This window comes from Kogia breviceps, chromosome 9 (genome assembly GCF_026419965.1).
Source record: "Kogia breviceps isolate mKogBre1 chromosome 9, mKogBre1 haplotype 1, whole genome shotgun sequence".
NCBI lineage: Eukaryota > Metazoa > Chordata > Mammalia > Artiodactyla > Physeteridae > Kogia > Kogia breviceps.
The window spans coordinates 7,239,961-7,383,556 of NC_081318.1; the positions used below are offsets into that span (position 1 = coordinate 7,239,961).

At 46.4% G+C, this 143,596-nt stretch overlaps 3 protein-coding genes and 1 pseudogene across 3 annotated transcripts in view; all 4 read left to right on the forward strand.

Moving 5' to 3' along the window:
- LOC131762942 (zinc finger protein 425-like) overlaps nt 1-1,579 on the forward strand; it is an 11,573-nt gene extending 9,994 nt beyond the window's left edge. The window contains exon 4 of the mRNA XM_067041933.1: nt 1-1,579. This exon is cut by the window's left edge and continues 202 nt beyond it. Within this exon, the coding sequence (XP_066898034.1) occupies nt 1-742 (742 nt within the window). The 3' untranslated portion in view covers nt 743-1,579.
- An 8,342-nt stretch (nt 1,580-9,921) lies between these two features.
- On the forward strand, nt 9,922-27,948 carry LOC131762621 (zinc finger protein 786-like). Its single transcript, XM_059074279.2, has 4 exons — nt 9,922-10,107; nt 18,944-19,070; nt 23,498-23,650; nt 25,251-27,948. The coding sequence occupies exons 1-4, from the start codon at nt 10,090-10,092 to the stop codon at nt 27,071-27,073; spliced, it is 2,121 nt and encodes a 706-aa protein (XP_058930262.1). The 5' UTR covers nt 9,922-10,089; the 3' UTR covers nt 27,074-27,948.
- A 12,454-nt stretch (nt 27,949-40,402) lies between these two features.
- LOC131762630 (activator of 90 kDa heat shock protein ATPase homolog 2 pseudogene) lies at nt 40,403-44,429 on the forward strand (annotated as a pseudogene).
- A 5,697-nt stretch (nt 44,430-50,126) lies between these two features.
- On the forward strand, nt 50,127-69,192 carry PDIA4 (protein disulfide isomerase family A member 4). The gene is made up of 10 exons (XM_059074281.2): nt 50,127-50,637; nt 56,605-56,791; nt 57,989-58,194; nt 59,929-60,067; nt 60,852-61,057; nt 61,164-61,322; nt 64,061-64,212; nt 66,550-66,706; nt 66,997-67,230; nt 67,958-69,192. Exons 1-10 carry the CDS (start codon nt 50,550-50,552, stop codon nt 68,371-68,373), a joined length of 1,944 nt encoding a protein of 647 aa, XP_058930264.1. The 5' UTR covers nt 50,127-50,549; the 3' UTR covers nt 68,374-69,192.
- Nucleotides 69,193-143,596: the final 74,404 nt, after the last annotated feature.

Consider the following 143,596-nt stretch of genomic DNA (forward strand, 5'->3'; position numbering starts at 1 on the left):
TCCATGGCATAAGCCAATGGGAACCCCAGAAAACCTGGAAATTCCACCAGGTCTGAGACTTTATTCCTGCTTTGTCTGTAGGAAAGTCTTCCAGATAAAGAGAGACTTTGTGAAGCACAAAAGGAACTACCGCGAGAGCCAGTCCTGCCAATACCCGAAGCACAAAAACAAGTCCGGGAAGAAGGCGGAGCTCAGGTGGCTCCGGCCGGTCCTGTGTAAGCAGCAGCCTTTACGGCGCAGCGCGTGCGAGCTGAGCAGCTGTCTCAGGTGCAGCCTGGCCCCGCACCAGGTGGTTCGCCCGGGCCCGTGGCCGTGCCCCAAGTGTGGCAAGGCCTTCTGGTCCAAAGCCGCCATGAACAAGCATGTGTGTTCGCCCAGAGGGGAGAGGCCATTTTCCTGCCGCGATTGTGGCCGGGGGGAATCACCCAGCAGGGACGAGCCGGCCGAGCACCTGCGGGTGCACAGCGGGAGAATACCCTTCCAGGGTCCGCAGGGCGGCAGAGGCCCCTTGGGGGAGGCGGCCGCGAAGGCCCACCAGTGGGCACACGGCGGGAGCAAACTCACCGAACACGTCCGAGTTCACACGGGGGAGAAGCCCTTCCGGTGTCCCGAGTGCCAGAGAAGCTTCTGCCTCAAGAGCAGCCTGCGGGCCCATCTCTGTCGGCACAGCGGGAGGAAGCCCTTCCGGTGCCCCGAGTGCAGCCGGAGCTTCTCCGGGAAGGCCTCCTTGAAGGGGCACTGACGGCGGCACGCGGGCGAGCGGCCCTTCCCGTGCGGCGAGTGCGGCAAGGCCTACGCTCAGCCATCCCAGCTCGCCGAGCACGCGAGGGTCCAGAGCGGGGAGCAGCCCTTCCGGTGCCCGAGTGCGACAGGGGCTTCTGGCTCAGAGGGAACCTGAAGAGCCACCTGCTCCAGCACAGCGGCCGGAAGCCCTTCCCCTGTGCGACGTGTGGCCGAAGCTTCGCTCAGCGGTACAGGCTCACGGACCACGTGCACGTCCACAGCGGCGAGAAGCCCTTACGGTTCCCTGAGTGCGGCAAGAGCTACTGCCTCCGGGGAAGCTGGAAGGCGCACCTGCACGCGCACAGCGGCGAGAAGCCCTTCGGGTGTCCCGAGTGCGGCAAGAGCTTCCTCCAGAAGAGAAGTCTGGAGACCCATCTGCACCGTCACCGCGGGGAGAGGCCTTTTTCTTGTGCTGAGTGTGGAAGGGGCTTCACCTGGGGGCGCTCCACACCCCCATTGCCGCGCACGCCAGGGAGCAGCCCTTCAGTCTCAAGGTCACTCCACTCAAAAAGCAGTGACAGCTCTGCGGTGGGGCCCTTGGCTCTATTGGCTCTGGCTGAGGCAGGACGAAAAATTCATCCAACATGCTTCAGCCACACTGGCCAGCACGGAGCAGGCTGCCGTGAGGGCTCCTTGACGAAGGTTCCAGATAATCCAGGCACAGCGTCTAGAGACTGGAGGAAAGCAGGCTTTCTGTGAAAGGCGCTAGTCATCCTGATGTGAGAGGTTAGAGCTCCTCCTTTAGCCTTTCCCCCCCTCTTTTTTGTAATAAAGTTTCTTGTGACTAAAGTTCCTTACATTATGGGTGTTTTAGTCTTTGGGGGCTGCCGTAGGAAAATGCCACAGACTGGGTGGCTTAAACCACAGAAATTAATTTTCTTATAGTTCTAGAGGCTGGAAGTCTAATATCAAGGTGCCAGCAAGGTTGGTGTCTGGTGAGGGCCTCTTTTCCTGGCTTCCAGATGTCACTTTCCCCCTGTGTCCTCACGTGGCTTTTTTCTGGGTGGGGGTGGGGTATCTCTGGTATTTCTTCCTTTAATAAGGACACCAGACCTATTGGATTAGTACCCCAACCCTGTGACCTTATTTAACCGTAATGAATTAGTTTTGGAGAACCTGATCGTATAGCCCTAGACCTGAACAAAGTGAATGAGGAGGCAGGGACTAGGAATGATGTGCTGGTGGAGCCTCCTCTAAATGGAAAGAAATGCCAAGAATGGGGAAGAAGCGTGCCCCGCACCAAATCCAACAGCCAGCCGTACCTGTCCCTTCGCCTGTCTGTCTCTCCTGAGCCACACCTTGTGCAGCAATTTCCTCCGTTCTCTGTGAGGTGATGATGACTTTTAAATCTATAAATCCATGTTCATATTTCCAGCTTCCTCCTGATGGTTTCTGACTTCCACAGACATCTTAAACACTGAATGCCCAGAATAAGACTCCTGACCAGTACCAGCCCTCACTCTATACCTCTTTTCTTTACACTCCCCTGTTTTTCTCACCTCAAAATTATAACTAATCTCCAGAGCTGTAAACTTGGTAATGATCCTAGATTTTCCTACACCCAATCTACTAAATTTCTCCCAAATAAAAGCCCTTCTCTATCTCTGCTGCCACAATTTAAGCTCACTTTTGAAAAACTTTTTTAAAGTGTTTTTCCTAACAGATTTCCCTGCCTCTGGCTTTTTCCAGTAATACATTATCACTCTTGTGACAAATTGGTTTTTCTAAAATGCAACTCTAATGTTATTCTCAAAAGATATTTTTAAGAAATTTCCAATTTTGTTATAAGTGAAAACTCATTTCTCCAAAGAAGACATGAGGATGGCACATGAAAAGATGCTCAACATCGCTAATGATTAGAGAAATGCACATCAAAACTACAATGAGGTACCACCTCACACCAGTCAGAATGGCCATAATCAAAAAATCTACGAATAAATGCTGGAGAGGGTGTGGAGAAAAGGGAGCCCTCCTACACTGTTGGTGGGAATGTAAATTGGTGCAGCCACTACGGAGAACAGTATGGAAGTTCCTTAAAGAACTAAAAAGAGTTATGTGATCCAGCGATCCCACCCCTGGGCATATAACCAGAAAGATCTCATTTGAAAAGATACACGCACCCCAGTGTTCATAGCAGCACTACTTACAATAGCCAAGACGTGGAAGCCACCTAAGTGTACATCGACAGATGAATGGATAAAGAAAATGTGGTATATATGCACAATGGACTATTACTCAGCCATAAAAAAATGAAGTAATGCCATTTGCAGCAACATTGATGGACCTAGAGATTATCATATGAAGTAAGTCAGACAAAGACAACATATGATATTGCTTACATGTGGAATCTAAAAACTACAAATGAACTTACTTAAAAAACAGAAATAGACTCACAGACATAGAAAACAAACATGCTTACCAAAGGGGGAGGATAAATTAGGAGTTTGGGATTAAAATATAAAATAGATAACCAACAAGGACCTACTACTGTACAGCACAGGGAAGTACACTAAGTATCTTGTAATAACCTATAATGGAAAGGAATATATATTTATATTCAGATACATATATCTGAATCACTTTGCTGTACACCTGAAACTAATACAACATTGTAAATCAACTATATTTCAATAAAATTTTTTAAAAATTAAAAATAGGGACTTCCAGTGGTTGGGACTCTGCACTTCCACTGTGGAGGTGGGACGTGGGTTCCAGCCCTGTTCAGGGAACTTGGATCCCACATGCCTCGCAGTGCAGCCGAAAAATAAATAAAAAATAAATGCAAACTCATTAACATGACATAAAAGAACCTCTGAGCTGAACTGGACCTTCCTTTTCAGCCTAATCTTGTTACCTATTCACAGTATGAATTTCACTCATGCCAGATGACTTTCATCTTTCCCAAATGCATCATATCCTCATGACTGCTTCCTCTGGAATGCCTTTCCTCTCTCTTCTTCTGAACTCCTTCATATCCACCATTCACTCTCAACACCAGGAACATTTTGGGCACGTGCTCATCTCTTCATAGCATCCTCTAAATACCTCTCTCTAATAGCACTCCCCACATTCACCTGAAACCTTCCCTGCTTCCCCTGTCATGCCCCGCGGAGGGCATGGATTTGATCCTGGTTTTACATTTTCTCCATCCAAACCAAGACATTTTCTGGCTTAATGCGTGGATCTGTGATACACCCAACAAAATCGTGACAGAGAAGCACTGAACCGCTGACAGTACTTGATTGTGGATTTCAGGGTCCCAGGAGAGGCCACTGCAAAACAGCTGGACAGGAATAGTTAACTGTGCACACATCTCACATATACACGGAACTGACTGCCCCCATTCAAAATGATCCTGTAAGCCAAAACTGCAATGCCCATAAAGAGATCCAAGTCTGTACAAGCCAACAGCAGCCAAATCAAGAATTTACTCCAGATAAACTTAAAGTAATAGAGAAGTCTGCAAAGTATCTTTAAAACAGTTTTTCATGTCCTTTTTATGTTTTAATTATAAAACACTTTTTAAAGTATAGTTAATTTACAATATTGTATTAATTTCAGGTTTACAACATGGTGTTTATTTTTTTTTAAACTATTTTTTATTCACTACAATATAATGAATTGTAACATTTAAAAATATTAGGAAGGACCTCCCTGGTGGCGCAGTGGTTAAGAATCCGCTTGCCAATGCAGGGGACATGGGTTGGATCCCTGGTCCGGGAAGATCCCACACACAGTGGAGCAATTAAGCCTGTGCGCCACAACTACGGAGCCCGCGCTCTAGAGCCCAGGAGCCACAACTACTGAGACCGTGAGCCACAACTACTGAAGCCCGCGCACCTAGAGCCCTTGCTCTGCAACAAGAGAAGCCACCGCAATGAGAAGCCCGCCTGCCGCCACAAAGAGTAGCCCCCACTCGCGGCAACTAGAGAAAGCCTGAGGGCAGCAATGAAGACCCAACACAGCAAAAAAAAAAAAAAGGAAATCTTGGAAACTTTAAAAATATACTAAAGATCTCGATAGTTTGAAGAGAACTCGCGATGCAATTTTAGAACTGAAAGGCATTGACATTTCTATATTTCAGATGTGAGAGATGACGTTAGAATGACAGAGCTAAATCATATGTGTGTATATATGTATATTTTAAAATACATAGTGAGAAAATGAGATTCATGGTCAACTCAAAAAGCTAGGACAAGGGGAGTTTTTCAGTGAACTTTTCCTCTAGAGATAGCTAGCCAATCCTGGCTCTGATGCTCCCATAGCATTTGTATTTCCCTCTGTTAATAGCAATTATCAAATATTATTTTGATATTGTTTCTGTTTACGAGCCTGTGTCCTCCCTGCAAGATAGCAAATAGTCAGTGATGATTAGTTTATTTAAATGTGTCTTCAAACATTCAGACTATTTAAAGGGTGTAGAGGATGTTCACCTGTGTGCTCCTTGGCTCAACTTGAGTCATAAGGCATTAGTAATACTGATGGAGCACCTGTGTGGCCAGCCCTGCTTTCTGTCGTCTCCTCTTCACCACTCCTCCCCCAACCCAGTTCCCAGTGGTCACCGCTATCCCAAGTTGGGTGTTTATTCCTGAGCATTTCATTATCATTTTCCTGCATAAGTATTACTACTAAATAATGTGTAGTGTTGTTTTATATGTCCTAAAGTTTCTATAAATGGTACCATATTGTGTGTAATCTGCAACATGCTTTTTCAGTCAGCATTGTGTTCTATTCATTCATGCTGCCTTTAGCTCTAGTTCATTAATCTTTACTGCTGGTTTCAGTGTATATGGAAAAAACCCACAAGATATCCATCCTCTGGGTGATTATTTTCGTTTTTACTTTTAGAACGGTGCTGCTTTAGAGATTCTAGGATATGGCTCTTTGATATGCAAAAATAGCTCTGAGATAAGAATTGCTGGATAATAGGGTATGCGCGTCTTCATAAACAGATATTGCATTTGCCTGACTAACAATGAGATGGAACATTGTCATGTGTTTATCACCTATTTGGTTTTTTTTCCTTTCTGTGAATTCATAATTTTGCACATTTTCCTCTAGGGTAGTCTATGATTTTTAGCAGTTATTTATGTTTATTTATATGCTATTCCGTGTTGTAAATATTTTTTCCCAATCTGTGACCTAGTTTTGGCTCTTCTATCATGTCTTTTGGTCTCAAGTTTTAAATCTTGTTTTTAAATTGAAGTACAGTTGATTTACAATACTATATTAGTTTCAGGTGTACAACATAGTGATTCAATATTTTTATAGGTTATACTCCCTTTAAAGTTATTACAAGTTAATGGCTATATTTCCCTGTGCTGTACAGTATATGCTTGTTGCTTATTTATTTATTTATTTATTGTGTGTGTGTGTGTGTGCTTATTTATTTTAAACATAGTAGTTTGTACTTCTTAATCCCATTCCCTTATTGTGCCCCTCCCCTCTCCCCTCTTCACACTGGTAACCACTCGTTTGTTCACTATACTGAGTCCATTTCTGTTTTGTTATATCATTCATTTATTCTACTTTTTAGATTCCACATATGAGTGGTAATATAGAGAGTATTCGTCTTTCTCTGTCTGACTTATTTCACTAAGCATAATACCCGCTAGGTCCATCCACATTGCTGCAAATGGCAGATTTTCATTCTTTTTTTAAAATTCTTTTTTATGGCTGAGTAACATTACAGTGTGTGTGTGGTGGGGTGTGGGTGTGGGTGTGTGTGTGTATCACTTCTTCTTTATCCATTTTTCTGTCGATGGACGCTTACACTGCTTCCTTATCTTGGCTATTGTAAATAGTGCTGCTATGAACATTGGGGTTCATGTATCTTCTCCAATTAGTGTTTTCATTTTCTTCTGATATATACCCAATAGTGGAACTGCTGGATTATGTGGTTGTTCTGTTTTTAGTTTTTTTGAGGAATCTCCATACTGTTTTCCACAGTGGCTGCACCAATTTACATTCCTACCAACAGCGTAAAACGTTTTCCTTTTTCCTTTTTTCCTTTTTTCCACATCCTCACCAACATTTGCTATTTGTAGACTTTTGGATGATAGCCATTCTTGCAGGTGTGAGGTGATATCTCATTGTGGTTTTGATTTGCCTGTCTCTAATAATTAGCGATGTTGAGCATCTCCAGATTTTCTGTCTGGATGATCTGTCCACTGATGCAAGTGGGGTGTTAAAATCTCCTACTATTATTGTATTACTGTCAATTTCTCCCTCTATGTCTGTTAATATTTGCTTTATATATTTAGGTGCTTCTGTATTGGGTGCATATATGTTAACAAGTGTCATATCCTCTTGTATTGATCCATTTATCATTATGTAATACGCTTCTTTGTCTTTTGTAACAGAATTTTTTTGAAAGTATATTTTTTTCTGATATTGGTATTGCTACCCCTGCTCTCTTGTCATTTCCATTTGCTAGAAATATCTTTTTCCATCTCCTCACTTTCAGTCTGTGTGTTTCTTCAGCTTTGAGGTTAGTCTCTTGTAAGCAGCATATAGATGGGTCTTGTTTTTTTTTTGTCCAATCAGCTACCGATGTCTTTTGATTGGAGCATTTAGTCCATTGACATTTAAAGTAATTATTGATAAGTATGTACTTATTGCCTTTTGGTACTTGTTTTACAGTTGCTTTTGTAGTTCTTCTCTGTTCTTCCCTTCTCCCTTTAGTTTCTTCCCTTGTGGTTTGATGATTTTCTTTAGTGGTAGGCTTGTGTTCCGTTCTCTCTCCTTTTTTGTGTATCTATTGTAGGTTTTTGATTTGTGGTTACACAGGAGTCCTATATGTTTACCTATAATAATATCTATTTGTTTTATCCAGGCAGTCATTTAAGTTCAAACACATTCTAAAAGATCTCCATTTTTCCTCCCCTCCCCCACATCTTACGTTTTTGATGTCATCTACTACTTCATGTTTATCCCTTTACTGATTATTGTAATTATAGTCAACTTTACAATTTTTTGTCTTTTAATCTTCATACTAGCTTAAGGGGTTGGTCCTCAGCCTATACTATATATTTGTCTTTACTGGTGGGATTTTTCCTTTCCCTAGATTCTTGCTTCTTGTTCTAGACTCTTTTCCACTTAAAGAGGACCCTTTAACATTTCTTTTAGGGTAGGTTTAGTACTGATGAACTCAGTTTTTGCTTGTCTGAGAAGTTCTTTAACTTTCTTTCAATTCTAAAGGTTAATCTTGCTGGGTGGAGTACGCTAGGTTGAAGGTTTTTCCCTTTCAGCAAAGTTTTAAATTTTAATCTAATTAAATGTATTGGTCTGTCCTTTGCACTTTGTACTTTTTGTATATTAAGACTGTGTGTATAAAAATATTCAAGCAATATTATTTACGGCCACAAAATTTTTTAACTGCCGCTAAATACCTCACACTGCCCTACCTGTTATGGGCTTAATTGTGCTTCCAAAAATTCTTTTAAAAAATTTATTTATTTGACTGAGCCAGGTCTTAGTTGCAGCACGCAGGATCTTTGCTGCAGCATGTGGGATCTTGTAGTTGTGGTACGAGGAATCTTTCTGGTTGTGGCATGTGGGATCTAGTTCCTTGACCAGGAATCAAGCCTGAGGCCCCCTGCATTGGGAGTGCAGAGTCTTAGCCACTGGACCACCAGGGAAGTCCCCCAAAATTTATTTGTTGAAGCCCTGACCCCCCAGTACCTCAGAATGTGACTGTATTTAGAGATAGGGCCTTTAAAAAGGTAATTAAGGTAAAACGAGGTCTTATGGGTCAGCCCTAATCCAATGTGAAAGGTTTCTTTATAAGAGGAGATTGGGACCAAGAACACCCAGACTGAGGGACAACCATCGGAGGACACAGGGAGAAGCACAGCCATCTGACCTTGGAATTCTGGCCTCCAGAACTGTGAGAAAATTAATTTCTGTTGTTTAACCCGCCCAGTCCGTGGTACTTTGGTATGGCAGCCCTAGCAGATTAATACACTACCTTAACTTGAAGCATTTAAAAGTATAATTATGAGATTATGAGAAATACGGAAAACCTTGATATGGTAAGTGAAAGATAAAAAGACAAAAAGTTATGTGTGTCTCAGAACCATATAAAAAGAACATGTCGGGCTTCCCTGGTGGCGCAGTGGTTGAGAATCCGCCTGCTGATGCGGGGGACGCGGGTTCGTGTCCCGGTCCGGGAAGATCCCACGTGCAGCGGAGCGGCTGGGCCCCGTGAGCCATGGCCTCTGAGCCTGCGCGTCCGGAGCCTGTGCTCCGCAACGGGAGAGGCCACAGCAGTGAGAGGCCCGCGTACCGCAAAAAAAAAAAAAAAGAACATGTCTGTGGACAGAGATTGGACGTCTATATGAAACAAAATTGAGTATTTACATTAGAATACCAGAATTATGGACAACTTTCATTTCTTTTAAAATTTGCTTTATTGTTGCTAAATTGTATACATACAATATTGTTCGTTAAGAAAACCTTTAAGTTAGGGATAGCAATTACATATATCTAAGCAGTTCAACCATACTGGCTGCTTAAGAATGAAAGGCAGAGTAAATTTAAGATCCATTTCATATTTAGGTTATAGACCATTTCTTGAATTTTACAGACTATGAGTCATGTTCCTAATGTAAGTCCATGGGGCCAGCGATGTCATGACTCTGCCTGACTTCCTGAGGATGAATATCCAGCCTCCTCACCCTTGGCAGGACCATTCTGAGGGATGATCTGCACCCTCTGAGTCCCCAGCAGAATGGACTCCCAGTTGCCGACGGGGGCACCTGCTCGTTAATGCTTAATGCCCCTTGACTTCTCACCTCCCTCACTTGGTTCCTGAGATCACCTCACGGATGAGCCCTTGAACCTAATCCTTGACTGGGGTCGGCTTTGGGGAGGAATCAAACCCCTGCACTCCCTCTCATTGTTTCTATCTCAGTTAATAGCGAGTATCCTATCTATCCATTTGCAGTTGACGCTGCATTTACCCCCTCTTTCCGTCTGCATCTCCGTCTCCCTCCTCTGGGTCCCCCAAGAGAGTGCGAGGATCGGTCACCCCCAGGCGGCTGCGGCTCGCGACTGACGCCGGTCCGCAAGGCGCGGGTTGCCACTGCAGACAGCGCTCACTCCTCCCGGCCGCAGGGGGCGCTGTGGGGCAGAGCGGCCGCGAGTCCCAGCGTGCACCGCGCCTGGGCCTGCAGGTCGGCGGGGAGCGGCGGGGTGGGAGGCCGCCGCCGCCGCCGCCGCCGCCGCAGGGAAGGTGCGGCGGGCAGCCGGGACGCCTGGCTTGGCCGTAACCTGGTCCGGGGCCGGGTGGGACCGCGAGGGCCCATGGCCGAGCCGGCTCCGGTAAGAGGGGCTCCCCGCGCGGACGCCCGGCTCGGGGATCTGGGCGGGTCCTCGGGTTCCGGCTCGACGGGCCGGCATCCTGGGGTCCTCCTGAGGCGGAGGCGGACGGGTGGGGCGGGGTCTGAGGGTCGCGCTGAGCGCCTGGTGTGGGGTCTGGACCTTGGATGGAGCCGGTGATCGCCGCCCCTGGGGCTCGTCCGTGTCCAAAGCTCTAAACAAAGCAGATCGTGGAACTGGCGGAGTCTGGGCCGGGGCCGCCTATGCGTGAGATGGGCGGATGAGAGAAAGGATCGAAGTTGGTCTGGGGCCGGCAATGCGTGTTAACTAGTTCAGCCAGTTTTACATTATAGTTACTGAATTTAGAACAAGTGTTTGAAAAGATTTAAGATTCTGAATGGTTGAAATGATGGTTGGTAGGAACTTAAATGGCAGAATTTAACGCGAACGTGTTGAAGTTTGTGTTGAGTGTAAGAAAGAAGGAGGACACGTTGGAAGGGAGAAGATATAAAAACCTAAGTAGGGTACACATTATTTGATTATTTAGTGTTTTGTTGAAATTGAGGTTTTATGTTTTTCTCTATAAGTTTACATATTGAGTATTTTTTCAGATTACTAAATGAATTCATGAGATCATTACTTTTAAGATACCGTTAACGATCTCAACAAAAACCATAATTCCTAGGACTAAATATATAAAAGATATGTAACACCTTTATAGCAAAAATTATAAATAACAGGCATACCTTGGGGATATTTTGGGTTTGGTTTCAGACTGCTGCAATAAAGCAAGTATTAGTAAAGGAAGTCACGATTTTTTTGGTTTCTCAGTGCATATAAAAGTTATGTTTATACTGTACTGTAGTGTGTTAAGTGTGCAGTAGCATTATGTCTTTAAAAACAATGTACAGGGCTTCCCTGGTGGCGCAGTGGTTGAGAATCCGCCTGCCGATGCAGGGGACACGGGTTCGTGCCCTGGTCCGGGAAGATCCCACATGCCGTGGAGCGACTAGGCCCGTGAGCCATGGCCGCTGGGCCTGCGCGTCCGGAGCCTGTGCTCCGCAACGGGAGAGGCCACAACAGTGAGAGGCCCGCATACCGAAAAAAAAAAAAAAAAACAATGTACAAACCTTAATTAAAAATACTCTGGCTAGGGCTTCTCTGGTGGCGCAGTGGTTGAGAGTCCGCCTGCCGATGCAGGGGATGCGGGTTCGTGCCCCGGTCTGGGAAGATCCCACGTGCCGCGAAGCGCCTGGGCCCGTGAGCCATGGCCGCTGAGCCTGCGCGTCCGGAGCCTGTGCTCCGCAACGGGAGAGGCCACAACGGTGAGAGGCCCGCATACCGCAAAAAAAAAAAAAAAAACCTCTGGTTAAAAATGCTAATCATTGTCTGAGCCAGGAGCAAGTTGTAATCTTTTTGCTTGGTGGAGGGTCTTGGCTCCTTGTTGATGGTTGCTGACTGATCAGGGTGGTGGTTACTGAAGATTGGCATGTGGCAATGTCTTAAAATAAGCCCACAGTGCAGTTTGCTGCATCAGTTGACTCTTAGGAGTCATTTCTCTGTAACATGCAATGCTGTTTAATAGCATTTTACCCACAGTAGCACTTCTTTCAAAATTGGAGTCAGTCCTCTTGAGCCCTGCCACTGCTTTATCAACCAAATTTATGTAATATTCTAAGTCCTTTGTTGTCATTTCAACAATCTAAATGGCATCAGCGGGAGTATATTCCATCTGGAGAAACCACAGTTTTTGCTCATCCATAAGAAGCAACTCCTCATCTGTTAAAGTTTTATCATGGGGTTACAGCAATTCAATCACACCCTCAGGCTCCACTTCGAATTCTAGTTCTCTTGCTGTTTCCACCACATCTGCAGTTACTTCCTCCACTGAAATCTTGAACCCCTCAAAGTCATCCATGAAGGTTGGAATCAACTTCTTCCAAACTCCTGTTAACATTGGTCTTTCAGCTTCTTCCCATGAATCATGAATGTTCTTCGTGGCATCTAGAAGGATAAATCCTTTCCAAAAGATTTGCAATTTTCTTTGCCCAGATCCATCAGAGGAATCACTATGTATAGCAGCTATAGTCTTATAAAAGGTATTTCTTAAATAATAAGACTTAAAGTTGAAATTGCTCCTTGATCCATAGGCTGCAAAATGGATATTGTGTTAGCAGGTATGAAAACATTAATCTTATACATCTCCTTCAGAGCTCTTGGGTGATCAAGTGCATTGTCAATGAGCAGTAATATTTTGAAAGGAATCTCTTTTTCTGAGCAGTAGGTCTCAATAGTGGGCTTAAAATATTTGCTAAATCATGTTGTAAACAGCTGTGCTGTCACCCAGGCTTTGACGTTCCATTTCTAGAGCACAGGCAGAGTAGATTTAGCATAATTGTTAAGGGCCCTAGGATTTTTGGAATGGTAAATGAACAGGGGTTTCAACTTACAGTCACCAGCTGCATTTAGCTCCCAACAGAGACTCAGCTTGTCCTTTGAAACTTTGAAGCCAGGCATTGATTTTCTCTCTAGCTATGAAAGTCCTAGAAGATATCTTTCTCCAATATTAGGCTGTTTTGTCTGTATTGAAAATCTGTTGTTTACTGTAGCCACCTTCATTAATTATCTTAGCTAGGTCTGGAGAACTTGCTGCAGCTTCTACATCATCACTTGCTGATGCGCCTTGCACATTTATGTTTAGGAGACGGCTTCTTTCCTTCAGCCTCATAAACTGCTCTGCTGGCTTCACACTTCTCTTCTGCAGCTTCCTCACACCTCTCAGGCTTCATAGCATTGAAAAGAGTTAGGACCTTGCTGTACATTAAGCTTTGGCTTAAGGTCATGTTGTGGCTGGTTTAATCTTCTCTCTAGACCACTAAAACTTGCTTTGTATCAGCAGTAAGGCTGTTTTGCTTTCTTATCATTTGTGTGTTCACCGGAGTAGCACTTTAATTTCCTTCAAGAACTTTTCCTTTGCATTCACAACTTGGCTAACTGACACAAGAGGCCTAGCTTTTCAGCCTGTTTCAGCTTTCCATGTGCCTTCCTCATTAAGCTTAATCATTTCTAGCTTTTGATTTAAAGTGAGAGATGTGTGACTCTTCCTTTCACTTGAACAGGTAGAGGCCATTAAGTGTTCACCTGAACACTTAATAATGTAGGGTTATTAAGTGGCCTAATTTCAATATTGTTCTGTCTCAGGGAATAAGGAGGCCCGAGGAGAGGGAGAGAGATGGGGCAGTCCGTGGGGCAGTCAGAACACACACATTTTTTTAATAACTTTTAAAAATAAATGTATTTATTTGGGGCTGTGTTGGGTCTTTGTTGCTGCGCACAGGCTTTCTCTAGTTGCAGCGAGCTGGGGCTACTCTTGGTTGCAGTGCGCCGGCTTCTCATTAAGGTGGCTTCTCTTGTTGCGGAGCATGGGCTCTAGGTGTGCAGTCTTCAGTAGTTGTGGCACGTGGGCTCAGTGGTTGTGGCTCACAGGCTCTAGAGCACAGGCTCAGTAGTTGTGGCACACGGGCTTAGTTGCTCCACGGCATGTGGGATCTTCCCGGACCAGGGCTTGAACCCGTGTCCCCTGCATTGGCAGGTGGACTCTCAACCACTGCGCCACCAGGGAAGTCCCAGAACACGTACATGGATTGATTAAGTTTGCCATCTTATATGGGCATGGCTCATGGCACCCAAACACAATTAAAATGGTAACAATAATAATGAAAAAGTTTGAAATGTTGTGAGAATTACCAAAAAGTGACACACAGACATGAAGTGAGCAAATGCTGTTGGAAAAATGGCACCAATAGGCTTGTTCGACACAGGGTTGCCACAGACCTTCAGTTTGTAAAAAATGCAGTATCTGCATTTTTTACAAAGCACAAAGCACAGTAAGATGAGATATGCCTGTAAACAGGAGGTAAATCATGCCCATAAGTGGGAAGACTAAATATAATAAAGATGATATTTTCCTTCCAAGTTAATATATAAATTTACTGCAACTTCATCAAAATGGCCGTAAGATTTTTGTAAATTATATAAACAGATTCTAAATTTCGTTTGGAAAAATAAAGGTCAAAATATGATGCTGAAAAGAAGAATAACGGGGACTTGCCCTAGCAGATAATCAAGTTTACAGTAAATCCATAGAATTAATGCAGTACTGTTTTGTGCAGGGGTAGACACATGGAGCAGAAGAAACCCAAAGAGGACCCCAGAGCAGACTACTGAGTTGACTAGTGTCTCCCCCAATACATGTCCCTCCCAGAATCTCAGATTGTGACCTATATAGGAATAGGGTTGCTGCGGATGAAATTCGTTACGATGAGATCATACTGGAGTAGGACAGGTTCTTAATCCATCATGAGTAAGTCTTTATAAGAAGAGGAGCAGAGTCACAGAGACCCAGACACACAAAAGGAGAAGGCCCTGTGACAGTGGAGGCAGAGATGGAACTATGCAGCTTCAAGCTGAGAAATGCCAAGGATCAACAACCACCTCCAGAAGTGAAGCGAAAGGCGTGGAACAGATTCTCCCCTAAAGGCTTCAGAGAGAGCATAGCTCTGCTGACACTTTGATTTCAGACTTCTAACTACCAGAGCTATGAGACAATAAATATTTATTGTTTTCAGCCGCCAAGTTTGTGGTACTTTGTGACAGCAGCCCTAGGAATCTAATTCAGAGAACTTCAGAAGTGTTGTTGGGACCACTGACTTTAACATTTGGAAAAAAACACCAAGGTAGATCATTGCTGTATACCGTAACAAAGTTACGTTCCAGATAAATTAAAAATCTAAACATGTAAAGTAAAACTTCAGTCTTTTGGAAGGAAATGTAGGATATCTTCATAATCTGAGTGTGGAAGAAAATTTCTTAAACCACAAAGGGCAAAATGAACTAAGAAAAGATTGATATATTGCATTACAATTGAAAATTTATGTACAATATAAGACAGCTTAAGTGAAAATAAAAGGTAAGAGATACACTAGGAGAAAGTATTTGTAAACTAATGTAGTTAACAGTTAATACACAAATTATATGAAGAAATCTTAGAAATGAAAGGACAAATAACCCAGTAAAAATACAGGCAAAGGATATGAACACGCAGTTCACAGAACTAAAAGCAAATGGTCAATGGATAAAAGAATGAATTAAAAATTGTGACATTCAGACAATGGAACACTATACAAAATTAAAATAAATCAGTTCTATGTATATCAAGATGGACAGAGCTCAAAATGTTGCATGAAAAATGCAAGTTGTAGTATAATAAAGCATTTGTGTATAAAAGACAAAGCAATACTATATATTATTTATAGATACATGTGTGTATTAAAAAATTTAAAACATGAGCTGAAAACTTACCACATGCATCATCATGTTTCTGTCTCAGAAGGGAGGTAATAGAACTGAGTGTAAGAATAAGATTGAAGTGGGGACCGAGGGGGCTTTGAGTTTTATCTGTCAAATTCTATTTCTTGAGAAGGAAATCTGAAGAAAAAATGTTAAATCAGTGGTAAATACTCAGATGCTTGTTGTAATGTACTCTGTAATTTTCTGGATCTTTCAAACTTCTGATGATTAAAGAAATAAACAAGGCTTTTTGATCATTTTTGGAAAACATTTTAAAAGTAATGAATTCTGCCATCGTACATCATATGCATTTCTAAAAATCACAGTGCAATGCAAAATCATGCAGTAAAAACCACAGAGCTTATGGGAGAAATGGGGTTAGGTACACAACACTCAAAGTTTATCAGTGACAAGTTAAAAAGAAAAGATAGAAACATAATAAAAACAGCTCAGTTTTATGCATGTTAAATGATTAAGAAATAATTACCTTCAAAACAATCTGAAATTTGCTTGTGGAAGTGGGTGTAAGAAGGGATGGAGCTTTTGAGTTACTGTGAAGTAGTGGAAGGAACATTATCTGAAATTCGATGGAAAGTTGTAACACCAGGTGTGAATAGGTAGGGCTCACCACAGGGTAATCTGAGGCAGCTGGTCCTTGAAGGGTATGCATGTGTGTGCTTTGTATATTCCTTTTCAGTTCAGTTCTCATAGTAGCAACCAGAACTCTAAAATCCTTAGGAATGAATCTGTCAAGAATTATATAAGATCTATATGAAGAAAACAATAAATTTTACTAAAGAAAAATTTTAAAATCTAGATAAATAAAAGATATGTTTCTGGATGGGAAGATCCCATAATTTAGAGACCCACTTCTCTCAAAATTAATTCATATACTTAGTATATTCCTATCAGAATTCCAATAGAATTTATATAAATTTGACAAAATATTTTTCCTGTCTATTTAGAAGAGAAAATAGACAAGGAAGGTCAAGACAGTTTCCTTTAAAAAAATGATCAAGGTGGTGGTAGATGGCCATATGCTCTTAAATAGCAAATCATTTGATAAAACTATAAGAATTAAACAGTCCAGTATTGGAGCAAGAATAGACAAAATCACCAGTGGAACAAAAATATAACCAAGTGGGCTTCCCTGGTGGCGCAGTGGTTGAGAGCCCGCCTGCCGATGCAGGGGACACGGGTTCGTGCCCCGGTCCGGGAAGATCCCACGTGCCGCGGAGCGGCTGGGCCCGTGAGCCATGGCCGCTGAGCCTGCACGTCCGGAGCGAAAAAAAAAAAAAAAAAAAAAAAAAAAAAAAAAAAATATATATATATATATATATATATATATATATATAAAAAAAACCAAGTATAAATGGAAAACTAGTTTATGAAAAAGCGATCCCGACACAATGGTAAAAGGATAGTCAACAAGTTTTGTGACAATTTAATATCTCTTTGGAAAAAGAATTATGTGCCTTATTGTTATAATATACCAGAATATCTTTTATAATTTTAGAATAGGGAATGTCTTCCAAATCAAGGTACTAAATCCTGAAGCCACAAAAGAGGTTCTAGTAAGTACAACACTATGAGATAAAAGCAGTGTATGTACTTTGAAAACAGATGGGGAAATTATCTGAGAATTATGATTGTTTCCACCGAAAACTTAATACTATTAGAATTGATAAACAAATATGGTACATTAATTGGATATAAAATAAGTTCACAAAAATCAATTTTTAAAAAATACTAGTAATAATTATTTGAAGTGGCAGAGGTGGTCCCATTTATAATTGTTGGGAAAACTACACAGTACCAGAAATAAAGTTCATAAAAATGATTCAGAACATTTATGAAGAAAATCATTAAGTTTATTAAAGGATAGGAAGCAAGATCAAATGAGTGGTAGAACATGTTCCTAGATGAGCTCAATCTTTCCTAAATACACATATAAATTTAATTAAAATTGAATCCCAATGTACTTTTTTTTAAAACTGGACAAAATTATTTTAGAATTTGTAAGGAAGAATGAATGTTCCAGAAATTAACAGCAGTAGCTTGACAAAGAATGGGCGGGGGGGGGGCAATTATAACATTGCATAGGTACTGTAATGAGATATGTACAGATAGTATAACAATATATAGATTCACAAACATGAAAATCTAATATATGCAAAGGTGAAGGTCAGGATTTCAATCTAAGGAGAAAGAGTGGTGCATTTATTAGTGTTCTGTGATTGGCTGTCCATATGTACATAAATAAAGATACCAATATCTGTAGAATTAAGCTGCAAATCTAATTGTGAAAAAAATCCAGTAGAATATTTGTATAATTTTTTGATTGTGACAAATACAAAAAATGAAAGTAAAAGCTGGAAACAATATGGAATAGACTCAGGTTTTAACTAAATAAAAGGGTCAAAATGTTCTCTTTGGCAGAAGAGAAAGTCAAAATACAAATGATAAACTAGAAGAAAATGTTTGTTAACTAGTCAAAGGATAATTAACCCTAATGTAAGAAAGTTAATTCAAATTATAGGAGCCCACTAAAACGTTGAGCAAAGGATGTGAACAGGCATGCAAAAGATAAGTGGAACCCCCCCTCCCCGCCAAATATGAAAATGTTGCTAAGCCTCACAAATGAATGCAAATTAAAATAATGACGTGTAGGGGACTTCTCTGGTGGTCCAGTGGTTAAGACTCCGCATTCCCAATGCAGGGGGCACAGGTTCAATCCCTGGTGGGGGAACTAAGATCCCGTATGGCTCACAGAGAAGCCTAAAAGTAAATAAATAAATAAAACAATGAAATAGAATATTTTACCTATCACGTTGGCCAATAAACAAATAAGGTTTCAGAACATCCTGTGCTGGCGAAGGTGTAAAGAAATGTCTCTTATTAGCAAGGGTAAAAGTGCTGTATTCTTTTTGGAAGGCCATCTAGTGGTATCTCGTAAACTGAAGATGTTTCTATGCTTTGATTTAGTAGTTCTCCTTTTTAGCCTTTTCCTGCAGAAGTAAAACCACTAATATCTAAGGAAGCATATCAGAGCATTGTTGGTAATTTATAAAGGGAATGGAAACAATATATGTGTCATCCGTGGAGTATGTGTACCCATGGAATATAATGCAATTAACAAAAAAACCGATTTTGCCTATGTAAATTATCCTGGAAAGATGACATGTTAAGTGAAAGAAGTTACACAATGATTTGCTCCCATTTTTGTTTAAAAAAAGAAGAAGAAAAATGGAAGAGTTCCATGCTATACATATGCATATGTAGTTGGAACAGGCACAGAGAAACAAGTGGAAGGGGCTGGTCATGGTCGCCAACAGAACCACATGATGGGGGTCAGGGAAGGAGCAGTTCCCAAGGAAGAAGCTGCCTAACGGACAAAAGCACTGTCCACGGAGACACTCTTAAATTGATGAAAAGGAACTGGAGTTTTGAAGCCATTATGACTGTATATGTATTATGCCTATAATTTCAGTTACCTCTGACTTTTGAGGATGTGGCCGTTTATTTCTCCGAGCAAGAATGGCAGAATCTAGAGGCGTGGCAGAAGGAGCTTTACAAGCAAGTAATGAGAACCAATTACGAGATTCTTGTTTCTCTAGGTAAGAAGTGTTTAACTGTGGCTGAGGCATGGAACTGGGTCCTGTTAGGGGTTTCAGTCACTCCATACTCCTGTTTGTCACGTAGCCAGATTTCTCAGAAGTTAGCTCAGAAAGGCATTTTTATGCAGAGTCTTTTGTTAATATCTGTAAGTATTGCTAATCCTTACTCAAGGGCAGACGTTGCTACATGGGAATATTTGTGACAGCATGTAACGTAAGGTGGTCAGAGATGACTAAATATATGCCAGGGCTTTTAATCACTATGTACTTACTCACAGGTTGCCACGATTTTTCAACATGGATACATACCTTGCCCATATCCATAAAGTCCCCTGTATATCTTTAACCTGGGATGTTCCTACCTGTCAACTTTTACAGTGGTGTCCATATACCTCAGAAAAGCTAATGTTATTTTTCTCTGCAGTGAAATTTCAGAAGGCTATACACAGGTGTTTAACCGCAGTTGTTTCTGCATGGTTACGGTAACGGTGTTCTTTTTAGTCTTTTTGCTTACTTAGTCTTTGTATTTTACTATTAAATATGATTTTTAAAAAATCAGTCTGTTTGGAGAAGCATCAAAATGAATGATAAAAGTCTCTTGCCTCGCCCCTCACTCAGTTAATTTCCCAAAGGCAACCATGTTAATCATTTCTGTTTTAGTTTTTACTGCAGTTTACTTCAGTCTATTGTGCTTACACCTATATTTCTTAGTTATCGAGTTTAACTCCTTACTGTGAAAAATGAGGGTTTCACTCACTTATACTATCCCACTTCTATCTCCTTTTTCCCCCTTCTTCCGAAATTTTGATAGTTTTTAAAAAAATTTTTAGGGCTTCCCTGGTGGCGCAGTGGTTGAGAATCCGCCTGCCGATGCAGGAGACACGGGTTCGTGCCCTGGTCCGGGAAGATCCCACATGCCGCGGAGCAACTAAGCCCGTGAGCCATGGCCGCTGAGCCTGCGCGTCCGGAGCCTGTGCTCCGCAACGGGAGAGGCCACAACAGTGAGAGGCCCGCATACCGCAAAAAAAAAAAAAAAAAAAAAATTTTTAACTTAAAAAAATTTTTTTATTATCTATGTTACAAATATTTCTTTCCAATTTGTTCCATACACACAGACACACACACACACACATATTTGTTGTTGTTGTTTTATCTTTTGGCCACACTGCGTAGCCTGTGGGATCCCAGTTCCCCTACCAGGGATCAAACCCATGCCCCCTGCATTGGCAGTGTGGAGTCTTAACCACTGGACCGCCAGGGAAGCCCCTGATAGTTTTTTAATGCCTCTGTTGGCCACCTTTATAATTTAAATAATAAACTTCTAGATCATGTTTCATGAACTTTATATTACATCTCTTTATTCTTTCAGTCTATGAAGGTAATTAGTTCTCCTATATTCCCTCCACTTCTCTTGCCAGCGTCTGACAGCCAAACCACTTCTTTTATATTGCAATGTTTCTAATAATTATATTCTGTTCCGTTACCATAATTAAGATTTCCAGTTTCTATACAGTGTTTCTGAAACATTAATACAAGATATTACATTATTTTCATTGTTAGCGAAGAACCAATTAAAGTAATTGAATCTATAGAGGAAAGAAAAATAATCTTGTGACATGAACCCTGTGCCACCCAAAAAGAATGTTCCAAGCATCAAGATCAAATGGATGTGGACTTTTATGGTGGCGCAGTGGTTAAGATTCTGCCTGCCAGTGCAGGGGCCATGGGTTTGATCCCTGGTCCGGGAAGATCCCACATGTGGAGCAACTAAGCCTGTGCTTCACAACTACTGAGCCTGCGCTCTAGAGCCCACGAGCCACAACTACTGAGCCTGCATGCCACAACTACTGAAGCCCATGCTCCTACAGCCCGTGCTCCACAACAAGAGAAGCCACTGCAATGAGAAGCCCACACACCACAGTGAAGAGTAGCCCCTGCTCGACGCAACTAGAGAAAGCCCACGCGCAGCAATGAAGACCCAACAAAAGATCAAATGGATGTGAAGTGGTGTATCAATGTGGGTTTGGTTTGCATTTCCTTAATGGCTAATCATGTTGAGCATCTTTTCATTTGTGTATCTTCTTTGGAGAAATGTCTATTCAAATACTTTGCCCATTTTTGTAGTGGGCTATTTGTCTTTTTATTGTTGCGTTATAAGTGTTCTCTATTTGTTCTGAATACTGAACCCTTATCAGATATATGATTTGCAGATATTTTCTCCATTTCCTGGGTTACCTGTTCCCTTTTTGATGGAGTCCTTTGAAGCACAAAAGTTTTGATGAGTTCCAGTTTATTTTTTCTTTTGTTGCTTGAGCTTTGGGTGTCATATCTAAGAAGCCATTGCCTAATTCAGTGTCACAAAGATCCACTCCTATGTTTTCTTCTAAGAGTTTTATAGTTTTAGTGTGTATATTTAGGTCTTTGATCCTTTTTTTTCCTTCTTTGATCCACTTTGAGTTAATTTTTTCACACTGTGTGATATAGGGATCCAGACTTTTTTGCATATGGATATCCAGTTGTCCCTACACCATTTGTTGAAAAGACTATTCTTTCCCCCATTGAATTATCTTGGCACCCTTTTGGAAAACCAATTAACCATAAATGTCGGAGTTTATTTCTGGATTCTCAAGTCTGTTTCATGGATCTGTATGTCTAGTCTTATGCCAGTACCACACTGTTTTAATTACCATTGCTTTAGGATCAGTTTGTCAATTTCTGCCAAAAAAAAAAAAAAAGGCAGATACGGTTTGGGGAATATTGTCATCTTAATAGTACTAAGTCTTCCAGTTCATGAACATGGGATATCATTTCATTTATTTAGTACTTTCTTTTTAGGATTTTTAAAATTACTTTCAACAACATTTTATGATTTGTATTGTGCAAGTCTTATGTATCTTTTATTAAATTTATTCCTAAGTATTTTAGTCTTTTTGATGTTCTTGTAAATGGACTTGTTTTCTTAATTTTTTGAAAAATAGTTTTATTTTAAAAGATGCTGAGAGTTCAACCCAGATGAAGACTGAGAATAAGTGTAAGGATTTATTTTTTAAATTAATTTTTATTGGAGTATAGTTGCTTTACAATGTTGTGTTAGTTTCTGCTGTACAGCAAAGTGAATCAGTTATACGTATACATATTTCCCCTCTTTTTTAGATTTCCTTCCCATTTAGGTCACCACAGAGCACTGAGTAGAGTTCCCTGTGTTATACAGTAGGTTCTCATTAGTTATCTATTTTATATACAGTAGTGTATATATATCAATCCCAATCTCCCAATTCATCTCATCTCCCCTTCCCCCCTTGGTATCTACATGTTTGTTCTCTACATCTGTGTCTCTGTTTCTGCTTTGCAAGTAAGTTCATCTGTACCTTTTTTCTAGATTCCACATATAAGCGATATTATATGATATTTGTTTTAGGTGTATGGATTTAAATAAAAGATAGTGATTCCTTTTTTCGTGAGAGCAGCCTTGGAATTCTTTTGGGGTTGAAGTCAGATTTCAGAGGGCTAATGTACTATGTCACTCTGACATTTTATCCCTAAAATCCCTCAGCATTGCCCAGCTTATCCTCTTTCTCTGATTTGGACCATCTACTAATCTCCCTTTAGCAATCCATGAAGCATACTTTTGGTTCTTTTAAATATATATATTACTGAAAGAAAGTTTTACATGAAAATACACAGAGTAGGGCTTCCCTGGTGGTGCAGTGGTTGAGAGTCCGCCTGCCGATGCAGGGGACACGGGTTCGTGTCCCGGTCTGGGAAGATCCCACATGCCGCGGAGCGGCTGGGCGCGTGAGCCATGGCCGCTGAGCCTGCACGTCCGGAGCCTGTGCTTCGCAACGGGAGAGGCCACAACAGTGAGAGGCCCACGTACTGCAAAAAAACAAACAAAAAACAGTAAAGATTTTTTACAGGGAAATGGGAATCTTGTAATATTTTAATTTGTTCATTTCATTCATTGCAACCCCCTTCTATTCTAGCAGAACTCAACTGTATTTTAGGTTGTGAGTAGCACTGTCACTGGAAGTACTTCTCAGAATATTTTAGCTGAAGCTCCAGTTCTTATTTTCATATACCCCCTAGTCCCAAGATATCTCTAGTTGTCTCAGGGGTTGCCCCACGATTCTCAAAGCACAATACTGGTGAGTTTTAAGAAACCTGTGACAAAATGCAGCATTGCTAGATATACTGGGACCAAGACAAAATCAAATAAAGAGTCATCTTACAGGTCCAGGTAGATTAGGAACCACTGTTATAATGTGTGGGCAGTTCTGCTTTTCTTTGTGTAAACCTATAATCTATTTTTAAAAATCTCTTCTCATACATTTTCCCAGGAGTAAATTTGAGAATTTGAAAACAGCTCATTTTGCTTTAAATTTAGTGCTCAAGGAAACCAAACTACCCTGTTTGACTTCTCTGTACAGATGATGGACTTCCCAAACCAGAACTAATATCCTGGCTTGAACAGGGAAGAGAACTCTTCAAGAACTGGGGTGAAGCACAGAAATTAGGAAACATAATTTGCTCCTCTGCTGATTTGCATTTGGATCCAGTTATTGAGGGACAACTGTTTGGGGGTGAGTATTAAGAAATCAGGGCCCTGGGCTTCCCTGGTGGCGCAGTTGAGAGTCCACCTGCTGATGCAGGGGGCACATGCCGCGGAGCGGCTAGGCCCGTGAGCCGTGGCCGCTGGGCCTGCACGTCCATAGCCTGTGCTCCGCAACGGGAGAGGCCACGGCAGTGAGAGGCCTGCGTACTGCAAAACAACAAAAAAAAAGAAATCAGGGCCCTGTCCTTAAGACATCCCATTCAGGTTTCTTAGTTCCAATTCTCTGACCTTGACTTCCTGTTTGACTGGACTGAGGCTTAACACCTGGTATATTCTAGAGAAAGGCAGTAAAGCATAGTTGTTAGGATTGTGGGTTCTGGATCCTGAGTCTGGATCTTGCCCTTTCCAGGTGACCTTGGGCAAGTTATTCAACCTCATAGTATTTCAATTTCCTGACCTATAAAATGAAGATAATAAAAGTACCTACACTATAGGATTAAATGGGTTAATGTATGTAAACTGTTACAATGATATCTGGCAACACAGTAAGAGTTCAGCAAATATGAGGTATTCTTAGTAGTGGGGGGGAGGAATAGAGACTCCTCTTTTGTTTCTTGTCATGATGGGAGAGTCTGAGATTTTTGGATTCTTAAGGGTCAGCATTAAAGTATGGAAAGAGAAAGTCAAATGGGAGCATCACTCCAAGAAATGTTGTCAGTAGTTTAATTTTTAGCTGCTTCTTTCAGGAGAGTGAAAGAGTTTTTCTTCACAGATTATTTCACTTTTTACTGTCTGTTAGCAATTCTTCCAAGAAACCTTTTTACAAGGTTGGTAGGAATAGAGACAAGGAGGGAGGAACATCTGGTCTTAGGACAGCTCCTGGAGTATATGGACTCATAGTGTTAGCCAGGGCCTGTCAGTAACACTGCCGTCATTATTTTATTTTATCTTTTTTAAAGTCTTTATTGAATTTGTTAAAATATTTCTTCTGTTTTATGTTTTGGTTTTTTGGCGAGGAGGCATGTGAGATCTTAGCTCCCTGACCAGGAATTGAACCCGCACCCACTGCATTGGAAGGTGAAGTCTTAACCACTGGACCACCAGGGAAGTCCGTCATTATTTTTTGACTCCAGGAATGTCTGTGCATCCAAAGGGGACAAGTCTGGTGGCCCTGAGGTCACAATAACGGTGCACGTTTACAGGGAGCATGCAGCGTGCCAGGCCCACGCTAAGCCCTTTACCCATGTTAATTCATACAGTTCTCACGACAGTCTTATGTACTGTTTCCACTTCTACAGGAGAAGGAACTGAAGCCAGAGATGAGTTTGACAAAGCTTGCACAGTGGATAAATGGGATTCGAACCCAGTCTGATTCCAAAGCTTAGGCCCTACATTTGTGACTTACATATTCTCTTTTCAATATTATTCTAAGATAGGTCTGTTCGGTTTAGTTTCAGCAGACTCTCACCAAACTCCTGGTCATGAAACTGACCCCCACTGAAAGGAGCTGCCGGTTTAGTTCAGTGGAAGCTGGGCTTCCAGGCCACCTCAGGTCACTGCTACGGCCACATAAGCCTTGGTTGTGTCATAGGCTGGGATATTGACTGAAGTTTTCTTTTCAATTTCAGGAAGCCAGCAAGCTGTGAAATCAGGAGAAGCCCACTGCCATTTCCAAGTAGATCCTCTTCAGAGCCAGCGTTCCTCTGAACCCTTATTAGGAAAAAGTGAAGATGTTTCCTTCGGGGCTGACCAAGTCGTCGCCCTCCTGAACCCGCACAGACATGATACTCGGGCTCTAGTTCCAGTGGTCCACAGCTCCAGGGAACCCACCCAAAGAGACAGAATCGTAAGTCCCAGGACCCTCGGTCTCCCAGGCTTCCAGGAAACCTCCGGGGAGGGCCTCCAGCACCCTTGCCACGTCTGTGGGGAAGGCTTTTGGAAGAACCTCTCAGAGCAGCACCAGGGGAGCCACTCGAAGGACCCGCCACACAGGGCCTGGAATCAATTACGCAAACAAACCGAGGCACAACAGCCGCTGAGCATCCCTCCGGGACAGAGGCACTTCCGCTGTCCAGAACGTGGGCGGGGCTTCCGCCAAACCTCGTGTTTGCAGAGACCCCTGGCAATCCACCCCGAGGAGAGCCAGCTGGTGGGCAGCGAGTATGAAATGTACGCCCACCACCTGCGCGCGGGGCCGAGGCCTTCCCAGGGCCCCGGCTGCGACGAGAGAGGCCCCCGGGGTCCTCCCGGCGCGGAGAGGCCAGGCTCCCGGAGAGAGGGCTCCGGGGCCAACTCTGAGCAGGCTGAGCTCCCGCGCGCGGGAGAGAAGCCTGGCCTGAGCCCGGCTGGCGAGGAGCGTCTGGAGGCTCTCGAGCCCGGCCCCGGCGTGGAGAGGCCGACCTCCTGCGGCCCGTGCGGCCGGCGCTCCTCCCCGCAGTGCGGGCTTCCAGACCACACCCACGTGCACAACGCAGAGCGGCCCTTCCGGTGCGCCGAGTGCGGCCGGGCCTCCCGCCAGCGCGGGCGGCTGCGGCTCCACCGGCGGCTGCACTCAGACGAGCAGCCTTTCGCGTGCCCGGAGTGCGGCCTGGGCTTCCGGCTGAGGAGGCACGGCGGCGAGAGGCCGCTCTCCTGCGGCGAGTGCGGCCGCGGCTTCGCCCACCCGTGCAAGCTGCGCGAGCACCTGCGGGTGCACAGCGGAGAGCGGCCCTTCGGCTGCCCCGAGTGCGGCAAGAGCTTCCGCCTGAAGGGCATCCTGAAGGCGCACGAGCGCACGCACAGCCGCGAGCGGCCCTTCCAGTGCGCGGAGTGCGGCAAGGGCTTCACGCGGCCATCCAAGCTGGCCGAGCACTTCCGCGTGCACAGCGGCGAGCGGCCTTTCGGCTGCCCCGACTGCGGCCGCCACTTCCGTCTCAAGGGGCAGCTGCGGAGCCACCAGCGGCTGCACACGGGCGAGAGGCCCTTCCCGTGCCCCGACTGCGGCAAGAGCTACCGCGTGAAGGCCGACATGAAGGCGCACCGGCTGCTGCACGGCGGCCGGATGCCCTTCTCCTGCGAGTGTGGCAAAGGCTTCGCCAAGCAGTCCAAGCTCGTGGAGCACATCAGGACGCACACGGGCGAGAAGCCCTTTCAGTGTCCCCAGTGCGACAAGAGTTTCCGCTTGAAGGCGCAGCTGCTCAGCCACCAGGGCCTGCACACCGGTGAGAGGCCTTTCCGCTGCCCCGAGTGTGATAAAAACTTCCGGGAAAGGGGCCACATGCTTCGGCACCAGCGCATCCACAGGCCCGACAGGCCGTTTGCCTGTGCAGACTGCGGCAAGGGCTTCATTTATAAGTCGAAACTCGCCGAACACATCAGAGTGCACACGAAGTCCTGTCGTGCCCCCAGTGAGCCTGACGTTAAGCAAAGGCTCAGCCAACTGTTTGCGATGATTGAGGCCGACTGGAGTTGAAGCCGAGTAGGGCGCCCAAAGCGGTCAGCAGAGACGGTATTGCCAGGGAGTCCACAGCCAGCGCAGCCAAACCCAAAATCTGGTAAGACAGATGGAAGGAACAGGGGCCCCTTTTTGAGCAAGAATGTAATAAAAGTTATGAATATGAAAAACCACAGAGATTCTCATTTAAAACATCACCAGCTATGTTTTCTATCCATTGATAGAAAACAGTGGATAGAAACAATAGATAGGTTTGTTCATCCCACCGTCTTTCTTTTTTTTTTTTTTTTGCGGTACGCGGGCCTCTCACCGTTGTGGCCTCTCCCGTTGCGGAGCGCAGGCTCCGGACGCGCAGGCTCAGAGGCCATGGCTCACGGGCCCAGCCGCTCCGCGGCATGTGGGATCCTCCCGGACCGGGGCACGAACCCGTGTCCCCTGCATCGGCAGGCGGACTCTCAACCACTGCGCCACCAGGGAAGCCCCATCCCACCGTCTTAACGGGTGATTTTCCCCAACGTGCTAATAAGCTAACTCTGAAATCCCAGCTTGAATTTAGGCAGCAGGAAATGCCTCCAGTACTCTCCTCAAAGCTAAAGGAATGGGGTGACTGTTAAATGTCAACTCGTTCTTTTTTTCATAGTGTGATGATAAGCAGGGGGTTTAACCCAGCGACTTTTGTTGCAGGCCTGATATGATAGGATTTGGTTTTGACTTATTTGAAGCTAATGGCAACAAAATGAGTTCTCTGACTCATGGTTTGTCTGTGTGAATGCTGAAGTTTCACAGCAGGTTTCATAGTGATTATGCATGGTTACCCTTAAGGAAAAGCTGATAATTCAAGCAAAATTTGATTAATCTGGGTTGAAGAAAATAAAACCGAAGGTGCTAAGTTGTGTGGGACTAGAGTTTTGTTTTTTTAAATTGAAGTATAGTTGATTTACAATGTGTTAGTTTCAGGCGTATAGCAGTGATTCAGTTATACATACATATATACCTATTTTTTTTCAGATTCTTTTCCCATACAGGTTATTATAAAATACTGAGTATAGTTCCCTGTGCTATACAGTAGGTCCTTGCTGATTATCTATTTTATATATAGTATCCCAAACTCCTAATTTTTCCCACCTCACGGAGGGGAGGTAGCTAGAGTTTAGATAAGAGATTGGGACAGGAGGTAGATTTGGGAGTTCCAGAACACAGGTGCTGTTTGCAACTGAGAGAGTGAATGAGAGTCCCAAGAGTGACTTTCTAGGCAGATGACTAAAGTCTGAGTTAAGACAAAATAACAAAGCTACAGCTTTATTAGGGAGCCTGACAGGCGACAACAGTTTCCTGCAGAGAGTTTTCAAGCAGACGTTCAAAGTAAACATAATACAAATAGAAGTCAAGGAAAGTACCCCGTTTGTTACACTAGGTGAAGGCTGCGTGAGCACAGAATGTTGATACACGAGGCACACGTTGTACTCCAGCCAGAGAATTCCTGACTGGCAGAGGGTTTCATTTAAAAGTGTTTCATTTAAAAGAGTGGCAGACCTGAAATTCTAGGGATGAGAGAAAATGAGATGTCAGTAAACTGTAATAGACATTACTATAAAGCAATAGTTCACAGATGATTTTCTCTGGAACACTAGCCCCAAATAAATAAGTTAAACAGTTCCCCCCCCCCACACACAGAGTCTACGACTCTCAACAGGAAGACATAATGTATAGTATATTCTGAATATATTTGACCTTTTTTGACCTTGGGATTCCATTCTGTCTTTTTTTTCCCCGCCAAAAAACCCCACTATGATCTCTTGGACATCAGTAGAGTTCTACAGGACTCATTCTGGAAAATATTACTGAAGAACAGTCCTGGCTCCCGCCAAGTAGCCCTTAGTCTAAGACAGAATATCAGGGGATGAACGTCCTCAGTTTTAGGTGACAAAACAGAACTTTAAGTCAGAATAAATCTTTAATTGGTTTTAGAGCACCCTTTTTTCTCACGTGATGAGACACTAACAGAGGTGACTGATGATATTAAGAGGTGATAAGATTTAGGCAGGTTTATAATCACTAGAAACACATGGTTATGTCTGCTGTGTCCACGTGGCAGCTGACCTCACAATGCATGAGGAAAGAAGGGGCAGTGGCCCCTGCTGCAGATGAGGGCCCGTGGTGAGGGAGCAGGAGGACGGGGAGGAGCAGGGTCCGTAGTGGGGGAGCTGGAGGAGAAGGGGTCTGTGGTGGGGGAAGGGGAGGAGGAGGACGTGGCAGTGAATCATGTAGAGGCTGTGAGGGAGACTGAAGGCGGGGGCCTCTAGCTCAGTGTTCTCACATATTTCCTGTTATAATTGGAGGATCTCAGAGATAGTAAGAGATCCAGAGTGTTTGAATTTTGTTAGAAACTGGAAGGGTTTGGGAGGAAGTTGAGAAAAAAGGCACGACCCAACGAAACCCCAGTACCCTAGGTTGCCCACACTACAAATGAAAAAGATACCAGAGTGGTGTTTAACAAGTAGAGGGATTTCTGGGAAGGAAGGAATTATAAGCACAGGTTCCTAAAACTTCTCTTCCTTTCCTGCCCAAAATTCCTTAAAAAAAAAAAAAAAATCACTGCTAAGATATTCTGGTGAAATCCCTGAACTTCCAAAAAAAAAGAAGGAAAAAAAAAGTATCCTGTCACCTGCAAAGGAATAAGAACTCTGGCGCAACAATGAAGATCATATTAAAGGGATAGAATGGTTTAAAAAAATCCATTTAAGTCAAGAAGACAGGGTGTCTGCTGAGCCATTATTTAACATTATAGAATATATCATATCACTGTGTACCTGGAACATCCAAGAGAATCAGCTAGGTAACTACTACGAGTAAGAAAAATGACCCTATTCACAAAAGTCCGGTTACTGTCTTGATTCCAGATAGGAATTAAGCACATGCTTCTGTTTGTCTTCTGCCTCTCAGTATCCCATTGAAATTATAGTAAAGGGATTTTTCTTCAAAGGCTGTACATCCACAACCAAGAACAGAATTCCGAGGAGACCATCACCAGATGAGAAATTTCAAGAGAGTTCAGAAAGTTATTAAAGAATGGTATCTAATGAAGAGGATCAGAGGACTGAGATGAGGGGACTTTTTTTTTTTCCGGTACGCGGGCCTCTCACTGTTGTGGCCTCTCCCGTTGCGGAGCACAGGCTCCGGACGCACAGGCTCAGCGGCCATGGCTCACGGGCCCAGCCGCTCCGCGGCATGTGGGATCCTCCCGGACCGGGGCACGAACCCGTGTCCCCTGCATCGGCAGGCGGGCCCTCAACCACTGCGCCACCAGGGAAGCCCTGAGGGGACTATTGATTTGCTCAGAAGAAGCTCAACCTGGGGAGCCAGGCAGGATGGAGGCTGGAAACCAGGGCATTGACTGAAAGTCTGTTACAGTGACTAGTCCAGCCCCACTGCATCCCTACCACTACCAACACCAGAAGTAGGAAGTATGTCTGGCAGCTATGTAATTACCTTGTAAGGGAAAAAAGGAAATGAACAAAGCATCTGGGGATTACTAGAACAATATGGATGTTGTCTGAGATAAGAGCCCTCCTCATTCTAGCATGACTCCTAAGCAGTCAGTCACCTTGGAGTAAACTGTCATACAAGACCCACCCTTGGACACAAAGCTCCTAATTGACTTGTCTACTGTTGCATTCTCAAATATGGACAGGCAAGATTATCAAACATCTGGAAAAAACTTTTACATGAAAGAGAAAGGCCAAGACAAGCAAGAAAAAAGTACGTCAGACAAACCATAGCTAATTCAGGAAGTAAAAGCTATATTTAAAAATCTCTAATAAAAATATTCAGAAAAATTGGAGAACACTTATTATAAAACAAGAACACAATGTTATGCAAAAGGAAGCATCTGAAAAACAACTTCTAGGAAGTTTTTAAAAAAGTGATTGCTAGGGCTTCCCTGGTGGCGCAGTGGTTGAGAATCCGCCTGCCGATGCAGGAGACACGGGTTCGTGCCCTGGTCCGGGAAGATCCCACATGCCGCGGAGCAACTAAGCCCGTGAGCCATGGCCGCTGAGCCTGTGCGTCCGGAGCCTGTGCTCCGCAACGGGAGAGGCCACAACAGTGAGAGGCCCGCATACCGCAAAAAAGTGATTGCTAAAATAAAAACATCTCAGGAATTCCCTGGCAGTCCCATGGTTAGCACTCGGCACTTTCACTGCCAGGGCCTCAGGGTTCAGTCCCTGGTCGGGGAGTTAAGATCCCGCAAGCTGCGCAGCACAGCCAAAAAAAAAAAAAAAATCTCATAGTAGTATTAAAGAAATCTCAGAGAAAACAGAACCAAGTTTCAGCGATAGAAAATAAGAGTAAATTGGAGAAAATGAATTGTGCAAATACTAGCCTCTGCCCATTTTTCTATAGAAAAAAACGCATATCTATCCATACTGTCTTAATCATATATACATATATGACATAAAGGTAGGAGGGGAAGAGAGTGGGAGAAAGAAGCAAATAAAGGGGGGAAGTACACCAAAAAGCACCTCATGTGTGATTATGCATCTCTATAAAAATGTATGTGATTACAAGAAAACTTTAAAATTTTAAAAAGTAGTAATATAAAAATAAAATATAAAACTCAGTCCTAAAGGAGGGCTGGACACTCCTTTTAATTCTTTTTAGAATTTTAGAGTTTTAAAATTCCAATCTCTAATATTACAGAGAAGGAAACCAAAGCCACAGTAAGTGCCTCATCCACAATCTCATACCTAGTTAGTGGCAGGGCTGAGACCGTGCGGGTCTCCTGAGATCCAGGGCAGGGATCCTTCCACCACACTTAATTGGAAATCCAGGAAATGCATGTTCTGTGGATAAGAAATACTAACTGCTTAAACAAACAAAACCAGCACAGTTACCTAAACCAGGGAAGGAAGATTACAGAGAAAGAGAATAGAGAAAACCACAAGTATTCAGTGTAAAAAATCACATAGGCAAAGGGAGATTATTAGCAGCATCTTGGAAAAGACCAAAAGATTAATGAAAGGGATTCTTTTTTTAAATAGGGAAGAAAAGCCATCAGAATGAATGGAAACCCTTTATGATTTTAGGGACAAAGAGATTATTTAGGAATAAAATAGAATCTTCTCTCTGACAACGTAATTCACTACTTCACTCTTGACCAAGATAGTTCTGGGGGGAGGTTTCCATCAACCTAAAATGTGAAGCTTGGAGTTATTAAATAACTAAAAACCCAGAAACTTTTAGTTATAACTGACAAAATAAAGAGTTTGTCATCAGAAGTTTTAAAATAAGTTAGGAACAAACCAATCACTCTCATGGAAACTAGAGGGCTTTTTAACTGTGACCCCACTCTATGAGAATAACATCCCGCACCCCCCCGCCGGAAACCAGTGTGATTATATCTTGATGAGAGTCACCTGGTAAAAACTACAGAAAAGGATGCGCTCACCAAACACTTAAAATAAGTTGTTGAGGGAGAGGCAACAGTTTCTATTATGCCTGTGTGGTGTATCAAGGGAATAAAAGGATAGCTTCTCACCACATCCACTTGGATGTCTAATAGACTTCTCAAATTCGACATTTCCAAAACCAAACTTCTAATTTTCCTCCCTTATCCTTTTCCTTCTCTAGTCCTTTCCATCTCAGTAAATGGAAACTCCACCTTCTAGTTTCTTAGGTAAAAATTCTTGTTATTGTCTTTGACTTCTCTCTCTCAAAAATCTCACCTAATCCATCAACATGTCCTGAGAGTTCCATCTTCAAAATAAATCTAGACTCTTAAGTCTTCTCACCACCTCCTCTAAGACAACCTGGCTCAAGCTGCCATCACCTGGTGCCTGATTATTTCAATAGCCTCCTCACTGATCTTCCTGTTTCCACCATTGCCTGCCCACAGTCTGTTCTCTAGAGAGCAGCCAGAGTGATCCTTTAAAAATAAAAGTCATCATATCATTTTCCTGGTCAAAACCCCCAATAATTTGAGGGTCAACAGATTTGAAGAAGCAAAAGAGACCAAAAAGGAGAGAACAGTGAGGTGAGAGGGCTCCCATGAGAACATGGTGTCTCACTAGCCAAGCAAGGAGAGTATTCCAAGAAGCAGGTCCGCTGCTAAGGAGTACAATGAGAACAGGGAAATGGCCAGTAGAATTGGCAACATTGAGATAAATGTTGACCTAATCAAGAACAGTTTCATTGGGAGCCGTTGGGGCAGAAAGGCAAAACTTGGTTGATTGGTGCAGGAGTGTGAATAAGGAATTGGAGACAGGCTACACAGAAAACTCAAGTTTGAAAGAAGTTTGGTCATGAAGGGGAAAAGAGAATCTGGCAGTAGCGGGAAAAATTATTGATACTGGAGCATGTTTGCATGCTAATGGAGGAGGATTCTGAAAGAGGAGGAAATTGATGTCTAGAGGAAAGATAATAGAGGAAGTGGAGGAATTGGCTTTTGATGAGGGAGGGACATTTTCCCCACAGTAACTGGAGGATAGGAAAAGAGGAGGAGAGGGACTCTGTCCCTTTGAACCACTACCGTCTCCCTCTTAGTGTGCACTGTGCATCTGCATTATGTAGACATTAACTATATCCCCTTAGAAGACACAGTAATGCCTACTCACCAAAAAAAACCTCACCCAATTTCCTCCTGGCACCAGCAGGGTAACTCCTTAGGAGTTAATATTCCTTTCTCAATCCTGTAAGAGGTCACAGTAACCCACTACTTGCCTCGTTGGACTATGTAAACTGTCAGTACGGTACTTTGATGTATAACCCTTTGTCTCAAAAATCTATATGACTGTGCTTTGCCTTCTGATAGGTGGCACAGTCTTCAGAGCTTTCTGCAAGACTGTCTCCCCTGTAATAATCCTCAGGTTGGCTCAAATAACAATTTACATATCTTTATGAGATTGACTATTCATTTTTTTCACTGTCGAGGAGAAGTTTGGTGTACCAAAAATTCAGGCAGAAAAAGGCAAACTTACACATGATCCAATTCCCTGATTTATATGCCCATCAGTTTTAAGTCCAACCTTGTGTAACCCCCAAAAGAGGCGGGACTTCCCTGGTGGTCCCGTGGTAAGGAATCCGCCTTCCAATGCAGGGGACTCGGGTTCGATCCCTGGTCAGGGAACTGGGATCCCATATGCCACGGGGCAACTAATCCTCCTCACCACAACTACTGAGCTCGCGTGCCTCAACTAGAGAGCCCACGTGCCACAGCTACAGAGCCCACACGCCCTTGAGCCAGCGTGCCACAACTAGAGAAGAGAAAACCCGCAGGCCACAACTAGAGAGGAGACCAGGCACCACAACGAGGAGACCACACACCACAACGAAGAGCCCACGTGCCTCAACGAGAGGTCACATGCCCCAACAAAGATCCCGTGTGCCACAACTAAGATGTGACGTAGCCATTGAAAAAAAAACGGAGGGGGGGGGGCGCAGAGTTTAAATTCCAGTCCTCCCAGAGCCTGGGAGATACGGGCCGGATGCGCAGCGTTATGACCTGCCTCTGGAGACTTGGCTCCTCCTGCCTGCAGGCGGCGCCGTAGGAGCCCAGTCCCCGCGCCAGAAAGGCAACGTTCCCAGGATGCCTTGCGTGTCCCCATGGCAACAGCCACAGCAGAGCGGGGCTGACGGGCGGAGGCCCCACCCCCGAGCGGTCGGTAAGGTCGTCCGGTCGTCAGCCGCGGCACCAGCGCGGCATTCGAAAAGGGTACCCCGCGCCCAACCGAGGCCTGGAATCCGGCCGGGGACCATCCCAGGGGCGGGCTCAGCGGCTGCGCCCCGGGTCTCGGGCTACGCAGACTCTGCTAGTGTCAGCGGTGACCTCTTGGCAGAGGGGGCGGTCCGTGGTGGCAGGAAGAAAAGTCTGCTCGGGCGGGAGCCGGGCCTGGAGGAGGCGCGGTCCGGGATCCTCGGGCTGACTGAAATCTGCAGCCCTAGCCCAGCAGTCTTACCCGAGCTCGCGCGTTGGAGTCCAGAGGGGGCCGTGCAGGGAAATCCGAGCTCTCAGCCGTGGAGTTCCTCGAAGCAGGGACTGATTTTGTTTTACAATAGTGTGTTAGTTTTTCCTTTACAACAAAGTGAATCAGTTATACATATACATATGTTCCCATATCTCTTCCCTCTTGCATCACCCTCTCTCCCACCCTCCCTATCCCACCCCTCCGGGTGGTCACAAAGCACAGAGGTGATCTCCCTGTGCTATGCGGCAGCTTCCCACTAGCTATCTAATTTACATTTGGTAGTGTATATATGTTCCTGCCACTCTCTCACTTCATCACAGCTTACCCTTCCCCCTCTCCATATCCTCAAGTCCATGCTCTAGTAAGTCTGTGTTTTATTCCCGTCCTACCACTAATCTCTTCATGACATTTTTTTTTTCCTTAGAGTCCATATATATGTGTTAGCATACGGTATTTGTTTTTCTCCTTCTGACTTACTTCACTCTGTATGACAGACTCCAGGTCCATCCACCTCATTATAAATAACTCAGTTTCATTTCTTTTTATGGCTGAGTAATATTCCATTGTATATATGTGCCACATCTTCTTTATCCATTCATCTGTTGATGGACACTTAGGTTGCTTCCATGTCCTGGCTATCGTAAATAGCGCTGCAATGAACATTTTGGTACATGACTCTTTGAATTATGGTTTTCTCAGGGTATATGCCCAGTAGTGGGATTGCTGGGTCGTATGGTAGTTCTAATTGTAGTTTTTTAAGGAACCTCCATACTGTTCTCCATAGTGGCTGTATCAATTTACATTCCCACCAGCAGTGCAAGAGGGTTCCCTTTTCTGCACACCCTCTCCAGCATTTATTGTTTCTAGAGTTTTCGATGATGGCCAATCTGACCGGTGTGAGATGATATTTCATTGTAGTTTTGATTTGCATTTCTCTAATGATTAATGATGTTGAGCATTCTTTCATGTGTTTGTTGGCAATCTGTATGTCTTCTTTGGAGAAATGTCTATTTAGTTCTTCTGCCCATTTTTGGATTGGATTGTTTGTTTTTTTGTTATTGAGCATGATTTTTTTTTTTTAATCTTTGTTACCCATGCAGTGTGTTTCCACAGTGGGCGCTCTACAAACACTTGTGGAATCAATGAATTAAGGAATGAAAGAGATGTACACATAGCCACTGATTTTACAGTCAGCCCAGGGCTTTCTGAGTGTTCCTGTTTCTCTGAAGCTCAGCTTGAGTGCTGGGAGTACTGTTAGTAAGGTACAGAGTAGGAGAAAGAACAGGGAATTACGGCTGAGAAAAGGAAAGGAGTCCCATAGGGGAAGATAGAGTATAATACGAAATTGAAATGATAGGGACTGTCACTTTAACAAGTAGTTCTTTAGAAAATGATAATGACGGTTGCAACTCTTATTTTAGTTTCAAGTCTTTCAGACATTCTCAGGGGTGACAGTAACTCAGTTTCCTGATACTTAGGTTAAATTGAAACAATGTTTCCCAAGAAACATGACAATTAATTTCTTACTGCCTTTTCCCTCACACACAAAATGGTATTCAGAATAGAATCTTTAGGAATCATAATCCAACTCCCTCACTTTATAGATGAGTAAAGTGAGTTACAGAGAGGTTGAAGTGACTTGCTCCAGGTCATATAGCTAGTGACTGAGAATACAGCCTAGGTTTCTTGAGTTGCAGTTCTATGCTCTCCCTCCTTCCTTTCAACACATATTTATTGGAACTTCTTCAATAAATATTAATACAGTATTGTTTCTCTTGGGCCGTGGCTGCTTAATCAAGCTTCTGTTTTACATTTTCCAAGTTATCAGAAAGCTCTAGGGCATTTTCCTTATTCCCCTTTGTCACCTTCTACACAAAGTGGTTTGTTTTTCTGGAGCAAATGGTCTTGAAAAAGATCACTGATGATTTATCATTTCTTTCTGACATTTGTAACATGATCTTGGGGCAAATAGTTTTCAGTTTAAATTTCATTTTAATGGAGTCAAACTACCAATTGTAGAAGTCTCTGTAAATGCAACTTTCTGTATTTCTTTCTTAAAAACACATGAATGGATTTAAAGATCTCTCACAGGAAATGCTGAAGACAGTTCTATGCATGCTTTATCACACAGTATTTTAACACATTTAAACGACTGTGTCCTACGGTAGGTACTTACATGACTGTGTCTTATGCTATGTGCTCAAATGGCTTTTTATTTTATTTTTATTTTTGACTGTTACGTGGCTTGTGGGATCTTAGTTCCCCACCCATGAATCAAGCCTGGGCCCCTGGCAGTGAGAGCGCTGAGTCCTAACCACCGGACTGCCAGGGAATTCCCTCAAATGTCCTTTTAATTGAGTCAAACTGTTTGTTTCAGGTCAAGTTTCTCCAGTTAGAAATGAGTGTCTGTGGCAGTTCCAGTGACTGACTTCTTTATGAGTTCCCCCATCCCCCCACTGTTCCTGTAAAACAAGGGCCTGTACATTCAGTATTCCACCTTTGTCAGGGTATATAAATCTGCTTAGTTTGCAGCAACTGTTGTTTTGCAAAGAGGACCAGCAAAACCATCACAAGCTCTTCTTGGAATTATATCATCCACACCTTGCCCATTTTACATATTGAAAAGTCTGGCTTTTCAAGATCCATGTCGTAACTTCTCACTTGATAAGAACAAAGGTAGAAGGCTTTTAAACATTCCTGGTGAGAAGTGTGAAGCCATCCTGAGACAGAAGGAAATGCGTTTGGGGGTCCAGATGGCAGTGCCAAACAGATGACGTGGTCATCTGTTTCCAAGCCCAGGAGTAGGAGAATCCGGATAAGCATCAGAACGAATGCTCGTGGTGCATGCTTTACGTGCATGTGCTAAGGAGTATGGATAAGACTGCTCTCTCTAGGCATGAGATGCTTTTGTTGAAAATTTGAGAGTAATTCATGAAATCAAAGGCTAAGAAAGTCTCAGCAGGTCATCCATACTTTCTGTTTGCTACTTGGTCAGCCTTTAACGACACAGCAAACTTGACGTACCCATCCAGTGTCTTTTAAAGTCACAGGTACTTATATTTAAGTAACTTTTGCAGTTGAAGATTCAGCAATGATTCAGTGAGTCATCCACATAGTGGTGAAAGTGTAACTGGATAGAAAATCATGCCCTTAGAGTTTTCATGCTGACAGTGCTGATGTTAAAAGGTAGTAGAAAATGCCACCTATGAGAGAAGAAAACTACCTGTACTTTTGCCACTTGAAAATTATGTCATAACTTCCTTATTCTATGAGAATGACTTACACAGGGGGAAAAAACACCCTCCTTCCTGATGGATATGAATGAGGAAGGATGCAGCCCTAAGAAATGCTGAACCAGCACATGGAAGCAAAACCTTGTCCTGGTAACATTGTGTGAACCCCGCATTAAGCGGTCCCTGAACTTATCCTACCCGACTCTTCATGTATGTAAACCAGTAACATTTTCTTCCTGTTTAAAATGTTTTGGAATTGCGTTTCCTCTTACAAAACATAGAGTCCTAAAAGGCACAGAAATTGTTAACAGAATGAGGGTTTGTGAGTAACAGATCCTAAGGCATGAAATTGGCTGCACAGAAAAAGTAGAATGGGAGGAGGAGGAGTAATGACTGTCCTGGTCTGAGGTGACAGTCTTTGTTAGGTAGTAACTGTCACCTCTTGTATCTTGGGACTCAGACCGTGTACATACTAATATGAAGCATTAGGGACTTGGTAGGGAGAAAAAAAATTCAGATGTTGCAGCTTGCTTGTTTTCAGCCCTCAGTAAGTTTCTAAAGAAAAAGAGACAGCCTTAGGCTGTCAAGACCTTGATACTTTTCAAGGTTACAGGGCAGTTATTTTGTAGAATGTCCCTCAGTCTGGCTGTACCTGATGTGTCATGAGGAGGCTCAGTTTATTTGCCTTCAGAGAGTTAGCCGAGATGTGATGCTGTGTTTATCTCATTGCGTCTTACCCGGTGGCGCATGATTTCAATTCGTTCCATTAGTGAGAATGTTCATGGTGATCGTGTCTGCCAAACTTCACTAGTAAGTTGCTTTCCCCCTCTTTGTAATTAACAAGCATTTCATGATTTTGTGGGAAGGTACTTGGAAGTCATGTAAATATCTCATTCCTCATCACATTTTCCGTTCGTTTAGCCACATATTTTGTATCTGTATGGACTCATAATAGTTTCCTATTTTTATTCCTATTTTGTCCAGTGGGTTTTAATTCTATCAGTATTTATTTTGATGCTCTCATTGTCCTAAATTTGGCCAGTGGAAGCCCCCTTACACAGGCTTCTGTGTCCTTTTGACTTGTTCTCATCATTCTTGAGCAACTTCCTTGCTATCTCTGTCGCAAGTTGTTCCAGGTGTGTCTTCTATTTACCGTGTTCCAGCGCTGCAGTTGATCATTTCTCCCAGGACCCCTGGTTCCTTGTAACGGAGAGTGGGTTAGAAGCCAAGATCTGGCACTAGTTGTGCCCATTGCTATTTGAGGATTGCTACTCCCAGACCCTCTCAGTGGACAGAGCTAGGACATACATACATTGAACACGGACACGTTTACATTTACACTTATTTCCATATCTATTTTTATGAGTGATTCCACACCAATACCACTACCACACCAGTGTCTGTTCTAGTTTTGTCCCTTCCTATATTGATAATTCTCATCTCCAACAGTGAGCTTTGCTCCCATTATCTGAAATATATTTATTTATCTGATCAGTCCTGTGAGTAAGCCACCTCATGGGGCCACTGCCACCCCTTCCCCCCAGCAGAGCCACACTGGGGCTCTGACCTCCTGCTCTGGGCCACCCCACCCCCTCCCATCCCCACCTGGTGTAGATGCTTGCCTTACTCAGCTCTACTTAATGATTTTGGAACTGAATTGTTCAGGAAAGGAAGGGAGGAGAAAGAGGAAGGAAAAGAAAGAGGAGATGGGAAGGAAAAGATGGCGACACTATTAATGGAAATGGTTTAGTTGATAAAATGAATCAGTGTAGAAGTGAAAAAGATCAACAGAGGTGATAAATTTAATATGTGAGTGGATATATGACTTTATAAAATTAACCCCCAAACTGAATCTAGTACAGATTTGAAAGTCATTTAAATAAAAGTGATTCTAATGCTATACAATTAGGAGTAATTCACTAAGATCATAAACATCAACAGCCAATTGCAGATGGCCATGGGCTGAGGTTTGGAAAGCACCCCTGATCCAAGGGCAGCACCAGGAAGAAGAGCAGTCCCAGTCATTCAGCAAACGTCGATGTGGCCGGGTATCGTCCCTGCCCTTGAGAAGCTCACAGTCAAATGGAGAGAAAGACGAATAATGGGCAGATATAGGAAAGTGGAATAAGCACCGGGAGAGAGGGAAAGAAAGCAGATGCGTGAGGACAGCACCCAGGAAAGGCACTTAACCCACATTCAAGGGGTCGGGGAAGTTGTCCCCAGAGAAACGACACCTCAACTCAGTCTTGACCAATGAGAAGCAGGTTGCACCTGCCCAAGAGGTAAGCTTGAAGTTGATTAAAATGCAGGTTAGATAGTCTAATGAGAACCAAGGAGGAAAGAAATGCATGTTTTCGATGAAAGGGCTTTCATGTGTGGTCTATGATAGAAGGCAGATTCCAGTCACTGGAAGGAGGCAATTAAGACTAACACATGTTGAGAACATCCAGCCCTTGGAAGGTAGGAGATGTTGCCCACAGTCCTACAGAGGGAAGCCAGGAGGGGAACAAGGGGAGGAGCAGGTTCAGGGATGTGGCAGTGAGCCAGGGCTTGACAGAGCGGGATGCCACCAGCTGGTCCAAGGGGAAGCTCTGTGAGCTCCTGGTGGCCATCGCTGTGGAGAATGAGGCTGGCGGCTGCGAGATCAGTGAGCTGAGGCAGGTGGAAGGTACGGCTTCCTGCAGCCGCCGCAAAGGAAAGCTGATTTTCTTCTATGAGAGGAACATCAAATTGGGCTGGAAAGGTATAATTAAAGAATCTGGTGCGAAGCACAAGGGGTTGATTGAAATACCCAACCTGTCTTAAGAAAATGAAGTAGAAGACACTGAAGTGAACGTGAGTAAAAAGAAAGGAGATGGGGATATACTTGAAAGAGCTTATGAAAACTGCAGACACCACCAAGGTCAGGGAAGCCCTTGGAGATTACCTGAAGGCACTTAAGACGGAATTTACAATGGGAACGATTTTACCAACCAAAGCTATGGCAACCCAGGAATTGATGGTTAAAAGGAAACTGAGTGAGAATACCTTGCAGATTCGGGCCTCCTCTCCAGCAGCACGGCGTGTAAGGATTCTCACTGTGGCACTGCACATGACGGAACTGTTTGACACAGCTATCGAGCAGCTGTACAGAATCTTTACTGTGAAAGATTTGGTACAAAAATGTTCTATATCTCCCGCTGTATTAGAAGCTGAAAAGGAGGGAAACTCCAAATGTTTGATGGGAACATCACTGGTAAATATATAGAATTGTTAACAAATAAAACGACCATCATGAAATGGAGATGCAGGAACTGGCCAGAAGAACACTGTGCAATAGTTGCACTGAATTTTGTGCCTACTTTAGGGCAGATGGAATTACAATTGGACTGTGAAGGAGCTCCTGTCTGTGAAGAAGAGAAATTGAAATTCTGTTGGCAGAAGAAGCATTCTGAAGAAATAAAAGGTTTACTGCAGCCGAGAAGATTTTATAAGGGCATTACTTTTTGTAAGCAGAAAAAGTGTAACATTTACCTCTTCCCTCTATCATTCCTTTAAAAAAAGAAAACAAATACTCTTAATTTATACTGTATTAAATCCATGAATTTATAACAGAATAGAAAAAAAAAACACTAACACGTGGGACAGCTATACCCCTCCAACTGCCCCTCTCCCGGACCACATGCCAGGTTCCCCACTGTCTTCTGGCATCCGCTTCCTAAACTACAACCAGTCACCTGCTCCGCTTTTTTCTTGGACTATGTTGTCCAGGCCCTTAGAGAACAGTTGGAACAGCCTTTTGGCTCTGAGCAGCCCAGCCCTATTATTTGGGTTAGATGCTGATGAGAGCTCTTACCTGCAATATTCCTGACATCGATTCTCCTGTTTCTACTGCTGTCAGAATATAGACACCTCAGGGCTTCCCTGGTGGCGCAGTGGTTGAGAGTCCGCCTGCCGATGCGGGGGACGCGGGTTCGCGCCCCGGTCCGGGAGGATCCCACGTGCCGCGGAGCGGCTGGGCCCGTGAGCCGTGGCCGCTGAGCCTGCGCGTCCGGAGCCTGTGCTCCGCAACGGGAGAGGCCACAACAGTGAGAGGCCCGCGTACCGCAAAAAAAAAAAATTAAATTAAATTAAAAAGAAAATAGATACCTCACTGGGCTTTTTAGTCATGTGAGAAGTGTGGTAAGATGGGTACCACAGTTCCAAATAATGCTTACAGTGCTGGAGTATGGAAGGTTTTATTTCCCCTTCCTGCCATTGAAGGGTCCTCAGGTTTTTTGGGTTTATGTTTCGATTTTCTCTCTCCCAGTATCTTGTGCTTTAGTAAAATATGGGAATTTTGGCACCCCTGGACATGCCTTCAGACATAAAGCTCGAGGAAACGAATCCACCTCATTGTGACCTTTCTAGGTGAGAAAACGACCCTATTCCCAAACCAGGCTCAATATCCCAGATTGCAATGGGACAAGAGCTGCTCACTCTTCCAGGACAGAGGGGAAAGGGAGGAGACAGAGAGGGCAGTTACCCCTGTGCTGGGAGGCTTGGATTTGAAGAACGTCCAAGTGTGGCTGTTTTAGGGTAAGAAAGAGTTGGGGCACTGACATTTGAGTCTGTGCATTGAGATTACATGAATTCCTTTTCTTAAGTCTTCTTGTCGTAGTGGCAGCACGTAGAATTCTGTGATTCCAGCCTGTAAGACGAGGCCCTTCTTTAATAAAAATTCAGCGAGTTCCAGAAGAGCCGCGATAATAGCACAGATCACTTGCTACTTCAACATCTAACTCAGTTTCACCTTTTTTTTTAACGTCGTTTTCATCTCTTGACATCTGTTCGTCTGAGAATGCCCCTGGCTGTATCCAGGTATCACGTGCCTCAGCCAATACTGGCTTCCTTGGGAAATGGAGCAGTTTCTCAGTGAACTCCCTTCACTCAAGAAGCTCCTTTACCCTTTTCCTAGACTTCTCCCCCTCAGTTCTGTCCTCTCTTAAGAAAGCTTTCTTGTGTTCGGTTATGAAACGTAGAATGAACCTAATCCCACAGTCTCCCTTTGACACCTTTAAAAAGAAGATTTTTTTCCCTATTTTTCTCTAAAATGGGTTTCCTTTCCAAAAAAAGAAAATCATATCTTGTCTCTATTTTTGTATTTTATCCAACTATTTTAAAGTACCTACAAAAGTGGGAAAATGCTTCAAATATGTTAATGGAAAAAGAAAAACAGACAGCACCCGAGACCGGGTACATAGTATCTCAGTTTGTAAGAGAAAATGTGGGTGTATGTATTGCATATGCACACTGACAGAAAAAAGATTGGAAGGAGATGAACTGCAACAACCACAGCTTTGGGATTTTTTTTTCTTCTTGTATTTCTTTAGGTCTTTCTGTACTTTCCAAATATTCCACAAATAACATTAAACTCTTTTTAACAGTAAAAAACCCTATTTTTAAGTACCTCGTGGAAAGTGCATATTATTCTCTGTTGATAAATCTAATATACATTGTCGCTGTTACTTGTCTTCTTGTTCTCTCTTCCATGAAATTGTTCTCATTTGCAGCAAGTGATCACTCTTACCTCTCTTGTATCCTCTGACAATCCCCAAAATGTTGCTTCCCAAACTTCCGTCCTCTACTTTCTTCTCACTCAACACTCTCTCCGTGGGTGATTTCATCCACTCACACCTCACTTACCCATCACACACTGGCATTTCTCCTAAGCTCAAAACCCATGTGTACGCCTGCCTACTGTAGCTCTCTTTTTGGACGCTTCACAGGCGACATAAACCCAACACACCCCAAACTGAAATCATTCCCGGATTCACTCCTCCCCTCGTCCCTGCCTGACAGTAACATGTTCCTCCTTGTCTGTTCTCCACCTCACTGAAAGGCACTACTACCTGCCCTACTGACCCTTCATTCTTCTTCCCCGCATGTCTTGGTCCATCACCAATTTTCACACTGATTCCAGTTCCTTATTATCACTTTAATATTCCTACGTTGCTTCATCCCCACTGCAACCACCACCTCTCACCTGGATTGGCACGAGACCACCTCCTCATGGATGGACCATCTCCGAGCCAGCGTTCCTGACTCCAGTCAACTTCCACTGCCACATGCCCACCAGAGTGATCTTTATAAAATGCAAATAATTCCATGCCACTCCCCCACTTAAAATTTTTCACTGACTTCTTATTGCCCTCAGGTTAAAGGCTTTTATTTTCTGGACCCCGGTCTCCCTTGTTGCACCTTCTCCCACTATATCTCAGGTTTACTAAATAACCTGCCTCTCTCCAAATTCTCCATGTTTCGGTTATTTGCATGGGCCTCCCTTACCTAGAATATCTCTCACTATAGATTCAAGCTATATTATGTTTTCCATCCTTCATGTTCCAATTCTTTGCATGGACTCCCCAATATCCACCATCTCCACCTGTCTAATTCAACGTATAAAGCCACACTTAGGGGGAAGTTTATGCCTACATTAGAAGATAAGAAAGGTCACAAATCAATTACCTCAGCTTCCATTTTAAGAAACTAGGGGGAAAAAGAGTAAGTGAAACCTAAAGTAATCAGAAGGGACATCTCTGGTGGCACAGTGGTTAGGAATCCGCCTACCAATGCAGGGGACATGGGTTCAAGCCCTGGTCCAGGAGGATCCCACATGCCGCAGAGCAACTGAGCCCATGCGCCACAACGACTGAGCCTGTGCTCTAGAGCCCGCACGCCACAACTACTGAGCCTGCGTGCTGCAACTACTGAAGCCTGCACGCCTAGAGCCCATGTTCCGCAGCAGAGAAGCCACCACGATGAGAAGCCCGCGCACAGCAACAAAGAGTAGACCCCACTCGAGGCAACCAGAGAAAACCTGCATGCAGCAAAAGAGACCCAACGCAGCCAAAAATAAATAATTAATAAATAAATTTATTTTTTTACAAGTAATCAGAAGAAAGGAAATAAAAATTAGAGTTGAAGTCAATGAAATAGAAAACAGAAAAACAATAAGGAAAATCAATGAAACCAAAAGCTGGTTCTCTGACCAGTTAAAAAAAATGATAAACCTCTAGCCAGACTAATCATAAAAAAGAAAAGACAAAATTTGTCATTAACAGGCTTCTCTGGTGGTGCAGTGGTTAAGAATCCACTTGCCAATGCAGGGGACACGGGTTCGAGCCCTGATCCGGGAAGATCCCACACGCCACAGAGCAACTAAGCCCGTGCACCACAACCACTGATCCTGTGCTCTAGAGCCTGCGAGCCACATCTACTGAGCCTGCATGCCATAACTACTGAAGCCCGTGTGCCTAGAGCCTGTGCTCTGCAACAGGAGAAGCCACCGCAATGAGAAGCCCGCGTACAAGGAAGAGTAGCCCCTGCTCGCAGCAACTAGAGAAAGCCTGTGTGCAGCAATGAAGACCCAACACAGCCTAAATAAATAAATAAAATTTATTTTTAAAAAGTTATCAATATCAACAGTAAGAGAAGTGACCTCACTACAGATTCTACAGTTATTTAAAACATAAAAAAGAATATTATTAACAACTTTATGACAATGAATTTGACAACTTACATGAAATGGACAAATTCCCACTAATTACCAAAGCTCCCTTGAGAAGAAGTAGATAAACTGAATAGCCTTAATATTTATTAAAGAAATTGAATTTATAGTTAAGATCTTTCCCACAAAGAAAATTTCACTAGAGAATTTTATCAGTTCTCTAGTGAATTGGTAAACTATTCCAGAAAACTGAGAGAGAATACTTCCCAACTCATTCTGTGAGGCCAGCATTACTGATTTATCAAAGCCAGATAAAAATATAACAAGAGAAGAAAATTAAAGACCAATATTTTTATACATAGATATATAAACTCTTAATAAAATTTTGGTAAATCAAATCCAACAATATATAAAAATGATAACACATCATGACCAAGTGCAGTTTGTCTCAGGAATACAAGGTTGGTTTAACTTTTGAAAACCAATCAATATATTAATCTATATGAACAAACTAAAAAAGAAAAACAATATGATGTATTCATGATTTTTTTAAAAATCTCTCAGAAAACTATGAATTGGAAGGGAACCTCCTCAACCTCAAAAGTACATCTGCTAAAAACCTGTAGCTAACATCAAATAATGGGAAAGACTGAATTCTTCCCCTGATATCTAAAACAAAGCAAGGATATCTTCTCTCACTACTTCTCTTCAGCATTGTACTGGAGATTCTGGCCAGTGAAATAAGGAAAGTAACAGAAATGAAAGGCATCCGTAACAAAAGGGAAGTAAACTGTCTTTATTTGCAGATGACATGATTTATGTAGAAGATCCTATGGAATCTAAACAAAGCTACGAAAACTGCTGTGAGTTTAGTAAGGTTGCAGGAGACAAGGTCAATATACAAAAATCAATTGTATTCTACATACTTTCAATGAACAATAGGAATTTGAAATTTCTAATTTCAAGTGAAATTTCAAGATTCACTTAAAACAGCATAAAATAGGGACTTCCCTGGTGGTCCGGTGGTAAAGAATCCACCTTACAATGCAGGGGACACACGTTTGACACCTGGTTGGGGGAACTAAGATCCCACATGCCACAGGGCAACTAAGCCCGCACAAGCCACAACTACTGAGCTCGTGTGCCTCAACAAGAGAAAACCCACACACCCCAACTGGAGAGAAGCCCGCCCACTACAATGAAGAGCCCAAGCGCCACGATGAAAACTCCCGTGTGCCTCAATGAAGATCCTGTGTGCCACAATTAAGACCCAACAGAGCCAAAAATAAATTAAATAAATAATAAACAAATCTTTTAAAAAATAGCAAAAATATGTCAAAATATATGCAAGATTACACACTGAAAATCACTAGTCACATAGTAGGTACTCAGTAAATACTGAATGAGTAAAAAGTTGGTAGGGTCTAAACTCAAGGCTGTGAGGTCTGACTCCAGAGCCTCTACTCTTAACCTTTCACAGCAAACAAAGTAAATATTTTTTGTTTCTAATATAAAAGTATTCTGCCTTTAAGTTTTACTACTTAATTTCCACAAGGGCATTGGTCTCTTTAGTAACAGCTACCAAATGTCTGGAGCCCAGCATTTGGTGACAATAATACTAAAATAACCTCAGTTTGAGTCTTAAAACATCTTCTTAAGAATTCTTTCACCATAGAACAATGAGAAATGGTGGCCAAGACCACTGGCTTAACAAACAAAATGGCTGTGCAAGTTACCTATATTTGCAAACTTGGAAAGAATGTCTTATCACAGACAATCTCCTGCAAAAATGCTGGCTTAGTCTTACTCTCAATGTTTGGCCACACCTGTAGTGTGAACATTTTGCTGTTCTGAATCACATCAAAGGCAGTAAACACTCCAAGCTACTGGAAGATTCAATAAAAGTTGCAGTAGCTGAATATCATTATATCCTAAAAGGTAAGGAGAGAGTCTGAGTACCATGTCTGAGCTATGAACATGATGGAGTTAACAAATATGGTAGGCATTCTCAGGGAGCCTGAGCAGCTAAAGGAGGTCTGAGTGTGTGCATGGGACCTCATTTCTGTCTCTCATCTTCATGAGTCAAGGTGGACCCTTCAAGGGAGAGCTCACTTCCTTCAGAAGACAATGTAAGAGCGTGAGAAAATGAGTATGATGTGATTTTAAGTTAAAAATGTAAGCTAGAGGGGCTTCCCTGGTGGCGCAGTGGTTGAGAGTCCGCCTGCCGATGCAGCGGACACGGGTTCGTGCCCCGGTCCGGGAAGATCCCACGTGCCGCGGAGCGGCTGGGCGCGTGAGCCGTGGCCGCTGAGTCTGCGCGTCCGGAGCCTGTGCTCCACAACGGGAGAGGCCACAACAGTGAGAGGCCCGCATACCGCAAAAAAAAAAAAAAAAAAAAAAAAAAAAAAAAAAAAAAAAAAAGTAAGCTAGAAAAGTACACGCAGATTGTATCTCTGGCTACAGTAGTGTTTGCCTGAAGGGGCAGAGATTTCTGAAAACGAATCCCTTTATTTCTGAAAACTTCAGCTTCTCTTTCCCTTTTCTACTGAAAAGGGACTATATCAGAACCATGGGAAAGATAGTCAGGACCATTCCTGAGTTCTCCAGCACATAGAAGAAATGGTTTCATCCCACAGGGTTTAATTCCCCAAAAAGATTGATCATAAGCCTCATGCATTCAGGGCATGCAGATGTGCAGCTGCCTGGTTTCAGTTTACAGTTTTCTGACCATATATTGTTGGCTTGTGAAAACTGACATAAGTGCCAAGATTGGTAATGATATTGTCATAGTGCACCTGGAGACTATCTAAATGGGGAAGATTGTTTCCCCGTAGGCCGCTTCTCTAGAGAGTGCTGTTTGGGAGAAGAGGGAAGCACATGTTCAAACTGATCTATAAACATAACCTAACAGTGTTAAATAGCAGCCCTGAGGACAAGCCAGGGGCCAGTTCTATGTCTTAAAGGCAGCCTCCTATGTTCACAACTAGTTACAAAGATCTTGGAGATAATCACAGAAACATCTCTCTCCATTCTGACCCTGAACACAGTGGTCTCCAGCCTGCTTGTACCCATATAACCAAATCTGGTGATATTTGGGAATAAAGAAAAAAATGAGGAGCTTTTCAACTTGATAAACTAATGTTTTGCTGTTGAATGAACTGTTCATTCATTGTTCATTGCTCTAAATGTTTTTTAAAAAGAAAATATTAATTTCACAAGTAATATGACACTGATTTCATATACATGTGGGTGTATACATACATATATACTGCATTTTGAGAGGATTCCTCTCGTACCTTGGATCAACAAAGGGTCTCAGGGAAATTGGTTGTATTTGTCCCACATCTGGGCAAATGGTATTCTCAATCCTCAGTTTAATAAGGATTCAGAGGAAACTACCAAGAAAGATAAAAATTTTGGCTGGGCACACTATCTTTTTGAAGAGTTTCTTAAAATGATATTCAGCTGTTTGATATTCTACATTCAGAGCATTCTGATAAATCACTTAGTGCATACTCACCCTGTCGTTAGAGTTAATTGAATAATGTCTTCCTGCCCTACAAAATTGAGGGGAGTACCATCAGATTCAGTAGTTCAATAGAAATTTATTAAATTTAATAAATCAAATAAAAAACTTTCTGATTACTAAAGCCTGTGAGTGGTTAGCTTGCTTTCTTCCTGACAATCTGTATACACAGAAAAATACTTCGGGACCCTCGAGTTTTGTTAATCTGACCTATTTGTCTTCCGTAACTCTTCAGGCATACGAATCCCCAGGTGTTAAAGAAATCTCAAACCCTAACACACATCACGGCTTGACGTACAAAAATCATTATCTATCTTAATCTAGTTTATTTCCTCCTGAATTGTCAAGAGGGTAAACCTCAAGCCTATATTTAGACTTGTGTAAACCTACAGATTTTGCATAAAATCAGGAGAAACTGATAACATGAAGCAAAGTTTAGACACGCACCTAATGGCCTGCTCATAGATGAAACCCTAGAGAGAAGCTTCCCCAAATCCTAGTTCTAGATTCACTTTTACTGCATGCGACCCCCGTCCCTAAGGCCAATCTGTGTTTTAATCCAGGAAAGAAATGCCAACTTTCATTCGCGCAGGCATAAACCAAAAAGACCACGAACATGAAGCCGACTCCGGAGTCCCGTTCTCTCTCTTTCCCACCAACCGACTAGTTCGGGCCCCTTCGCCGCTTAGCTCTTGAGCTCCCCCAGGGTCCCCCAGGGTTGCGCACACGTACCCTCTCACCAACATTCTGCTAAGGACACGTGTTCTTCGTGCCCAGATCAGCATCCTGGAGCCCCGCCCGCCTCGCATTTCCAAGGCCCCGCCCACCTCTCCACCGGCCAATCGCTCCCGAGGCCTCACCCGACCCCGCCCCTCCAGCCCCTGCCCTCCGCCTTTGTTCTCTCCCGCTCCCTCTCTCAGCCTGTGCTCTCCAGGCAAACCGAGTGGCAACCGCTGATTGGAGGCCGCGGTGCAGCCAATCAGAAGGGGGCACCTCACGTTAGCGCTCTGATCTTTAAACGCCGGAGCCGCGGGGCCTGCGGAGGAGGCCAGGCAGGAGGGTCTGCGCGGAGGATTGTGCTGCGGCTCTCGGACGCGCACTTCAGCGCAGGCGGCCCGCGCCCCCGGTCGGGCTGGGATTGGCCAGTCCGAGCCTTCCCCCGCCCCCAGTCAATTGCCGGCTAGGTCTTCCGGAGGGGGGGCCGTTTCTTTCCTTACCTCTCGTTTCCCTTCGCGAGACCGGAGGCCGAGGTTCGGGATCGCTCAGCGGCTGCAGGCGCGAGGAGGCCGAGCTCTGTACCGCCGCGATGAGGTCCCGGAAAGCCTGGCTGCTCGTTCTGCTCTTAGCCCTGGCGCAGCTGCTGGCAGCGGCGAGCGCCGAGGGCCCGGATGAAGGTGAGCGGCGGCGGGCCGGGCCTGTGGGCCGGGGGCGCCGTGCGGACCGCCGACGTGCTGCAGTTTGAGGGCGGTAGCGGGGGACAGGATCGCTTGGGAGATCCGGGAGAGGAGGGCGGCGAAGCGGCCGGGGCTACCACCGAGGCTTGAACGCGGAGAGGAGGTGAAGTGCCTGCTTTGCATGCTGGCTCCTTCGCCCGGATTCTGCTCAGATTTTCCTCGAGTCCAGGCTGACTGCCCGCTCCTGGGAAGGGGAGCTTGGGAACTGGTTCAGCATTTGAGGCTATCACGCCCAGGGAGTGTGAAGGGAGAGGGGCCTCTGGTTTCAAAACAGATTTTAGAGAAGGGGCGAGGGCATGAAGCCCCAAGTGGGAGCTCTCGGGACAACCAAAGGCAGCAAGCATTTTACATCTCAAAACTGTGGTTTGTAGGTTTGGATATAAGTAACTCAAGGGTTCTGGTTTGAGGGAGAAAGGGATGGCTTGGTTAGCATCTTTTGGAAACCGGAGATAGCATTCCTTGTGCGAGCATTTATTCACCACCTACTGTGTGTGCCAGTTACTGCGCTGGGTTGTGGGAGTTAAGGATGAGTGTGGTCCCTGCCCAAGAAGCGCCCGCTCTGGGAGGAAGGTTCGCAGCTACTAGTTATCACTCCTGCATTTTTCTTTGAAATCGGCTAGCTAAAAACAAATGGTGTAAGAGGACTTGGAAAATTAGAAAGTTTTAGTCAAGAAAAGAATGCTAATTCCTAGAGAACAGGGCATCGCATTACTGGTCTTAAACTTCTTCCTCTCTGGCCTTTCTCTGGGTGACTAGAGTTTTTTCCTGTTGAGTTTGTTCCAATATAAATAAATCCCTTTTTCTAATGTTAGTGTGTAAAGGAACTGTGAACTTTATACTCTTTTAAACAGCCTGAGTAACTTTTATGCAAGTCAGTGATTCTGGAGTCTTTACCCACACAGAAAGGGAGGTTAAAAACCAGCACTTGGTGAGAAGAACACCTACCTGCCAACAGGAACTAGAGATTAGTGTCACCTACGAGTGTCTTAGGACCTTTATCCAAATCACCTGGTGCTTATTTAAATACAGAGTCCCAAAATACACCCAAGCGGACTGCAGCGGTGGGCCCTCGAATCTGCGTGTTAAACATTTCATTGAGTCATGGGCAAAGTAAACTTTGGGAGGCACCTTAAAGTTCGAGGACCAGTGGAGATGGAGGGTGGTTTTTGGAACGTAGCCAAAGAGCAAACTAGCTTTGTCTTGATTCTGATCCAGTGATTCCGTTTTGCGGGGATTCTTAAGAGGCCTGGAAGGGTGGCAAACGTGGGCTATCAGGAAGAGTGAGTCTGTCATTTGGGTCACAGGCCACTAATGCACTGGAGACCCTGGGAAGTATTCGCCTCTGGGGTGAGCCCAGGAATCTCTGCCGTTGGGTAAGGTGGGGCTTCTAGTAGTTACCTTGACTCTTTCCCATCCCTGGCTCTTCACATTCAGCTTCTGTCACAGATAACCCATCCCATGGATTTATTTTAGGGCCACACTTCCCTCTACCCCAGATGATCCCAGTCCTTACCTTTTGTGCCTCTAGTGCATTTTACCTTTTTTTTTTCCCCCCCGCACTGCTGGGCATGCGGGATCTTAGTTATTTTATTATTAATTAATTTATTTATTTGGCTGTACCGGTCTTAGTTGCAGCATGCGGTATCTTCGTTGTGGCCTGTGAGCTCTTGTAGTTGCAGCATGTGGACTCTTAGTTGCAGCGTGTGGGATGGAGCCCAGGGCCCCCTGCATTGGGAGTGCAGTCTTAACCGCTGGACCACCAGGGAAGTCCCTTGCTTGCTTTTATTTGGGATTGGTTTAGATTTTAAAGTAAGTGGAAATTCACTTGGGTACAGTGCTGAGGAACTGTCCAGTTGTCCCTCTCTTTTCGTTTCTGGGAAGTAATTATCCAACGAGTCCATGTAAAACACGGGGCATCCTGGGAAGAAAATCCTACGTGTCAACATGGCATAGCAGCTGAGCAGTCAGGACCCTCCACTCAGGAGTCCTGTGCCTTTGGGCAGGTGACTAAAGCTCTCTGTTTCTTCCTCTGTAAAGTGCATGTAATGTGTTTCCCTCGGGGGATGAGATAGGGTGCTTCAGTGCTCAGCACAGTGCCTGGCACATAAAACATGTCAGTTAAATGATGTTATATCTGATAACAAATTTCTCCTTTTCTATTCAGTATTGATCTAATGGTAAGATTTACCCAACTTTTATGGGCACCTCTCTGGTGGGGGCTGGAAGACTGGCCAGCTGAGGAGGCAGATGAGGACATGCTGTAAGGAGCCGCTGGTGTCCAGCCTGGGCAGGATCCAGTGTTGTCAGATGTACTGGTGGGAGTGGGCAGGGGTTGCCGTGACCTGGTTAGAGGAGGGGCCTACATTTCAGGAGTGGCCTTACTGGGTGGGCTAAGCGGTGTGTGGAGATGATGCAAGAGGCGTCACTGACTACACGCTGAGGAGGATGGCACGTTTCCAGAAGGTGCTGGAAGGCTTTGGATATATTTCTACCCTAGAATGTCCAACTTTAAAAGTGAAGCCCAGTGAAGAGTGGTCTCCCCATTAAACAGATATTTTCCTTGTCCAGATGTGTGGGGTTTCAGTCCATGGGCATAGAGAGCCAGCACCTTCTCCAGTTTCAGAGGAGTCAGCCCTGGGGATTGTCTGCAACTTGGGGAGGAATGGGAAGCGGCGGGGGCGCGCCTTAATGCTGTTTAGGATCCTTGGTTATGTAGGGAATGCTCTGCCTTTTATTTTTATTTTTTTTTGCTGTACCCGGGCCTCTCACTGTTGTGGCCTCTCCCGTCGCGGAGCACAGGCTCCGGACGCGCAGGCTCAGCGGCCACGGCTCACGGGCCCAGCCGCTCCGCGGCACGTGGGATCTTCCCGGACCGGGGCACGAACCCGCGTCCCCTGCATCGGCAGGCGGACTCTCAACCACTGCGCCACCAGGGAAGCCCCTCTGCCATTTTGTTTATCCTTAAAAATATAAACTCAAAGTCAATTTTTTTTTAAGTGTCAAGAAATGAATTCACCGTTAGGCGCTCTGCCCCAGGGCAACTCACGGACCCCCATTTAATCGTGAGAGCCCCATTACTCACTAGTAGTACTCACAGACCACGTCGGCTGGGTGTAGGTAGAAAAGCATCTTTTGCTTTTCCGTTTTGTAAAATTCACCTTATCCCTGTGCATCGAGCATATAGCCGAGTCCTCTTCCTCCCCGAGCGGTGTTTCCTAGCGTGACGGGAGGATTAAGTTCTCCCGAGCCTTCTTTCCAGCCTTCCTCCAGTCTTTCCGTCTGCCCACAAGTAAACTTGATTCTTGGACTGAGCTGAGCAGCCAGGCGGTGAGGGTGGAGATGCACTGCCTGGGGCCCACCTAGCTGCCCACAGCAGGCCTTCCGGGCCGTGGCAGCACCCAGACCTGGGGCAAGGCGTGTGGCGCTTCCTAGGCCCCCAACAGGAGCGGGGAACCTGCACGACATCCCCACATTAAGCCCCCGGGTTTGCAGCCCCGATATGGGTCATTGTGGGTGGGCCTTTCAGGTGAGAGGTGGTCAGACTAGCCTTTTGAAAGCCACTGTGACCAGGGCTCTGCAGGCCGACACGGGTCAACTAGTACTCATCCTGCAAGTTTGTTGTAGGCAGTGTTCCTACAAGTACCGGGAGCCCCTAGCCAGCTGGTGTAAACCCAGGGGTTCTCAAGCGTTAGGTCCTAGGATTCCCGAGGGCCTGGGTGTATCGTCTTGGCTGCCAGTCACCAGTGGAAGGGGATTCGGCGTGACGTGAGTGTAAAGAAACGAGCTGAGGCCACAGCCCGGAGAGGTGGCATTGGGGTTGAGCCCAGGTTATCTTCCTCTGGGTCTTGCCCCCTCCACGTCCCGGGAGCCTGGTTCTCATAGCTCTCCCCAAGCCTCCTGCTGACAGTGTCGGGGGGTCCTGGGGCTTCTGCAGGCCTCACCACCCCGCAGGGTCCCTGACGGGAAGCAGGGAAGTGGCGAGGTGGCTGGGGAGCTCGGGGAGGGCGGGAGGAAGACCGCAGGCAGGGCCGGTAACCTGCCTCAAGAAACGTGGGAGCCTGCTGGGTATGTACCCCTCAAACTGGTGGGTGTTCTTTCTGGATTTTAGAGCCGTTTCTCCTGCCCGCGCAATGGAGGAACTTCTGCCTTAAGTTGGAGAGGGGGATGTGAAAGGAAAAAGCAGTGGGTGTTTGAAGGGACAAGTGTGGAGGAAGGTGGGGCTCAGCGGGGTGGGGTGGGTTTTTGGTGGGCTTTTGACAGTTAGTGTGCAGATTGGTAGATTTTCCTGACAAGGAGCTAAAGCTGCCACCCTGCCCAGACCAGTTCCTGGCTTTTCTAAGCAGCTGTAGAGCCAGCACTGGATCAGTTCAGGGGCGGCTACGATTGGGCGAGTCCCAGGGGTTCCCGGGTCCCAGGGGCAGGTTTTCACGCCCTGACCTCAGTCCCGCCGTCAGTGTTGGTTTCTCTCCTGGGAAGCATCTCCAAAAATAAATAATTGGCCCTGAAACATTCCGCCCTTGGAGTTGATGAAATCGTGCTGGCTGCACTTCTGACGTGGTAGCAGCTGGGGAACCTGGGGAACGAGAACTGCCGTTCAGGATTTCTGGTACCTGTAGTTCAGCAACAGATTCAGTTGAACCTTGATAATAAGATGTGCTCATATTCTTGCGTTCTGTAAAGAGTACTTTGCTTCCAGGCAGGGCATCCTACGAAGGTACGAACAGGAAACAAGTACTGCTTCTCAACCTTTCATTCTGGAGGACGGAATCCTGATCCATTTCTGAAAGGGGTGGCATTTTTACCTCATACACGTAAAAAACAGCTCCACCGGTGTTATAATCCTTCAGCAAAAGGTTGAAATGTGAAGGGAGGAGTGTGGGAATCATGTTTTACTTGTAAAGTCAGCCCGAGTAACCTCCAGGGTGGAAAAGTTGAGAACAGTACTTGTTTCCTGTTTGTACTGATCTGGGGACCAGGCAGTCAGTCATTCATTCGGGGGGCGGGGGGAGGGATTAGATGCAGTCCTTCCTGCCTGTGGAAGCAGAGAGGGTGTGAAAGTTAGCCTGGCCCTTGAGCACAGACGTGGGGGACCCACAGAGTGAGGAGCCTGAAACGCACAGCATGGATATGGGTGAGGAGCCTTGCGGCGGGGCGGCCCCGAGGCGTGGATCAGACCTGTGCATGGGTAGCAGGAGGGAGGGTTCTCTGAGCCTGGGCTGGAGGCCTGCAGAGCAGGGCCGGCGAGGGAATGCTCCATCTGGAGAGGGGGCTGGTCCTGCCCTCTGAGTCCTGCTGCAGTTTTTAGACTTTAAATTCTAGACCTGTAGTCAGTTTTCAGCCGTCTTTTAGGCATGACCTCCCTTGAAGTGAAATCTTAAGTGGCCACCCAGCATGCAGATTTCTGAGGTCGGGGAGGCCCCCAGGGACCACGCAGGACTCATGACCATTTTGAGGGTTTGGGGTTCTAGGGAGATTTTAAAAAAATAAATAAATAAAGTTATTTATTTATTTATTTATGGCTGCGTTGAGTCTTCGTTGCTACGCGCGGGCTTTCTCTAGTTGCGGCGAGTGGGGGCTACTCTTTGTGGCGGTGAGCACGCTTCTCATTGTTGTGGCTTCTCTTGTTGTGGAGCACGGGCTCTAGGTGCGCGGGCTCGGTAGTTGCGGCACGCGGGCTCAGTAGTTGTGGCTCTCGGGCTCTAGAGCACAGGCTCAGAAGTTGTGGCACGCGGGCTTGGTTGCCCCGCGGCCTGTGGGATCTTCCCGGACCAGGGCTCGAACCCGTGTCCCCTGCATTGGCAGGTGAATGGATTCTTAACCACTGTGCCACCAGGGAAGTCCCTCTAGGAAGATTTTTAAGGAGGAGGGTCACCAGTTTCCTAACCAGTCTGGGTGTTTTCTGCACAGATTCTTCTAATAAAGAGGATGCCATTGAGGAGGAAGATGACGAGGAGGAAGATGACGAGGAGGAGGACGACGACGGCGACGACTTGGAAGTTAAGGAAGAAAACGGTGTCTTGGTCCTAAATGACGCGAACTTTGATAACTTTGTGGCTGACAAAGACACGGTGCTGCTGGAGTTCTATGCTCCATGGTGAGGACCCACGCTCTGCCCCCCTCAGCCAGAGGGACCAGGGGTTCCTCTGTGTCCCAGGCTTGACCCCTCAGAGCCGTCCGGACCCCTCACGGTGGGAGTGTCCGGGTGCAGGAGCCCAGACTCCTGGTTCGGGAGCGCCAGGAGCTCAGCATTCTGCCAATTTGCATAGAGCGTCCAACGAGTCAGCCCTCGCGGCCCGCGGGCCCCGCTCGTTTCAGATCCAGCGCTTAAAAATGTGAACACGTCCTCTGCTAGTTACAGCTGGGGGCGGCTAATGAGCTGTGATGACACAGAGACCTGCGTGGGTGACAGACGCATCCCTCCTTACAGATTCAGCCCTCCACCCGCTCCTCCTCCCCGGAGGCTGGCGGCTGCCCAGTGCAGCCCCTGGGGCCTCCCATGGGAAAGGTGCATGGGCCCTGGGGGAGCAGCCCCTCTTCTCCCATCTTTCACCCTCACGGTACAGCCAGTCATGACTCTTGGGCTCCTTCCCCCCGCCTCTCTTCTGCTGTTTTTTCCATCTCATAATCCTGTCTTCTTTTTCCTCTTTCTCCTGCCCTCCTTGGTTCACTTCGGAGACAAAATAGTCAAGATATTCTTATGTTGTTTGTCTAGCATAGTGTGAGATGCTTCGTAAAAGTATCTCAACAGTCCTTAGGACAGGCCTGTGAGGTTACATCATTCCTGGTTTATAGATCAGCCATTCTCAAACATTTTGTTCTCAGGACCCCTTAACACTTAAAAATTGAGGACCTCAAATAGCTTGTCATGTGGGTCATCTTTATCAGTAGTTACCATATCGGAAATTAAAACTGAGAAATAGAAAAAGCTATCTTTAAATAACAGTAGCCCTCTTACATGTTAACATCAGAATGCTGACATGATCGTCGGTCACGTAGCCTCTGGAAGACGCCGCCATATGCTTCTGAGAGGAGTGGAAAAGACGGCGTCTTTCAGGAAGAGTTTTCTCTTCACACTGGGGTGTAGAGATGTTGAAAGCATGTTCCCTCAGCAGAGCTGAGTTTCGAACCTGGATCTGTTTGACTTTCAGCCGCCTTGGCCTCCCCTGTTTTGCGTTTCTTGTTAACTGCAAACGTTTCTGGTCCCGGTGCTCCCGTTTGTGTGCGCGTTGCTGGATTTGAGTCTCCGTGGGTGCAGTTAACCTGCTGCTGCTTCCCGGAATCTAATTCTCAGGTGCGGGCATTGCAAGCAGTTTGCTCCAGAATATGAAAAAATCGCCACTACCTTGAAGGAGAATGACCCTCCCATTGCTGTCGCCAAGATCGACGCGACCTCGGAATCGGCGCTGGCCAGCAGGTTTGACGTGAGTGGCTATCCCACCATCAAGATCCTTAAGAAGGGGCAGGCTGTCGACTACGAGGGCTCCAGGACCCAGGAAGGTGAGCGGCTCCTGAGCTGCTGGGGGAAGTCGGGGACAGGGCTCCCTCCCCCTGGGAGGGAAAGTGGAGGGGGTGATGGGAGGGGAATTTGGATACTAGAAAGGAAGCCAAGCCGAGTGGACGGGGAGTGACCCCTGACGGAATGTTCGCGGAAACTTGGATCAACATAAACTTGTCCTTGCACGAGAGGGGAATCTTCTTCCATTGACGGCCATGAAACTCAGGGTCTGGAGCCCGTGTGTTACAGGTCATGGGTCTTGGTAGCGCGCTGGAGCAGTGCTTCTGAATGTCCAGCTTGCATCCGACTCACGGGGGGTGGGATGGGCTGGGGTGGGGTTGAGGGGGCTCGTTAAGACAGACTGTCGAGCCCCAGCCCAGAGCTTCTGATTCACTAAGTTTCAGGTCTGGCCCAGTAACCTGTGTTTCTTGCGAGCGCCAAGGGCTTGCCGAACCTGCAGGTCCAGAGCCCCACGTCGGAACCGCTGGTGTGCGGAGCCAGACAGTGTTTCTAAAACGAGGCCCGATGGATCCCTGCCTGGCTCACATCAGACACTAAATGAATGAGAAGATAACATCGTGGTAGCCTTTAGCATATCTCTTAATCGCTTAAGGAAAAAAGAGTGCTCTGTGCTGCATTTTCCATTCCCAGTATAGCATAGTAGAAGCAACACTGAATAGGTTTGGGGTCTTTATTGCCATCACGTAGCCCTGTGTCCCCCCACAAGGGCCTCCCTTGCTGGGCCTTGGGCTCCTCATCGCGGAGTGTGAGTCACGTGGACTTGATCTCAAGGTTCCCTTTGAATTGGTACGAGAGTCTGTCCTGTGACAGACTTGTATATTTGGAGGTCGGCGCTTGACACCTGACAGCTAGGGATGTGGCCCAGTTCGGAATCTTGAGAGCAGAGTTTGCCTAAGTGGCCTCCCCAGGCACCAGCCCTCCCAGTACGTCTTAATAATGGGGCTCGCCCGTGTTGATGGCCCCAGGGCCTTGGCTCTGCCTACACTGGCAGGTGCTGCTGTGCGCGCTCCAGTCTGAAAGCTCGTGCTTTGCGGCAGTGGGTCTCAGACCTGGCTCCTTGGTAGATTCTGTGGCAAAAAAGGAGAAAAAAAGTTTGCAGCCGCTGCTCCTAAGAACCACTTGGCAAGTGCTTTGCGAGAATATATTCAGCGTCCCAGGCCTGTCGCTGAATCCGTCTCGGGGGAGGCAGGCCACACAGGTGGGCCTTGTGCAGCCTGTGCAGCCTGAGCGGTGTGGGAGACGCTGCCCCTCTTTTCATCTGTCTCCAGTTCGGTTACATTTTATGATGTGTGTAACATGCCAGTGCTAGATGTGCGTGTCTAAATACATATGTATTTGTACAAGTTAAGAGGATGCCCCCAAAACTATTAGTAGGCATGTGTGGTCAAACACTGGGAGATGACCTCTCGGGGTTCGAGTGCAGTTAGAACCCCGGCGTGGTAGGAACGGAAGTCTCGTTCGTTGGGTTGGGCTTGGACTGTCTCGAGCAGTCTGCAGGGGGTGCGTGTGGCGGTGGACATGTGACGGATGGCTGTTGGAAACAGTGGGCCTCTGGCTCTTACTTGTGCAGAGTGGCCCTGGCTTTAGACGTGATTGGATTTCAGGAAATCACACGGGTCCTGTTCTGTGGCCCCGCTCTCTCTCTTCGCCCCTCACCACCTGCCACCCCTGGAGCGGGGGCCTGCATGTGCTCAGTCTTGTGTTGTTTCTTCCAGAAATTGTGGCCAAGGTCAGAGAGATCTCCCAGCCCAACTGGACACCTCCACCAGAAGTCACGCTCGTGCTGACCAAAGATAACTTCGATGAGGTGGTGAATGACTCAGGCATCATTCTGGTGGAGTTTTATGCCCCGTGGTAAGATGGTGTCTATCTCCTGCTACCGGATACTGGTCGGGCCCGTCCTGTATTCGGTACAGGCACGGGCCGGGGGTGGCAGAGGCAGACCCCGCACGTGAGGCAGGGCTAGCCGAAGAGCGGGCGGGTGCAGAGTCCCCGCCGTGCACAACTGGGCGGAGTGGGGCGCTGCGTGTTCCGAGAGAGGCGGTTTCACAGAGTCTTTCCTGGGGGGTAGGATGAGGCTAAAAGGTAGGCCTGAAGCGTGGAGCCTGCAGGGGAGGCTAAGCCACGTGGGCCACGTAGGGGGGCCACCCAACGATCCGGGGCCCCTCGGAGCTGGAGGACACGGCCGTGCGCCAGGCAGTGCCCGCTGTCCCCTCCCCTCACCCCCCCTTTCACAGGCTTGCATCCACTTCCTGCCCGTCCCTCGTGTCCCAGCTCACCCTCACGTCCTGTGTGAAGTCACCACTGACTGGTTTCCTTACCTGTCCCAGCTCTCCAACCAAGAAAATTGTCCTGGCCTTTCCCACGTCTAGCCCCATGTCTCGGCTGCACCCCTGTCCGCCCGCGTCTCGGGTGTGTGTGTGTGTTGTGTGCGTCCCGCCACCCCCATGAGGGAGGGGGCCGCATCCTGCTGGCCCCTGGGGAAGGCCCGGGCCCCGCCCTCACCGGGGGCATCCCGAGGTCGGCCGCATCTCTCCAGTTGCCCAGGAGCGCAGGCCGGGTTTCTGCACTTCACTTACCCGGCAGGTGGCATCCATGCCACAGCAGGCCCCTGGCAGAACAGCTTCCTCTCTCGCAGGTGTGGACACTGCAAGAAACTGGCCCCCGAGTACGAGAAGGCCGCCAAGGAGCTGAGCAAGCACTCTCCCCCGATCCCCCTGGCGAAGGTCGACGCCACTGCGGAGACAGACCTGGCCAAGAGGTTCGACGTCACCGGCTATCCCACCCTGAAAATCTTCCGCAAGGGAAAGCCCTTTGATTACAACGGCCCACGGGAAAAATACGGTACTGCCGCCTCCTCTGGCCTCAGTGGGGAGGGAAGCCCCTGGCGCGTGCGGACAGCGCCCCCTACAGCCCCAAGCGGCCCCTCAGACGTGTGCTCTGCTCCCAGGGATCGTCGACTACATGATCCAGCAGTCCGGGCCGCCCTCCAAGCAGATCCCGGCCCTGAAGCAGGTCCAGGAGGTCCTGAAGGATGGAGACGATGTCATCATCGTTGGGGTCTTTAAGGCGGAGAGTGACCCAGCCTACCAGCGGTACCAGGACGCTGGTAAGGAGTGCCCGTGCCCGGGCCGTGTGAGGTCACTGGGGGCTCTGCTGCTTTTGTATAAAACTCCTGGACATCGAGTTAGGGGGTGGCTTGATGGAAGCATTGAGATTGCGTATGTGGGAAGAGGCTTTCCTTTCTGGGCTTGGGGGTTGGTTCTCTGTTGCTTCAGTTGCACGTGGATGATATGGTCTCTTACTAAACAGGTGAGAGGGCTGCACAGTCCCCCTTCCTGGCCTCTGAGAGGAGGGGAGGGGCACAGTCAGGTTCATCCAAGGTCATTGTCTACCTCCCGCCCCTCCTCAGGGCCCCTTCCCAGAGCCAGCCCCTCTGCCAGGGGTAGGGTCTCGACCGGAAAGTGAGGGTTTCTGCATCAGCGCTGGGTTCGAGTCCTGGCTCTGCCAGTGGTTAGAACACCGTGACCACAGTCAGTAACGTGATCAGCTCGGAGATCTCACGTCCCGACACGGTGACCTGTCCTACTTGGAAGGTTGTTACATTAGTTGAGATAAAGTGGAGGAAGTGCTTAGCAAAGTGCCTGGGGGTGCTGATCGCACGGTGTATGCTGGCCTTGCTGGTCTGGGAGGCACAGTTTATCACCAGCAGCGGTCAGTGGTGTCCCGTGGGGGCTGCCGTCCTCGCTCCCCGGATGGTCCCTAGGTCATGAACGAAAGGTGGTTTCTCAGGGACGGTCAGGCTCCTCTTGGTCCTCATCAGCTCCTCCTGAGTGCCCTCCACCTCTCACCCAGTGTCACACACACCAAGACAGTTTGGTTTTTTTTTTTTTTTTTTTTTTTTTTCGGTACGCGGGCCTCTCACTGCCGTGGCCTCTCCCATTGCGGAGCACAGGCTCCGGACGCGCAGCCTCAGCGGCCATGGCTCATGGGCCCAGCCGCTCCGCGGCACGTGGGATCCTCCCGGACCGGGGCACGAACCCGTGTCCCCTGCATCGGCAGGTGGACTCTCAGCCACTGCGCCACCAGGGAAGCCCAACAGTTTGGTTTTCTACCTCGAAGGAGTCATTATGATCTGTTTGCCACTTACTGCTAATCTCTGTGCCGTGCAGTCACGGTTTTGCGTTTGTCACGTGCAGATCAACGTCGTGAAACTTACGGTAGAGCTAAACTCTGTCTGTGCTTCCTCAGTCTTCACTGATTCAGTCAGCAACCTTGTCTCCCAGTTGTGCTAGCGACTTGCAGAGAGAGGGGTCCCCAAGCCCACCCAGGGCCACAGGCAGCCACGGAGCCCCCAGACCTACACATTTATGTGCATGCGGCTCCCTGGGGATCTCGTCCAAGCGTGGGTTCTGGTGCTTTGCATCTGGGTGGGCCCGGGCGCTGCCCGTCCAGCTGCCTCACCTCCAGCCCGACATACGTGTGAGTCCACGTGGCCGGTCGGGTTAGGCCCAGGCGGGGGTGACGGTCACTGGGCCTGGGGTGTAGACGGCGGGGAAGGAGCCAGAGACGGTCCTGGGGATGCAGCGCGGGCGACTGGGAAGCTGACGGGGCAGGAGCAGAGGGGAGGCGGGCGGGAGGAAGGGTCTGCGAGCGCGGAGGGCGGGCAGGAAGTTCTTGGGTCGATTCCGTCTCTCCACCCAGGGCCGCCTGATAACAAAATAACCCGGGGCGCCTGGTGGCTTAGGGCGGTGTGCCTTCTGGGTGGGCCACCTTGGTTCATTCTTACAGTGGTCTGAGAGGTGCCCTGTCCTGTTTCTACAGAGGAGGGACTGGGGCTCGGGGAGGTGAGTAACTGGCAGGCCTGAAGCCACGCAGTTGGCAGGTCGAAAATTACACTGTCAGTCTAAGTCTGTCTTAGCTTCCAACAGCTGTGAGCTTGTCCAGGTCGCCCCCTGCCTCCTGCGGGACGCGTGCTGTGCCCTCAGCCGCCTGTCCCTGTAACCAGTCGGAGGCTGCCCTCAGGGGTGGGGCGACACCTCACCCAGGGCTGGGACCGCAGACCCCGCTCGGGGTGCGTCTGGATGCCTCAGCGAGGACAGCGCAGAGGGGCTGAGGTGATTCCCCTGTGGGATCCGGGCCAGGGATCCCCTGGTCAGGCCGGCCCACGGGCCACAGCCGGTCCTCACCTGGTTTTGTAAGTTCCCTTAGAACACAGCGCGCTGGGTGGTTGGCGCGCTGCACGGAGCCGGGTCGTCGTGGCCGTGGGGTCCCCAAGGCCAAGACAGTTCCTGTCTGCTCCTTCCCATAAAAGATTGCCAGCCCCTATTCTCGAGTATCCTCGGGCAGTGGGGGTGCATTTGGGAGTTTCCCAGGATTTAAAGTACGTATAGCGAAAGAAGCACATGCCGCCCAGAAACTCGAGGAGGAGCCGTCAGGCCCCCGTGAAGGGTGCTGGGTGTGAAAGCTCCCCGTGGGGAAGGAGGGTTCGGGTGACGGACACAGGAGCATTTGGGCTGTCTTGTCTAGGGTATGTGCTTCTCAGCATCAGAGGCCACAGTCGACCGTAGCGCCTGACAAATCAGCTCTAAGTTTTTCTGTGAAGATTGTTTATTTTTAAAATAAATTCCAAGATACATAGATTTTAAGGCATTATTACATCTATACCAAGTTTTAAAATCCGGGCTCCTTTCAAGTATTTACGCTCTGGATATTGTCCACACGGCGTTCGTGGTTAATAACACTATTTTCTGGGCGTTAGCTTTGACTGATGTGGGTAGTGAGTTGAGTCTAGATCATTTAAGCAATTTAGTAAATTGTGTATTTGTTGTTGTGTTAATTTTTCAGCTAACAACCTGAGAGAGGATTACAAATTCCACCACACTTTCAGCACTGAAATAGCAAAGTTCTTGAAAGTCTCCCCGGGGAAGCTGGTCATCATGCAGCCTGAGAAATTCCAGTCCAGATATGAGCCCAAGAGCCACGTGATGGACATCCAGGTGGGTGAGGGATGCCAGCCCCGGGGCATCCTCGTGAAGGTCTCACGGTCCGGGTCCGCGGGAGGGACGGTGGTCAGGGGATGGGGTCTCAATACCTGGCGGGTCGTGGGGCCTTGGCCCCTGGCAAAGCTCCACCTGCTTTTGCCGGAAGGGTTTCCCCGGTCTTTCCTCTGTAGCTCCTGGCGGGCCAGCGGCGGCCTGCGTGGCTGGTGTGCCCCCTGGCCGGGACGTGCCGGCTGCTGGGTCTGAGCCGAGCCTCTCTTGCCGCCAGGTGGCTTGGGCGCTGAGGCCTGCAAAGCGATGACGGGCCTCTCTGTTCACGGGGTGAAGCTGTGGGACATGGCACGTGGACTCGGCCTTTCTTTCCTCTATGTCCCCCCACTCTCGGTCCTCCTGAGGGGGTGACACACTCATCGCTAGAGGGGTGGAGGGAGTTCCCCGCCCAGGGTGAGCCTGGGTCCAGCTCGGTGTTCCAGGTGCTTCACAGGGGCCCCGCACTCCACAGAACAGATCTTCAGGTTTGGAAAAAACCTTACATCTTGAATCCAAATATTTTATTTGATAGAAAGATGCAGAGAAGTGAGCTAACAGACTGGAGGTCCCACAACCAGTTAGGAGCAGACGAAGGGGAAAATGCAGGTGTGCTCCGTCCCCAGCCAGGACGTATGGGGGTGGTCCCATCTCCCCCTGCTGCCCTCCAGCTTCTCTTTTTAGCATCCAGAGATACTGACTGGGGGTCCACAGAGGGGCCCCGATGGCACAGTTCTGTACGGTGTGCATGCTCCAGGGAAAGGGGGCTGTCTGCAGCTGTCAGTACATTCTTTTTTTTTAAATGAAGGCCACCCACATTAGAACAAGCCACGTTTGTTTGTTTGTTTAAAGAAGTTGGGGGTAGGAGTTTATTAATTAATTTATTTATTTTTGCTGTGTTGGGTCTTCATTTCTGTGCACGGGCTTTCTCCAGTTGCAGCGAGCGGGGGACACTCTTCATCGCGGTGCGCGGGCCTCTCACTGTCGCGGCCTCTCTTGTTGCGGAGCACACGCTCCAGACGCGCAGGCTCAGTAGTTGTGGCGCACGGGCTTAGCCGCTTCGCAGCATGTGGGATCCTCCCAGACCAGGGCTCGAACCCGTGTCCCCCACATCGGCAGGCGGACTCTCAGCCACTGCGCCACCAGGGAAGCCCCCTGGTCAGTACATTCTTGAAGGGGTCCTTGGCCTGAAAAGGTTGAGGTCCACAGTCTTTGGTACACATCACTGCTACTTTGCTCTTTTGGTATTATTTATATACCGTCTTGGTTGCAAAAATTATTTCAGGCTGCTTTGTAAAAAAATTCACACGACAGATAAAATACGATTTTAAAAAAATGGATTTAAAAATTAGGACAAAGGGAAGACAAGGGCAGGACAGGTAAGATGAAGCCAGGTGTCAAATGATCACAGGCAGCACTGCTGTGAGGGGGCAGCCTGTTTGCCGCGGACGTACGCGAGGAGGGCTCTGACCTTGAGTTCAGATTCGGGCCCGCGTTGCCAGGTGCTGAGCTCGGGAGCACGTTTTTCCTGGGTCCCTCGGCTTTGAGCTCACCTCCTCCTGAGTGACAGTTGGTCCACGGGCCGTCCTGATGAAAGACACCCCACAGCCTGGCTGCCCTCTGCCTTGTCCCTGCCGCCTCCTCCCACCTGGCCCGGCCTGCCATTTTTCAGCGCCACCTGGGGCCACCTCCTGACCATCCCTGCAGATGGGACATGGGCCCTAGGGGGGGAGAGCAGTGGTCCTCCATCACTTCCTGCTGGGCAGGCAGCCTCACCTCGCTGGGCCTTGGTTTCCTCACCTGTGGAGTGAGGTGGCCGTGCCGCCCTCACGTGCAGCTGTGTGTGGCCCCATGATCTTCCTGAGGGACACTGCCCGCACCCCTGCCCCCGGCTTCGGCGTAGCGGCTAGCGAGGGGCAGGCTTTCTCCAGGCGGAGCTCAGAGCCCGGGCGGCGCTTCGCATCACGGCACCGTGTTCCTCGTCCGTGCAGCGTCCCTGGGAGGCTGCTCTGAGGATCAGACCAGGGGAAGGTGGGACCCTGCGCCCAGTGTAGCCCATGTTAGCGCCGCCGTCATCTGGGAGGCGGGCCTTCCCCCAGCAGAACCTGATTGGCCTGGACCGCAAGCCCCCACCCAGAGGGAAGGGCACGGGGCCTCTGCGGCTGCCCGAGAGGCTCACTTCGGGGAAGAGGGGCCCCAGCATCACTGGGTGGACTTGAGTGGGGCCCCTGTGCCCGTCTCTTGGAGCAGATGTCTTTTCCCATCGACAGCAACAGACAGCTGCACCTCACCTGCCCCCTTTCGCAGGACTCCACGGAGAGCTCGGCCATCAAGGAGCATGTGTTGAGGCACACGCTGCCCCTTGTCGGCCACCGCAAGTCTTCCAACGAGGCCAAGCGCTACGCGCGGCGCCCCCTGGTGGTCGTGTACTACGGCGTGGACTTCAGCTTCGACTACCGCGTCGGTGAGGCCCGGGTTGGCCGCTGGGCTGTGTGGTTACTTACGGCTTAAGGGGCTTTTTCCTCCCGGGCTGTGTCGCTGCCCCCTTCCCTCTCTGCTTGAGCAGGAGGGGAGCTTCGAGTCGAGTTGGGCCCTCTTAGATTAGAGACGCAGGGGCGATCGGGCGAGACCAGCCCCCCACCCCGAGCCGCCTGCGGGCAGGGGCCCTGGGCGCGAGGCTGGCCCGGGATGTGCGCCCGGCATCTGGAGCCTCAGCCGCTGCGTCCCGGCTCACGGCCCTCGGTGCCCTTTCAGCCACTCAGTTCTGGCGGAACAAGGTCCTGGAGGTGGCCAAGGACTTCCCCGAGTACACCTTTGCCGTGGCCGACGAGGACGACTTCGCCACGGAGGTGAAGGACCTGGGGCTGAGTGAGAGTGGGGAGGAGGTGAACGCGGCCATCCTGGACGAGGGCGGCCGCAGGTTCGCCATGGAGCCCGACGACTTCGACGCCGACGCCCTCCGCGCCTTCGTCAGCGCCTTCAAGGAAGGTGGGCCCCCCGTCCCAGCCCCCCCCCCATCCTCCACCTCCGCGGCCCCACCGGCTTGTTGTTGGGGGCCTGGCCCAGGCTTCCTCCCGGACCCGAGGGACGGGAAGATGGGGACGGAGAATCCCCGTTCTTTTGCTTTCTCCCTCCGTCTCTTTTTTTGTAATAGAAAAAAAGGCAGGTGTCTTGGAAATCTAAAGAAGCCTTATTTTTAAAATACGTAAAGTACAACAGGCTTTTGGACTTAGCCGTAAGTAAGTTTCATGTATGAGGGAAACTTGCTTTGGCATCAAGCGGAGTGTCTTTCTCGTCTGGTTGAGCACATGGCCCCGGGTCCGCAGCGCGGGCGGCCGGCGGGCAGACCTCCTTGTCCGTCTCTAAGTCTGCTCCCCACCGTGGCTTCCAGCCTGCGGCGCCCGCCCTCCGAGTAACCCCTCTGCATCGGCAGCATCTCTTGACGGCCTCACAGCACAGGACCCAGTGTCTGCTAGGCCTTGTGGGGAACCACCTGCCCCCCTGTGGCCTTTGCAGGGGCTGGGAAAGTAGAGGCTGTGAGGAAACCAGAGAACTGGGGGTGGGCTTCCGGAGACAAGGCCCCGCCTGGCCCTGGCAGCGTCTGGCTTGCCCTGGCCTGCACGTCAGGCCAGCCTCACTGCCTGGTCCAGTCGGCACCGCCAAGGTCCGGGCCTTTCAGCTCTCACACTCCTCCTCTGCTTGCTTTCCTCGGCAGGAAAACTGAAGCCAGTCGTCAAATCCCAGCCGGTGCCCAAGAACAACAAGGGGCCGGTCAAGGTCGTGGTGGGAAAGACCTTCGACTCCATCGTGATGGACCCTGAGAAGGACGTCCTCATCGAGTTCTACGCACCCTGGTGCGGACACTGCAAGCAGCTGGAGCCCGTGTACACGGCCCTGGGCAAGAAGTACAAGGGACATAAGAATCTAGTCATCGCCAAGATGGACGCCACGGCCAACGATGTCACGAGCGACCGCTACAAAGTCGAGGGCTTCCCCACCATCTACTTCTCCCCCAGCGGGGACAAAAAGAACCCGATCAAATTTGAGGACGGAAACAGAGACCTGGAGCACTTGAGCAAGTTTATAGAAGAACACGCCACCAAGCTGAGCAGGGCCAGGGAAGAGCTTTGAAGACCTCGAGGGTGTGCTCAGGGCGAGCGCGGCAGGGACCAGCCAGCGAAGCTCCCAGCGCCCGGCAGGGGGGCCGGAGCCCGCGGCGAGCCCGGCGGGCCTTGCTCAGAGGCGGTCCTCAAGGCGTTTTCGTTTGTCTTGCGTTTTAATTTTTTATACTTTGGTATTTCACCTCATGCTCTCATACTGGATAGATATGAACGAGTCAGTAGATGAGTCCAGAATTTTACAGAGGATACATCTATTTTTATCATTATTTGGGGTTTGATTTTTTTTTTTTTTAACCTTTTCACCTTCTTTAATATATTTCTTCAAAGCAGACAAGTTGAATCTCTTCCGTGTGAATTTTTTTTCCCTTTTTTTAATTTAAAATGTAAGAAGCCTTTGCCAAATCACGTCGACTTTTCCTTTTTCTTTTATTGTCATCTGAGGAACGGTTAGCCGAAGATGGGACTGTTGGTGTTGGGGTTTTTTTCTTCCTGTTGTGGCACAAAGTGAGAACTGTCGCCAGGCACCATGCCGAGGACGTCATCTCAGCCTGACTGATCTGCCACCCGGTCCAGGGAGACGCAGCATCTCTGCAGGCCTGGGTGTCACCGTGCCTTCTCCTCCCAAAGCGAGGACCGCAGGCAGGAGCGTTTCCCAGGTGCTTCCAGACCCTTGGAGCCAGGATCCGAGGCTCAGCCTCCAAGAGGCCGCCTGCCTCTTCAGAACCGCCGTGGCCGAGGAGAGATGAGCTAGGGCACAGGTGGAGACTTCAGGGTGATAGGAGGATAGGGTAGGCTGTTGTGATGGAATAAAGAAAGGATTGAAAATGAACCTCCATCACCGTCGTAGAGAACGTGGTCCCGCCCTGGAGCCTCAGCGTGCTGGAGATGGAGAGGCCGGGCCTGGAGGGGAGGCTCCCTGCCCGGCCTGCAGAGTGCAGGTGGCCTCACCCCACCCCTGACCATCCAGGGGTGGGGTGGCACCCCGGCCCGGGTAGGGGCATCCATGGGCTCCGCTCTTGGTTGTGTGTGGGTGGGCAGTGGTGCATTCTGTCGCGGGTGGGGGGTGGGCAGGGATGGAGGGCGAGGCCCTGAGCACTTCTGGGGGCTGGGAGGAGGGGCTAGGACGGGACGGGACGGGACGGGAAGCTGGACTGGCCCTCAGGCTTCTGGGCGATTTGTTCGATGTGAGCTTCATTCCAGGAGTTCATTCACCAAGATGTGCTGTCCCCGCTCACCTGTTCCTGATTTTGCTGAAACAGAAATCGTGAGCTGGGGGCATCTCTGAGCAGTGTCTGGTGGGTTTGCTGCAGGGGTTGGCGGGGGGGCAAGAAGCAGCCCCACGGGAAGAGGCAGCCGGGGTGGGCCTTTCTAGACGATCTGCTCTCAAGTTGAGTCTGGCCAGGGTGGGCGGGGGTGTCTGGTAAGTCCTCAGAATCCCCAGTGTGGCGGGAAGTCCTCTGCACCCTCCTGGATGCCCTCTTCCCTCAGGAGGACAAGCAGGCCCCCCTCAGAGACTTTGTGCCAGAAGCTCACAGGAGTAAATGTGGGTGTGGGGCTTGAAGGCTTTTTTTTTTTTTCAACCGGGAGGCGCACTCCTCCAGCACTGCCTGGGGCTTCCGTGCTGGTCTGGGAGACCTCACACAGCACACGTGAGGCCTGGGCTCTAGGAGGGAATAAGTGTGGTCTCATTTGAAAGGAGGTGTCGGGCAAGCCCTTTTTGAAGTGGTGTTTGAGCTGAGACCCAAGGATGAGTTGGCCGGAGCCCGGCCGAGGTTGGGAGTGAGTCACTGCTCAGTGTGTCCCGAGACCTGCAGCGTTGCCACTACTTGGATGTTTGTCAGAAATGCACGATCTCGGGCTGGGCCCCAGACCTGCTGAGTCAGAGTGCATTTTTAAGAAAATCCCAGGAGACTCGTGCCTGGTGAATGCAAAGGCCCTGAGGCAGAAGTCAAAATGTAGCCTCTTCTGAAATACAATTTGGAAACCAGGTTGTCCAATGGAGTGTCAGGTAAACTCACCCTATGTTGCCTATAGAGAGTAGGCCCCTGGGAGAGAATCTACCCCAGGCTGGTTAGGGAGCTGATCGGCTGCTAAAGGAGACAGGTGAGTCAGCCGATGGCGGTCCAGCGCGACCAGTGCCAGGGTGAAGATGTGCAGGCCGCGGGAGCCCAGAGAGCAGGCACTGGCCCAGCCTGGGAGCCTGAACAGCCCTTCGGAGAGGCTGACCAGGAGCCACAAGGAGGAGGTGAACTTTCCAGATTGAGGCATAGCAGGTGCAAAGGGACAGAGGCGAGGGAGGGAAGCAGTGATGCGAAAGGAGGTGGAGCTGGACCTGGAAGAGCTGGGTGCCCTAAGTCAGGAGTTTGACCTTGTCCTAGAACTTGGCAGGGAACCGCTGATGGTTTTAAGCGGGGAAGCGCTGTGATCCGATTGAGAAATTAATCATGGCAGTGACAGGTAACATTTATTGGGCATCTAGCAAAAGCCAGACCCTGTGTCCAGCACTTTGCCGGATTATCCCAGTGTAAGTGATCTGCAAGGTAGGTGCTCTCGTGCTCACTTTACAGCTGAAGAGAGGAAGGGGGCACGTGTCTGCAAATGCGAAGCTGGGCTGTGCTTCCCCCCGCCCCGACCCCAGTTGTGCCATTGCATCTCCCTTGTAGACAACCCAGTCTAGTAGCAGGGGAGCCAGGGCCGGCTGCAAGGAGGGTGGGCTTTAGCGGTTAAGGGGTCTGCAGGAGCTGGCGCTGATGGGAGGTTGAGGGTGGGTGAGTGGACGCAAGAGGACTGGTATCACATCCGGTGTCTGAGTCAACTTTTTGTTATTTAATTATGAAACATCTCAAGCATCCACAAAAACGGAGAGAATTGGCTACTCTATGCCCTTTACTCATCATTCACCTAAAACAATTACCAAAAATTTTGCTACATTTTCATATTCCTCCCCTTTTTGGCCACACCCACTGCATGTGGGGTCTTAGTTCCCCGACCAGGGATCGAACCTGTTGTCCCCTGCATTGGAAGCACAGAGTCTTAACCACTGGACCACCAGGGAAGTTCCTCATGTCACCCCCCCCAACCCACCCAAATGACAGCCAAGACGTCGTTTCACCCCTGCACTGGAGAATGCATTGTCCTACAGGGCCTCGGTGCCTTTTCACAGCCACCAAAATAAGCCGTAATTCATCAGTACCCAGTCCAGATTCCCCAGTTTTCTCAAACATCTTGTTGCAGTTGGTCGGTTTGAATCATCAGCACTGCCTGCCTTTTAGTTTAGTCTCTTAGATCTCAGCTAGAGAAGTTCTGTCACCTCCTCTTTTTTCCCCACAACTGTCCCAGTTTCAGAAGAAAAAAAGATCTCTTGGGTCACTTGTGTTTTGCACGAGTTTGAGGAATGTTCGATGGTCGCTGTCTTGGTGTGTCTAGTAGGTATGGAAACCGGCGAGGTCCGGACAGAGGAAACAGTAGCAAGTCTTGTAAGACATGATCGGTGCCTTGGCCGCGTGCCTTCTGGGTGCCCGGGACCCAGCATCCGTTCTGAGTCATCAAAGCTGCAACCCAGGCTGACTGTATAGTCTCAGGCTGTGTGGCTTTACATAAGTTACTTAACTCCTCTCAGAGTTTTCCTGTCTGTGAGGTAGAGACAGCGTCCTTCGCAGGGTATTCATAAGGATCCAGTGCAGTAACGTGTGCACGGGTTTCCGCACAGAACATCAGCCACCCTGAAATGCTAAATCTGAAGCCTCTCCCCTTTTTGTTGGAACTGCTTATCTCTGTCTCTCCCGCCTATTCTGATGGGCCAGGGTGGAGCCATAGGTCAGACACAGGTAGACCCCAAATGGAGGGTGTGGGTCTGTGTGTGTATAAAACAGATTCCTGAACCCTAATTCTGGCCTAGGGAATCAGATCGTCAGGGTTGCTGCGTACTTTCTGATTTCAAAAACTTCCAAATATGATCACATTTCACCTGAACTATAGGCAGGTCGGGTATTATGACCTGCATCACATAATAAAGGAGGTGGAGATCAGAGAGACAATAATTTGCCCAAAGTCACACAGTAAATTGAGAAGCCAGAACGAGAACAGAACCAGTGTTGTTTCTACAGCACCAGCATCTCCCAAGATGTGTTGGCAGGACACTCATAAAGGAGCCTAATGCATGCTTCGTTCACATTGGATTCTGTTGGTAATTTGGCTTGGGAAATACTGGAACTAAAAGATGCTTCAATGGGGTTCTTGTTGAAGAAGATGGGAGCCCGTAAGGCACCAGCGTGCTGGAGGCTCCAGGAGCAGGTGGGCCTCGCCCTGGCTTCTCTCCTGCGCGGATGCTCCGGGCTCCACCGTGACGCGCCCTCCTGGTGCCAAGCTGGGTAGTGCAGGTTTTACGAGAACACATGAGCCCTGGCTCCTTCCCCAGGCCCCGAGGAAGTACTGGTGCCTTCCTTCTCTTCTGTATCCATCCCGCTCAGTGTGGACCCGCCCTAGGGTGAGGGATGTGGGCCAGGAAGTGCTCCAGGAGCCCAAGGACAAGCCTGACCCCTGAGCCCATCTCGGTGCACTTCAGTAGCAACGTTAGAGGTGTATTTCCCCCGTCTTCAGAAGAGCCTTCAGCTGGAGCAAAGGAATTAAACCCCGAGAGGCACGTTGCTGTGACTCCTTGATTCCTATTATGATGAATCAGAGGTATTGAAAATGCATTCTCTGGCACATTCTCTGTACTAAGGTAAAACATGGCTCCTACTGTAATCTGTCCTGTTACCCACGTGGCACTTGGCCAGCTGTGCTAAGCACTGGACTTGGGGAAAGCTGAAGTGAGATTTGGGAGCCCCCAGGGCCGAGCACAAAACGAAACACCGTTTGAATGAACCGGTGGAGAACCTCAGATCCTTGGGTCCACAGGCTTGAGGGCCGGGCAGGGAAGGGCTCCGCTGCCCTTACCTCCCACTTCGGAGTCCCCTGAGCTGCCACCACTCGCTGCACCCTCCACGTGGCTCAGCCCCAGACAGAATGGGCACGGTTCTCTAATTCGTCGTGTTCCCACCTTAGATTACGAAGATACTGGGGCAGAGAGAGGAGGACAAAGGCCCACTTGTTGGCAAAGACTGAGAGAGGGCCTTTTAGAAAGCAGTGGCTGTGGCTTGGAGAAGCAATGTGGAAAACGAGCTTCTGTCTATTCCTTCTGGCTTTTCTCAAAAAAAGAAGTGTGAGCTCAGCTCAGGTTGGATTGGAAACTGATGCCTCTAGAGACTTAGAAGGCCTTCAAGCTCAGAGGTTGAGAAGTCCAGTGGTCAAGGGACCTGGGTGGTAATTTGTGTGCATGAAGGGGCTGGATGTGGGCGATAGGGAGTGGTGGTGACCAGGGCACACCTGAGATTCTGTGTCTCACCTGAAGGGGGCACTTGCTGCCTGTAGGACTCGGGGCCTGCTGTTGCCATTCTGATTTTTCAAGAAAAGCCAGACCATTTTAAATGTGAAATCCCCTAATTTTGAAGTGTTGAGTCTAATTCAGATTATCGTATCAATACTGTGTGGGCCAAAGAAAAGGCTTCTGAGGGCTGGGCTTGGTTAGAAACCGCAGATCTAGATAAATCCTACACCCCCACGCACTTTTTTTTCCTGATTGTTTTATAATCACAAGAAATCACTAGCACGGAGGCTGCCCTGAGTGTCACAAACGCTTACAAATTGAGTTCTTTTGGAGAAGCTGAAGAGTTGAGTCTGGTGTTGGAATTTGGGCTGAGTTCTTAGGATTTGGGTGGATTGCCAGCTGCACAGCATGGTCTGTGCGTCAGTGGCATTTGAACATGAGAATGGCCACCTGGCCGGGCAGAAGTGCTCCCTTTCATGGATTACCTCAGCATGTGCCCAGTGCAGCTGTACTTGTCAAAGTCCTTCCTGTTATTTCTCTGACCCGCCCCGGAAGCACGCCCAACTGCCTTTTGGTCACCCCAAGGCTGATTTAGGTCAGGGAAGGTCCCTGGGGGCAGGGCTAGCTGGAGGCAAGCCCACCCACATCTGCTGTTCCTACCAGAGCCTTGACACTTCTAACTCCTGCCTTTTTAGGAAACTGAGCCCCAGGGAAGAGGCAGGCCTGGCCTCGGGCCCTTCCAGTCGTTCACAACTGCGGAGGGTCCGGAACTACCGTCAGTGATTCTGTTTCAACGCCTTGCGATGTCATTGCTGAATTAGCCCAGGCTCAGGCTCCTGACGCTCTGACCTCGTGGCTGCCAGGCTCTGCCCCCTCATGGGGCCCTGCAGACTGAAGGATCTGATCAGACTGGGGTCTCTGCCTCCCCCTCAGCCCCTCCTTCCTGGCTCCCCTCCTGTGGGTTTGAAAACCAAAGGTGCGAAGAAGAAGAAGGAGGAGCTGGTGGCTTTCAGAAAGGGGCTTTTACAATCACACTTGCCACATAGGAGGTCAGAGAAAGGTGGGCCTGGCTCTTCGGAAAGGCTTTGAGAAAACTTCCCCAATGGAGGCGAGATGGTATGGGCAAGGCCAGGCTGGAGGGAGGGCAGTGTCCCCCCATGAACCTCTCAAGGGGGCCCCGTTCATCCAGTCTGGCACCCGTGGCCCTTCCCTCGGGCCCTATGAGGCTCTGTTGTTAAGGAAGGCATATGCGGGGACAAAGGAGAGGGCCTCCCTGTGAAAAGGATGAAACGTGTGAGGGAGAGAAGACTCAGAAGCCGGGGTTGTGAAAAGGAGATGTTTAAGGCCAGCCCAAGTCCATTCAAATTCCAGAGAAGTCTACGGAGGGCTGTTTTTATGGGTTTTTACTTCTCCTGTGTGATCAAGGAAGGGCTGCCTGAGATGGAGGGGTACAGCGTCCTGGGGAGCACCGGGGAGGCACCGGAGTCGCTGAAAATTCCTGTCCCCGTGCCCCCCAGTGTCACCAGGTTGGCAGGTGGCGGCACCTTGAGTAGGACTGGGGGGAAAGCAGGCCCTTCATGTTTTGAGGGATTCAGCGGAAAGCTGCCACCCCATGGACACAGATTCTCGGGGGGAAGGGCCCCCTGGTCGGGACCCAGTGATCCAGCTCTAGCCCGGGGGTGTCACTTACGTGCTCGAGTGGCTGAGGGCTGTAATCTCAGGGGCCTGAGCAGGCAGTACCTGGATGAGCCCATCCCCACTCCTGGGACCACGGCAGCCTTTACGGCTATCTGGACAGTAAAAGGCAAATCCAAGTGGATACCAGTGTTAGGGATTGAATGTTTCCCCCCGACATCTCTATGTTGAAACCCTCCCTCCCAATGTGATGGCGTTTGGGAGTGGGGCCTTTGGGAGGTAATTAGGTTTAGATGTGGACCTGAGGGTGCGGCCTCCATGTATTCTCATACGAAGAGAGAGGCCAGAGCCTCCTCTCCATGTGTACTCACCAAGGAAAGGCCACATAAGCACACAGCAAGAAGGTGGCCATCTACAAGCCAGGAAGGGAGTCCTTACCAAGAACTGAACTGATTAGCACTTTGATCTTGGACCTCCAGCCTCCAGACTGTGAGTCATACCTGTCTGTTGTTTAAGCACCCAGTCTGTGGTGTTTTCTTATAGCTCCTGAGCCAGCTAAGACAACCAGTATTATGGGTCTGACTGTGTACAGTCCTCGTGCAGTGGGCCACTCAGACCCCAGGAGCTCATCAGATGGGCGCAAAGTCAGATGGACCCACCCATGGGACTGTGGAAACCCTGCCTGGGGTGTCTTCTACTTCATTAAAAAGAATTGTTATTTAGTTTTATTTTCACGATTCAAAGGCAGGAGGGGCTAAAGAAGGGAGACGTTTGATTTTCAGCTAACTCTCCAGGTGAATGTCGGTGAGTCAAGAGACACATGATTTCTCTCTATGCAAGTTTCTGGTATTCATACAATTTTAAGTGTCATTTCCACAGGTTTTTTTTGTTTGTTTGCTCTGGTTCCCTGTCTATTTCCCTATGATCCAGGGCTGTAACATGTGAGCAGGGTGAGAGCAGCTCAGACACGAGGGTTGATGCTGTGTCCTCCCTGAACTCTGAGAGCCGGTGAGGGAGGTCTCCTGACCTCAGTGCCCCAGGTTTGGGGCTTTGAAAAACCAGGAACCTGGGAAGGTGTGTGGCGGTGACCACAGGCTCCCGATTACTTGCCTGTCGGGACAAATAGTCTTGCTGGATGTTGGACCCCATCTTGGAAAGTGACGGGAGGAGGGAAAGAGGTGTGGCGAAGATGGGACCCACCACAGATAGAGTTTGAGTGAGGGGAGGGAAGCAAAGGTTGAGAGGATTCACCCGACCTGGGAGGGCACATAGATGGGGAAAAAAAGAAAAGAAAAAAAAGACAGGAAAAAGGGAAAATCCTGCTTTCATAAAGCACTTTAGGACTGTTTGCAGAGGCGTCTTTGATAAAGTCAGGGCAAACCCTCTTCTCTTTGCCATAACTTAATTGATTTGAACTTCAAGACAGACACAGTCAAAAAGGTTTTCAACAAAGTACCTCCATTGTCTACTTAACATTAAGAAGCAACCCTGCCTCACCCTCGCGGATGTGCCCCTGCAGGTGGGCCCCCCCTGGTCCAGCCCGCGGGCACGGCCTCCTGGGAAGGAAGGGCCTGCAGGCCGCACAGTATGCATGCACCTCATGCGGTTGACCCGTGCAAGTGTGAAGGGGGCACGAGCCTTGGCAGGCAGCCCCCAAGCCGCCTCCGCCTTCTGCAGGGCTGTCGGCCAGGGCCACGGGAGCCCCAGGGGAGGGCTCTGAGCCAGCTGGGCCAGGGGAGCCAGGGTCCCCTCGACACTGGGGTGACAGGAAGCAGGGAGTACGGTGGACACTGGGGACCGAGCTGGCCCTGGGCTCGGAGACCCCCCCCTCCAGACTTGTCTGGGACCACTGAGCTTACTAACAGGGCAAACTCCCGACCCACTTCCAGCCCCATTTTTCTCAGCTGTAAAACTAGAAAACATATTGTCAATCCTACTCCCTTCACAGGATTGTCACAAAGACCAAAGCTAATGGGATACTGTTAGTTGAAAGCATTTTTGCGAAGTCAAGAAAGTGTGAGGAAATGTATGTCACCACCTCGGTCACTTTCCCCTGGGTACACTCTAGTTTGCCGATGTCTTTTTAAAAAAGGAGCCCTGGGCATCTCTGGTGGCGCAGTCCTTGAGAGTCTGCCTGCCGATGCAGGGGATGCGGGTTCGTGCCCGGGTCCGGGAAGATCCCACGTGACGCGGAGCGGCTGGGCCCGTGAGCCATGGCCGCTGCGCCTGCGCGTCCGGAGCCTGCGCTCCGCAACGGGAGAGGCCACGACGGTGAGAGGCCCGCATACCGCAAAAAAAAAAGCTACAAGGATATACAGTACAACACGGGGAATATAGCCAATATTTTATAATAAATATCAATGAGTATAACCTTTAAAATTGTGAATCACTATACTGTACACCCGTAACGTATAATATTGTACATCAAATATACTTCAATTTAAAAAATAAAAATTAAATAAAAAAAAAATGAGCCCTGGGCTCTGGGTACCACGTGACCAGAGCATACCTCAGGGGAACACTCGGATTTGCATTTTTACTTTGTGAGATTCTGTTATCTGGTACCTGCTCAGATTTTCTTTTTGTTTTTAACTGAGAAGGGAAACTTCAGCTGTTAATTTGTATCTGTTGTCTTGTTAGCTTGTATCTATTAGTTTCTCATTAGATTGTATCTGTTCAGCCTGGGAAAATGTTTCTGGACACTGAGAGCTAACCTTCTTACAGGACTTTTTATTTTTATTTTTATTTTTTTTGTGTGTGTGTGATATGCGGGCCTCTCACTGTTGTGGCCTCTCCCGCTGCGAAGCACAGGCTCCGGACACGCAGGCTCAGCGGCCACGGCTCACGGGCCCAGCCGCTCCGCGGCACGTGGGATCTTCCCGGACCGGGGCACGAACCCGTGTCCCCTGCATTGGCAGGCGGGCTCTCAACCACTGCGCCACCAGGGAAGCCCCTTACAGGACTTTTTAATGTGCCAGAGTGAACTCTCTCCACGGCTTCTCACTTAATCCTCACAACCTCCTACAAGATAGATACTCTGATTATGCCCATTTTAAAGGTGGAGAAACTGATGCTCAAGCAAGGTAAGCAACTTGCCCAAAGACACATGGCTAGTAGGTGATGAAAACTAGGACTCAAGCCCAGATAATGTGCTATGAGCCCACGCTGTCAATGTCTGGTGCCTTCCTGATTCTCACAGCATATCACCTAATGTGTCCTCAGTAAAGGTGAATAGCTGCCTTTGGTGTTTCATTCATGTGAATGATGAAAACAGGTTAGACAGAGTCTGGCCAAGAAACAGCCCCATGGGACAGCCCCAGAGACCCCCTCTCCCAGGATGGCCTCAGTCCCCAGCGGCAGCCTCTGAGCCTGTTGTTGAGTGGACTTCCAGCCCACATAAAGGCGGAAGAAGAGATGGGAACAATTTAGTCAAGTCAAGCCCTGCAATTAGAAACAAGAAGAAATTAAGTTATTTTGATGTGTGACTTTTTCTTGTTAATTTCAAATAGGCTCCCACTATACATCCATCTCCTAAATAATCCATTCTAGAATTTTACTGGAGAGCAACGTCTATTGAGAGATTGTAATTTATGAACATTTTACTCTCATTTTTCCCCTCTTGAAAATTAGGACGTTTGCTTGTGTCTGGTTTTCTGGGATTGTTCATTTTCCTTAATCTCTCTCACTCACTCACTCATTCATTCACTCAGCGCATTTATGGAGCACCTGCCATGTGCCAGGCACTGGGCTGGGCACGAGGGGGAGTCAGACAGGCAGCCAGCCATTCTGCTTTCACATCAGGTGTAACAGGTGAGTTTGGTCTGGGCCCGGAGATGTGAACTCCCAAAGGAGCACCTGCCTGCCCTCCTGCTGTGGCCTTCCTGCTGAGAACTCTTGCTGCCCCTCTGCCCCGGAACATTCCTGGCCTGGCTGCCCCAGACACAGCCCTGCAGTCCTTCTGCTATTCTTTGCATTGGGGGTGAACCTCAGGTCTCTCTGAGCTTGGTCTCTCTGATGCTTTTACAGAAATCTCTTCCTCTTGCCTTCACTTAAAGTCATCTGCCTTTCTGACTTGCAGCTTCTGTCTTTTGTCTCTTTACATTTTGAAATCCTCAGAAGCATCCAAGATGTTTGGGTGTTTCAGATGACTCATCTTCCCGTTCCTGTGGTGGTTTCTGTTTTTTATCAGTTGGGATTTAAGGAGGAGGAGCAGATCTTGAGCAATGAGGAGGCACCTCTGCCCTTCCGAAGGGAGCAGGCTCCAAGACGTGAGAGCGCTGCTTCCCGGGTGTGGGGCTCCGCCGGGGTTTACAGATGTGGAGAAGCACAAGACTTTATCTGCTCTAGCTCACGGAGTTTTCTCCAGACCTCACTGAGCTGTCTCGAGGGTCACATGTGGTAAATAGACAAAGGAGGTCGGCACTGAACGGACAGCTCTCCCGAATCCTGCGCCTGCAGAGCCTCTCCAGACAAACCGGACTGAGGAGAGACGCCCTAGTGACGACATGCTAATTTTGCATGTCTCTTTCCCAGGGTGCTCAGCAGTGCTTCTGATTCTTGTTGTTAAATACATTTATGCTATTTATTGATAAATAGATGCTTGTGGGGAATCTTTAGAGGATGCGTGTGATACATACTGGAAATGTTATCATTCATAAACGCCAACTGGAATATCACTGTAAGGTAAAAATGAACAATTACTTGGGCTTTAAATAGCGCACGCAGGTGCTTGTAGCTTTGGCTGGTCCGAAGGTAGTGAGTTATCTCAATTGATTGTTCACAGTCAGTTACAGATCGAACTCCTTGTTCTACTCTTTCCCCCCTTCTCACTACTGCACTTGACTAGTCTTTTGTAGAGCTGCCCCCTTTTTAAGTGTTAAATATGTGGCTCTTGTTTTTATCTTAATGTGAAAAATTTGGAAGTTAACACTGTTTTATCACTGAGATAAGAGCTGGAAATACAAAAAAAAGAATTTTAGAATAGCCCTTTCTCTCCAGAAGCTAACAATAAATTTGGGGAAACCCATCACAGAACCCTCCTCTGCCCCAACACACACATATAGATATGGTAAAGCTAGTATATATTCTAAGAGGTCAAGGAAAGGAAATGGGGTAATGGGGTAGGGTGTGAATAAGGATTTTATTTTTCCCACTTTTTAGTGGAGTGGGGTTTTATTTAATTTTTACATTCTTTAAATCATTTGCAAAAAAAGGAAATCGTCCTTAAAGATATGTAAGGATTTTTAAATGTTTTGAATATCAACAGGATGAGAGATTAATATTTGATAATACTCACAACACTTAATAGACAAAATTAGGAGACATTTCAAAGTTAACAATACTGTTAAGTTCTGAAGACAGAGATATGAACATTCTCAAAACATGTTGGAGGAGGAAAAACCAAGTCCAAGAGTCTGGAAATAGAGAAGAGAATGGGAGAAGGGCAGTGTATATTGTGGGACTCCTGGGTGGGGCCTTGGAGCCACTTTCTCATCTTGGTTCTGCCTTTACTCTCTCGTGTAACCTTGAGAAAGCCATTCAGCCAGCTTCAACCATCTGAAACTGGGGGTCATAACAGTGATCTTCCTAGCCCTTTGCTAGATGGAAATGTAAATTCCTAACAGCATCGGAAGCAAGGCATAGCACTGTGTAACTATCACAGATGTGTGTATAATAAAGGAGACTATTTGGTTTGTCCTTATAGGTGCAGGCGACCCAAGGTGCGGTGAGAACACCTTGGATTTCCCTGGTGCTTCCACTAAAATCATCTTGTTTAGTTGACCTCACAGAGAGGTAAGGTGGTGTTAGGAGTACCACCGTCAGGAAGCCAGGGTTCCCTGTGTGGGTTCTCACTCTGGATCCTGTGCCCTTTCTTGTGCACCCGACTGCTTCCTCGGTAACGGGCATACCCTTAGAAGGCGAACCACCTTAATCACAGTGGACTGTTCAAGCCCATTGATGATGCTATGATCATACACCAGCAGTTGACACACGACCGTTGTATCTGAGGAATAATGATAATAAGCGATCCTGCAAGAGAATAACAGCCGATGGCCACATTCAATGTTCTGTATGTGCCAAAGAAAACTCTTTGTTTTGTATTTTATAAGGTGCAAGGTATTTTCAAATATTATTTGTTTCATTTAATATTCTTTGCAACCCAGTCAGGAGAGTATGGCAGACATTATCATTTTACAAATGAGGAAACTGAATTTCTGAGAGGTCACACGGGCAGCTCAACGTCAGCCAGAGTTCATAGTTCATGACTTGCAGGACCAGAAAATCCTATCTTTCTTCTTCAGTAGTTCTCCCTGCTACTGCAAGATGAAAAACGGACAACAAAACAATGGAAATAAATCCATAAAACCAATTGCTGTGGTGTCCTAAGCACTGCAAAAAAATGAAAAATTTTAAAAAAGATCGGTAGATAGATGGACAGATAATAAATGAGACAGATGGACAAGGAGAGAGGGAGAGAGATAAGTACTTGATGGAATAGTGTGACATGGACATAAACTAAGAAACTTGAGAGCAGAGTCAGTTTCTCCGACCTTAGGAAGGTCTCATTCCACAGGCGAGGGGACGCCACAATCCCGTCAGTCTTGATGACATATGTATCCTGTCTCCAGAAGATTCCTAACCATGTGATAATAACTGCAAAGCAATAATGAATGGCCAACGAAACAATGAGGCCAGCCTAGATTCATACACTAACTCGAGAAAGGAAAGAGTTTGGGGTTAGTTCTTTCGTAAGACTTGTGTGACTAAGATAGGGTTGCCAGATAAAATACAAGATGCCTAGTCAAATTTGAATTTCAGGTAAGTCTTACTATATAAGTATACCCCCAGCATTGCAAGGTATATCCTGCTATCATTGCAGACACCACAGTTTGAAGCCAAAATATCCTTGATTTGCAAAAGCTCGCATCCCGCCCCCCCAATACCCAAATCTTTACGTTTTACTAGAAAAGCAAAGCTTAGTGGACCCAGGACTTAAGGCAGTACAATGAACCTCTTGCTCTCTCTCCTTCACACCTAAGGCACCTAAACCTCTGGCTCTCCTTTTTCTCAAGGAACAATCCGGAGACAAGAGGACCTCCTTTCCGGCGTCCTCCGTGCACTCATGAACGGGGCATCTGCGGCGGTTCATTAGTCATCCTCGCCGGCAGGCGGGCGTGCACAGTGCATTTGCTGGTGTGTTTAAGAAACGGACTTACTTAGCTGTAAGATAAAAAGACAAAGAGAAAAAGAAAATCTTTTAAGACTAATTCTCTATTTCCCCCAGGCGGTAAAAGGCTAGTCAAGTGAAGCAGTGGGAGTGGAGAAGGAACAAAGAAATCTGTAACTGGCTGTGATCAATTAATTGTAAACACCACTGCACGCGGACCAGCCGAAGTTACACTCCCCACCGCTGCTTATATAAAGCTCTTGAATTCCATCTCTTCTTCACTTATGGTGATTATCTATAGGCGGGGGTTTCTTCTTAAACGCACAAACATACACCTCGTATAGCAACCGTATATTTAAAACATAAAACCATTAAGCATATGAACTTTGTCAAGAAAGGAGGCTTTTGCTCTTCAGTGGAATGCAAACAGCTCCAGGCGGCCCTGCTAGAGCATTGTGGGTGATTTGCATGCAAAACGAGCCGCGGCCAAGGCGCCGAAACGCGAAGGTGGGTCCTGGCGGGTCTGTGAAGCGTGGGGAGTCCCCCGGTTTGTCTTAAGTCTCAAAGGGCCGGGACGTTTGCGTGGGGCGGCCTCGCGCGGGCAGGTTCCGCTTCCCGGACCCCACGCCCCGCGTCTCGGGCTGGGATACAGGGAAATCGCCTGGGACGCACTGCGGGGCTTCACCCTCCCGAGCCGGGGTCTTCGGCCAGGAAGCCGAGCCGTCCCGGGCTCCCGACCTCCTGCCCGGGTGGCGGGGAGCTCCCGGCGCGCTGCGCCCCGCAGTCTCCGTGGTCATTGCCTCCTGTTCTCCGCAAGCGCTTTTGTTTTTAGGAGAACTGGGGACTGTCTGCTCTCCTGGAGGGAGATGGGGGGGCCTCCGTGTCCTCACAGAAAGGGAAACAGTGAATTTCGTCCCTGGCGGCTAAAACAAAAAATGTGTTTAATTAGCGGTGAGTTTTAAAAAATGATGCCTGGGAGAAATAAGGCGCATGGTAACTGCGGGCAGAAGACCGGGGCTGTGGGCACTTGCCTGGCTTTTCTCCCGCAGAGCGACCCCAGGGTCCTGGACCTCCAGCCCCGCACCACTGGCTGCACAGTCTTTTCAAAGTGCAAGTCCTTTTCCCCGTCGCTTTGAGGAGGGCGGGAGGGGGTCTTGTCGTACAGAAGCGAACAGTGAGAGCTGGGCGCGCAGGGCAGCTTTGGGGCAAGTCACCGTCAGGTTCAGTATCAGGGACCAACTACTGGACCCCCGGAGCGGGTCATTTTGAACACTTCCCTCTGTGCGTCAAAATTATTTTCAGTAATACTCAGGTAATAATCACTGTTTCCTCTATTCGTTGTAAAACAAGCAAGTAACAATTTGAAAAAAGGAAGAAATGTCCATTTTAAAGATTTTTGCCAAATTCGGTTAAGATAAGTTCATGTATGAATTAAGATTTGCACTTACCAAATACAAATATTATACGGTGCAGTTCCCGCTGTGTCCCTGTTTTAAATAGTGCTTAAAATTTTATATTAAACAAATCCAAATTTAAAATCAATTTATTTGAAATTAAACTTTAAATTTTATTAAATTAATTTAATTTTCAATTAAACTTTAAATAAATGAAAAATCCAAGTGGTGACATACAACGAAGTAACTCAAGTAATGTACTTTTTTCTGAAGAATCACTGTTCTCTGGTGTTTGGGGTTTTTTTCCCCCTTTTTAAAGTAGACTTTATTTTTAGGGCAGTTTTAAGTTCACAGCAAAATTGAGCTGTACATACAGAGATTTCCCATGAACTGGCTGCGACCACATAGGTACAGCCTTCCAGCACTATCAACATCCTGAACCAGAGTGGTACATTCGTTACAACCCACAAATTTACACATCATTATCACCCGAAGTCCATAGTTTGCATTAGGGGTCACTCTTGGTGTTGTAAGTTCTATGGGTTGGGATAAATGTTTAATGACATGTATCAATCATTATAATATACAGAGTCGTTTCACTGCCCTAAAAATCCTCAGGGCTCCAGTATACATCCCTCCCTCCCGCCTAACTCCTGGCAACCGGTGATCCTTTTACTGTCTCCAGTCTTGCCTTTCCAGAATGACATATAGTTGGAATTATGCAGCATATAGACTTTCACATTGGCTTCTCCCACTTAGTAATATGCCTTTAAGTTTCTTCCATGGCTTATTCCTTTTTAGTGCTTACTAATATTTCATTGTTTGAATATGCCACAGTTTATCCATCTACCTACAGAGGGACATTTTCCAAGTTGTGGCAATTATGAATAAAGCTGCTATAAACATCTGTGGGCAGGTTTTTGTGTGGACGTAAGTTTTCAACTCCTTTGGGTAAATACTAAGGAGCATGATGTTGGATCCCATAGAGTATGTTTATTTTTGTAAGAAATTGCCAAACTCTTCCAAAGTTGATGTACCATTTTGCATTCCCACCAGCAGTGAATGAGAACTCCTGTTGCTTCACATCCTCACCAGCATTTGGTGTTGTCAGTGTTTTGGATTTGGACCATTCTAACAGGTGTGTAGTAGTGTCCTGCTGTTTTAATTTGCAATTCTCTAATGACGTATGATGTTGAGCATCTTTTCATATATGCTTATTTGCCATGTGTATATATTCTTTGGTGAGGTGTCTGTTTGGGTCTTTTGCCCATTTAAAAATTGAATTGTTTGCTTTCTTATTGTTGGACTTTAAGAGTTGGGCTTTGGATAGCAGTCCTTTATCAGATGGATGTTTTTGCAAATATTTTCTCCCAGCCTATGGCTGGTCTCCTCATTCTCTTGATGGTGTCTTTCCCAGAGCAGAAGTTTTTAATTTTAATCAAGTCCAACTTATCAATGATTTGTTTCATGGATCATGCCTTTGATGTTGTATCTAAAAAGCCATCACCATCCTTAAGGTCACCTAGATCTTCTTCCTGTGTTATCTTCTAGGAGTTTTATAGTTTTGCATTTTACATTTAGGTCTATGATCCTTTCTTTAAAAGATTGAAGTGTAGTTGATTTACAATGTAGTGTTAGTTTCTGGTATACAGCAAAGTGATTCATATATATATTAGATTCTTTTCCATTATTATTTATTACAGGGTATTGAATATAGTTCCCTGTGCTATACAGTGAGACCTTGTTGTTTATCTATTTTATATATAGTAGTATGTGTCTGCTAATCCCAAACTCCTTATTTATCCCTCACTCCACTTTCCCCTTTGGTAACCATAAGTTTGTTTTCTATGTCTGTGAGTCTGTTTCTGTTTTGTAAATAGTTCATTTGTATCCGTTTTTTTAGGCTCCACATATAAGTGATATCATATAATATTTGTCTTTCTCTGTCTTACTTCACTTAGTATGATCATCTCCAGGTCCATCTAGGATCCGTTTTGAGCTAATTTTTGTGAAGGGCATAAACTGTGTCTAGATTTATTTTTTCACATATGGATGGATGTCCAGTTGTCCCAGTACCATTTGTTAAAAAGGCTGTTTTTCTCTATTGTGTTGCCTTTGCTCCTTATTCAAAAATCTGTTGACTATATTTATGTGGATCTATTTCTGGGCTCTCTATTCTGTCCCATTGATCTATTTGTTTATTCTTTTGCCACTATCACACTATCTTGATTACTACAGGTTTATAGTAAGTCTTGAAGTCAGGTAGTGTCAGTTCTGACTTTGTTCTCCTCCTTTAATATTATGTTGGCTATTCTGGGTCTTTTGCCTCTCTAAATAAACTTTAGAATTAGTTTGTTGATATCCACAAAATAACTGGCTGCAATTTTCATGGGATTGTGTTAAATCTGTATATCAAGTTGTAAAGAACTGACATCTTGGCAATAGTGGGTCTTCCTATCAATGAACATAAAATATCTTTCCATTTATTTAGTTCTTTGATTTCTTTCATCAGAGTTCTATAGTTTTCTTCATATAGATATTGTAATACTTTGTTATGTTTATAACTAGATATTTAATTTTGGGGGTGCCAATGTAAATGGTATTATGTTTTTAATTTCAAATTCCACTTATTCATTGCTGATAAATAGGAAAGTGATTGACTTCTGTATATTAACTTGGTATCCTACAACCTTTCTAAAATTGCTTGTTTGTTCCAGGAGTTTTTTTGTTGATTCTTTCAGATTTTCTACATAGATGATCATATAATCTGTGAACAAAGGCAATTTTATTTCTCTTTTCCCAATCTGTATGTTTTATTTCCTTTTCTTGTTTTATTGTATTAGGACTTCCACTATAATATTAAAAAGGACTAGTGAGGGACTTCTCTAGTGGTCCAGAGGTTAAGAATCCGCCTGCCAATTCAGGGGATACGGGTTCGAGTCCTGGTCCGGGAAGATCCCACGTCCCGCAGAGCAACTAAGGCCGTGTGCCACAACTACTGAGCCTGTGCTCTAGAGCCCCCGGGCCACAACTACTGAGCCCTCGTGCCTAGAGCCCATGCATCTCAACAAGAGGGGGCACCACAGTGAGAAGCCCCCGCTGGCTGCAACTAGAGAAACCCTGAGCACAGCAATGAAGACCCAACACAACCAAAAATAATAAAAATAAATAAATGTTTTTTAAAAAAGGACTAGTGAGAGGAAACATCCTTGTTTTGTTCCTGATCTTAGCAGGAAAGCTTCAAGTTTCTCACCATTAAGTATGATGTTAACTGTACGTTTCTTGTAGCTGTTCTTTATCAAGTTGATGAAATCCCCCTCTATTTCTAGATTGCTGAAAGTTTTTATCGTGAATGGATGATGGATTTTGTTAAATGCTTTTTCTGCATCTATTGATATAATCATGTGACTTTCTTCTTTAGCCTAAGATTACATTAATTGATTTTCAAATGTTGAACCAGCCTGTCATACATAGAATAAATCCCACTTGTTCATTGTGTTTAATTATTTTTATACATTGTTGGATTCAATTTGCTAATATTTTGTTGAAGTATTTTGCATCTATGTTCATAAGAAATGTTGGTTTGTAGTTTTCTTTTCTTGTGATATCTTTGGTTTTGGTATTAGGGCAATGCTGGTCTCATAGAATGACTTACAAAGTATTCTCTCTACTTCTGTCTTCTGGAAGAGATTATAGAGAATTGGTATAATTTCTTCTTTAAATGTTTGGTAGAATTCACCAGTGAACCCATTTGGGCCTGGTGTTTTCTGTTTCAAATGGTTACTAATTATTGATTCAATTTCTTTAAAAGATATAGCCCTATTCAGATTGTCTATTTCTTGTATGAGTTTTGGCAGATTGTGTCTTTGAAGGAATTGGTCCATTTCATCTAGGTTATCAAACTGTGGACATAGAGTTGTTTACAATACTCCTTTTAATGTCCATAGGGTCTGTAATGATGTCCCCTGTTTCATTTTTGATATAAGTAATTTACATCTCCTCTCTTTTGTTCTTAGTTAGCCTTGCTAAAGGCTTACTGATTTTATTGATCTTTTCAAAGAACCAGCTTTTGGTTTTGTTGATATACTCTATTGATTTCCTATTTTCAATTTCAGTGATTTCTGCTTTAATACTTATTATTTCTTTTCTTTTGCTTACTTTGGATTTAATTTACTCTTCTTTTTTTAGTTTCCTAAGGTGGAAGCTTAGTTGATTGATTTTAGATCTTTCTTCTTTTCTAATATATACATTCAATGCTATAAATTTCCCTCTAAGCACTGCTTTCCCTGCATCTCACCTAAGCTCCCACATGGCCTGTGGCATGGCCAAGATAAATAAATAAAAGCTTAAAAAAAGAAAACTTAAAACAAGGGCAATGGCAGCAATCTGTGGACTCGAAGGATGAGATGGGATGACCACCTGACCTCTAATGTCATCTGTTGGAAGTAGAGTCAAAAGCTTTGGCTCTCACATGGGAGGTCTACAGTAGTGGTCCCCAACCTTTTTGGCATAGGGACCAGTTTCTTGGAAGACAGTTTTTCCATGGATGGGGGAGGGGGTGGTTCAGGCAGTAATGCAAGTGATGGGGAGCAATGGGGAGCGGTGGAGCTCGCTTTCCCGCTACTCACCTCCTGCTGTATGTTCCGGTTCCTAACAGGCCTCAGGCCAGGTGGACCGGGGGTTGGGCACCCCTGGTCAACAGGAGCTGATTCAGCCAGAACAAGCTGTAGGCTGGCCTTGGTTGTGCCAACACCTGCCTCTCTCAGAGACTCTGAGAAAGTCATAGGAGACAGTCCCTGGAAGCTTCAGATGGAGAATTGACGAAAGCCCCGTGTGCGCGACGCCCACAAACATAGTGCCGGCGTGAGGTTGGGGGAGGTGGACAGAGGCAGGGAAATGTTCATCTGAGGCATTTCCAAAGAAGTTGGGGTGTGAGATATTTATTAGGAATCAATACTTGTGAAAGGAAAGGGAGAGAACAGGATTGGGTAGAGGGAGAACTTGAACTACAATACAGACCCAACAGCCAGCAAGCAAGTACTGAGCTCTGGAGCAAATTGTGCCCATCAGAGTCAAACTAATATTAAATGTTTAAAAGTAAAGGAATACTCGAATAGGAATTTGTACACCCTGTTCACAGCTGCATTATTCACAATAGCCAGAGGGTGGAAACCCCTCAAGTATCCTTTGATGGATGGATGGATAAACAAAACGTGGTATATATGTACAATGGAACAATGATCAGCCATAGAAAGGAAGGAAATTCTGACACGTTACAATATGCACGCACCTTGAGCACAGTCTGCTGAGTGAAATAAGCCAGTCACAAAAGGATGATACTGTATGGTTCCACTTATACGAGGTCCCTAGAGTCGTCAAAATCACAGAGACAGAAAGTAGAATGGTGGTTGCCAGGGGCTTGGGGGAGAGGGGAATGGGAGGTTGTTGTTTCATGGGTATGGAGTTTTAGTTTTGCACGATTGGTTGCACAACAATTGAATATAGGTAACACTACTCAACTGTACACTTAAAAATAGTTAAGATGGTCAGTTTTAACCTCTGTATATCTTACCACAATTTTTTAAAAAACGAAGAAGTAAAGAAATGCATGTGACAGGACGTCTAGAGACTATAATAGGTTCCAGGTATGCTCTGGGCAGGGCCCTTGCTCAGTTTCTCTGGAATTTTCTTAGTTCTGCTTCATGTGTCGGCCTTGTCCTCAGGCAGCCTTCCCTCTTTGGCTGCTGGGACAACAGGCTTACTTGTTCCCATCCAGCAGGAGGGAGGTGCCTCCCCGGGCCATGGGGCCGAAATCTTCTTGTCAATAGGATGGGATCATGGGCCCAGCTCACAGTCAACACCAGGCCCAGGTCAAGGCCAGGCCCTGATGGGCTGAGAACCTGAAGCAGTTCCTGGTAAGGGAGTTGGAATTACCATATGGGAGTGGTCTAAATAAAATCAACCCTAAAGCTGGGAGGGGGCCGCTTTCCTCAGGTGAGTGGGCTTCAGTGAGGGAGACATGGAGAGCTGAGTGAGGTCTCTGTTAGGGACAAGGGCAGGGCTGGGGGACGTGACTGATAGCCTGGGACATGTACAACAAGCAACGCACAGTCCTAACGGGAGCGGCTTCTCTTTCCTACACCCCACCCTATGCCAGCCTTTCGTTTATTCCGATATTTTTTTTTTTTTTTTTTTTTTTTTGCGGTACGCGGGCCTCTCACTGTCGTGGCCTCTCCCGTTGCGGAGCGCAGGCTCCGGACGCACAGGCTCAGCGGCCATGGCTCACGGGCTTAGTTGCTCCGCGGCATGTGGGATCTTCCCGGACCGGGGCACGAACCCGTGTCTCCTGCATCGGCAGGCGGATTCTCAACCACTGCGCCACCAGGGAAGCCCTATTCCGATATTTTGAAATCAGTGTAAACAATGAGTTTCCCCACCTGACCCCCAGCAGGTGTCCAGTATAGACTCCTTGATGATTGGACTCAAATGTTAGGCCCTTAATAGATACACGTATACATACAACTGAATCACTTTGCTGTACACCTGAAACTATCACAACATTGTTAATCAGCTCTACTCCAATATGAAATAGTTAAAAGAAACAAAGCCAAAAACAAATGTTATGCCCTTGTGGGGATAAGGTCCTCAGGTCCTCAGGGAGCCTTGTAATCGTATCTAACCTGTAGCGAGTTTTCCTCAAGGAAGTGGTGGTTTGCTCTCGCCTTCCACTCTTAAGATTCTAGATGAAAGGAATTTTAGAACTGGGGAGGCCTTGGAGAAGATTGCTCCACGGTTAACAGAATCGGTGCCATTTTAGCTGGAAGAGAGTTCTCTCCATAAATCCCGATTTCCAGGGTTAATTGCCTCAGTGATTCCCCTGGCATTCCAGCTCGGCTTCCGATGCTCCCAGCAGCAACAGGAGAGAGATCGCCAAAGGTGTAGGTCACGGCCCCTGGGTCTGCAGAGGAGGATTGGTCCAGGTGACCTTGGGCCAGACCTCCCATGTCATGGGGGCAGGGGGGTGGGCCGCTGCAGGGGTTTCGAAGCTGTTGCTCCTTCAACAGAAGTGGGAGGAGGTTTTGAATGGCAGGAGACCCTTTTCTTTATCCCCATCTTTGGTGGTCGTTTTTTTTTTTTTTTTTTAATGAATTTATTTATTTATTTTTGGCTACGTTGGTTGCTGCGCGCGGGCTTTCTCTAGTTGCGGCAAGCGGGGGCTGCTCTTCCTTGTGGTGGCTTCTCTTGTTTGCGGAGCACGGGCTTTGGAGCGCAGGTGTCAGTAGTTATGGCGCACAGGCTTAGTTGCTCCTGCATGTGCGATCTTCCCGGACCAGGGCTCAGACCCGTGTCCCCTGCACTGGCAGGCGGATACTTAACCACTGTGCCTGGTGGTCTTTCTTGTCTCCTCATTTCCCTTCTTCGATCTCTCCTTTTTCTGTAACTTTGTCTTTACTGGCCTAGAAATGGGATTAAAGTATCTTTTAACATGTTTATGGTATTGATTGATTTAATACAGTTCTGTGTTTCTGACGGTTTATTCTTTTTAAAGTGCATGAGCTGAAGGTCTTACACTTATCTCTAACCAGTGAGCCGGTGTAGTTACTGGAGAGACTATCGGAAGGGAGCCAGTTGATGGGTTTTACATTCTAACAACTTAATATCCTAACTTCCTGGGAGATGGGGGTATGTAACTGTGATAAAGATGGCGGAACTTCAAGAGTATATTAAAACTGCACTTTAAATTGTGAAATGTAATTTGCTGTGAGGACCATCTCCTGGATACACCGGTAGCCACTTATATGTCATTGGGACCCTCACAAAAACACCTTCTCCCTAACAATTTAATCACAAGGCAGCAGTCAACATATTGTGGCTGTTGGCAATCAGTCAACTGCTTTAGAACCTTATTTTTCTCAAATGTAAAAGGAGGAATTGGTCTAGAGCCCTCTAAAATGCATCTCTAAAGTTATGTGATTCCGATACGATTTAAAAGTCTTCATTATGGCTTTATTGACATATTCACACACCACAAAATTCATCCTTTTAACGTGTGCAATTCAGGCCCCTGTAGTGTATTCATGGAGTTATGCAACATCACCACTATCTAATTTTACACCGTCATCATTATCCACCCTCCCCCCAAAACCCCCATATTTACTAGTGGTCACTCCTCATCCCCTTCCCCCTACTCCCTGGCGACCATGAATCTACCGTCTCTATAGATTTGCCTATTCTGAACATTCATATAAATGTAATCATACAATATATAGGCTTTTGTGTCTGGCTTCTTTCACTGTTTTCAAGGATGCAGGCATCGACAGTCCGTTCCTTTCTGTGGCAGAATGATATTCCACTGTATGGACATACTGCATTTTGTTTCTGTATTCAGCAGTTGATGGACGTTTGGGTTTTATTGTTATACTAATACTGCTGTGAACACCTACGTAGAAGTTTCCAGTGTGAATTTAAGTGGTTCTTTATTTTGGCAGACCTTGATATGCTTTGTGGGTCAGCAGATTGCAAGAGATAAAAGATTCTCCATGTCTGCTCTTCAAAATAAGAGAAGGATAGCCCACGGGGAGGCATAGGCTGAACTACTGTTACCTATTTGTTGAGTGATTGAAAACAAAGATGGAGTGCAAAAGAATCAAATGATGGTAAATGGTCAGACTGCCCTCCTCAGGTGTGGATGATCCAAATAGATTCTCTACCAGATGGGTAAGTCATTAAAGTTTAATAAGCCATGAGTACCATGAATCGAAAAAAGGAAGAGAGAATGAAGAAAGTGTTCAGAAAAACTCCCTGTTGCATGCACAATTTATGGGAGATCCAGAGCCTCATAGTGTAACTCCTGGAGCATCTCAGTATACTCTATACTATAGTCTCTGTATGAATGGCACCCCCTGGAGTTGTGCAGTGCACAGCCTGCCCAGCCGTACACTGTGGCCATGGGGAAGGTCATCCTGGAAAGGCTCGCATTCTCAACAGGCTCTCCCTGTTTGCCACGCCCGCACAGCAAGAACCTAAAAAGCATAGGGCCAATACCAAGGATTACCTTTTGTATTTTAATTAAAATATGACTTCCCTGTAGTCTGATTTCTTTCATAGCCTATGTACCTTTGCTACTTTGCATAGTATAATCTAACCTTGCTCTGAAATGACATCTTGCCATTCCTCACTTTCAGATTTTCAACCAAGATGATATTGTATATATGTATTTTTTCCAATGAGAATGTATAATATACAATATAGAATGTTATAATAGATTATATAGAATATAAGATATAATATGAAACATAATATAACAAAATTTATTCTATATAATATATTATACTTACCTATAAATGTATAAATATTTGAATATATTTTTATATATTAAATATTATATGTACTATACTACATAATAATTAGAATCTAATATATTCTAGTAAGAAGCAAGATGTAATTACTTTAATTAATCATACTCATAAGCTCACCTTAGTGCTACAAGGAAAGAATGATCATTTACTTCAAGGGTACATTGTACATATTCCTGTCCAATAGGAAGAAATCACTAAGTACAGCATGAAACTAATCTTCCTACAAGTTCATTTAAAAAATTCAAATATTGTAATTAGAACATTGCCCAGGGATCCAATTTAAACTTAATGATACTTGCCAGCAGGCTCTGATGTTTTAACTGAGGTGATAATTACGATACAGACGATTGATGTGCTAATTAGCTGCTACCTGTATCACAGCTGATAGCACTAAACAAACCAAACAAACCTTCCTCAGCAGCTCACAGCCGCATCACCCCAGGTCACGGAAACTTGCCATGATCTTGCGTCATGAGGATATTTATTCAAAGTGCAATACAGACTTAGTGGCAAGACAGACGCAAGAGCCAGCTGTGCACAGGAAAGGAGAAAGAGCATGGAAGAGGTGTCTGCAGCATGAAACAGAGAGGGTGTGGGTGGGAGGTGCTGTGTGTGTGCAGACGTGGCTTGTTAGCACCAAGGGAAGTCAGGCCGCCAGAGCGATGCAAGGTTTCAAATATAAACAGCATTCAGAAACGTGCCCACTCGATTTTCCACCGGAGAGGACAGTATGGAAAGGGAGAGGAAGAAAGAGTAACTTTCCCATGGAGAAACCTGACAGACCCGACCTCCGTCAAGTGATCAAGGTTAAATCAACAGTGATGAGTCGTAGTGATTGTACGTGACCGTGATACACTACAATGATGGCACATCACTTCTGAGGTCTTTCTCCAAAAACTTGTAACCCTGATCTAATTATGAGAAAAACATCAGGCAAATCCCAATGAAGGGACATTCTACAAAACACCTGCTCAGCAATTCTCAAATCTGTTGAGGTCATCAAAAACAGGGACACCGGGAGACTGTTACAGTCAAGGGGAGCCTAAGGAGACACGATGACTCCATGTGATGGGGTGTCCTGGATGGAACCCCGGACCAGAAGAAGGGTGTTAGGGGAAAACTGAGTAATGTAGGAGCTTTAGTCAATAAGAATGTATCAATATTGGTTCACTAATTGTGACACCTGTACCCTACCGATGTAAGATGTTAATAATAGGGGACTCTGGGTGCGGGGTATCTGGAAACTCTCTGTACTATCTTCACAATAGGTCTGTAAATCTCAAACTGTTCTAAAAAGTTCGTCTCTTTATTTAAAACAAACAAACAACAACAACAAAAACACCAGGCCCACTCCAAATTGACCACTTTCGGTATAAAATGACTTGTGAGTGCATATCACACAAGTCATCCTCTTGCGGTTACGAAACCAAGGCATCCTGAGTAAGGGATTTGCTCGGAGTTTCAACCGGAGCAAAGACGATAAAGCTCGCTGTCCGCGGGGTCGTGGTGCAAAGCTGGTTTCCTTGAAAAAGCCAGCCCTTCGCCATGCATGTGACTTTGACGCTGATCTTCCGTCTGTCAACTGTATTCCTAGAGTTATGGATGTCAGTGGTACGTAGGGGTAACAGTGAGGTGTCTTCTAAACTCTTGGAAGGAGGGAAGTCAGAGAAAATCACCCAATTAGAAATTAACCCATCAATTAGTATAAACTAAGGAACTATCTTACAGGGTGATGGAAAAATTTGAATGTCAGCTTAGGGCCGCAGAACCAGGCTGTGGCTCTAACGAGCTGAGTGGAATCTCGTGCCTCTGTCCTCTTCCTTGTCTGGGGAAAGACTGTGATGGATTGGAGCCTAACAGAGGAGCCCAGAGTGGGCAGTGAATCTCCAAGAGCTGACCAGCAGAGGATGCCTGGCCGCCAGACCTCTGTATTTGTCATTCAGCAACTTTACCTTGCTTGGGGCTCCTGGCTCCCCGTTATGGGTTGAAATGTGTCCCCCCACCCCAAATAATATGTTGAAGTCCTAACCCCAGTACCTGTGAACGTGACCTTATCTGCAAACAGGGTCATTGCAGATGTAATTAGTCTAGTTAAGATGAGGTCGAACTGGAGTTGGGTTGCCCCTTCATCCAATGTGACTGGTGTCCTGATACGAAGTGGGGACAACAGCATGTGAAGACGAGACCCACACGGGGCAACCGCCATGCGATGACAGGCAGAGACTGGAGAGGGTCAGCTGCAGGCAGGGAAGGCCAAGGTCAGCTGACCAACCAGCACCAGAAGCCAGGAAGAGGCGAGGAAGGACCCTCCTCTATGGGACTTCTCGGGAGCCCAGCGCTGCTGACATCTTCTGGACTTCCGGTCTCCAGAACTTTGAGACAGTCAATTTCTGTTGTTTTAGTCCACCCCGCGTGGGGCACTTTGCTGGCAGTGCTAGGAGACTAGTGCACTCACCACGAGTTGTATCATTTTGGTGTTGCTGTGATAGTTAATGGCGTTCTGGTCCGAGTGACCTCTGGAGTTCCCATGGTTGATGAAACTCTTGGCATTCTTGCTCACAGGCCCGTCTCGGGGTTCACCGTTTTTGCTTTCCTCTCCGGGGACTGACAAAAATGTTCCTGAACCTATGAGGATGCAAAAGAGCACTGGGCGTGGTGAAGTCAAGAGGAAAACCTGAGCTTTTCCACCAACACGGCAACCTCACCGGTGCTTTCACTCAGCCCCAGCCAGGAGTAACGTGCCAAGAAAAGAAACCAGGAAGAAAGATGCCAAAGACTTTGAGCTTGATTGTGCGTGATTGTTTTGTTTTTACTTAAAACAAACAAACACCTTTCCAGTTTTTTTTTTTTTTCTATAATGTATGTGTATTGTTTTTGTAATCAGAAAACTCCCACAAATCTCTTATTTCTTGGTGGGTGGTATGTTTCAAGTGTATTTCCCTTGCATTTGTAGCGAGGTGGTCCCTGACTCCACGGGTCCCCCCACTTACCCCCCCACCTGTGTGTGTCCTCAACCTCCCCCCACCCCTGCCACCGGCAGACACGCATGGTCTTCCTCACCTTGAAAAATGACGATCGCCTTGGATCCTCCCAACTCCACAGGCTGATTCCTAAATCCCTCCACCCACTGCCTGACCTCTGACCTTTGGAGACAGGCCACACTAGGAATTTCAAGCAGAAGGAATTTAGTCGAGGGAGCTGGGAAAGTCTGGACAGCGCAGGAAGGGAGTGGGACCACTGCTGCCTTCAGGTTCACGGCCACAGTCGTCATCCAGAAAGCCAGGAATGCCAAGCTACCTAGAGGTCAGGGCATGGCTGCTCAAAGCACAGCCGTCCAACTTGGTGTTTGCTACCCCCATTGCAGGAGGAAAAGGGCTTCTACCTCCTGTATGATTTCCAGATCCCATTCCAGTCCATCTCAGGCAGAAACCAAACTATACCTGGACCGCTGCTGGCATAGGAGGCTGTGAAGTACGCTTTCCAGGTGTCCAGCCTTGGTGGTACTGGAGTGAGATAGAAGAGGGATGGAAATGTGCACTGACTGTCCGTCACTAGATAAAATCCAGGACAGATTCCCTCCTTAACTTTCTCCGAACCCCCCTCCTCTCTCCAGGGTCTCCAGTTCCTTGTCTTGACAAATCCAATGGCTGTCTCAATTCTAACTCTCCGTAACCCAACCCAATTGTGTGGCACCTTTAGCCGGGACTCCCTCCTCATCCTCCCTGGCACTGCGCTGCCTGCCTTAACTCCCCCTCCATCCTTTCCTATTCCCTCCTCCAGCCCTTTGAGTATCTGTCCCGCCCTTGACAAATCTCTTCACATCCTGTCCTTCTCTTTATACTCCAGGCTTCAGCCATGCCGGCCTGCGATGCCTGGATATTCACACACAGAGGTCTCACTCTAAACTCAAACAACCTTCCTGGCCCCCACCCCATCATCCTGATCTTCTCTCTTCAGAACTATCTCCCTCACCCAGCTTCCCTGTTTTTAGCCAAGGAATGACCATTCTCTCTGCCCCTGGTTTGAACCTTGAGAGTTCATGTTTCCCACACCCTGTCAATCACTTGCAGTGTCTGAATTGTTCTTCAAAATGTGTGTCCTTTATTCCTCATTTCTAATCATGTTCAGCTGATTCTCTCTCATTAAATTGTAGCAACAGATCCTTTCTGATCTTTGTGACTCTTGTTCATTTATCCCCTGCCCTCACCCTGAGTCTGTCCTGACATCTGCTGCCTTTTCAGTATCTTTTTTTAAATTGAAGTACGGTTGACTTACCATGTTGTGTTACCTTCTGCTGTACAGCAAAGTGATTCAGTTATACACATATATATATATTCTTTTTCATACTCTTTTCCATTATGGTTTATCATAGGTATTGAATATAGTTTACTGTGCTGTACAGTAGCACCTTGTTGTTTATCCATCCTACATATAAAAGCTTACATCTGCTAATCGTGACTTCCCACTCCATCCCTCCCCTGACCCCCTCCCCCTTGGCAGCCACAAGTCTGTTCTCTATGCCCGTGAGTCTGTTTCTGTTTCATAGATAGGTTTATTTGTGTCATATTTTAGATTCCACATATAAGTGATATCATCTGGTATTTGTCCTCTTTCTGACTTACTTCACTTAGTATGATCATCTCTAGTTGCATCCATGTAGCTGCAAATGGCATTAGTTTGTTCTTTTTCATGGCCGAGTAATATTCCATTGTATATATGTACCACATCTTCTTTATCCATTCATCTGTCGATGGACTTTTAGGTGGTTTCCATGACTTCGCTATTGTGAATGGTGCTGCTATGAACACAGGGGTGCATGTATCTTTCTGAATTAGCGTTTTGTCTGGGTAAATGCCCAGGAGTGGGATTACTGGATCATATGGTAGTTCTATTTTTAGTTTCCTGAGGCACTTCCATACTGTTTTCCATAGTGGCTGCACCAACTTACATTCCCACCCACAGTGTAGGAGGGTTCGGTTTTCTCTACACCCTCTCCTCTGTTGCCATTTCTAATATTATTCCTTCAACACCATTGCACCAAATAACACCTCAATCAGAAGTTAACAATGCTCTCTGAATGCCATAATTTATGCCCTCCTGCCAGATTCTAAGGTCCTCCAGAATCTGGACCCATTCTACCTTTCCCACATTTATATAGTAGATTTTTTAACGCATAGTTTATAATTATGCTACAAAAAACCCCACAGAAACCCAACCAACCAACTCTCACTGATCAGCTTTGGAGAATGCTTGTGAACGAACTCATTATTTTCAAAACTGTAGACAGAGGAAAAGACTCAAACGTTTATCCTGTTCTTACTCGATACGCTGCACCTCAGACAGAGGAAGTCATAGCTGCGGAAGGAAAGTTTCCCTTCGTACAGTCATGGCAACTCACAGAAGAGAAGGGACGATTGAGTGCGCGACCTCGGATGAATCAATGGATCTGGGCAACAGTTACCAACAGCCGTTAACGCCGCGAAAAGAGAGAATCCTACATCCTGTGCTTCTTTACAGACGTTCACAGCACCAGGAATGCCTCCCCAATCCGACTTGAATCTGATCAAGACTCCAGACTTCACTCTCCATTTACAGGAGATACAGAACAAAGGAACTCTGTAAACTACACCCCAGGGAGGCAATCTAGGAAATCCAACCTGTGCAAACGCTGAAGTCGAATGACCCAGTTTCCTCAGCAAGTAAATTGCATAAGAGGGAAAGAGGAGAAGCCTACAGATTAAAAGAGAATTAAGAGAAAGAAGGTAGATTAGTGGTTGCTGGGGACCGAGATGGGAGGGGAAAAATGCGAGCGTTTGTTGATGGATATGGGGTGAAGAAAATGTTCTGGTATTTGATAGCAGTGATGGTTGCATAGCCTTGTGAATATGCTGAAAAGGACTCAATTGTGTACTTTAGCAAGTTGAATCTTACGTAAATTATATCTTAATTAAAAAAATTTTTTACAGAGAATTAAGAGACATGCTAACCCATTATGGTGTATGGATCTAATTTGGATCCAAATTCAAAATACAAGCTGGAAGAAATTATGAGACGATCAGGAAAATACCAAGGCTGCATATTTGATGACATTAAGGAATTATTGTTAAATTTTTAGGTAAGTGATAGTACTGTGGTTGTTTTTAAAAAGAGTTTTCAAAAGAGTTATTTTCCTTTGTAATTTTATGTTGAAATATTTGCAGTTGAAGAAAATATGATGTCTGGGATTTGCTTCAAAATAATCTGAGGAGGGAATGGATGAGACAGGATTGGTCTGCTGTGGGGCGGGGCTAGGGGCTGGTCGCTGCTACACAGAGTCAATCAAATGTTCTTCAGGCTACTGTCTCAGGATCTTTTTTAGTGGTGACCATGATTGGGCCTGCTCCCAGCCCCTGGGGAGGTGTTCTCTGTCCCCTGGGGCTGGGACGGAAGAATCCAGCTTTCTGGAGACACCTTTATCTCTTTCCAGTGCAACCTCTGTTGTTAACTCCTTGGTGCGCTGGGAAGCAAATGATTCCGTTCTGTAGAGACAGAAGCAAAGAAGGAAAGGGAAAAGAACTGATTCTGAAAGAAGGCTGTTGAGAGCTTAACTGAGAAGTGTCCTGCAGAGCCTCCATGGAACAGCAGAGCTGAAAATTAAAGCACACACAAACTTTCTGAGTGACTTTTATTCTGGAGATAAAGTGCCATGCATATAATGAGTAAATGTGAGAGCCGTGGACACAGGGCTGTTGAATGAACCCCTCTGTGGAAAGGTGCAGCTCACAACGTGAACGGGGGCGTCTTTCTGGAAATGGCCCCCGACTGAGGCTCTGGGCCCATAGGAAACAGTGCGGCTTCCAGAAGGTGGGAAGAACCGGTGAAGGCGCTTCTGCCCTGCTGCTGATTAGTGTGGGGTCAGGAGGAGGGCTTTGTGAACACACCTCTGATCGCTACAGCCCCAAAGCCTGGGGAGAGAGCGCCAGGCAACCCCAGTGCCTTGTCTCCAAGCAGCGTCAGTTTCCAGTCTGTTCTTTCCTTGCCAGCCCCTAAATCTCATTATTCACCGACACCTTCTACCACCTGCTCCAGCTCCCAGAGGGGCCCTTCCACTTACTTCGCCCACCCATTAGGAATAAACCGACTTCTGGATCAAGGCCTGGAAAATTTTGTATATTACAGTCAGTAATTTTAAATACATGCTTTATTCACTCAATTTTTCAGCCATTCCCCAAATACTCACTGTGTACCTGTGAAGAGGGGGTTCGTGTGCTAGACAGAAGGAAGGCACGGATGAAAGAACTCAGGACATTCTCCCTCTCTAGCTGGGGAGCCAGAAAAGGGGATGGAAAATGAGAATGTGAGGTAATAGGTAGCTGCATGAAGGCAGCATGTGGGCCTCTGCCCGGAGGGGAAGGTAGGGTGTTTTCTGCCAAAGGCAGTGGGTAGGGGCTTAGAGATGGGGCAGGGGAGTCAGAGAGGTGGGCCCTAGAGGCATAGTCTCTCCAAGGGATCAATTTCCATCCTGCCCCTGGAGAGCAAGACATTTGCTATCCAGTTCAACATAATTATGAGTCCTCACTGGACCATGCAGAGGAGAAGCAGGATGGCTGCTAGAGTCACACTTCACGCCAGGTGCCTGAGGCACACACAGCGCTCTTGCTGCGCTGGTCCCTGGGACGCTCATCCTCCACACACACCCACACACCCAGGAGCAGAGGCCATGACCCAGGCAACTGAGAAAACACTAGTCGGATACAAGGGGCAAAGGGTTGGGGGAGCAATGGGAAAGCTGTCTCAATTATCCGTATTGGCTTTCATTCTTTGTTTCCTCTGACTTTGTCTATCAGTTGAAATCATGATGGGGTTTGGACTAGAGATCATCTAAAGGGGTGTTTCTGGAGACTCCGACTCTTTCTGTTTCAGTGACTCAACCGCCAGCCAATGCCCTTCTTCCCCACTGCAGAAAGATGAAAAGGATATATGTACTATTTCCTGCATAATCAGGAGCTTTGGGGAATGATATCACCCTTGTTATTTTCTTCGCTTTGCTCTGATGGCCAGTCTTATTATCTAGAAAGGACAGATTATGCTGGTTTTGTTATTTTAAGAAAGCGATCATTACTATTTTTATTTATTTTTTTTGTGTGGTACGCGGGCCTCTCACTGTTGTGGCCTCTCCCGCTGCGGAGCACAGGCTCCGGACGCACAGGCTCAGCGGCCCAGCCGCTCCACGGCACGTGGGATCTTCCCGGACCAGGGCACGAACGCGCGTCCCCTGCATCGGCAGGCGGATTCTCAACCACTGCACCACCAGGGAAGCCCAGGAAGCCCAATCATTACTGTTTTGAACTAAAGCAAATATAATAGAAAGGGTCAAGGAAAGACTTGTGGATTTCTCCTGTTTTGCCCTGCACCTTAGCTCTTATCCCTAAACTCCTCTGAACACAGTGCTTAGGCCTGAGCTACTGAGAGATGCTTACAGAGCTTCATCGTTGAGAAGGGTTTGCAGCTCAAACAATAGACAACCGTGACGGCAAGGAGAGCCTTGGTCCTCAGAGGAGACAATCAGATCTGATTGTACAGGGTCCCTTGAAAACTCCTCCCTTCTGAGCAAAAAGGCGCCCTGGACATGCTGCCAGGGAAGCTTAACCCTTGGCAGTAACACTGTACCTGCCCCATCTCCAAGGGCTACTGCACGAGAAGTGTGCTCCGACCCGAAAGCCATAGGAAACTGCCATTCAGGTTAAGTACAAATGAAAGGCTCAAACCTGCAAAAGGCCATTTCCAGTAAAAAAAAAAAAAAAAAAAAAAAAAAAAAAGAAAGAAAAAAAGAAAAAGAAATGCATTTGTTATGAAACTTAGAAAAAGAAAGGTATTGTTCCTAGTTGTTGTAAGTGCACTTTTTAAAGATTGTTTTTCCTCAAAAATGAATATTTTGCAGTTTCTTTTTTTAATTGGATACAAACTCAAAAGGTAAAAAGCTAGTCAAATTTAGCAGTGGGGGGTTGTATACCAACTTTAGTGACACTAACGTTAATAAGTTCTGGTAACCCACTACCATCGGACCAGCCAAGGGATCCACTTTCACTTTCATTATATAAATCTCTTAAGTAGCTACTCTAAATAACTTAGGATGAGTTGTTTTAATAATTTTCAAAAAAATTTTCATGTTATATGAGCCATACAATATAGTGCTACAGAAAGCAATGCATTTCCTGATGATTTTTCCTAGACTTTAAACAGCTTAATACAAACTGATATTCAAAATGAATATAGTTGCATGATGGGAAATAGAAACAAATTACCAGATGGAAGCCTCTTGCCCTTCAAAAATATTTTAGGACATCCAGGGATCACAGGGGAAAAAAAAGAACATATTTGTGCCAAATTTTTAGCCAAAAAAAAATTAATGTCAACAAAATGAGCTTTGATTTTTTTTTTTAATCGTCTTTCTGTCTCTGATCTGCAACATGCCTTCCTGACTCAGGGCAGCAGAGGGCAGTACTACACAGGAGATTCACTTTCCATCTAGAGCTTTGACTAAGAGAACTTCCAAGAATACATTTTTTTTTAATTTTTAAATTTTATTTTATTTATTTTTTTAGACAGCAGGTTCTTATTTGTTATCCATTTTATACATATTAGTGTATATATGTCAATCCATATCTCCCAGTTCGTCCGTGAATACTTGTTCATACTTGTTATATTCTAGACTTCTTCTTTTCTTAATAATCCCTGATAGTTAAAATAAGTTAAATAGTTAGGCCAAGTTTAATATGACCATATCCTTCACCTTTACGAAAGACTGCTGCTGTGATGTAGAAGTTGCCATAAAATGCCGAAAATGGTCTTTTGCCAATGGTTTTGTTGTTGGGGCCAAATCCCACTCAATGATTAGATATAAGCACCCTCACCAAAATCCAGGTAAGAAATTCCACATTAATCAGAAGAAAATGAATGAAAATGATTAGAAAATGATCAATAAATCTTAGTTATTACCTTTGCCTGTCAAATCTTATCTTAATTTTCCTGCTTTAAATCATTCGTATTTTAAAATATTAAATGTTGAAGTGAATTGAAATTTTCAAGGATGGAAGAAAACATGTGAAGGTTATGATTAATATGAATGCTTAGGAAATGCCACTTTGTAAGGCATAACAGTTGCTGACTTCGTCTTCATGGAGCTTAGTCAGTAACAGAAAGTTCTTTTAAGTAATTGGAATAAGAATTATGAAATTTCCTTGGGATCTGGGGCTGAGAGAAGTGAAGGGCTGAGCCTTCTGGAGGATGAAGAATAGAGAGAAGGTACAGTCTCTATCCTCATCTTTCTAGTCTCTCAGGCAGTGATTAGGACCACTTGCCAAAGTAGGCTAGTTGGGATTTCCTGGAAGGCTGACCAGTCCAAAATTACTTTCATCTCTCCCACATTTGAAAGATTCTTCAGTTCATTTGGATGGAAGGTCATTCTGGTCTCAGACATCTCTTACCAATATATAAGCATTTAACTTCTGTTTAACATGGTAGCCTGAACACATGCATTTGTCTGAATTCCTTCTCTAATCCCACTAAAACTAGAGTGAAACAATAGAAAAGGGGGAAAGAGAAGAGAGACAAGACATACTTCACCCCTTCCTCCTGCCTGGAATGGGGACTGGTACCTGGAGTGGGAAAAGCCATCCTGAAACCTTGAGTACAGAGGCCCTCCCAAAGGATGGCGTAAGATAAAGAGAAAAGATCTTGGAGTATTGATGGCATGGTGGGGCATTGCTCAGACCCTGGACGCTGCCTAGCTCCATACTTCTTCTTTTTTTTTTTTTTTTTGGTGCTAGGCGGGCCTCTCACTGTTGTGGCCTCTCCCATTGCGGAGCACAGGCTCTGGACGCGCAGGCTCAGCCGCCATGGCTCACGGGCCCAGCCGCTCCACGGCATGTGAGATGTTCCCGGACCGGGGCACGAACCCGCGTCCCCTGCATCGGCAGGCGGACTCTCAACCACTGCGCCACCAGGGAAGCCCATAGCTCCCTACTTCTTGTCATCTGATGACAGTAAATCCGCCTGGGTTCCAGCCACTGTTATTTGGCTTTCCTGTTGCATGCAGCTCAGCTCATTCCTAACTGGTAGAAAGAGGATACCCGAAGTGTGGGATATGTATCACCAGATCATGGTGAGGTATGAGAAACTTCAGGTAGCACTGCACACGGACTTAAATAGCACTAACCCCTATGATGAGGAAAGTTATTTCTTTCCAACTTTCTTTCAATCCTTATGATTACATCAAGGAGGGAAAATCTTAGTCTGATGATCTGTCACTAATACCTCCCCTTTGCTAAGCTTCATTTTTAAGCAAAAGGAAAGTACCTCTTGCTGCAACAGTACCTCACTAGCATTTTAAAACATTACTTTGTTTCCATAGTATTCATATTTATGGTTCCTTTTACTTATGGTGATTGATATTGATTTTCTAATTTTACTGGAGATGTAAAGTTTTCTTGAAAAATGTACTTTTGTTGGAAAATTACTCGGGAATAAAAGGGAAAGACTACTAATAGATGCAACAAAATGAATGAATCTCAAGAACAATAATGAGAAAAAGAATCCAGGGCTTCCCTGGTGGCGCAGTAGTTGAGAGTCTGCCTGCCGTTGCAGGGGACACGGGTTCGTGCCCCGGTCCGGGAAGATCCCACATGCCGCGGAGCGGCTGGGCCCGTGAGCCATGGCCGCTGAGCCTGTGCTCCGCAACGGGAGAGGCCACAACAGTGAGAGGCCCTCGTACCGCAAAAAAAAAAAAAAAAAAAAAAAAGAATCCAGATGCAGCAGTGTACAAAAAGTATGATTTCAATTACATGAACTTCTAAAAAAGAGAAAACTAATCTATGGTCATAGAAGCAGATCTGCAGGTGCACAGAATGGGGGTTAAGGATGGGGGACTGTGCAAAGGGCCATGAAGGAACTTTATGTGGTGATGGGACAATTCTACATCTTGGTTGTGATTTCACGTATGTATATATTTGTCAAAACTCCTTGAACAGCACGATTAAAATGGGTGCATCTTACTGTATACAAACTATAACTCAATAAAGAGAAAGAATAAAGAAGTATCTGTGTAAAACAAATTAATTTATTTAAAGAAAAATATTGTGTAAATAACCATTAAAGTGGTACTTGAATTTCACAAAACCCAGGAAGTGAGTTTCAAATGGCTGAGATGAGGAATATATGTAACTTCAGTAGGCATTTAACAGATGCTGACGTCAAGGTCCTAAAACTTCATCCAGGAGATGCTGCTGGGGCCGGAGACGAGCACTGGTAAGAACCAGGGGGCAGCCAGGAAGGAGGTCTGAAGAGGAGGTGGGAGGGACAGATGTCACGATTAATCTGTTTCACAGCTGTGCTATGACCTACTTGGAAAAATAGCAATGCTTTAGGAAGATGTGTCCTTTGGTCACCGGGCTCCCAGTGAAGAACCCTTTTTTCATGTGCTAACCTGTGCTTTTCTTCAGAATATGCTGGAAACCATTCCATGGCACCCCGCTGCCTTTGATGACGTTTAAATTCCCTAATTTCTCTGGGGTCTGTCTCCCACAGGCATGAGCCGTTCCCACCCCAAGGCCCAAGACCTCTGCTCTCCAACCACACCCAAGAACTGCTCGTGGCTCTGTGCCCTCCCCTCTCCCTTTCAGCCTGATTTATAACTACAGCCGTCTAAGGCAGGGAAGGGAAGGAGACCATTATTTAAAGGGAATCTTTCAGTGGCCAAAAGCATTTTTAGCCAGCTCCGTCTAAGCAGTCCTCTGATATGATTCCTCTCTTTAAAAATCTCTGTGCGCAGGATATAAACAGATGCCTCTTCTAAAATGCAGGAGGAGAACACGACTACGTAAACAACAATCACGCAGGAGGTGATGAAGCTACAGGTGAAGCCACAGAGGTAGCAGTTTTGTTCATTGTTTCTTTTTTATTTTTATTTATTTATTTTTTTTGCGGTACGCGGGCCTCTCACTGTTGTGGCCTCTCCCGCTGCGGAGCACAGGCTCCGGACGCGCAGGCTCAGCGGCCACGGCTCACGGGCCCAGCCGCTCCGCGGCATGTGGGATCTTCCCAGACCGGGGCACGAACCCGTGTCCCCTGCATCGGCAGGCGGATTCTCAACCACTGCGCCACCAGGGAAGCCCATTGTTTCTTTTTTAAATATTTTTTTTGAAATATAGTCGATTTACAATGTTGTGGGTATTTTTTGTTTTGGGGGCTGCATTGGGTCTTTGTGGTGTGCGGGCTTCTCACTGTGGTGGCTTCTCTTAGTGTGGAGCACAGGGTCTAGGCACGGGCTTCAGTAGTTGTGGCACGTGGGCTCAGTAGTTGTGGCTCCCGGGCTCTAGAGTGCAGGCTCAGTATTTGTGGTGCACGGGCTTAGTTGCTCTGTGGCATGTGGGATCTTCCTGGACCGGGGCTCAAACCCATGTCCCCTGCACTGGCAGGTGGATTCTCAACCACTGCACCACCAGGGAAGTCCTTCATTGGGATTTTGTTTTTAAGTGATACATCTTAAACTCCCTGGCCCCGACCTACCTCCCCTCTTTATTCCACACTCCCCCATTTACCTGATCTGCCCTCCACATCTCACCACATCAAACCACACCCCACGTACTTCCCTAAAAGTATCTTGGAGGCTTCATCTCTCCCACCAAGACTGCCTCCCTTGTTTCTCTTTTCCCCTCAATCTGAAGGAATCTTTTCTCCTCTGAATGCCAATCTAATTTTATTCACATGCCCCAGTCACAGCACTTTTCAGTTTCTTAAATGTGTCATAATTATGGAGGTGTATTATTATTACAAGTTGCCTGTGCTGTCCAGTCCCCAAGGCACACACCAGTGTGTCATCCCCCAATGCTCTCCTTCAGATGCATCTTTGGGGATGGCAGAAGCTTAGCAATTCAAAGGAGCTTGGCCCTTTGAATCTTTTCTCTCAAAACCAGTGGTTCTTAAAATCTTTTAAAAATCATTATGTTCTTTGGGACTCTGATGAAAGTTATGCATCTATGTCCACAAAATTGCACATATTTGCATATGTACAAACATTCTGTGTACAGTGTCAGGGGGTTATATGGATCTGCAAGCCCAATCATGAACCCAGGTTAAGAAAGTCTGATCTAAACCTGAGGAAGGCAGATGGCTAACTGCAAAACCAGGACACGTGTGTCTACTTCCTCCATCCTTATCTCCACTCTCTTCTACATCCCCTTGTCCCACCCAGAGCTGCCCTTGGGAAGCAGTGCCCAAAATTACCCCTTCTTCCCTGTCATAGAAACCCTTATTCCCCCAGAGCACACCCAAGACTAGGAAACACTTTAAGTATATTTTTATACATCTATTTGAGAGATGGAAAGTTATGCAGATTTAAAACAGAATTATTAAGACTGAGTAGTACAAAGGAAACTTACACATACAGTTCAGCAGGAGAACAAAACAAAATCATACTGTGCTCACACCTATTGGAGAATTATATGGGAATAAGCAAAGAAAACTGCAAATCGAAAGTGTGACCTATTGGGACAGTGTCTGTTTTTCCTTTGGTATATCTATATTTACTAGATAGTATTATAGCGCTGCTTACATAAGAGTTAGGGATCTCATTCTTTCCTTGCAGCCAGCTCAGCTAGTTAGAATAAAAGAGGCTGAGTGTCAGAGAGAGACAAACACTGTATGATATCGCTTGTATATGGAATCTAAAAAACACAACAAACTAGTGAATTAAACAAAAAAGAAGCAGACTCACAGATATAGAGAACAAACTAGTGGTTACCAGTGGGGAGAGGGAAGGGGGAGGGGCAACGCAGGGGTAGGGGATTAAAAACGGGTTATTATGTGATTATATGAAATCATGTGTGTGAAACTTTTGAAAATTGTAAAGCACCATAGAATTTAAAGACTTTCATTCAATTAAAAAATAAGGCTGAGTAAGCAAATTCCTACATGGTGTAGATAACACCATATAAACCCCTATATCTGATCTAAATGGGATTCCCCCAACCCGAAATGACCCTGAAAAGGGACTTTATCTAAGCAACCAGAGCGTCCTGGCCTTCTGCAGAGAAGCTGCAGGTTTCTTAACATTTTTTTCCAGCCCGAAAGAGGGAAAGATCCATTGAAATATTTTCCCAGCGTTTCTTCCAAGATTCCCGCGGAGGCGTGTGTGTGTTACTTTTTTAGTTGCAATATTTATTTACTTTTAGCTTAATACATCTTGGGAATCTTAGTCAGTATATAGAGATTACCTCATCCTTTTTTTTAAAAAAAGCTTTTTTATTTTATATTGGAGTATAGGTGATTAACAATGTTGTGTTAGTAGCAGAAGGCTTGGTTTCCGAAGACGGCACTTGTTCTTCACAGGCAGGGCTGCTGTAGGATGAGGGCGTCGGGGGGAGGGGGCATCAGCCCGGGGAATCCTCCAGAAGGCCCACCTGTGGCTAAGGTGGGCTAGGAGACGGGCGAGTCGGGCTCTGCAGCTCCGGGGAAGGGCAGGTGGGACGGCTCTGCGGTGCTTAAACCGGCCTCCTCGGGTGCCAGCGTCCAGAGGCTTCTCTTTGAAGAGGTTCCACCTGGAGCTCGCGGGCCAGCGCAGAGCGGGCGGTGCGCGCGGGAGCCGCGGGGCCCAGCCGGCCTTTGTGCGGCGGCCGCGCTCCTCCGGCCCCCGGGAGGCGACCCATCCGGCGGAGTCGTCCGGCGTCAGGTGAGGCAGCCGGGCCGCCGCAGACCCAAACAGGGGCGCTTTTGTGTGTTCTGGTTGGGCAGGTGGACCCCGGCTGGAACTTTTTTTCCTTTTTAAAAATCTTCTTTCTTTCTCCTCTGTACTAGTTTCTCTCTCTCTGCCCAAACCTGTGCTCCTCGGACGCACGCGTCCCGTGCAAGGTTCCGGCCTGCAGGCGCCCCCGGTGGCGCGGGAGGGGCCCCAGGCTTCGGGACCTGGGTTTGCCCGCGCCCTGCCGCTCCTTGCCAGGCAAGCGTTACTCGTCCCTCGCGTCTCGCCTCCCTCCTTCGGGACGTGGGCTGCGAGCGCCTCCCGGCCCAAATGATGGGGCGCGGGAGGGCGGCCGTCGGGGGGGGGCGGTTCCCGCCGCTGCTGTGCTGGCCGCGCTCGCGCGCTGGGGCCCCGGCCCCTCCTCCTCTGTCACCCGGGGGCTTCAAAGCCAGCCGGGGTGGCCTTGTTCAGAGGCCGTGGGTACTGTATCGTTAAGGCTCGCTGCTGCAAGTTTTAAGTATATTTTTGGGAGGGGCATTTATGTGGACACTGCGCTCCAGGGATAATCCTTGACTCCGACCCTCTGGTCCGCGGTGGGGTGCGCTGGTTGGAGGTGAGTGTTTGCTTACTCAGGGCATTTGCCAGGCAGAGGCCTCAGGGCTGGATGGTGAAACCGCCGGGTTAGGCGGGTCGCAGGCCCAGAGCTGGGTGGAGGAAAGCGGAGCCGGTGGGTGGAACACGCCAAGGCTGGCCAGGTGTGGAGGAGCTGACGGGAGAATAGAATCCGCAGCAGGTGAACAGAATCTGGCAGAGGGGCGAGGCTGGCCCCACCTGGTACCTGGGCTCTCGGAGTACGTAGACGTTCCTTATCTGTCCCTAGGATCATCAAAGCGGACTCAGATAATATTATTTAAAGCATTTAATTTATACCGGAACAGTGGTCATTGCTGCAATATAGAAAAATATCACGTCTATGAAATAACGAGCAGGGAGTAATAATCACCATTACAGGTGGCGAAAGAGCATTAATTGAGCGCTTGCCGTTTGGGACCGTGCAAAACGCAGTCGCTCGCCCTCCTCATCATTCTATGAGGTAGTGCTATTGTTATATCCATTTTTTTTTCTATTTTTTAAAAACTGAGGTGTAATTGATACATAACATATTATTTTCAGGTGTACAACATAACGATTTGATATTAGTATATATTGCAAAATGATCACCACTCTAAGTCTAGCTCACGTCTTTCAGCACACAGTTACTAATTTTTTTTTGTCTCATGAAAACTGTTAGAATTTACTCTTAGCAACTTTCAAATATGTGACACAGTATCATTAACCAGAGTCACGGTCCTGCGCATCAGAACCCCAGGACTAATTTATTTTACCACTGGAAGTTTGTACTTTTTGACCCCCTTCACCCATTTTGTGTGCCTTCCACACTCCCACCCCCTGAAACCACCTGTTCTCTGTATCCATGAGTTCTTATTTCTTTTTTAAGATTCCGCGTATAAGTGAGGTCATACAGTATTTGTCTTTCTCTGACTTATTTCACTTAGCATAATGCCCTCGAGATCCATCCACGTTATCACAAATGGCAAGATTTCATTCTTTTCTATGGCTGAATAATATTTTCTTTACCCATTCACCTTTTGATGAGCACTCAGATGGTTTCTATGTCTTGGCTGTTATAAACACTGATGCAGTGAACATGGGGGTGCAGATATATATGTGTGTGTGGTGGTTTTTTTTTTTTTTTGGCTGCATTGGGTCTTCGCTGCTGCGCGTCGGCTTCCTCTAGTTGCGGCGAGCAGGGGATACTCTGTTGCGGTGCGCGGGCTTCTCATTGCGGTGGCTTCTCTTGTTGCGGAGCACGGGCTCTAGGTGTGCAGACTTCAGTAGTTGTGGCTCGCGGGCTCTAGAGCGGAGGCTCAGTAGTTGCGGCGCACGGGCTTAGTTGCTCTGCGGCATGTGGGATCTTCCCGGATCAGGGCTCGAACCGATTGTCCCCTGCATTGGCGGGCGGATTCTTAACCACTGCACCATCAGGGTAGTTCTGCAGATATCTTTTAAAATTAGTTTTTCATTTTCTTCAGATAAATACCCAGAGTGGGATTGCTGGGTCATATTGGTAGTTCTATTTTTAATTTTTTAAAGAATCTCCATATTGTTTTCCATAGTGGCTGCACCAATTTACATTCCCACCAGCAGTGTACAAGCGTTCCCTTTTCTCTACATCCTTCCCAACACTTGCTATTTCTTGTCATTTTGATAGTAGCCATTCTAATAGGTGTGAGGTGGTACCTCACTGTGGTTTTAATTTGCATTTTCCTGATGATTAGTGATGTTGTGCACCTTTTCCTGTACCTGTTGGTCATCTGTATGTCTTCTTTGGAAAAGTGTCTGTTCAGATCCTCTGCCCATTTTTCAATCGGATTGTTTGTATATTTGCTACTGAGTTGTTTGAGTTCTTTATATAGTTTGAATATTAACTACTTAGTGTATATATGATTTACAAATATTTTTTCCCATTCAGTAGGTTGCCTTTTCATTTTCTTGATGGTTTCCTTTGCTTTTTTATTTGATGTAGTCCCACTTGTTTATTTTTGCTTTTATTGCCTTTGCTTTTGGTGTCAAATCCAAAAAAAAGATTGATTTGGAGGTGCTTACCATCTACGTTTTATTATACTCATTTTAACAGTGAGATAATTGAGGCTCAAAATACTAACTTGTGCATGATCACACTCCTAGTTAGTGGCAAAAATGGAATGGGATGAGGCATGTCTCAGGCTGCAGTAACAAACTACCAAAGACTGGATGGCTTAGACAACATTTATTTCTCACAGTTCTGGAGGCTGGAAGTCCAAGATCAGGGTGCTGCAGATTTGATTCCTGGTGTGGGCTTTCTTCCTGGTTTGCAGATGTCTGTCTTCTCACTGTGTCCTTGAATGGTAGGGGGAGAGATCATCTCTCATGTTTGTGCTTAGAGGGCACTAATCCCATTCATGAGGGCTCCACCCTCATGACCTAATCACCTTCCAAAGGCATGGCCTCCAAATACCATCACATTGGGGATTGGGGACTCAACATATGGATTTGGGGGGTTACTCAATACCAAGTGGCAACAGCCTTTGGTTTTAACTTATCAACCTTCCCTAGTGCTAAGAATTTTTCTCTGTATGTGACATTTAGACCAAGACATCAGCAGTTAAGTCGTCCGAACATGACTGCACCTATGCTGTAGAATGTGGTTTTCATTTAATCGAAAATATCCATTGAGTACATACTGCAAGCAGGAAGATACAGGCATGTGACCTCACCCCTGCTAATTACCTCCTAAAGGAGCAAATGGGAATGTCAAGTTATTTCAAGGGAAGCATCGCTCAAGTTGGACTTGTTGCCAGATGCTCCAGCTATCTGTTCTTGGTGCTGAAGTGACTGTGTATGGTCTCACAGAGATCACTGTCCCCTGCTGTTGTGGGGGGGTCCCCCCTCCCCACTGCAGCTTCCTCCTGCCAACCTATAAGCCTTGAGCACATCCTACTGAGCCTGATAGCAGCACAGGACAGTGGCAAGGATTTCCCATCAGCAGTTGTTGACCAAAAGTTGCATATGTTCTTTTTTTGGAAATATATTCTTTCGCCATTAGCATTCTTTACTAAATATATCACTACAATTTTATGTAAATTTCTTTTTCTTTAGTCATTTGACGAACTGAATAGCCTACTTGTAAATTGGATTATGCTTATAATTTTCTTTAAAATGCAATAAAAGTTCTTTATCCAAGCCGTGAATTGTCTCGCTCTTTCCTTGAACATTCCTCAGGCTGAATGTATATTTCTACGTATCCATCCACATTTGGGGCAGGGGCATTGGGCTTGGCATCAGAAAACCAGAGTTGAGTCATGGTTGAGTCATTTTACAGCTGTGTGTCTCTGGGTGAGCCGCCCAACCTCTCCAGTCTGAAGTTCCTTGTCTGTAAAATGTGCTTCGGGAACCTTACATCATACTTTGGTGTTACCTTGTACAGGTATATCACATACATTATTATTATTATTATTATTATTTTTTTGCAGTACGCAGGCCTCTCACTGTTGTGGCCTCTCCCGTTGCGGAGCACAGGCTCCGGACGCACAGGCTCAGCAGCCATGGCTCACGGGCCCAGCCGCTCCACGGCATGTGGGATCCTCCCGGACCAGGGCACGAACCCGTGTCCCCTGCATGGCAGGCAGACTCCCAACCACTGTGCCACCAGGGAAGCCCCACATACATTATTTACTTGGCTACTTAAGGACAGAGGTTGTTCCTCTTGTGTGTTTCTGGCCACAGAGCTTGCCAATAGCAGGGGCCAGTGATTATTTGTTGACAGTCTCCTTATTAAAATGATGGTGTTTATGCCTCCATGTAAAGGATGGAAAAAGAGGAGAGAAGAAGGGTTACCTCATGGATACACAGAATCCTTTCTGAATTCAAGCTCTTAGGGATTAAAAAATGTGCACTGGAATCACAGAAAGTTCTTGAGGGTAATTATTTACATTGCTAAATAATGCACAAAGGTATACAAGTCAAGTAACCATTCTTAAACAATAGTTTCCAATAACGAGTAGCCTGGAAACTCATCAAAGTGGTCAAGTTCACTACCATTACTCAGTCCTACTGAGTTTCATTGATATTCCTAGCAGTTTGGAATCTTTAAAAAGTTGGCTGCAGCAGCTTTAAGAGCAGAAACTGGGCATCTTCTGGTGCTCGCATGACTTCGGAAGCCAACTTAGATCCTGTCTGTCTATAGGTAATAACATGGCTCCTTGGAAATGGAAACAGCTCATTCATTTTTAAAAATAAGCATTAAGTATTTTAAAAAATAAGCAATGCCTGTGTTCCAGGCATTGTGAGGCTAATGGAACCAATACAATTGCATAACCACCCCTAAAAGGCTTCTAATTTACCTGGGGACAAATTTACCAATTATTATAAGACAACAAAGGATCTGCTGAGTGATGACACAAAATAAAGCTATGAACAAGGGTCTTTGGTGGTTCCCAGGAAGGAGGAGCAGACGGAAGGGAGAGACGCGTTCCAGGAAACCAAATCAGAAAGGACGCTTCCCTTGGTTATAGCTAGAGGAGACACACTCAGCTGGACACGCTCAGAGACCAAAGAAGAAAAAGAAAAGGGAGGCTTATCAGTAAAGGAACCTTCTCGGAAGTAACCCAGCAGTTGTCAAGACAGGGTGGCTGCCGCAAAGCCCTCTTCTCAGAAGCCAGACTCCAAACCTGGTGTGAGCTTTGCCAGCATTTCAGTCAGAAACATCACACCCGAATGCGTGGAAAGTTCTACCCAAAGTCTGATATGTTACTAATTTTTTTAAAAAATTGTCAGGTTTTACACAAAGACCAAAATCTTAATTTGCTGTTTCGAACTTGCACCTTCCTAAATCTGACCAAAGACAGATGTTCTGGTGTCTTTTAAGGGAAGAGAAACCTTTCTTTTTACAGGAGAACGTATGAAGGTTTCTTCTTACAGGAGAATGTATGAAAGAACGTCAGTTCAGTACTTTGTACACTTCTTAAGCCCATCCAATTGGAATATTATCTGAGTAGAGGTGAAATTTTATTACAATGAGTAAGAATCTGAGTCTGTTATTGTCTTGACCCTGTTATGGTGTGAGATCTAACTAGAACACAGAGTGAGTTAACAGAAGCAGGACAGCAAAGACCTGACCAGACTCAGCCCAGATTACTCTCCTACTCTGCCTCTTACTCTGTGTACCTCAGGCAAAGTTCTCTCTGCCTCCGTTTCCTCGGCTATAAAAAAGATAATAGCACCTCCTGCACAGAGTAATTATTGGTAGGAAGTGTCATGTTTGTTAGATACTAAATAAATAAACACGGCACAACTCTTTCACGGAGTAATCTGTGCGTTAAATATCCAAAGTAAGTATCATCCCTTTCAAAATAATCACCTGGAAGAATTATCCCAGCGATGTAGCCATTGGTCCGAATGTATCTGAAGCCAAGTGAAATTGTCTTCGGAAGCCGTGGCATATTTGTTTTTAGTGTTCCTTGTGGCAGTGACTCTTCCTCTCGGGAAGGCAGATTTGCTTTTTAAAACAGCCCCAAGTCTGTCAAAGTCAAGGATGGTGAATGTGATGAGAACAAGCCCGGAAGGATGTTCTTGGCAAAAAACGAGGTGTAATTAAAGGAATGCAGTCCATCTCCGTGTGTGGCTCGCACTTGGACCCTGAAGGCAACTTTCAAAACAGAAGGGTTCCAAAGATGCTTAAGCAGTGGCAGCGCTTTTAGTAAAGGACGCGTATTAGTTACCTATGGCTGTATAACAGATTAACCCCAAACACAGCACTCTTAAGACAACTAACATTTTTCTCACACTATCCATGGGTCAGAAATCTGGGCACAGTTAGCTGGCGCTCAGGCTGAGGATGTCTCCCCAGGCTGCACTGAAGGTATGAGCCAGGGCTGTGGTCATCTCAGCATTCCACTAGGGAGACAGCTACTTCCAAGCCCTCTGCTCTGCAAGGCTGTTGGCTCACTCAGCATTTCCTCAGGCCTGAGTGACTGTTGGCTGCAGACACCCTTCCTGGCCTCTCCCTAGGGCTGCTCTGTACAAGGCAGCCGGCTTCCCCCAGAGCAATCGCGGGGGTGGAGATGGGGCTGCGGGGAGAGAGAATCCTAGTAGAATCTACAGTTATTTTTGAAACTAACCCTGAAGGTGACACCCTATAATTTTGCCTTATCCTTTTCCTTAGAAATGAATCAATAAGTTTAGGTCTCACTCCTGGAGACATGATTACACAGGAACGAAGACCAGGAGGCAGAATCATTGCATAAATCCCTGAAGTGAGATGGCAGGGTTGAAAGATAACACTCATTTCAATAAGATCTCTCTATCTCTATCTCTCTATACACACACACACACATACATATGTATCTCCAATTGTTTTTTAAAATTTCATTGTTTTGTAAGGATGCTACATTTTTTTCCTGTCATACGGATATTTTTGTGGAAAAATTATCTGACACTAAGAACATGGTCATAATAATTGTCATCTTGGGCCTGGGTCATGGGTTGAAATTATATAAGGAAAAGGTTAGCTCTAGTCCATTTCCCTCATAATGGACCTCACCTCTGAGATTTTTTTAGTCATCTGAAGTAGATGTGGAGCTGCCTATCAGGATTATAACACTGGACAAGATTCTGGTATTCTAACATTTCTAGACTACCAGTCGCCTTAATGCTTTTAAATTCAGAAATTAACTTAATATTAACTTCAACAAGGCTGTCTGACACAAAGTACCCGTTTTTAACAAGCTGCCCCCAGCCTGAGAGTGTGAGCTAGGGGTGTTCTCCAGCTGAGAACCATCCTTACTAACAAATGACGCCCTTTTCAGCTATCAAGGTTTAGTAAACATAGAACCGTCTCTCCAATTTTTTTCACGACTTTTTTTCCCAAACAAATTTACAGCAGAGGGTGCGTATTAATCAACAAAGCAGTCACGTTTCATTGCTAATGAGGAAAGCCAGTGTGTTGGAACCTGTTGCTTGAATCTGACTATAAACTCTAACTGATCACAACAATTGAACCAAAGGGATGACATCTGTTGGCTGACAACTTGCAGACAGAAATGATGGTCGACGTGGAGTCAGGAAGTCTTGCCATAGAGCAGAAACTGACTTACACCTCCTTTTCCACCTGGTGTTAAATTGGGTATCCATCTGGGTCTGTGAACATATGTACTTTATATTTGTTGTGAAACAAACAATCCAAAGTTCATTATCTACTCATTCACAGACACCTTCAAATATACTGAATTTTTGGCAACAAACGCTCTGTTCCTTTTTTTCATTCTGAAAGTTTCTTTAAATGCCCTCACCTGAAATCCCACTCCCTAGAGTTATGTAATCACTGTTAATAATGTGGTGTGTACCTTCCAGGTTTTTTCTATCCATCTACAACCACACACATGTATTTATATACACATGCACAGACATATGAGATCATGCCATATGCAGCTTTGAAAGGAAGCTTCTTTAATCGGTTTTCCCCTCCTTTTTCCTGATTTATAAGAAATGCATTGCTGTTTAACCATGAATTAACGATTTTCAATATAAGAGTTCTAAAAACCGATACATTCTTTGATAAGTGTAAAGCTAATTAAAACAAAGTTGCTTTTTTTGCATTAGTTTTTTTTTTTCCAGGCACTTTGAAAGTGAATGCATAAATACTGCTGGAAAGTTAACTTTACAAAAAAAACACTTGTAACAAAGCAGCCTATTTTATTTTATTTTTTTCATATTCTTTTCCATTATGGCTTATTACAGGATATTGAATACAGTTACCCTGTGCTATAGAGTAGAACCTTGTCGTTTATCCGTTCCCTATATAATATATAGTTTGCATCTGCTAACCCCAAACTCCCAGTCCCCCCTTCCCTCCCCCGCTTCCTCTTGCCAATCACAAGTCTATTCTCTCTGTCTGTGAGTCCCAAGCAAGCTATTTTTACAAAGTCTTTTCCTTTTTAGATCATAAACTAAAAATTTCCTTAAATTTGCATTTTGGCTAATTTATGTAAACACTACCCAGTACTGCCTCTTGATTAAAGCAAAACACAAAGTCAGTCCGAGGTAGTTGTGGCGTGAGACCACGTCAAACAGATTAATGATAACCCACAACTTTTGGACCAACTCGGGGCAGGAATAGGTCTCCGATTATTTATAGTTCCTTCCAGAGATTTTTTTCTAAGTAAGGAGACTTTTCATGCCCATGTCACAACCCTGAAAAATAAGATGCGTTCAACTTCCCGATTGAATACGATGTAAAAAAAACCCCAAATCGCTCTTTTTAAAAGTAGTGTTTGTAAGGATTCTGTTAACCACTAACCTCTTTTGCATTTCATTTTTACAAATGCATTGTGGGTAGCGCCTAGCTAAATATGAAAGTAAACCCGGGCGGGCGGCTGCCAGCCACGCGGGCTCCAGGAGCGGCGGGTTCGCCTGGCTGAGGACAGCCCACCTGGCTGGGAGCCCACGCCCCGCCCGACCGGGTGGGCTGCGCGGAATGACGAGGAAATCAAGTCCTGCGCTTGCCTGGGGCCCCAGTGCCGGGCGCGCCCTGGCAGGCCGTCCTGTCAGTATCGTGTCAGTTTCAGGAGCACGCGGCGGGTCTGGACTGTGCGCTCGCCGAGCGCGCGGAGGACGGGCCGGCAGGTAGGGGGCGCCGGTCTGCTGGTCCCTCTCCCGGCACTGGCGGGTACCACCTTCCGGCCCATCATTAGGAACCCCTTCCCCCAGAAATCCCAATGTCTACATCCCGGTCTCTACTGGTTAGGGATTAAGAGTGAGTCAACAGCAGTCCAACAGGTGGTTCCAGCAAGACTTCCTCTTTCCCTCGGGTAAAGACACCACCCATGAAACTCCGTGCGTGCTAAACTCACACTCCGTGTGTGCTAAACTCCTATTCTGGGAGTTCTTTGATGGTTTACATCACCCATAAATTACTCACCTTTTCTCAACCTACCATGGGGGCGGGGGTATTTACTGCCAACAACTGATTGGGAAAATGCAAACCACTGGTGAACTTTCGAAGCCTGAACTATTTATAATGGAAGTCGAAGGACAAACTGAGAGATTACCCACACTTAAGTGTTTTGCACATAAAAAACATTGCCAACAAAAATATGAAGTTATTTTCCTTAAGGGAGAGGGTTTCGGCTGAGGAAGTGGGGCCGAACCTCGGTTTTATGTGTCAGTTATGAATTATACCCAGAAACTAAAATATGAACTAGATTTAAGAAATAAGCCCTTTGGAATATTGGCATCATCGGAATCTTTTCTAAGGATAGTTTTGCCTTTTTTTGGTTGTCGTTGTTTAAAAAAAATTCCTTTTGGGGCAACTTTGATAGATTTCTTGCACTTACTCAAAATAAAGCTCTTATTCAACATATTTCTTAGGGTTTTCCTAATAACTTACTGTTCTTTCTTCCTGTAAAGACAAAACCAGGAAATTGTTCAGAGAAAGGCCCAAGCTGACTTCCTAATTACCTATTATGATTAGTGAGAAAAATTGGGGAAATTGGGAATATTGGGGCTGGGTTGAGAATTTCAGAAAAATGGAGAAATCGTCAAATTTAAGATAAGATATCGAACAATTGTCCTAGAGAAAATGACAGTACAAGAAGCTTAGAGATTTCCAAAGTCTAAGCTAGCTGACTCAATGATTTTTTAAAATGCGTATAATCTAGGAAAGGCTAATAGATTAAGAAAGACATTAGGAATGCAGTCAAATGCTCTATTTTAGATGTGGATAATTGCTCTAGTGACATCCTTATAAATTTCGGGGTTTTTGTCTTTTGACTGACGTGGGAATTTACATAATAGTAATCACTGCAGTTTGTATAATCATTTATACTTTTCTTTATATTATCTCATTTATATTATAGTACTCGTGTGTCTTTATCTTTAGTAACTGGTTTGCACACGTCAGCTTTTCCCCCTTTTGTTATGCCTATCAGACCTGAAGGGAATCAGGATATGCTACATCGGCATAAAATTATTTTGAGCTGAGGACAATTGAGAGTCAACAGATGAAGAAAGAAGCCGTTTCGGAGTTTCCCTTATCTGACCCAAAGCGGCAACTTCGGGGAAATAAGCCTGCCATAAATTCCCTCTTTGGGGCAGGTCTACTCATAAATGTCCTCTCCGGGGGAGTTTTATGGCCCTGAAGAAGAGAGAAAGACCACTCAAACCCGTATAGACAAAGATTATCACAAACTTCCTTCTCTCCTGTTTGTTCTCCTGTTTGCCTTTCCTAAATAAACCTTTCTGTTCTTCCCACAGCAGCCTTTTCTCTCCCCTCCCTTCCCCCTATGAAGTTAGGTGTATAAACTCCAAATTCTAACTACTCCTTTGAGTTACTCCTCATTGAGTACTCCTGCACGTATGAGTGCTACACACATAAGGAAACTCTCCTTTCTTCCCCCTTACTATCCTGTCTTTTGTTGGGCTTAATTCACAGGCCCCCAGAAACTGAACTTGAAAGCCTAGAGGAAAACTTTTTCCTTCCCCTGCTGACCAAAAGGAAATACTGTGAAATATCACTACTGATCAAAGAGGTTAATGAGGTGCGTGGGGGAGAGGAGTATACCTTAGATCTTTATAGAAATGGTCTTAGACCTAGATCTGCAGAACCCAACTTAAGTTGGCTCTCTTTAATATTTTATTGAGATTTACCTCCCTGCCAAGCACGGTGCTAAGAGCTTTAACTAGCATTATCTCATTTCACCCTCGAAACAACTCCATCACGTAGTTAAATCAGAGCAAGTAAATAACTTCCTCCAGGGCCAAATCCTGTAAAAGGTAGAACGGGTGCCTAAATGCTGCTTCTTACCCAGGCATCTTTCTCTCCCTCAAAGATGTTACTGCAGGTGTCAAAGGCGTGTAATCTAATGACTGGCGTGTGTTATGCACACTCAGTAGAGGTTCACTTACATTCATTAATGACCATCGAGTTTGAGTCTCAAGAGTTTTAATTTTGATAACTGACCAACATTGCATCTGTGCCCTCTTTTCCTTTCTTGTCATTGAAAGCATTTATATTTTCCTGGACTTAGGCTAATGATACCTTCTTTTCTTTTTAAGCTACTTAGTGGGATATAGCCAGTTATGTTTACATGTAGAGAAAGAGGTCCTGAATCGGCCAGGTGGCCCACACCCAGTTTAATTTTCCATTGTCACATCTTTTCCTATATGGTTTCTTCCATTGCTTTTAAGTTTAAAGTCCTTCCTGTTGATAATTCAGTTAAATATTCCCCTGTGTTTTCTTCTAGGTTTTGCTCTTATTTTTCATTTAACTCTTGAATCAATTTTATTTTAGTGTGAGTGATGAGAGACCAGCTTCTCATCTTCCTCGCCTGGCTCTTCCCTCTTAATTAAGATTTCTAATCACTATGGTATTTCTTGCCTTTAAAACCCCTGCAGGGAGTGTTAACAATGTTAACATTTACTATGTGGTAGGTTATTTTCTGAGGACCAAGTGCACTCTTTCAAGAACTGACATGCTAGATGACTTCGGGTCCTTGCTTTCACTTCTCTGGGCCTCAGAATCTTCTGTAAAATGAGAGATTCGGACTGGATCTGCTTTTCCCACTGAGTATTCTAAGAAGTGCAGTCTTGTTGCGCTAAATGAGAAAGGAATTCTGTAGACAGTTATGTTCAGGAAGTTCTGTGTTATATAAAGTGTAACAGGGCTTTTTCTTTTATCTTACCTTTAATATTATTATTTATTCAGAAGCATTTATTGAGTGACTCATGATTACAGGAGGTAGGGCCCCTAAGCCCAGACACAGTCCCTGCAGTGGAATTCATACTGTGCAGAAGACAGACTGGAGCAAACCCTGGTCAGTTACAGAGAAGTTGCAAAGGGCTGTCAGGAACTCATGGCAGCGCGAGAGCCCACACAGAGCGCTGAGAGTTGAAGGGTGAGCGGGAGCTGCCCAGGGTAAGGGTGGGGCGTGGCAGAGAAAAAAAGCGCGTGCTCCTAACTGAGAGCGTGTGGAACTTCCGAGAAAGTGGTGAGAATCCGGCCTCAAGCCAGATCACTGTGGACCTCTGGAGCCTTTTGGGGGAGTTGGGACTTTATCCCAGGGGAGCAAAAAGCTACCGAAGATTTTCATTAGGGGTGTGGTGTTTACATTTTGCAGAGATCCATCCTTCTGGCTGCTTTGGGGAGAATAGGTTAATGGAGACAGAACCGTCAGGGGTCTGCAGTGTTTTATTTTATTTTATTTATTTATTTTTTTGCGATACGCGGGCCTCTCACTGTTGTGGCCTCTCCCGTTGCAGAGCACAGGCTCCGGACGCGCAGGCTCAGCGGCCACGGCTCACGGGTCCAGCCGCTCCGCGGCACGTGGGATCTTCCCGGACCGGGGCACGAACCCGTGTCCCCTGCATCGGCAGGCGGATTCTCAACCACTGCGCCACCAGGGAAGGGAAGCCCCTGCAGTGTTTTAGAGAGGAGATGCTGGTGATGTTGGATGATGGCAGTGAAAATGGGACCAAAGTGGACAGATTGGAGAAAAAAGTTGGAGATGTAATTGAAAGAAGTCAGGGAAAGAGAGGAGTCAGAAATGATACCCAGGTTTCTGGTTTGTGCCATTGGGGGATACTGGTACTAGTGCCTGGAATGTGGAGTGAGTGATATTGACATGGAGAATATTTATGAGGTGACGGTGACGGGGGTGTGTGTGGGTGGAGACCAGTGGACTCCGTTTGGGAGCTGATATCTCAAAGCCCTAAAATCAACAGTATGTAGCGTCTGTCATAATCCATAACCCATAACCCATTTCTTCTCGGTAGAACATCTCTTGGCGCCAGGGTTCCGTGGAACACACTTTGATAAACGCTGGACTAGCCACTCTCAGAGGTCCCGGCCAGCTCACATGTGATCGTTTCCCGTAATGCTTATTATAACCAGAACGTAAATTGCATTGCCTGATGTTTTTCAATAAACCTGCAAATTCAAGTGTAAGAAAGATACAGAAGGTGCCCAACGGATGCATTTATACACGATGAACGCACCCACGTGAACACCACCTAAAACACACAGAACACATCACAGAAGCCTCCCGCGTGGTCTGCTGTTTGGGTCTTGAATCAAACACTGGGCGGTCACAGGCTGCAGGGACATGCTGCTCAGCTGAGCCATCACATCTGTCTGTCCTCTGGGATAGCCTCCTCCTCAGAACTCAGGGGTACGGGGGGTGCCTCCATGTTGGCTCACCCGTGGCTCTGCACCCTGAGCGCACCACCAGTTAGCACTTGGCCTCTTCCCTTGGAAAGCGTATTAGTGACCAGTAAATCAAGTCAAGGGCCTTCATCCAGAGTTGGCCTCACCTGCCAAGTAACCTTCGCATGAACATCTCAGGAAGAAAGGAAAGGTTCTTATCCATTTGCCAAACAACCTCCGGCAGCTCGTGGTTCCCTAGGTTAACGGCATAGGGATCAATAAATATTTACAGGTTAATGAGTACGTGAAGATCAACCAATGCTTCCTGCCCAGGGAATAGGCCGCAGACGCCAATGCCTCCAAGAAAGCAGAAGTTCAGCATCACACCATGAATGAATGAGTGACTTCATTTTCTGGGCTGAAATGCTCCTCCGTACCCCTTTCTACGGCTGCTTCTCCTAACTGCTGGCCCTAATTTCAATGCCGCGCCCTCGGGGAAGCTATACCCGACCCCCAGACGGGGTCAGGCCGTTCTACCTCTTCCTAACATGTAGCACCACTGCTGCTGGCCACGGAAAGGCATCAGGCCTGCGAGGATGCTGAATGAGGCAGCCTCAGAGGATGGCCACCCAAGTCAGACTTGCCGGGTTCAAGTCTCTGCTCCATTTACTATTTACAAGCTTTGTGACCTTGGGCAAATTTCTTAACTTCCCTGAGCAGCACTTTACCAGCTGGACGAGGATCATCACAGCACGCACGGCAGAGTCCCCACGGGAAGATTAGAGAGAATATGCTCGTGAAGTGGTTAGTGCGGTAAGGTGCTCAAAAAACACGCGCTGAGTGATGAACGTTGAATGCATCTTATGGGGCTGTTCTGACTGAGGGGTGGTGGAAGGTTCTATGAGTCTGGGTGTCTGAGGAGGGAGGTGGGAAAGCCAGCAGGTGGGTGGGGAGAGTGGTAGCAACAAAGGTGAGGCTGGGGTTTTAATAAACGTTTCCCTTTAAGACAGGGCCTGACTTGCCTTTAGCCTATTAAAAATGCTTCTTAGCATTTGCCCAAGTTAGAATGAAGCTGGCCTTGGTGATAAGAAGCCATTGTTTTAATAGAAATGACACAGAGTCTGTCTCTTCTGCTGGCTTCTGTCATGGGAACTTGTGGTAGGGTCAAGTCAGTTGAGCAGATTTGGCTCCTGGCAGGTACCCGACCCCGTCTCGTAACCTAGTGACCAAAGGAGAGGAGAGGGTGGGGCTGGCCTCAGAGTATTTACACGTGATTCCTACGAATGTGCATAGCAAGGGAAATAATCATGGATCGTAGCACTGGAAAGTTCTTCCCAACTCCCTTTTGGTTTTTTTTTTTTTTTTTTTGGGGGGGTGTTTTTTGTGGTACATGGGCCTCTCACTGCTGTGGCCTCTCCCGCTGCGGAGCACAGGCTCCGGACGCACAGGCTCAGCGGCCATGGCTCACAGGCCCAGCCGCTCCGCGGCATGTGGGATCCTCCCGGACCGGGGCACGAACCCGCGCCCCCTGCATCGGCAGGCGGACTCCCAACCACTGCGCCACCAGGGAAGCCCCCAACTCCCTTTTGAAATTTAAATGTTTACGGCTTGGTCTCGCTCAACATGAAAATCTTTTTACATTTTGGGGAGGTGGAAGCAGGAAGGCACTTTGGACCAAATACATTTGGTCATTTATTTTCTGGCCTAGTTAAGGTGCGGTTTTTGAAGACAGCGTGGATCTGTCAGCTCTATGATCTGTCAGTTTTGTACATCACTTCCAGCCCTGTAATTCTATGATCTAATAGAATTTATAACATTACGTATTCCGGTAGTGACTTGCAAAGATTGCTTTGAAGGGATTACAGATGGTTCTGTAAGTATATACTTTTAGAAGAATATAATGCAATTTGCTTCCTAGCCCAAAGCCCCCCAAATAATTAGGTGGAAGTTCAGACAAGTGTTGAGGCAGTTGTTTCTGGTGAATCCAAGTGTTTTTTTAAAAATCAATTTCATTTATCATCAGAGGAGGGCTTGCATTTCAGAATTCTTATGGTTTGTTGAATAGGAAAGCACAATGACCATGCTAGCATTACAAAAGTCAGCAATGAGAAAAATCAGTGCAACATTCCAAACGCAAATTAAGTATAACAGAGTGAGGAGAAGGAATTTTAGAATGTGTGGAGACTCAAGTGTCTGCCTTTGGGGATTCTTGGTCACATTTGCGACTTTAACACATCTTCCATCTGACCGCGGCTGTAGCCCCTCCTGCCTTGGAGTTGCCCCGGCCCATCTGCTTTTCTTTCGTGGGATCCAGGGAAGATTTTCCCACTAAAGTGTGGGTCAGAGTTTCGGCTCGGTCTGTGCAGAGAGGTGTGGGGATGGTCCAGAGGGAAGAGAGGACAGGGGGGGCCACACTATGGAGGACCTTCCTCTAGGCAGGAGGGAACCATTTGGAAGTTTTACCTTCCATACAGTTTTATAAGAAGAAGAATATACCTTTAATGTAGAAAAATCAGAAAGAAAGGCCAGAAAGGAGGAGATAAACATATAAAGAAGGAGATAAACATCACTCATAATCACGTCTTTCAGAGCCATTGTGATTTTCTTTCTTTCTTTCTTTCTTTCTTTCTTTCTTTCTTTCTTTCTTTCTTTCTTTCTTTCTTTCTTTCTTTTTTTGTTGGAGAGAAGCGTTTTCAAAGTGCTATTTTTAGGAAAATTAACATGACAGTCAGTCTAGGAGGTACTGGGGAAGAACTAAGTCAGGAGACTATTTAGGAAGCTAATTCTTGGGTCGCTGGACAGAACGGTGGTGATAGCTGCGACCAAAGGAGGAAGGGGTAGATTTGAGGCTGTCAGTAAGTCTGGATGAATTAAGATGTGGGGAGTGAGACTTGAGATGGAGGAGTTAAAGGTGGCCTGGAAAGTTCCACTGGATGAACATTATCCATTCATTCATTTAACAGAAATGTATCAAGTACCTCCATTAAATCATCATTCATTCATTCAACAGAAACGTATCAAGTACCTACTACTATTATGGAACTTACAGTCTAACCCTGGGGGGACAGCCAAAAAAGTAAAATAAATAACTACAAGGCATAGCATGTTAGGTGGTAGTAAGTGTTATGGGGAAAAATGAAGCAAGGAGGCAGCTAGGGTGTGTGGCAGGTGCAGTTTTAAGTAAGGTAGTTAGGGAAGATATCACAGAGGGAGGATTTTTAAATAAACACCTGGGGCCTCCCTGGTGGCGCAGCGGTTAAGAATCCGCCTGCCCACGCAGGGGACACGGGTTCGAGCCCCGGTCCGGGAAGATCCCACGTGCCGCGGAGCGACTAAGCCCGTGCGTCACAACTCGTGACCCCGCGCGCCACAACTACTGAAGCCCACGCAGCTAGAGCCCGAGCTTCGCAACAAGAGAAGCCACTGCGACGAGAAGCCCGCGCACCGCAACGAAGGGTAGCCTCCGCTCGCCGCAACTAGAGAAAGCCCGCGCGCAGCAGCGAAGACCCAATGCTGCCAAAGATAAGCAATAAATTAAAAAACAAGACAAAACAAAAACGCCTGAAGGGCACGGGAAAACGAGCCATCTGGTTACCTGGATGTGGAAGTGCGCTCCTCTGAAAAAGAGGGGGAGAGGACCATCAGGGGCTTCCAGCAGAAGAACGACTTCTGACTCTGGCCGTTCTGTTAGGAGCAGACTCGAGCCACAAACGTAAGAAGCCAGGAGAAACAGGGGGGTGTATGCAATGTGCCCACTTGCTGGGACCTCCGGAACAAATTACCACAGACTGGTGGCTCATAAGAACAGAAGTGTCTTCTCTGCAGCTCTGGAGGCCAGAAGTCTGCAGTCGAGGTGTCGGCAGGGTTGGTTCCTCTTGGAGGCTCTGAGCGAGGATCCGTTGCATGTCTGCCTCCTGGCAGCCGCCGGCAGCCCGTGGAGTTCCTTGTTTCGTAGGCACGTTGCTCCAGTCTCTGCCTCCATCTTCACGTCACCTCTCCTCTCGTATAAGGATCCCTGTCACCGGATTTAGGGCTTATCCTAGTCCAGGAAGATCTCATCTCGAGATTCTTAATTACATCGCTGAGCACCCTTTCCCCAGATAAGTCGCATCTCACAGGAGATGTCATTCCAGACCACCGTTTGGCCACTACAGGACGTCAGGAGGAGGGGGCGGATTTTGGAGAAAGGTGATATGTTGACGCAGTCAGGACCTAGGAAGACGCAGTGATTCTCCCACAGTTTCACAGGCAAGCGCTGCCTCGGTCTCCCCCAAATCTATACACATCTCCTTAGCTTCCCTCCGCAGTGCAGTGTTGAATACAACCTGAGCAAAGAAGGAGCCAAGGTCATAATCTCGAACCATAGTTCGAGAAGCCTCGGCTCTGCAGGTGCCCTTCTCATCTTGTGATCTACCCTGATAAAGGACTGATCCTGGAGGATGCTTCATGTCCCCGTCACCTTTATTCTAATGAGTGAAGGAACGAACAGGCAGTTTCAGTCTGACCTCTGGCCGGGGTCAGACATTCAGAAGAGATTCTAATAGCTCAAGTCAGTAGTTCTTAACCTTTTTGCTGAGGGGTCAAGCATGCCCTTAAGAAAACAGCAGAAAATGACGGGGCTCCCTCCCCATGAAACTGTGCCTATTCTCATTACACACAGTTCCCAGGGATTCACGGATGGAGGGCCGGCCAGCCCCTGAGGAGGGGGCCCGAAGAGACCCCCAAAGATGTGGCCACGTTTTCCTCACGAGAACTGGTTGGTACCTCAAACCTCCAGCCCGGGAAGCTGCCCATCTCACTTCATCTCACATGGCACGAGCCAGGGTACCAGCCGGCCAGCGAGCTTGGAGCAGGGAGGACTCCAAGCCTCAACGTCTGGTCAGGAGTCGGCAGGTACCATGCCGGGCAGAGGCTGTGAGGTAAGGCCGCTGACTCTGGAGAAGGAAAAGAAGGTTGAAGCCAACGCACTTTCGGGCAGTGCGCTGGTGACGGGCTGCGTGCAGACGCCAAAGGCAAGAAGATTTGGTGGTTTGGTTGGTTCTGGCCGCACCACACGGCTTGGGAGATCTTAGTGCCCTGACCAGGGATCGAACCCGGGTCCACAGCAGTGAAAGCCCAAGTCTTAACCACCGGACTGCCAGGGAGTTCCCAGGATACAGGATTTTAAAAGGACCCCAGCTTGCAAGCCTACAGACGAGGGAGAGAGGCATAATGACTGCCAAGTCAAGGAGGCTGTCTTGATGACAAGTTCAATTTGTAGCGTTTGCTTATCTGTCTGTCTGTCTGTCTATCTCTCACCACGCAGGATCTTAGTTCCCCAACCAGTCCTAACCACTGGACCACCAGGGAATTCCCTCAATCTGGAGCTTTTAGACTCGTCAGAAAGTCCATACTCGGTTTGGAAACTTTAATCTCTGAGCTTGTGGACATGATAGCACTGGTTGCTATAATATTCATGAGTTTTTCAGACTTTGCTGTCATAGCAAATGTGGACTTGAATTGCTGTTGGCTTTAAGGTACAGCTTACCTTTTCTCTGTGACATCCATTTTCATTTGTCATAGGACCTGTATTATATTGTATATAATTGTGTAATGAAAGTGTCCTAAACTTAAAACTGCTTTTGGGCTTCCCTAGTGGCGGCAGTGGTTGAGGGTCCGTCTGCCGACGCAGGGGACGCGGGTTCGTGCCCCGGTCCGGGAAGATCCCACGTGCCGCAGAGCGGCTGGGCCCGTGAGCCGTGGCCGCTGAGCCTGCGCGTCCGGAGCCTGTGCTCCGCAGCGGGAGAGGCCACAACAGTGAGAGGCCCGCGTACCACACACACACACACACACACAGACACACACACACAAACCCCCTGCTTTTTTGGGGGGGCTTCTTCCCTCTTCTCGTAAGGACGCCATCCTGCTGGATGAAAGGCCCATCTTACTGCAGTATGACCTCATCCTAATGAACTGCATCTGCAAAGACCCTGTTTCCAGAGAAGGTCACATTCTGAAGCATTGGGAATTAGGACTTCAGCCTATCTTTTGGGGGGACACAGTTCAATCCCATAATGACATGTCAAGGCTGGAACCCGAGTTCTCATCTTTCCTTCCCAGCAAACCAAACTTATAATGATTCACTTCCTGTCCCTTCTCCCTTTAAAAAACATCATATGTGGGCCTCGGTAAGGGATAGTATAGGGTGCAACAGGATAATTCCACAAGGATATCTAGTGCCTGCTGGGGACCAGTGCTGGACAATTACCGAGGAGGGAGACACCCCAAGGAGTTGGCCTGTGGGGTGACATCCTGGCAAGAAATTGCAGTATCAACATGCTGGCTACCATTAATACACTTTAGACTCCTCATCCGTGGATTTTGCCAGCCCATAAAATTGTAGTAGCCGTGGCTGATGCTTTTTGACATTCTGTAGGCTTAAAACCTCGTAAACTGAGTGAATATGTGTAAGTGTGTGTGTGTGTGTGAGAGTGTGTGTTTTGTGTATATGTGTTTGCATCAGTGTGTTAGTGTGTGCTGAGTGTGTAGGTGAGGTCGAGGTTTAGATGTCATGCTGTCAGTTGACTGTCTTGAGATATCACAGATGTCCCTTATTAAGGGATGCCTTGGAACCTAAAGCCTGTAAATTTGGATATTATGGCAAATTCGATGGCAGTGATTTAAGTGATTTTCTTCTTTTTTAGTGACTAGTAGAATTCAGGAATCCCTCACTGCCCCCTGCTGCCGACATACCCACTGGACAGACATTTGGCTATAAAATTTGAGTGCGGAAAGAAAAACAGAAAGCTAGAGAAATTCTAGGCTCTCACTGCCATCTGGGACTAGATGAAGGAAGGAAAGACTTCTTAAAGAGAGGGGAGGGAGGGGGAAGGGATGAGAGAGACAGACAGACAGACAGACAGAATCAGAAAGCAAATAGGCCAGTGTCCCCAGGGCCTGACATCACAAACAGAGTTGGGTGTATGAAAAGATTGTCTTTTAAATAAAGGTCTGGGATAAGAGTAGATTTAGCATAAAGACTGTTATGGGAAAAGTTCAGAACTAGTAGAAAAGGTTCAGTTGTGTATTGTAGAGTTAATTTCAAATTTTGTCCAAAAGGCATGTCATCTTAAACTCAGCACTTCCAGTAGTTTTAGACGTATCTGTAGAGACAGGAATGTGCTTTCTATCAGACTGTGTGCAGCCATGGTGTCACTGAGCACCGAGGATGTGACGTCATCAGTGACAACTTCGGATTTTCCCTCTAATGAGAGCAACGATGGTGTTGGTCAGGTCAGATTCACCAGATTAATAAGGAGAAAGGTGTGTTTTTAGAAATCAGAGCACTCATATTAAGACTTGAATGGGGCTTCCCTGGTGGCGCAGAGGTTAAGAATCTGCCTGCCAATGAAGGGGACACAGGTTTGAGCCCTGGTCTGGGAAGATCCTGCATGCCGTGGAGCAACTAAGCCACGCCACAACTACTGAGCCTGCCAGCCACAACTACTGAAGCCCGTGCACCTAGAGCCCGTGCTCTGCAATAAGAGAAGCCACCGCAATGAGAAGCCCTCACATCGCAACAAGGAGGAGCCCCCGCTCGCTGCAACTAGAGAAAGCCCGCGCGCAGCAACGAAGACCCAATGCAGCCATCCATAAACAAACAAACAAATAAATAATCCGCCTGCTAAATTAAAAAAAAAAAAGAATCCGCCTCGTGGTGCAGGGAACATGGGTTCAAGCCCTGGTCCGGGAAGATCCCACATGCCACGGAGCAACTAAACGCGCGCCACAACCACTGAGCCTGCTCTCTAGAGCCCGCGAGCCACAACTACTGAGCCCGTGTGCCGCAACTACTGAAGCCCGCATGCCTAGAGCCCGTGCTCCGCAACAAGAGAAGCCACCACAGTGAGAAGCCCGCGCACCGCAACGAAGAGCAGCCCCTGCTCCAGGCAACTAGAGAAAGCCTGTGCGCAGCGACGAAGGCCCAACGTAGCCAAAACCAAATTAATTAATTTAAAAAAAAAAAAGACTTGGATGTTAGATGCTGTAGTCTTGGGAAACTAATCACTATCCACTTACCTCTTTACCTAATAAACTGGTAAGATGAAAGTACATTCCTAGAAGCAGAATGAAAGCAAAGCCTATAAAAATTGCTTTAGAGATACAGCTAGATAGGTATGGAGATTTGAGGTTGAAGTAGAACTTCACCAAATCCTAAGACTCCAGGAACTACAATATCTATAGCAGGACTAGGATGTGAAACAGTGAAGCACCCAATTACCGTCAGGGTTTCTGGATAAATTTAGATACGTTTCCTTTTGTAGTTGGCATTTCTGGTTGTGTTGGCATTTTCTGAGTCAGATTTAGTAAGTGGGTAAGCCTATTGTGGACAAAGGAGAATTTAAAAAATATAGCCAATCTTATTAATATGTTAATTCAGCAGTGGAAATGTATTGAGTACTTACTACATGCAGTACACGATTCGTGTATATACATGCATTCTCAGTATATGTGATTTTTTAGATGCTTGCTTTTTTAATTATAATTGTCTCACATTCAGAGACAGTGCTTTTTTGGTGTGCTTTGTTTTACAGAAAGCCTATCCGATTTTATAGTGGAAGAATTCATTTAGCAGAGATTCACTGTAAGGAAACTTAAAAAAATTCTCCCCTGTGTTGGGGGAGAGACCTCTACACTAAGAAGGGGATGTTAAGATGCACCAGAGCAGCAAAAATGCTGGCTTGAAAGCAAAGAGTTTTGCTTGGTATCTCGTATATGAGCGTAAATCACCAAATGGTAGAATGTCTTTACGAGATTCTTTCTTAAAGAGAGAAACCATCTCCTAAGAAATCTCTGCAAGAGCAGACACTGATTTAACCATCTTTGTATCACCCACCTGCCCAGCTCAGAGCTTAGAATATAAAACATGCTCAAAACATATTTTTTGCCGGAATGTTTGATCTAGGTACCCAAACCTGCAAGTGCCATTTCTTTACCTACGATAGTCAATGATGGCTTTTTTCAAATGACATTTTCCCTGCTCTCGGTGATAATTAATGCTCAGTTCAGATTACATGGTTTGGATGAAGAAATCTGAACAATAGCTAGACAAAGCCTGTTAAATCTTAGGCAGGCTTCTCCATCTACTAATGTGGTTTAGAATTATACATTAGGAGCATTGTATACCAGAAGAATATTGATTGCTTTTCAGATAATGCAATTTACAGTTAATATGATGGTTAGGCTGGTCCAGGGAAATATTTGTTTTGTTCAATAATGTTAGACAGAAAACATACACTTTAATAAATACTGCATGAGAACAATCCTTTGGGGTGAACTTCAAGGAAATAAACATAGTACCATATGGCTACACATCAGTGGATTTTCACATTTCTAAAATCTGGAGAGATGTGTTCTCAGTAATTCTTTGCTTTACAAATAGATCCTTTTGAATTGTTCTTGTTTTAATATCAGAAACCATTGGCTGGCATTTTGTATGTAACCTTTAATATCTAAGAATGATAGTTATAGGACAGAATATGCAGTATGATCCCATTTGTGTGTGCGTATATACACACATTTATAGGTACACACATTCGCACACACAAAACCCTGGAAGACTATCTAACTTCACAGTGGTTTTGGTGAGGATCAGGGCAGAGTGAGATAATAAGGTATTTTTACATTTAGAGTTACATATTTCTGTACTACTTGAATTTTTATAAGAAGCCTATATTGCTTTTGTAATCAGAAAATGATATATTAATATAGAGCTGAAATTGATGACATCTACAATAAAAATAGTATTGCAAGAGCTTGAGTGTAATCTAGTTGCAGAGTCATCTATCAAAACTGCATCCTAGTGCTTCCCTGGTGGCGCAGTGGTTGCGAGTCCGCCTGCCGATGCAGGGGACACGGGTTCGTGCCCCTGGTCCGGGAGGATCCCACGTGCCGCGGAGCGGCTGGGCCCGTGAGCCGTGGCCGCTGAGCCTGCGCGTCCGGAGCCTGTGCTCCGCAACGGGAGGGGCCACAACGGTGAGAGGCCCGCGTACCGCAAAAAACAGAAAACAAAAAACTACATCTTAAAAAAAAAAACCCCAAATCCCCCAAAACTGCATCCTGCCTGCGTACCCGAGGATGTTCGCTATAGCCACGCCTGAAATGGCAAAAGCTCTGCCATTTTAAAAAGTCCTCGAAAGGCCATCATCCAAGGGAGAGAAAGAGGACATGAGAATGTGTGTCTGTCTGCAGTGGGGTGAGCCTAAGAGGGGCCTGTGTTGCTGGGGGGAACTTTCTCAATTTTATACCAAGTGCTTGTGCCACATGTTAAAAAAAAAACATTAAAATGTTAAAAGGCTATACTTAGGTTCACAAGCCACAACTACTGGTCACGATAGAACAGGAATCTGATGGGATACTTTGTTTCCTCCCAGTGGACTTCTCACACCCACCTCCTGCTGTGTCCTGCTTCCCAACAGGGCTTCTAGAACAGAGCATCGGTAGTGAAAGACCAGTTCTGTTTTGCTCATTATTTCCCCAGTGCCTTGCAGATGGAGGCTTTAATAAAACCAATAAAAATGAATTACTGCAAAAATGAAATTAAAAAACAACCAAGACATGCAAAATTCAGGGTTCAATATTTTTATTAGTAGATCGAATAGACATAAAGTTCCGCTGTCAAATTGCTTTTAAACTGTGGTTCTCAAATGATACAGATGAACTTATTTGCAAAGCAGAAATAGAGACACAGACATAGAGAACAGACATATGGATACCAAGGGGGGGGGTGGGATGAATTGGGAGATTGGGATTGACATCTATACACTACTATGTATAAAACAGATAATTAATGAGAACCTACTGTAGAGTGCAGGGAGCGCTAGTCAATGCTCTGTGGTGACCTAAACGGCAAAGAAATCCCCAAAAAGAGGGGATATGTGTATACATAGAGCTGATTCACTTTGCTGTACAGCAGAAAGTAACACAACATTGTAAAGCAACTATACTCTATTAAAAAATTAATTAAAAACAAAAAACTTGTTAAAAAAAAAAAACCAAACAGTGGTTCTCAACTGGGGTGGTGGCGGGGGTGGGGGGGAGCTGTGATTTTTGCCCCCAGGGGACATTTGGCAAGTCTAGAGACACTTTTGGTTGTCACAGCTGGGGAGGGAGGTGTTACTGGCACCTGGTAGGTGGAGGCCAGGGATGCTGCTTTAATGTTGGGACCACAGCGCACAGAACGGCCCTCACACTGAGAAATTTGGGGGCTCAAAATACCAAAAGTGCCAAGGCAGAAAAATCCTGCCTTAAAAGCTTTGAAGTGGTTAATCTCAGATTCTGTATTTTTCTCTGGTCGGATTGGTAACGGTTTCGGACCCCCGTCCACAGACTTCCCTTTGAGAAGGCTGCCCTTAACGCACTTCCTTTGAACTCCGGCCCAGTAAGGTTGCCGACAAACCGCAACCAGAATTCTCTAATCCTAGACATTTGTGAGGCTTCCACGTGAAGAATATACTAGAATGAAGACAGGAAAACAGAGCTTCGTGATGTAATCAAATGAAACATGAACAAATGATTCTCGGCAGACGGCGAGAGTGCGGCTTGAAGCCCAGCTGTGCCGCGTCCTAGCTGCGTAAGCCTGGGAAAGCTGGGCCTCCATTTACCCATCTGTGAAATGGGCAGACCACCCTCTTCGTAGGGCTATTGTGGAGCTTAAGCGTAAGTAAGGTAGTTTCTAACCCTCAGCAGCACCCAGTACGCATCCTTAGGTTCCTCCTCTCTTGGAATCCTTCTGTCAGAGGACTCTGCCCCAGGGACCCAGGGCCCACGCACGGCTGGTTCTTGTCAATCTCTGTTTCTGTGATGGCGCTTGAGGCAACACTGCCCACGTCTTCTCCGAATCACTCGCTGGTTCAGCCAGTAGTGATTGGGCCCTTACTAAATGGCCTTCATATAAACGGCAGGAAAGGAAACTAGAGGCGAAAAAAATAAAAAAAGAGAGGCCCCACAAAACTTGCCACCTGGTAGCAAGCCATGCATTTTGTGAGACCCACATCTGTTTGAAAAGCAGAACCCGCTTCCCATTTGTTCACTGGCAAAAACGGTCAGGGAGAAGGAGAAAAGATAATCTGTGAAGAGGTTTCTCATACAGCTCATGAGGCAGCCACAGCGCAGCTGGCTCAGGCGTCGGCAGGAACTATTGGGAGGGATCTCACCCAACAAATTCCAGCTCCACCTTAAAAAACAACTCTCCAGCTGAACCTGAGCTGCAGGGCCTCACACCTGGCCCCTGGCATTGCTGACCTGGTTCCAGGGAACCAGAACGCAGCCCCTCGGCGGATTCCCGTTCTAGGAACGAGGAGAGGCGGCAGGTTGGCTCTGGGCTCAGTGCTGAGACGGTCTCCTGGCTGGGCCTCCTGGAATTGCAGCTGGCGGAGGAGGTGTGGGAAGCAGGGCGCAGAGCTGGGGCCGGGCCCCTCCCATCGGGGCACACGGGCCCTTGTCAGTTACACCCGAGGTCCACCCGCGTGGAGTCCCAGCAAGTCACCGCTTCCAAAACTCTTGAGAATACCTCCCTCTCTTTCATAATTGCTATGGGTGAGTCACGCTCTGGGTTTCTCTCAGGCAGTTGTGAAAGAGGACCTGTCAGAAGCCGCTCTCAGGGTGCGTTCTGAGTAAGCGGCAGGTGCTTTGGAGAGACAGCTGCACTTGAGGCTGCGGATCAGGCGGTGGTGAAAACCTCCCTGAACAGTCCAGAGGCTAGATGTTCCCACGCCGAAGTCAGGGATGGATGGGGAAAGGTATAGGTATGAATGAATCACAAATATCAGGTTAATTACCTGGAGCTGCCTGGGAGGAAAAATTGGTTCTGTTCCAGATGCACATCATGTCAGCTACCTCTTCATGCCTGCATCACCCACTGCATCTTTGCTGCCGTTGGTGGAGGGACTGGAGAAAGATGACCTGTGATCACCTTCTGTACCCGGAGCGCCAGCTGGGCCTGGGCACGCAGAGAGAGTTAAGACCTAATTTCTCTCCCGCAGATACTCACAGCCTAGACGGAGACGTGAACTATAAACGAATAATGACCACACAGGGGTCAAGTGCTATAAAAACACGTTTTACAAGGATTTGGGAACAGAGAGGGAGAAGCCAGTAACTGCTCACGAGCAAAGAAATGGTCCTTTGGGCTTCCCTGTGTGCTCCCGACACAGGCTCCCAACATTTGAACTTGACGATGGTTGATATCATGCCCTGATCATGGAGCAAATACCTTCTCATTTTATGACTTTTTCATTTCAATTCATATTCTCAGGTTTCGCTACCATGGCAGAGCATGCAGTCCTGAACTGTCTGTTAATCTCACTTACCCAGGTCTTCTCATGATATGTTATAAAAATATCTTTTTACCCAGCATGTGCTTTGTGTCACTATCTGACTATACGATGTGCTTTCATTTCCAAAAGCAAATCGTACATGTAAATGTTCCTGCAGACCATGAAGCCTATAAACTCTGGTACCAGAGGCATAACTGGAAAATGAATCCACAAATAATCCCAACACATATCTGTACAACATTTGAGACGTCTTCCTGGTTTCAAAGAAAATGATATGCGTATACTCATGCATAAATGACTGTATGATATATAGGTATATGTATTTGTGTATATATGATATCTATACATGTATATATGATATGTATATTCTATAAATGATATATGAGTATACTGACCCTTTTTTCACATTAGTCTCATATTATTATTTTTTTCTGTTAAATCAGGCAATGAGTACACTTTCCAAGGCTGAGCTCTTTGCAGACGAGCTCTGTGACTCAACTTTGCCATAATGAGGCAGTCTGGAGGCTTTTAAAAGCATGGAGACATTCTTAATATTAGTAAAAACAGGATCGTCGAAGTCATGCAAATTGAAAGTACAAAAAGAAACATTTTGGCTTTTGATGGTTTGATGAAACTTTCTGTTCACTGGCTTCATAACTCATAAGCATCAAAGTCATGGAAACTGGTGACATAATTTTGCAGTCACAATTTCTGAGTCTCAGAAATGCATTCAGCTGAATCGAATGTAGTATTTTTTTTAAATTTAAAATGGATAAAATATAGATTCATGGTTTTAGAATCAGAATCAGTTTAATGACTGAAGGAAGAGCCTTTGAGAAAATCTGTTCCCGGCCCATCATTTTGCAGATGAATGCAGCTAGTTTATGACCTGCAGGTCCCTCCCAGGTAACCTCCCAGGGCTCGGCTTTCTGGTCTGTGAAATGAGAGGCTGGGCTGTGTGAACTCTGATCCCCTCTCACCACCAACATTTTGCAGAATCCTAATAAATGGTTGTTGAATGAATGAAGCTAGCCCCCAGAGAGACTGGTTGATTGGCCTGACATCACACAGTTACTCAGGGAGGGACCCACGTCTTCTGACTTTCAGCCATGGCTCTTTGTATAGAGTAGACTTAGAATAAAGACCTTGAATTTGGTAAAAGTACATAGGGATCAGTGAAGAAAACACCCTAAGAAGAAAATAAATAAATAAATAAATAAATAAAACACCTCTACACAACAACCAAGTGAAACAAAGCTTCACAAAGTTTCAATTATCTGCATATCCACGTTTTAACCATAGGCTGGCTTCCCTTAGACATCCAGCTCATTTGCCTGGTGCACCAAGAGTGTCAACCATTCTACTGCTGCATCACAAACTTCTCCAAAAGGAAGAAGCTTCCACCAGTTTATCTTTACCTCTTGATATGGGTTAACAAGTTAAAAGACATATTGAAGTCCTAGCCCCTGGGGCCTGTGAATGGGACCTTATCTGAAAATAGGATCTCGGCAGATGTCATCAAGTTAAGACGAGGGCATCAGGGCCCAAGTCCAATATCACTGGTGTTCCCATAAGAAGAGGGAAATCTGGACACCAGACACCCGGAGGGAAGAAGGCTCTGGGAAGACGGAGGCAGACCTTGGTGTGATGCTACCACAAGTCAAGGAACGCCTGGGGCCACCAGAAGCTGGAAGAGACAAGGAAGGACCCTCCCCTGGGAGTCTCAGAGGGAGCGAGGCCCTGCTGACACATTAATTTCAGACTTCCAGCCTCCGGAACTGCGAGAGAATGAATTTCTGTTGTTTTCAGCCCCGCAGCTTACGGTACTGTGGAAGGCAGGCCTGGGAAGTGAATACACCTCTCAGGTTCCTGCAGGTTGAGTGGGCGAGGGTGGGTCCTTCTCTCTCAGGATCTCTCATACAGTGGCTGGGACTAGAGTCATTTGAAGGCATGACTGGGCAGGATGTCTAAGATGAGGCCCGAGGTTGCTGTTGTCTTTGGCTGGGGGCTCAGCTGTGCCTCTGGACTGGAGCATCTACATGTGGCCTCTCCACGTGACTCAGATTCTTGAAGCATGGCAGTGTCTCAAGAATGACCGTTCCAAAGGGGCGGTAAGGCCCTGGCCAGAAATCGGTGCGGCATCTCTTCTGCTCTGTTCCATTCCTCTGTTCTATTCTATTCTCGAGGAGGCAAACATTAGTGACTGAGGGACAGTTCCTTGAGATGTTCTTTTTTTAAAAAAAAAAAAATATATATTTATTTATTTATTTGGTTGCACCGGGTCTTAGTTGCGGCAGGCGGGCTCCTTAGTTGTGGCTCACAGCCTCCTTAGTTGCAGCTCGCCAGCTCCTTAGTTGTGGCACGTGAACTCTTAGTTGCAGCATGCGTGTGGGATCTAGTTCGCTGACCAGGGATTGAACTCAGGCCCCCTGCGTTGGGAGCACAGAGTCTTATCCACGGTGCCACCAGGAAAGTCCCCCCCTTGAGATGTTCTGAGCCACTGCCTTCCACTGGTAATATGGATTAACAAGCTGAGGTTGTAGAAGACATTCTCCACGAGAGAATGTAATGCCACCTGGGACCCAGAAGGCCTAACAAAACCCCCAAGGATTCTACATCACAAGGAGAGCTCCCTCAAACCAGTTTTCCTCCCAGAAACTTTCTCACCCCTGGGTCACAGCTTAGGAGGTTAGAGGAGACATTTCCTCCCTCCTTGCTTTTGAATCATTCATGTAGCAACGATTATAACGATGTTCAGGCATTCCCCAGCAGGTGAGGAAAGCGTCTCCCCGAAGGAGAATTCTCACAATTGTCTATTCAATTTGCCTTCGGTAAATGTCTCCTGGGGGGTCCGCATTGTGCTGGCTGATGAGACAAGGAGATAAGTAGGAATTTTAGAAGTTCGAAAGAAAAAAAATGCCTGCAGTCTGAGGAGATGGAGCCAAGAAGACTCTCTGATCCTTCTTCTTCCTTTTTCCTTTCGGCTCTCGGAGCCATCCTGGCCGTGTCTGTCCCCGGACGCTCTTTCCTTCCCACGGGGTGGCTGGCCTGAGGCGCTCTCTGGGCCTGAGGCGCCCCGGGGCTGCAGCGCTGGGGCAGGCATGGTCTAGCTCTGGGGGTCCTCTTTCCCTGACAGGGTAGGCGAGCCCTCTGTGACCTGAGAGGCTGCAGGTGGGGTGAGGCCTGGCAGCGACCCTCTGGGAGACAGGTTCCAGCTATGCATTTGGGGGAGAAGACCCAGGTACAGAGTGCAGAGGGGTTAGAAGAAAGAGAGCAGTCCCACACGTCTGTGGCAGGCTGTACGGGGCTGCTTTGGGGTTTTTCACAGAAGGGGTTGTTCTCTGGTGGGGCAGCCAGTGGCTTTTATACTGCTCATGGTGGAGCCATTGCAGGACCTCTGGTGGCATCAGGGACCTCCAAAGGGAAGGCTGAAGTGGGTGTGGGGGAAGAGACTCAAGGCCCCGCATTCCTTTTTAAAAATTTTTAATGGACTTTATTTTCTAGAGCAGTTCTAGATGCACAGCGAAATTGCGAGGAAGGAACCCAGAGTTCCCACATACCCTTAGCCCGACACATACACAGCTTCCCGTGTTATCTTCAGCACCCCCCCCCCGCCAGAGTGGTCCATTTGTTACAACTGATGAACCTACCCTGACACATCGTAAACACCCAATGTGCATGGTTTACATGAGGGTTCACTCTTGGTGTTGTACATTCTCTGGCTTTGGATAAATGTATAAGGACCTGTATCCCAGCGTTAGAGTATCACCCAGAGTCGTTTCACTGCCCTCACAATCCTCTGTGCTCTCTCTGTTCATCCGTCCCTCCTCCTCTCCACCCCTGGCAACCACTGATCCTTCTACTGTCTCCATAGTTTCGCCCTTTCCCTTTCCCCTTTCTAACCAGAGCTGATCTGATTTACATATTGGGCTTTTGTTTAAGATTTCCTTTTAAGGTGAGGTTATGCGGCTTAAGAAGGAAAGAAAAAGGTTTGAAGTCAACAGGCAGCATCTTGACCCCTTCACTCGTTAGCTGTGTGACCCTGAGCAAATCACTTCACCTCTCTGAAACTCGACGTCTCATCCATACAAGGGGGCCGGTGAGGGCTGCCTCACGTGAATACGGTTCTGTGTGTGCAGCACCTGCACACAGTAGGGCCTCAACCGGGGTGAACTGCTTGCTTTTGCAGCTCGTGTTCACTTCCCACATTCAGTCCCCAAGGCCTGGTTATTTTGTCTCTGGAGTTCCAGGATTTCCGTCTTCTCTCGTCCCTACTCGAACTTCTTTCTCGTTTACGCTTGACCTGATTCAGGGTGTCTGGGAACGGTGATTAGGGCCACACACCTGTACCAAATGCTCACCTTTAATGTGCTGAAACGTGGAGCTGTCCCTCGGCAGCGGGGCGGTGAGCCCAGCAGGAGGCAGGCGTGTCCTTCGGGCTGTTTCCTAGTGCATTTCTCTGGGGTCCTCACCCCCCTAACCACCCCCACCAAACCCCCAGGGGACCTGATGGTCCGTCTGAGTCTGAAGAGCCATCACAGGGGTGGTTGGCTATCCATTTAGGGCCCCACGTCTAAGTTCTTTCACACAAGCTCTCTGTAACTCTTGCTGGCACTAACCTTACAGGCACAGTGGAACAGAAACCTCTACATCCACAGAAATACACCGGGCTTTGGGCTTCACCGGGCAGCTCTCTGGACCGTGTTTTCTTAAATATTTCTCTTTGGGCATCTTCGGATTAAGACCCTCTAAATGTGAGGCACTGACCCCCCTCTCACCTGGACTACTTCCTTGCTCTCCTGGGTGGCCTCGGCCTCCCAGATGAGCAGAGTTTGGTGACCGATTAGAAGCTGGGGACGAAAGAAAATGTCACCACGGAGGAATCCCAAGTCCCAGAATTGGTCTCAGTGTCACCAAGTAGAAGAGAGAACACAGGAAAACAGGCAGACTTAGGGACGTGGTGTTGGCCACCTCAGTTTGTGGCACTTGTGGGACCCACGGATGTGAACCTCAGGCTGGCAGCTGGACGCGTGCATCTGAGCTTCAGTGAGTCCTATAGACGGAAGGGTTGTTTTGACCCATCCCTAGCTGATTTTTCCATTTACGTCTTATGGGGCATCTGTTTTCTCTTATTTTTGATTTCTTGGATGGGGGTAATTCACTGTCACTCATGTCCCGTTTACAGTTCTTGTCTGACTCGGCATCTAGTGTGATAGTTTACTGTGGAAAGGCCAAATATTTGCATCTGAGCTATTAGCTTGTCATTGGGCTGAATTGATTAGCTGTTAGTGTTTTGATACTGTGTATGAATACATATTACAAATATTATAAAAGGCTTTACTTTATATACAGGTGATAAAATCATACACTCTTTAGAGAAGGAAAATTAGAGATGATATAATCCAATGTCCACAAAATACTAAATAAGTCAGCATGCTTTAATTGAGTGCCCTTTGTATGTATATGTATATTTACTGAGAGGTAGAGAATGTTGTAAAACGTTAACATTTGGGGAATGTCAATGAAGGAGAGATGGGAATCACTTGAACAATTTTTTTCAACTTTTTTCTGTCTAAAATTTTTTCAGAATTAAGAAGTTAGTCCCCAAAGTTTAATACATACTATATAACACTTTAACGACTGAGAAGGGCGGGTGCTGGTGGAGGGGATGGTGGAGGTGGGTGGGTGGGAAACAATAAAAACTCAATAGTGCTGCCGAGAAACGGGGACTCATGCAACCTGATTCTGTACAATCGCCTCAACTTCTCAGATATTTTGTGAAACGATCTCTTTGCTTTTTCTAGATGCCAAAAGATAGAATTGAATAAATCATAACAGAACATGAAAAGATCCTCTGCTTGCCGTTATAGTGATGGTGAAATATGTATAAATCTCAGCCCAGAAGGAATTAATTTGATTAATATAGACGTAAAATCAAAGTGAATAGGACCGTAATTCCCTGGGGAGTCTGCGTTTGTTCTGAACGCTCTTATCAAACGTTCCTGGGGACACAGGACACAGTATTATTAAGATACCTGGCTGGGGAGGGCAGTAGGTCGAATAGAGGAAAGCTGCTACAGGTCACGTGCTTGCTTTGCTTGGAGAAACCTGATGAGGAAAGCTTCAGATACCAACTCTGGGGCACGGGCTGTGGGCCCTGGGCCCTGACCCCCGGAGCCTCTCACGAATACGAGCGCCCGCACCGAGACACACGGGTGGTCGCAGCGTGTGGTCCTGATTTGTATTGGGGAGCTAGAGGCTTAGGGTTGATCCCCTGCCTCAAAGGAAATAGACAACACCCTTAATTAGTTAAGGACTTATTAAAGCCTGGCGAGTTCTGCTCCGAGGGAGGGGCCTCACCAGGAAGACGGGGGAGGCTGCTTATTCGACAAGTATTAAATAAATGCCTTCTCTAGATGAGGCACAATGCAAAACAATGGGAAAATGTACAGTAAGATAAATAGGGTCTATCCCATCAGGTGGCTTATGGGACAAAGACTGCTGACCAAGGAGTTCCCAGAGAACTCAGTTTCCACATCTGTAAAAGGGAAAAGCTCCCTCCTTCATAAATGAGACATGAAGATTAAATGAATTGATGTATCTAAATGCTTGGCAGGTATCGGGCACTTAATAGTCGCTGGTGTCCCCCTCTCTCTCTTCTCTGATGCAAGAGCCCAGGTCATCCTGGGTTACTCTGAATCTCGCCAGTCTGGTCTATCACCAGGACAGTTCCATGGACCCACATCTAGACCCTCTGCTGCTGTCTTAACCCAGATGCCCTAAGGACGTCTGAGAACTTGCTCTTACACCTCAACCCTGTACCAAGAGTGCTAAGGACACCGCAAACATTTGATTAGGAAAGCCACCTAGTTTTAAAATGTGAATATATTGGGGCTGTAACTGTGATTTCAATTTGTAGATTTTACCACGGTCGTGCTATCAAGCAGCGTTCAGGCTTATTCATTTTCTATGCATTGGCGTCTGTGAAATTGTTAGTTCGTATGTATGGAAATAAATTTTCATGAAATGAACTATAAGCTCTCCTATATGGGACATCTTTAATACTAGAGTAAAATAGATTTTAAATTACGTACTAGAATGGCAGGTTTCTGCTATAAGTTTGTGTTACAAAAGGGGGAAAAGAAAGCATAGATGGGGGAAAAAAAGCAGAAAAGAAAGTAGATTGTAAAGTCTCCGTACCTTGGGTTATGTTCAGGGAGAAATTTTATCCCGTTTTCCTTGAAACCCAGCCTTTTTTCCCACCCTTATGAAGCTCTGGAAAGGTTGGGGTTATTTATCTCAACTCTAGGACAACTTGGGACAGGGGGATGGAGCTGGAAGGAGATGATAAGGGGCCGAAGGAAGGTTGAATTGCAGGCAGCCTCCAACAAGCATCTGCTTCAGATCACTGGGCTCAGACACGGAGGAAATAGGATCTTAGGGCCACTGGGCTGAAACCGGAGCCCAGACCCTCTCTCGATGGAACCGAGGCTGTGCCGGCTGTGCCGGCTGATCCGTGGACCAGGGGGAGGAACTGATC

What these genes read in the sequence shown, in the direction of transcription:
- PDIA4 (XM_059074281.2), top strand. Translation starts at nt 50,550, where the DNA reads ATGAGGTCCCGGAAAGCCTGGCTGCTCGTTCTGCTCTTAGCCCTGGCG. An exon ending in CTGGAGTTCTATGCTCCATG is followed by an intron (nt 56,792 to 57,988) that starts GTGAGGACCCAC and finishes TCTAATTCTCAG; the next exon opens with GTGCGGGCATTGCAAGCAGT. An exon ending in CGGCCCACGGGAAAAATACG is followed by an intron (nt 61,058 to 61,163) that starts GTACTGCCGCCT and finishes CTCTGCTCCCAG; the next exon opens with GGATCGTCGACTACATGATC.
- LOC131762621 (XM_059074279.2), top strand. An exon ending in CGAGATTCTTGTTTCTCTAG is followed by an intron (nt 19,071 to 23,497) that starts GTAAGAAGTGTT and finishes TTCTCTGTACAG; the next exon opens with ATGATGGACTTCCCAAACCA. An exon ending in TGAGGGACAACTGTTTGGGG is followed by an intron (nt 23,651 to 25,250) that starts GTGAGTATTAAG and finishes TTTCAATTTCAG; the next exon opens with GAAGCCAGCAAGCTGTGAAA.